The sequence below is a fragment of the Phragmites australis genome, chromosome 2 (assembly GCF_958298935.1).
Source record: "Phragmites australis chromosome 2, lpPhrAust1.1, whole genome shotgun sequence".
Lineage (NCBI taxonomy): Eukaryota > Viridiplantae > Streptophyta > Magnoliopsida > Poales > Poaceae > Phragmites > Phragmites australis.
The window spans coordinates 48,583,890-48,724,503 of NC_084922.1; the positions used below are offsets into that span (position 1 = coordinate 48,583,890).

Consider the following 140,614-nt stretch of genomic DNA (forward strand, 5'->3'; position numbering starts at 1 on the left):
AGACTCCGGGGTGAACAGTAATTCCAGGCATATGAACAGTATTTTCAGCCTTTTTCAATTTAAGTTTTATTGCATATCTCTTGCTAGAATTGAGTAATTTTTGTCACCTTAGGATTGTAATTTCCACACTTATTTAGGGTGATTGTGCACTAGTTGAGCCTAGCATATTTAGGTTTTTCTTTTGTGAAAAACTCGTTAGTTTATATTCCGCTGCAAGTTTAGGCCAACGGTAAAAAGGGTTGAATTTTTGTTAAATCGCCTATTCACCCCCCCTCTAGGCGACATCATTGTCCTTTCAGGCTTCGGTGGTTCGGCCTTCTGAGCGAGAAGGCAGAAGAACACTCGTTTCCAAGGTTATTTTTGGAAAAGATACTTTCGATCGCTTCTAGCCGTTCGATCAGGCATAGGCGCTACAGATTGCGACATAAGTGAAGCAGCTGGGGTATTTTTCTTGAAAACTCCCTGTGTACCTAAAACTTAACAAAATGAACCCCTATTTAGATCGCGATTATTATATGGGTTCAACTAAAGCCGCTAGATCGAACTTGCGCGGCCCAGATCTCATTCTACCTGATCTGGCTGGTTCATTTTTTGAAAAAGAGCATTAGGTGGTTTACTGTCTGTTCGTTTGTTCTTCTGTTTCTATCTTTTCTAAAAAGCTATGTTTTTTACTCTTTTTAAAATTTATTTTTAAATTTTAGCTATTAGATTTTACAATAATTTTTTAGCTTTCTCAGCTACTCTTAATTAGATTCTCAACTTCTAATTCATTTGCTTAGAAAAATCTTCCCTAAAAAATTACTTTCCAATAAATCTATTTGTTTTAACTTCTAATTTCTAGGCTAGAAATTAGAAATAGTTACAACAAATAGTCCCTTGGTATTACACAAATTTCCACCTTAACCACACCATCGTCTTCCTCCAGCCGAGGCGGACGTGGGCGCTCCGCCTCGTTCCGGCCTTCCTCGCCGCCCGCTACGGCCGCTCCGACGAGCCCCGGACAGGCACGAGAAGTACGCGAACGGCGCACCACGGGCATTCTGAAGCCCTGGCCACACGCGCTGGCGTTCGTTCTCTGCATGGCGGCTGGAGGAAATGGAATCACAAAAGGAAAACAAAAAAGCAGGACAAAAAGGCAGGACTTGCAGTGATGCAATCATGCAACAATGATCTTACCGTGATTGAAGCATCTCGATCCTCTCCGTGTCTCTTCACCCGCATCAAATAGTTCATTTCTCACAGTGCGCAGCTATTAAGCTCTTCGGGATTCAGATAGCTACAAGTTCCACATCGAAAAAAGAATCAGAAAACGAAATTCGAGATCGACAACAAACATGTATTGCATTACGAGTAGCAAGCAGATTGATGCTCATGAGACCTTGACTTAGATCTGGAATGTCTCTGCAGGTAAGCAGGTTAATGCAAGAGCACGAATGCAATTAGCTCTCCTTTTCTTTGGAATAGCTAGTGTCAGGACCGTGCTAATTCACGCGCGTACGAAAAAGTCTGCTCGTGTCCTTTTCCGATAGTCCTCTCCTTTTCTTTTCTAGAATTTTTTTTTCCTTTACATCTTTCTATTTTCAAAAACTTCTCTAAAAAAAATTTCTAACTTTTGAGCAAAATTTTAGCTCAAAACTTTTTAAAAAAAGTTAGCAAAAAAAGTTCTATATCAGAACTAGTGAGCTCACATGGACCGTAGGATGCATGACTTAGGCTGCTAGCGCGCGCTCACAGAACAGGATTTTCGCTAGTGTCATAAACTCATAATTAATTCCATAATAAGGAGGTAATGCTACTGCACAGGCCATCCGCTACAAAGATTTTTTTAACGAAGTAAAATATGACAGGGGAAGTCGTCACCGACGGCATTGTCTGACTTCTGCGAGCCAGCCGTTGAGCCATGGAAAGCTCTTGACAGGTTCAGAGTTCAGAAGAACTGTAGTTATCCCAACATATTATATGCCGATCAATAAACATAAATCCGGTCCTCTTGTATCTGGTACTCCAGCAGATGCAGAACTACTTGTGATCAGCGAGAGGAGGAGATTTGGTCACAAGTTACTGACAGAGTGACAGCTTCATTACAAGCACCAAGGATGTTATTAGCAAGACAGCAAACGAATCCTATCTGTAGCAATACAGCAATCGAAACCTATCTGTCGTAGATGGTGAAATTACCGTGTCCAGTTGAGCCATTGAATTTAGTCTGATGATGAAAGAGTACGACTTAAAAAATGAAGAGTTCATCACCTATTATACTAGTCTCTTTTGATCGAAGTTTTAGTTGTACCTGTTTGTTTAGCAGGCACATTAAGATCTAGGTTAAGGCGTTAGCTTATAAGTATAGTGAGCTAGGACAGACTGTTACGTACTCTAATAAGTAGTACCGATATCATGATTGGATTGTATCTAGAGGTAGTACGTGAAAGATCACGTAAAGATGTAAGGATTATACATCTACAAGACGTCGTGCAATACACATACGGTGCGAAGTGGAGCATGACAGTGGCAAGAGGCTACTGTAATAACATCGGATGATTGTAACTTAATAGCCAAGTAGAAGAACAATGTTAATATGGTAATTTTTATGTGTGACTTGAAAAGTGACACTAAAGTTCTTAGCATTAAGAATGCAGTCAATTAGGAGCGTGTATGCTGGATTTAATTGGCTTTTATCATATGACCCCTAACAGGGAGCAATACTCTTAATGAAATCTAGTGATTATTGTTTTATCTACTTATGTGATGACATGTGGTATCATGTTGCTAGAGTAGGTGTTATCAAAATCAAGATTTATAATAGAGTTACATGCTTTGGGGAGTCAGACATGTGTCAAGGTTAAAGAAGAATATGATTTCACTCGAAGAGATTATACGTTGATTTGAGAAAATGATGCATAATTGTAGGTGAAGTTACGGAGTCTGAAGTTATAGGAATAGTAATGTCTCTGGAAGACGGTGGGTCTGAGTAAAGATAGACTCGTCAGGCAGCTCTCGTTGAGCGGAAAAGACAATAACTCAAGTTCAGTGTATATGGATATTCGCGTATGACAGCTTCAGGGCGACTCTAATACCATTTGTTAGGAAATTTAGCCTGTGGAAGCAATGAATTGATATATCGAGAAGATATACACAATCATAGAGGACATCAGAGACATGATACTTATTAACGAGGTTTAATCGAGGCTTACATCCCGAGATATGTCTATAGACGCTCCTCTCTATGGTTGTAACATCGGCAGCTTTGGGTCCCGATAGAGCTATCGTTGCCTTTTGCGAATCTATCGATATGTCGTTATTTTGGTTACAACAGTAACTCTCCTCTTATATTTATAAGTTGGTTGGGTTATATGAGTCCTACTCTAATTTCATCCTGTATCTTTAATAAAACTATAAGTCTAATATGTAATCAATCTGTACCATTATTCGATATATATCAAACATAAGGCATAGATCTTTCTGGACTACACGAATCGGTATCAAGAATGATTATTCGTGCACCCGCCAATCATTAGAGCTGACCTGAATAAACATTTTATTCGTGCACCCGCCAATCGTTAGAGCTGACCTGAATAAAACAAATAGCCCGAACGACTAGTCAAGATGTCAAATGCGTGGTCTGCCACTCAAGATCGATGTCAACCGACAGAAACACCGTACCCATTCAAACAACACATCTCTGTGTTCTCCTCTGATGATTCTTAAGAACTTGTCGTGATCAAACAAAGCCAATCGATCAAAGGAGAGGGAGAGAGAAGAGCAATGGCGTTAGCGTTAGCCTTGGCGAAGCTACTCATCGCAGGGCTGGGCACACTGACCAGCTACGCCGCCATCTTGCTCTTCAAGGGCACGGCCGTGCTCATCGTGCTCCTGCTCAGACTCATCCAGCTCCCGGGGTGCGCCGTGAACTTCTTCCTCTGCGCCGCCAGAGACTGCACAACGAAGGTCTTCATGGCGGTCTGCGCCGCTGCCGTCGAAGCCCTGGCGCTGGCGATGAACGGCGCGGCGAGCATGCTAAAGGCCGCCGCGTCGTCAAACAGCGCCGCAGTGCAGAGCATCGTCGAGGTCGCAAGGGGAAGGCCCGAGGTCCTGCTCAACGCCGCCGTGGAGGTGTGCGGGTACGCGTGGGAGGTGGCCAAGAACACGGTGGTCAGTTCGGTAGAGACGTTCTTCGATGCTGTCAGATATGTCATTAAGCACGTCAGGGCATGATGTAATCTCACAGGGTGTGATCACTTTGATGTTCTTGATCCATGGTGAAATGTAATCATGTGACCATTCATTCATTAAAAGAAAAGTATGTAACCATGCTGTGATGTGCATCTATGCTCTTCGATAAAAACTAAATACCAGAAATGTCGAAGCAACGCTACTTAGCAGTAACTAGTAATCGAGCACGTGTGACACGCACAAGCACTTGTATAACTATGATTTCTAAATTATATAAATATATTTTATATTCTTAATTAACATAAATCAAGTAATCAAATATGACAATGTCAAAACCGGACACGCACCTCTAAGTTAAGCGAGAGTTAGGGCTCCTGGCATTATTTCCAAAAGAAAAGAAGTTAAGCCTCTTTGCTATCCTTGGATCGTCAATCCTATTAAACTTCTTATTGTTGAAGTAAGTTATGAGAAACTGTGGTGGAACTTTTAAGTTCCAATTGAAGCTGAGTTAGGAAATCTTGGTGAGTAAATTAGAATCAAGGTATGTTAATAATAATTTATGTATAGCTCATGTGAGTTTGACTTACAAATTTGCTAGAACTTTAAGCTTCACTTACGTTGCTCATCATTCTCGTCATTGTGCGATTCTTTAAATTTACATTTGCATTGAATTTATATTCTCGACATTGTTTCAAATATTATTTTACCCATCATCAAATAAAAAAATAGTGCTGGAACACTAATTTCCTAGAAAGGACATATTATTTTCTAAATTTCTATTTGAATATATGTGGATGCAAGTTTGTGCATATCAGATCACTACAATTCAATGTGACGATTTCCTACATATTAGCACATAAGAAGTGTTCATACATTCAGTTGCCTCCATACACAATCTAGGAGTAAATAAAATACTTGCAACCACACACCCCCCATATAGAAAATAATGTTAACAATGTAGACTATCAGAACATTACATCGAGATTGAAAATATAATGTGAAAATGATTAACACATAAAAATATGTGAGTTTTGAATATAAGTGGTTTCCATTCAAATGTTCAATCTTGCTTTGATTCTTGTAGAGAATCAAATCAGCGCCAAAAAGTCAGGAAAAGAAAAGTCTTCATGCTTTGTATAAGAGTTCAGCAATAGAAGTGCCTGCAACTACTTACATGATTTAAAAGATAAGACTAAACACCCTCCATTAGCTGTAAACTGTAAAGATAATATTGTAAAGTAGGGTTCCCCGTCTGTGTCTCGTTTCAACAAGAAAATTAAATAAAAAACGTAAGAACAAATCGGTTTCTCGAGTGCGCAAGAATTCAGTCATAGGATCTCAGATCTAAATTTCGAGTCATAGGAAGATCCGCGCATGCTTGTCATGCCGTGTGCCATGGTGGCTTGGCACCTCACCGGCTTACCACAGTGGGTGAAACAACATATGCAGCTGTATATGCCACATGAGCAAGCATGCGGCGAGTCAAAACATTTGACCTAAAACCTGGTTGCGTGGGAAAGATTGCTCTAGAAAAATTATTAGTATTTAGGATACACTTTGAGTTTGAATCAATTCGTAAGGACGTGGTCCGAGCACCCTAATCGGAACTTGTCCTATGAGTATGTCGAGATCTAGTTTAATCAAAACCAAATTCCATTTGTTTTAAAAAAATCCTATAACCAATTTTTTAGTTTTTACGGTACATTTGTTTTTGAGCAAATGATCTATAAATACTAGATAGTATAGGCTTCTTTGATAGGCTAGTTAGGGTTTCTCCGTGGGAAATAGGCCGTATGGGAATTTTTGCTCTCGTTTGGTCCTTTTGGTGGGCGGCGATGATAACTTCTCTGACGAGGACCGATTCGGGATATGTACAGATTTTCCTATGGTGTTATATGTGCATGGGAGCTCTTGCTACTTTCTCCTTTTTATCGACGACATTGGTGATGTTATGAAGGAGTTTTTGTCCCTCCAGGAGGTTGATAGAGGCGGCAATGTCGTCCTTGATGTCTTCTCTGGCATTCTGTTGATGAGGTATGACTTACTTCAAGTCAAATCCACCGACAGGATAGTGCTGTTGATGTGGTATGACTTACTTCAAGTCAAATCCACCGACAGGATAGTGGTCTTTGGATTTGGCTTCGTAAGTTTTGGTTTGTGCAGTATCTATGTGAAGGGGTACTACCTTCAACTCTAAGTCGAGGACGTGCTCATCGGAGGTGCTGTTTCTCCTTTTCTAAGCTATTGGCATGCTTGACGGCGCCAGATTTCTTTCTGGCCAGTAAGGTTGTCTAAGCGTTCATCATTTTTAATACATCCCGATTGAAAGATGTTATTTTTGGTAGCTGCTAAAAAACTAGTGGCTTTTAATGACCCTACTCGTCAATGTAAATTTCGGTTTCGGTTTCTTCGACCATGTTCCATAACGGTCAATCGGAGATGAAATTCGACGATAGAACCTGTGTTTTCTCTTTGTAATATGTGTGCTCTATATTTGATCTAAGAGAGAATCTACGATTTGCCATCGAATAACTACTGATTCTACAATCCGCCATCGAATAACTTCTGTTTACTTCTATACCATCGAATAAATGTTTCAGTTCCTTATATGCCATCGGCTTCCGATACTACCCTCCGTTACTGTTCATGAACAGTATGAACAGTACCCGAGAATAAAAAAAATCACAAAAAATATGTCGATTTTTGTGCACGCTTTATAATTCATAATCAACCCGTTTTAACTGTATTCACCTAAAAATACTGTATAGAATTCAAACTAAAATTCTTCAAAATGTACTACTTTTGTAACTTCTTGCAATTTTTAAGCCTCATAAAAATTTACAAAAAATCTGAGAAAATTTACTAATATTCCTCTAATATGATGTAATAATTTCTAAAATTATCTCCCGCGATGAAAAAATTAGTTCTTTGTAATGCACAGTATTACAAAAGTAGCTCATTTTGAGAAATTTTAATTTAAATTTTATACAGTATTTTTAGGTGAATACAGTTAAAACGGGTTGATTATGAATTATAAAGCGTGCACAAAAATCGACATATTTTTTGTGACTTTTTTTATTCTCGGTACTGTTCATACTGTTCATGAACAGTGACGGAGGGTAGTATCGGAAGCCGATGGCATATAAGGAACTGAAACATTTATTCGATGGTATAGAAGTAAACAGAAGTTATTTGATGACGGATTGTAGAATCAGTAGTTATTCGATGGCAAATCGTAGATTCTCTCTTGATCTAATAGAAGTCACCCTTCTAATAAAAAAAGCTTTGTGGGTCCTACTTCAGTGTATTCGGTTCACAACAGCAAGGAAATGCAATGCAAACACGAGTTAGCAACCACAAACAAGAGTTAAGTCGGTACATATGAAGAACCTTTTTTTTTAAAAAAAAACTGAAAATTCCACCTATTTGTTAATTGTATTTTTTGGCTAAAGTGGAGATAACTCGGCATTGTTTTCTTGTGGGAAGTAGCAGGTCGGTAAACATAAACTACATATGTTTTTTTCTAAGTACAACATAAATTATTCAGATACAAGGGTTGCCTGTGTTTCAAGTTTAGAATCACGAATTACCAACATCTCATTGCACAATATGCTTAAACACCACTAGATCAAATTTAAAAAACATTTTTAATCGTCATAGTTCTTACTAATACATCTAATAAAATGGCCATTGACCTCTGGATAAGCTTGGAAAAAAAGAAAGGGAGTTTATGAATAAAGCTGGCAAATGGGTCAAGTTTAATGGATCAGTCCACGGCTCGCTAACGTGGACACAACCCAAGTACGACACGACTTATTTATAATTGTTTTAGGTCGTGTTTGGGCTGACATGACACGCTGGACCAACATGTCACGGCATGGCTTGGCGGTTTTTTCTATGTTTTTTACTATTTTTCTTGAGTTTTTCTGAAATTTCTTGAATTTTTTGAGGTTCAACTGTTATTATATTTCGAAATGGAGATTTGTTTTCTGGTACGAGTCGGGTGCCCGTGGCAGTTTACTTAGTTTATGTGTATCCGGCCAGGAGATATTTTGCTCGGTGCGTTGAGAGCAAGAGATATTTTGTGCCGAGTCGGAACTGGCCCGGCAGCGCGAGGACAAACAAAACCCTAGCCGCCTCTTCTAAACCCCAAGCCGCGCCTCTGCCGCTTCCGCTCGCCCCCATCCCATTCCCACCCTCCTGGTCTGGCTTCGTCCCATCTCATCTCCCTCAGGTTCGGCTCCGTCCCACCGCTATGCTCAGCTTGGTCCGATCTACTCTCTCCGTGTCGCGGTGGACCTGGTGATTGCGCTGTGCCTTCCATTGGATCGATTCTTTAGGCGGGGCAGAAGGGGGAAAGTTGGATCCCTGGGTTGAGGAAAGGGGATTTCAGATGCGTGCTGTTTACACGTGGTTCTTGCCTTCATGGGAGTGGGATTTCTTAGATGCGTGCTGTTTATATGTTTGTTGGTGAAGTATTTTGGCCGGTGTCGTGGTGGTGCGAATTGTAGGCTTCCATCTGGGGTTTTGTATATTTTACATGTAACGTGGCAGAGATCCTCGCCGGAAAGAAGTCAGATCCTCTGATTTCGCTGCGATTTGTGGTGTCTAGTTAGGTCCGTTTGGTTCTGGTTAGTCTCGCTGGTGCGCCGTCTTTCATGCCTTCTATGCTAAAAGCCCATACAAGTACGCTGTGAGATAATCCTTAGATGCTATTAGATATGTTTCTTGGCAAGTTTGGTTCAAAAAGTTGTTATCAATAGCAGTTTTACCATACATTGTTACAGCCTCCTGTGCAAGGGCTCCGAATCTAAGGGATGTTACGAGGTTGCCCGTGTCTGTCTCTCTGATTTGCCATCTTCTCTGGTGGCTGAAGATGTTTTGGTACCTATCTGTGCAGATTTAGTTCTCAATGGCGGCCTTCAACAAGCTCGGCAGCCTTCTAAGGCACAGCGTTCTGACGAGCGGCGCATCCGCTGGCTCATCGCCTGCAGTGTTCAATGCTGCTCGGCTTATGTCCACCAAGCTTTTCGTTGGTGGTGAGTTTTTGTTGTTTTGCTTCATTTGATTTATGTATACAAGCGAGCCAGCACTTTTGGTTTACTTTTGTTCTGTTCTCTTTGGCTAGGTCTTTCCTGGGGTACCGATGACCAGTCTCTGAGAGAAGCATTTAGCAGCTTCGGAGAGGTTACTGAAGGTCTGTATATACATTCAAATGTTCTTCCAATGCTATGTGTGGTGATGTGTTAGCAGTTGACCGAATAATATTGATTCATTTCGCTCTGCTGTTGCACTGTGGTTACTTTGGCATTGTGCTTCTGTTGTAAAATGTTAAATTTTCATATTTCAGCGCGGGTGATCACGGACAGGGAGACTGGAAGGTCAAGAGGCTTTGGCTTTGTGAACTTCAGCAACAGTGAAGATGCCAAGAGTGCTGTATCTAGCATGGACGGTCAGGTGTGTCAAAGCTAGACCTCTGCTGCCGTGTTTTAATTAGAGTTGCTGTAGCAGTATTCATCTAAACTCAGGAGGTCTGAAACAAGTGCTAGGTCAAGATACCATCACCAGATAGATGTTACCTTGTTGAGGAATCCAATTCAATTCGTGCTGTGCTGTATAGTGCTGGAATGTTTCTATCCGACGGCTGATACATTCCCTTGTAAGATGTCGGTGTATAATGCATATCCTTAACTTGCAGGAACTCCAAGGGCGTAGCGTCCGTGTGAACTTCGCTAACGAGAGACCTGCCGGGAGCCAAAGCTACAGTGGTGGAGGTGGCTATGGCGGAGGTGGCTACAGTAGTGGCGGAGGCAACCAAGGCTATGGTGCTGGAGGCCAGGGTGGTGGTTATTAAGAAGAGCGCTGATAAATTAAAATATTTTAAATAATGAACTTTAGGACCTGATGTGGCTTATGTGAAAGCCTTTTCATGCTTTACTATATCGTTGAACTCCTAGGTGCAAATCTGGTGCTACCGAATTTTGCCTACTGGTTGTTTTGAAGAGTGGAAATGCAAGTCTCCTGTATCTTCCTGAGTGAAGAACATAATTTGCGCACATTACTTTAGATGCCTATCTATTGCAATGTGTACAGACGGATTACTTGATTTATTGCGGTCTGGAGTGTTGTCCGGTAAGTTGTGTATTCTGGTTATTTAGCTGTGGTTCAAGTTACTTTGCAAAAAATTGCACTGCAGTCATCTCGTGATCCCGTTGGACTGGGAGTGGTCTATGTGTCTGGTCATGAATTGTTGCAAATCTCTTTCCTGTTGAAGGCAAGTACGGTTATTTTGTGGTTGTTTGTACTCCGGATGCCCATGTTATTTTGTGGTTGTTTGTACTCCTGGTAGCAGAATTTGTTTGACTGAAACACTGTATGAACCTCAGTTGTGCCGTTGGCTTTTGCCTGTGATGGCTTGGTCCAGCTCGATATCATACGTCTACGGTGCAAGTCCTGGTACAACCTGAGTCCTTGTTCTGCGTTGGTACTCATCGAGTACTTCATCCTTGTCCCGAGTTACTTTGTTCTATTGCACATGGTTCATACGAGTTATTTGTTCCAAAATTCGTACCAGCGGAGACGACGTGCTACAATAGAAAGGACTAATGCCAATTTGACCACAGAAAACATGGATGGGTATTACAAACCCAAACCATCAGAACAGATTACGGATTAATTCAAACCATTAGGTCAGGTTTTGGCCAATTTTCATCAAAGTTAATAGCAAGATGTGGATGAGTAGTACTGGGTAGATGCTGCCACATAATACGCTCCGTCAAACTTTTCAAACTTCAGTTTCTTAGAAGTCAGATTGGTTAAATTTGTGACATGGGAATGATACTACCAGATTAAGCATTGAAAGCACGATTTTTTTGTAATTTTATTAGTTTTTTGCTAATTTATTCAAACTGAGGATCCTTAATCCTGGTCCTGACTCGCGCAAAAGCTGGATTTAGTATTTACAAGCGTCGCCGACCACCGCTACCTCCACCGACGAGACAGGCGCCATGAATCCGCCGCGCCCAGAGCCCGGCCTTCCCCGCCGCCACCACCTGGTCCACCTCCACCTCGACCCCCGCCACCACCACCACGTCCACATCCACCTCTGCCACCATCACCACCACGGCGCCCACCCGCCCGCTCCCGCGCCGCCGGCCCACCTCCACCACCACCAGCAGCACCCGTCTCCCTTGTTCTCCCCAAACGCCTACACGAGCGCGGCGCCCTGGCAGCCGGAGCCGTCCTCCGCTGCCGTAGGAGAGGTGACGGAGGATTTGGATCCCGAGCCGGCGCTGCGCACGGAGCAAGCTGAGGAGGAGGAGGAGGAGGAGCCGGTGTTTGTGCTAACGGACGAGTGGGCAGAATTCTTCGCCAAATCCGACGCCAAGAGGAGACTGGGTAATCATTTGATCATCACTTGATCAGTTGTCTCTGATTCTCTCTCTCTCTGCTGCAATGCTTGTTCAGTTGTTCTGCGGAAATTTGATAGTACGTCTTAAAGTTGTTCAACCTTTAATAAAATGTCTAAATTTAATCATCTTTTAATCCTATATCCTACCGGACTAGTTTGTAACAAAGTTTTGTATTGGATAATAGAGGTATAGCCGGGATATATGATCAATTTCGTACATATTATTTGGGACATGTAATCAATTTCCCCACTTCTTTGTGCTTTGATTTTCTTCTTATCTCAAATGGGAGTTTGTCATTAATTTCTTGATTTCTTGGTCTCGGAATGCAACTGGGCCGTTCGACAGCTAAACAGAAGAAGAACCAGGGCCGGAAGTGACTGTGCCGTCAGAGACTCGAAACCTCAGGAAGAGAACTGAGGACACGACGGATCAGTGGCAACATGTCATCAACACATACTCATCGCTTTGCCTGAAATTCATGATACTTTCTTTCTTCATAGAGTTTGTGTTTACATGATTCAAATGTTGTGCTGTACTTCAGTACATGTTGGAACTTCAAAATAAAATTTTTGCCTGAAATTCATGATACTTTCTTTCTTCATAGAGTTTGTGTTTACATGATTCAGATGCTGTGCTGTAGTACATGTTGGAACTTCAAAAGAAAAAAAAAATACTACAAGCACCCGACCATGCAAGATTTTGCTTGCGCGCCCGGACTGCCAGCCAGGTGCCGTTTAATGTTGTCTACCTCCCGTGAAGTTCGTAGTAGTCCCTGACCGAGCTATCCCTGCGACGAATCATCGTTGATCTTGAGCCATTTGCCTACTCTGATTGATCTAGCTGATACACATTTCTCTCTGTCATAGGGTGGATAATTTAGAAGAATTTTGAGAGATTAGCATATCTGTACCCGCCCGATTACTTGCCAGGCCAGGTCATAATTCTTCCCGGATTCTAGCACTGCCTGACACACTAGCGCCGGCAAGCGTGTCACCATTCACCATGCTAATCATTAAGGTCCATTAGGAACACAAGAATGTTTCCCTGATTCCTACATAAATTTAACTGTTCCCTGTAGAATTCTTACAAAATTCGTATGAAATTTCTGCACTCGAAACAGGGCCTAAGCAAAGCACAGGAAGAGCAAAAGTGGAGTACATCTTCCCCCCTCATACTTCCGAACATGTTGGCAAATATCACACTACAGGTAAGTAACGACATCGCCAACAGCCAGAAGAACACAACAGCTCTATGCAAAGCATGAATCGCGATTAATTCAGTGCAAACTTCAGTGAACCCGAACAGAAAATAGCTAAGAAAACATTCAGACCACAATATGTACGTTTCAATCATGCTTCCCCCTACATTATTCCTAGATAGTGTAAAAAATGGCGATCCAAATGCTTCGTACAATAAACATGATGGCAGTTAGTAATAAAATACAAAATAGCCGGAGGGTGATCCACTCATCCATGTTCAGTACAAAACTACAAATCAGTGTATGCCACCCATATGTATTTTCTCCACGTTCCACATTGTTTACAGTACGAAATGTATGAAGTTAAACATGGCCCATCTCCAGATGTTAAATACGCATTGGCAGCTCTATTTCCGGTACTGGGCAGACATGCTTTAAGGTCGCTTTAAGCTTCACATCTTCCTCACCAGCACCAGCGGTACACCATGAATGGTCTGCAATATGTTGAAATATGTTTTCTCACTACAGGAAAACGTAAACTTGAAGCTCTCGATCATGCATCCACTCCTGTGTTTGGGAGACTTTTATGAAGTTCAACTGAATCCATGTTAGCACTGATCAACTATTTCCGATGCTTCCTTTTTGATTCAGTTCTTGATCGCTTTTCCTCTTCCCATTCTCTCTCATGCATTCTGCAGTTTAACCAAGTTAGGATCCTTCAAGAAAAGAAATTGATCATTGCAAAATATTAAATGGTCAGGCAGAAGATATTACATTACCGTCAATGCTACTCGCAAAAAAAACATTACAGTAAATGCTGTACAAAAAATTGAAAGAAGATTGTACGGCAATAATAAAATGCTGCAAAATTTATTCTTTTATGACTGGAGGTATCCAGGATTAATATATGTGGCTAACTGATCTATTGTGATATTTCCTTTTCATTTGCATAGATATTACCAATTTATTATGAAAAATTCAAACATATAAACCAGGATGACGGTCGTCATTTTTCTTTTGTTAAAAGGATCACAGCAATTTCAGGGAAAATTAACTAATAAGAAAAACAAGCTGTTGCAGGGAAATTTGCTTTCATACCGACAATGTCAGGGTTTGCCAAATACATCACCGAGTGTGTCAAAAGCATGCAGGATCACTAGACGTGGCCCCACTTGTCATTTTCATGGTCGATGGCATATGGCAATTTTCGTATATGTTACTGCTTGGATTTAATGATCTGTTAACAAGTTCTACCCAAACAATATTTGGCTAAAATGTACCATTTGAGTCGGAAGTTTAAGATCAAGGAGGCATTTGCAGCCAACAGGTTTTATTTCCATCTTCTACCATGGGAACTTATTGGCATGCTATGCGTTCTTTGAGAAGTAATGGTAGCTAGGTTGTCATTAGATCAGATGCATTGACATGTAATTCCAGAAGATCCAGAATATATCTAGTTTGTTTGACAGACGATGGGGGCACACACATGTGCTGTATATGGAAGATTCTGGGTGAAGCATTGTTTGACATCAAGTATAAGGCAAGTCTGAGACTTTGACTAGAGTGCAAAAGGGTCACATAGCTGACATGTTTATGGCGCGAGAAAATCTAGACGAGCCATGATTTAGCTACACGCACTTTCTCAAAAACTTGAAATGATTGTTTTTTCCCATAACACGGGTTTTCAGCTTCAACAACAACAACAAAGCCTTTTGTCCCAAACAAGTTGGGGCAAGCTAGAGATGAAACCCATAAGATCCAACTAAAAAGATGATGAGAAAACAATAATAATAATAATAAAGGTTATAGTAATAGTAAAAAATAAAAGCACTGACGGTACAAGGAGATTTATGCATAAGTTATGGTTCTGGCACGGGGATTGTTAACTTCCACGCGCTTCTATCCGTAGATAGTTCTTTGAGGATATTTCATTCCTTCTTCGGATTTTCAGCTTCGAGCAAATGAAATTTGCTTATCCCCATATTAGTTAGACAAAAAAAAAAACAAGTTTCAACTGCGAATAGCAAACAAAATCACTCTTGCATGATCATGTTTTTTAGAAAGCATGGCACCCAAATAATTCCTAAAGTGTACTCTCACTAGCACAAAAGTGTCGTTTTGGACATTGATATGATCCCCAAAATGTAACTTTGACTACTACAATCATAATATATTTGTAGAATACATCAAAATTGAAATAATACGAACCTACTTTTCAAGACGGATTTATCCATATCAGTTCCAAATGTTCAATTTCAATACACAAAAAGATATTGACGTTCAAAGGATAGTATGATTCCATGAAGCACAAAGTGCCACTTGTTTAATGACTGAAGGGAGTATTGTAGTTAATTTCTGTAAAAGTTCAAACGTTTCGTTATTCTTAGATAGTCTTATCCAGAAAAGGAAAATAATGTCCTAGATTTACATAAAGCGTTGTAGCTTGTGTAGAATATAGGTACTCCTGTGAAAATGTCGTAAAAGCTAAGACATTATGGCTTGATTCTGTCAACAGAGTCCAACAAGCCTAGAAATTAGAAGTGTATTATTATAACATGACAATTAAAACAATGGAAAGCACAGTGAAAACTGCAAGGAAAAAATTTGTTGCAAATTGCGATGCATATTTCAACAAGAAATTATTCTTCTTAGAACTCACTGGTCAGCCTCTCGACGACTTGGCTTGCTTGTCGTATCCTTGCCATGCATCCTAGGAAGGTCATCAGAATGCGAGGTACGCTGCTGTGAAATTACACCTTTTCTTTCTCGTTCTCGTACATCGAATGATTGCGAGCTACCTCCATGGGTGGGAGGCTGTGGAGCAGAAGGTGCGTACTCACCAGCTTCTAAAGAAGACTGGTCTCTCTTAATTTTTCTCCGTTTGGAAGGATTACTAGGGTCGCTATCTTCCTTCATAGTAGTCCCTTTTTCCATATCCCTGTCATCTACCTATACAATCAACGAAGGACTAATAAGTCAAACGTGTGGTTCTTCAAGTTATACACACAGCAAACTCGCAAAAATATCATTGCACATATGTGAAATTATAGCATTAGACTTATTCAGCTGTCAAATGGCAGCTAACAATAACCGAGCACAAAACAGACATTAAACTGTACCAATACAACCGAAAAGAACACACAGTAGTCACACACCAGATGGGAGTAAACCAGTAAAGACACCTTTTACCTTGTTTGATAAAATATCTCTCTCTTCACGCTTTCTATCACGAAGATCTACCTCTCTTCTGTGCTTCCCATCATCCTGAAACGACGAAGCATTCTCCTCCGACTGCCTCCTTTCTTTCTCATCACGCCTGGGAGATGACCTATGAATATGTCTGGTGCTCCCACCCCTTCGGTCAGTATCTTCTTCTCTTTGGTTAGCACCAACTGATTGGGGTACAAAGCTTGTGGGAAGAGGTGGAGGTGGTGGCAAACTTTGCCCTCGGAACCGCTCATCAGAAGAATGTGTCCGGTCGACTGAAGGTTCAGCATATTTAACTCTATTCCTCTCATCCTTATTTCTATCCTCTCTTCCTTTTTCAGGGGCTTTATCTGTAAATCTCTCTTGCATCCTTTCAATAGAGCGTTCTCTCCTCTCTGATAATCTATCTGTTGATCTTTCAATAGCATCTTCCCCACGACGCCTTTCAGGTCGATCTAATTTTTCTCTAGGATCTCTGTCATATTTATCATCAAATTTCTCTTTTATTTTTTCTGCCCTACTTAAGTTTTGTTCCTCAGTTGCACTCTTCTCATGCTCCACTGAACGAAATTTATCTATTGCGTGTGAGTCAAAAATAAATTCCTTGTCTATATGGTGTTCACTCAAGTCACTGTCTCGAGGTTCATTTTCTCCTTTCCTCCGTTTACTTGATCTATCTTGCTCCTCAGCCGGAGCAGATCTTTTTTGCTGTCTCACAGTAGAGTCAGTCAGATCAGTTGACTCACCAGTGGGATTAGCTGCTCCATTATGTGTAACCAACATTGTTGTTCTTTGGGAGGATGCTGAAACCTTTCGTGGCACTGGATGCAAGTTACCATTGCTACTAGTGGAATTTGTATCCTGGACAACATCAGCTGCCTGAGATAATACTTCTCTATCATCAAGAACAACAGACGCTTGTTGATTTACATTCCGGCTCGTAGATTTTCCAGCTTTTAAATCTTCCTTTGCCACATCATGCTTCAATACCTTCCCAGCATTGTGTGCAGCACGCTTTTGTGGAGCCCTTGTCTGTTGTATAAAAGAACAATTGAAATAAATTGCAATAACTCATGTCCAATACACCATTGCTCACTGATACACATCCACACATAATGATTAATGATGAATATGAAATACTCAATTTTCGGGACAAGATATGCCAATGAGGAAGTCAATAATCAAATGTAATGAGTTGTGAAGCTACCTCCCCTCCCCACTCCTTACCTTATTTCAGGCGTTGCCTAAAACTATACGAGAACCTAAAACTTTTCCATGCGATACATATTTAGTTAGCTGAGCAATTACTGTTATCAACTATTCAATACAAATGACAAAATCTAAACAGCGCTAAAGACTTGGGACGTGTTTCATGGAAATTTTATAAAGGATATGGATCAGGCACTAACAAATTAGCTTCAACAACCGATATTTAGAATCTGTGACAATAAAAATGGAGTGAGAAGAAATTACTACTGTCACTAAATATAGGTTGCAATGGGATTTGTGCGGTCAACCTTTTAAAACTCTCAGCACTAGTTTATGTAATGATATAGATTGACCAATGCTACATAATGATACAGATACATAGTCTAAGTAGAACCAACTTGTACTTGGTGACAAAGTGTTTGCTAAGTACTCTAGTGTTTTCCTTCTCGATCTAATTCGAGTGAAGTATGATGACCATACTAATTAACAAAATATAAATTATCCACATGCAAAACTGGGAGATACCTCAGATTCTGAAGTAGGCTTCGTAGAAACCTTAACCCCCTCATCAGACAAAGGTTTTGGAGGTTCATCCGCTACACGTACAGCCCCTGAAGATTTTCCTTGTGCAGAGGAAGATGGTATTTGACTATCAGATCCATTTGCAGACACAGTGCTCTTCTTTTGTTGAACATCAGGCTTTGTAGCACCTTCTGACTTTTCATGCCTTCTCTCCGTAGACTTTGCACGAACATTCCGATCTTTTGCCAGTGAGGGATCTGCTGACTGATTTCCTGTAGGACATCCAAAGATTAGAAATGCCCAAGCTAATCACAAAGGTTAAACAAAAACACCTTTTGCAGTTTCTATTTACCAGGCACAGATCTTGCTGTTGCTGGCTTCAGATCAAGGTGGCCCATGCCAAACTCTTCTTCAGATAGCCAAGAACTCTGCAGAATAGAGAGCATTGGACTTGAACATGTTGTATACAAATAGAAGTCACCTACTGGACAGGAGGGGGAGATACCAATTAGGAACAGTGTAGGACTTACCTTGCGAGCAGCTAAAGCAGCAGCTACACCAGTAGCAAGAACTTTAAGATCTCCCTCATCCCCCTTTAGTTTAGCCACCTGGTCAAAAAGGTTGATGAGAAATAGACCAACAGCATAACATGAATAATGACTGGTAATGGACTCACCCGTTTCTCGAGATTGACACCGCTTTTACGAATAACAGGAAATACAGTAGATATCTTTGTTAGCACAATAAGGGCATTTCGGATTTCCATGTATTCTTTTGATTCCATGCATTGGTTAAGTGCCTTGGTGATTCTTGAACTCCACTTCCAATGAACCTTTCAAAAATACAAATAGTTGAAAAAAATAAAAATGTTGAAAAGCCATATTTCCTGATTTTTCAGGTCAACATGACAATATATAGAGAACAGCAGTGTTATGTGCAGGAATATATAGATAACCGCGGTATTATAGCACGAGATCAGATTGGTTAGAGATACGATTAGTTAGATTGGTTTGTTAGTTTGAATCAGATTCAGTTAGAGATAAGATTAGAGATCTGTTAGTTTAAATCAAATAAAAGTTAAGAGATAAGATTAGAGATAAATTATAGTTGGATTTGAATTAGGACTTTGTAGGCCAGTTGGGTCATCCCCTGGCCAGCTATATATACACGACGCCAGCCGTGATTAAGGGAGGGATCAAGCAAGAGAAATCAATCTATTTCCCAATCACTTCTCCTATTTCTTCCCTATAGTCTAATATCTCCTCCCTAGTCCTCCCTAGCAACCAATGCCGCCCGGCTATACTTCAGGCGGTGTTTACCCTAACAAGCAGGTATCAAAGCATACTAATCGGTATTTCAAAGTACATTGAATAGCAATAAATGAAGATACAACAAGAGTTCCAATAAAAAAAAGGAGAAATCCTTATTTGCTATCGGAAGATAAGATAATTCTATATTTGCCATCCCACGAAATAAACTTTCTTATTTGTCATTGCTTTTAATTTTCATTCCTTCCTCGCCACTGTCGTCCATTTTACCCATAAAATTAGAAGCAGTGGCAAATAAGGAAGTTTATTTCGTGGGATGATAAATAGAGAATTACCTTATCTTCCAATGGCAAATAAGGAAATTTCTCCAAGAAAAAGTGGACGTCAACATGACCAAATATATAGCGAAAATAGCAGCTACCAAAACATACTGAGTAATATAAAACAACATTGAATTTATATCATGGATTGAAGATACAACAGAAATTCCTTTAAAAAAGTGGAAGATACTCATCAATATAAATAAATGGCGGGATTTACATTTACCTGATTATGATGTTATCTTCCTCTATCATTTTCAACTTTTAACATTTTGTGGAAGCTATAGTACGCCACTACACTTCTATTACCTACCCCCACACATTCAAACTCTACTATGTAATCCAACCTATCTTGAACATGAGACAGCACATTAAGGATCTTTTTTTCTAGAACATGCAGAAGAACTGTGTATCATTATATTAAGAGAGAAAAAACAGTCCAATTACAGTGCATTTAGGATCTGGTTGCTTCTCATTTTGATGACAACGGTACAAGTAATAAATAACTAAGTGCCAAAGGCACTTTTCATAGATAACAGAATAACTTTGCTTTCCTTCAATTCTGGAGCTTTGCCAATCTTTTGCATTGCAAATTAGAATATTATATTTTGAATATATGACAATAGGTAAGTCCTCTATAAACACATGGATTAGTGTTAGCACAACAGCACCCCACATGAGCCCTTGGATAAGGGTTTGATGCACCAAATTCAGGTGGACTTGTGGAGGCCGGACCCCTCAAACATAGTTAGGTTCCAAAAATTTTAAGGGGTCTTTGCAAAATTATGAATCTGTGTCCCCTCTGATCTTTCTAAATCTGGTGAATTAAAACCTCGTCTAACAGATCAAATTGAATATATAAGGTTAGCACCCAAAAAAGATCGCAAGTTGGACTCTATTTTATTAAAAGTGTTATGTAACCAAGATACCACGCTGAGAATTATTGGAAACTGTCATTATTACCGTATCGGCGTATCCATACCAGTATTCTACCATAAAGCCATCTCTACAAGTATACAGACTGACTTAAAATCTTCTAAATTTTTGCGATTGAAGGTCTATCGTGATCTTTATTTAATTTATTAAACAAGAGAAACGACAAAACATACCGGGAAAAAAATCATGCAACAGTACATATAACTTCAAGGGGATAAAACATACTCGAATAAACTGGCTATAAGATACGCGCTGGCTGTTTGGGAATCTGAAGTACACTGCAAAACCTGGTTTGTTTCCACATTCACGCTCATACACAGATTCATCACTCTGCGAAGTGTTGGAGGTAAAATTAATTAAGAAACATTAGAAAGACACAATAACCGAGAGGCAAGCTGTCCAATAACATGTGCTACTCCCGTTTGTTACCATGAATACAACAATGAAGAATTTGTTGTAAACCTTAAGGGGAAAAAATACCTTCCAATAGTAGGCCATCTTCAATGTATCATGAAGAAACCTTCCAAGCCTGCCAGCTTCAAATTCTGTGCAACAGTATATCATTGGTTGTAGGGTCTTACAAACAAGACAATCAATATGATTGACTGTGTTAAAGAATGGAGTCCCAAGTGAATGCAGTGTTTGGACAAATGTAGCACAATATACAGCATCCTGCATACTGAAAACACAACGTGGGTATATGCAACGCTGTAGGAACTCCATGTTGATCTTCAGTGCATCTGGACTGGAACTCAACCACTTATCCTTTTCACGAGCTAGCCTTTGGACCACAGATGCAACATGTTGTTCGTGCTTCTGTGATTCACTGTTCAATTTGTCAAGTAAATCTTGGATTCTCTCCTTGTCCTTCTTACGTCGTGAAATTGCAATGCTAGAGTTATCTGAGTTGTCCTCCAATTGTTTGAGATTCTCATGCAGCTTCTTGATTTCTGTATCATAACGATCTTTTGGGAAGTGAAGATCATAGAGCGTTAAGCCCCAGAAAGTAGCATATAAATCTGGTGAAAGACTATTCCAAGCTTTTGTTGGCAAAATTGACCGGACTGTGTTCAGAAGATCTGACCACCTGTAGCAAGACAGAATACAGAGAACATGTGAATGAAGAACTTAAAAGACCATGGAATATGTCAAAAAAATTGTCATTCTTAGTTAAAAATAGAAAAAAATTTGAACCAATGTTAACCTCAACGAGGATTGAAAAATAGATTCATGGATTTCTGCATAAATTAACTCCTAGTTCAACCTTCAAGGTAGAGTTGCTAGTTCCCACTACCTAACAGGGATGAAAAGATCCTCCCATGAATTTTTGGAGGGGAAAATAGGAGGGACAAATTTCTTGTAATTGTGCTTTGACGGTCTGGAGCAAGCATAGTTCACTCAAAACTTTCCTTTCTTTGTTATTTCATTTCTATATTCGTACTTCTGCCGAGGAAAATCACCAATGTCTTGACTGAACATCACATGTAAGCAAGCATATCCGAAGTTTGAGGGTTTTCAAGGTCATAAATAAGGAATGGTGGTGAATGAACAGTTAGTTAGCTTTATACCTCAAGATTGCATAAATGAGAGATGGCAATTCCACCATAGCTTTAAAGAGAAAATATTGGAAAATGGTGGTAGTAATAGCAAAACAGGCAAAAGGTGAAAATGAAATAACTCAGGGTGTGATACACTGATAATCCATGCTACTGAATAGATACTCGAAATGCAGAAATAAAATATGAATCTTACAAGTACAGATTTCAAATGGCTCAAGTTACTAAAATAAAGGTAAAATTTAATCCAGGTTACAGGGTGTTCAGGGATTGCAATTATAGTGTAACCATATTATCTCTACCAAACCAAATAAAATGACATGAGAAACATGCACAATTGTCACAAGTGATCATATTGATCATGGAAGACTTACATGATTGGTTCCTGAGACGAGTCAAGATGCAAGATAAGATCATCAGATGATATAGATTCTCCTTCCTCGTTATCATCAAGAGGCCAAAAAGTGTCACCTCCATTATTGTTTTTAAAAAGCCTCATCACTGGGCGGTATATAAGGAAAGCAACCTGGATTTAAAGTAAAGTTCCACCATGTTTACTCAAGTTGAAGCCCATTAATGAAACAAGTCCCCTCCCCCCCCCCTCCCCACACACACACACACACCCCGCGGACCAAAACACACAAAAAAATTACAGCGAGCAAGGGAGCAGATCATATAGGAGCCCAAATGTATTACCTCTGGCTCAATGTGGTATTTGTGAACCAGATCTTGCAAAGGAGGTATAAGTTGTGCATAGGTGGTTGGAGTTATGGCACTTGAAAGAAACTCAACATATTGAAGAAGTATTCCATGGCATCTATCAAACTGCTCACTGACCATTTTGATATATGTGGCATCCGCATTTATTATGATCCTGAGGAAAAAATGTCATTATCAAGAATCAAGAGTGGTGCAAAAATTGAATATGACAGGATCTATAGCAAACACATGAATTTCCTATCAGGGGGCTGCAGTCCAGACTAAGGGACTATTTGTGGTTGCTGTGCTGTTCTGTAAGCAGTTGTGGAAAATCTAACACCACATTTGCCAAATCATATTATAGCGTGCCATCCGATGGTTGGTCCTCTCACTATTTTCCTTGGTGTGAATATTTCCATTAGTATTTACTCCATATTTTCCATTTTCTGCATCTCCTTTTGTATGGTTTAAAACAAACAGGTCATGAAACAAACACCAAGATGTCTGACACTGGTTCCATCAAACAAGATCATAATTAACTCCTCAGCATCAACTCATAGAAAAGATTCTAAAATTATCATCAACTATACCTTTTAATGGGGAGAGACACCACCCTCCTGGTATTGGCTGATACAACCTAATACATGCTAATGTGTACTCTAGCAGTTATCGTGTTGAACACTAGAACTAAAGACACTTCATCAAGAAACTAGAAGGGAAACTAAAACAATATGAGCCCAGGCCAACAAAGCATGAGTGTGGAGAGAGACTACAGCAGAAAATTGTAGATGTTGCCATCAAAAGTTTCAAAAATAAAAATCTTACTTGGATCGATGCTGAGCAATAAGCAGTAGCATAGGAACTGCAAGTTTAGGTTCTTCTTTTGGAAGCAATGAATCCCTCAACCTGTTTGTAGACTTACTCAGCACCTGCAAAAGAAGTTTTTGGTAAAAAAAAAAAAATAGTTTGACCTTAATACGCTACTGAGATAGAAGCTTATGTACTGAGATAGAAGCTTGTGCCTCACAACCTTATAGTTCCTAGTTGCCCCAAATAGTGAAGCTTGCTGCCTCAAAGTCTCACTTCCTGCCATAGCATCAACCTGTTCCTCGGTCACGTTCTCGGTGTACTGCACATTTGCCATTTGCTGAATGAGCTCCTGCGTGACTAATCATGTTAGGCTTCAGACTCATACAATTCCAAGGCAGCAAGAAGCTTCGAAAAAGCAGCCAACAGACCTCCAAGACAACAAGCTCGATGCCCACGCCCTTCTTTAGTTGATTAACAAGGTACTGGAGAAGGCTTTTCAGTTCCACAGCATTATGCTTCTTGCACCTGTAAGAATGAATCAGGCCAAAACAAGGTAAGTAGCAGGACAAACTTTATCATTAATGATGGCTGCAGAAATAGGATCACAACAATTATAATCCAAAACTGAATAGGCGGACCCATGAATGTACAGAGATTAGCAAAGGGTAATCAAGTGTGCCAAAGCAACATCACATGTACAAAACACCAAAATGTAATAACAGCTTGGGAGTCAAAAGTACATACAGGTGGCCCCAAAAGGATGCAAGAGATTGAAGCCAATCAGACAGATTCAGACCATCATCTTTAAGTTTTTCACGACCACCTTGAGCCAAGCGTTCAATTACAATATATTGCAAGATGTCATACTCCAGCTGTAAACGAAGTACAATTAAACAATGTTGTGAATATAGCAGATAACAATCCAAAGGCATGTGCGAAATAATTGCAGGCGATACAATAAAACAGTACTAGTACATTCATGAATCATGCATGAATACAATTAAACAATGCTGTAAACAAAACAATAACAAACAAGGCTATAGCAAGTGTAAACATATGAATAAAACCTATATCAAAATCACGGCTAATACCTGAGTCAAGTACTTAAAAGCATCCACAACTGGCGTAATCATATCCCTGTATGCTTCAACCTGCAAATTGTGACATGCAAATGTAAATATATCGGTAAAGCACATAGAAGAATTATTGACATAACATAGTCAAACAACTCAACAGGTGCTTATAAATTATATTCCAGGATCACTAAATTGCAAAGATAACAGTTAAATTCAACACTAGAAAATATATCATTACAACATAGAAACCCTCGGAACGAATTTTGTGTCCTTGCATTACAATTCTCCCAGCATCAACGCAGCCAACAATGATAGATTTTGGTGCCCACAGTGCAAAGGTTAGTTAAAAATTAGAGATAATAGTAGTTAGTTTCCTTATTAGTTGGGTCTATTTCTTCTGTACATTAGTTATCCCGTTGTCAATTGAACTGATGTTCAACAATACAACAATAGACCTGGAGATGACTTGACATTAATGAGATAAACATGATTCTACGTCCTACAAGATTTGACTAATCTCCCATATAAGTTCCACCCTAGGCAGTGCAGTACGATGCAGCTTACTGTAACTAATTATAAAGCATCATATGGGAGGATGTAGTTATGGCAGAGCACCATTGGAGGGTGTATATTAAATGGTGCATGGTAGCAATTCAAAGATATACCGCTACAGCATATCAAGCGAGGTCAGCATCAGGAAAGCACATCATGGCCATTGGCAGATCTAATGCACATTGAGATGATATTTGCCAGTGTCGAACTAGCAGAGGCAGCAGGGGCTTGCATTCATTAAGCAACAGCAAGTAGGCTGAAAGAACCCATGGTGGATTATAGTCAGGTTGGTGTCAGAAAAAGCCCAACTATGGAGTGGATGGAGCTGGTAGCAGGCATTAGTTTGAAAAAAAAAAACGCCATTTGCAAAAATAGCAGTAGTTGCTGGGAAAGAGGTACAATAGCATAGATTTCCTAAGGAAATATAATGTTTGTGTTAGGAATATAGTCATTATCACTTACCTATAGGTTACTGGATTCTTTATCCTGTACTCTCTCATGTAATCTATATATTGCCACCAGAGGCTATAATTGAATACAAGTTGTTATTTCTAATATGGTATCAGAGCTAGGATTTTTTTCATGGAAGCTGCAACTCGACCAAATCCAGATCTATTCCACCCACCAGCCATCTTCCTCCTATCGGCTCTCTCTCTCTCTTTGTCGGCCAATTTGGGCTCTGACGCTCGGTCGGTATAGTGACACGCTCGTCCGCACACCCGAGCTTCGCCATCTTATGCGTTGTACGACGCCCGACGCGCCTCCTTCGCCGAGTCCCGATCCGTCGACTGCCTTCTCAACCGGATCCCGCCCGACCGACTCGACACGTGACCTGGTGGCAGCGCTGATAGAGCTCTGCGAGGCACTCTCGTTTTGCGCGGCGAACGTCAGGGGTTACTTCCCCATAGAGGCGGCCGCGCGGGCGCTGGTGCAGCTTGCCAACGACAGCGATGGCGTGGGGGCTAACCCTGACATGATGCTGCTCTCTGTGCGCACCATCACATACCTGTGCAACATCATGCCGCGTGTCGCTGACGCCATCGTCTGCCATGGCCTTCTCCCCGTGCTCTGCTCCCGCATGATCACCGTTGTGCTGGCATACATTGACTTCTTCTCTGGTAGTATTCAAAGGGTTGCAATGTCAGCTATCACAAATGTCTGCAGGAAGGTCCCTACAGATTGCTCCCAGTTTGTAATTGACTCCATCCCAATGTTGTGTAATCTACTGCAATCTGAAGACTATGGTGATGGAGAAGGTTGAAGCGTTCTTGATAAGCATTGTGGACTCTTTTGGTGGTTCAATTGATCTTCTCGACCAACTCTGTCACCAGGAGGTGGTAAAGAAGGCCCTGCCTTTGATCAACACTGGTGGACTCACGGCCCTTAGCCCATCAACTTGCAGTAACTTGATTTGAGGGGGTGCTAAGGGTATAATAGTCAAGGGTATTATGGTAATCTTGGTCTTTTCGTCTACGATGTGTGAGTCCACATATTTCTTCGTCCATTAGTCGATTTCTTTCCAGTCGTTGTTGATGCATCAGTATAGATCTTTCTGTAGCTTTAGCGACAACTTTGTTTGTTGTCTTGCTACGCATCATCTAGATCTAGGGCACTATTGTGTCATCTTGGTCTTTTCGTAGCTCTAGTGACAATTTTCTTTTGTCGTCTTGCTGCTCGGCGTCTCTTTGTTGCGATTTTTGACCAAGGGCATTCTTTGGTTGTTATCATCACGACTCTACTCCTGTACTCCGCTTTGCACTTCTTCGGCTTTGATTCGACAGGATTACCAAGGCTCCACTTTATGACGGCTTTGAAGAGACAACTTTTTTATGTATTAGCGTAAGTTTATTACTTAGTGTCATCTCTTTCAAATGCAATGTTATTGCATACGTCTTGCATTTGAGGGAGGGTGTTAGGAAAGCCCTTATTCCTGACGTATAGGTTACTAGAATCCTTATCCTGTACTCCCTCATGTACACTATATATTGCCCCCATAGGCTACTATTGAATACAAGTTGCTATTCCTAACCGTTTGGATATACTTGCAGTGTATGATACTTCTGAAATTGAATAAGTTTACCCCCAATAAGTGATTACATGCACACAACTTAGTTCCACATACCTGTTGGACAATTGTCCGAAGCACAGTCATAGGATTTGCATGAGCAAGTTTAGCCACCATGCGGCCAAGCGGCTTCAGGTTTTCCTTAGCCAAACGTTTTAAAAGCCTTCTGGTGTCCAGCTGATTTAAAAATACGGATGTGCGTGAATTTAAAACTTGACATGAAATGGTAGATTAGAAAAACCTTATCTAGAATAAAAAGGTGACCTTTGCAGTTTGCCTTGCAGCAAGGATAATTGGGTTTTGTTCAGTCTCCTTCTCCCATTCACCATATAGACGATAGCGGGCCTGGACATGGAAGATACCAAATTGCTAAAACATGAATAGAGCAGCAAATCAAAAATGAAACAATATGACAAACCTCGTAAGGAAGGAGGGAATGAACCCCCCATATCTCCATATCAACAGCAGGATTAGCAGGTATAAGCTGCAACGAAGGAAACAAGCACGATCCAAGTGCTTCTTCAATCCGAGATTCTGGAGAAACTATGCTTGATGCACGGATTGACTCTTTTGATGAGAGGAAGTATGCTTTTAATACTCTGCAAACCTGAAAAGTTAATATGAAGAATGGATCACTATATAAACAATGCCCAAAATTTTTTGCAACTAGTATATCCATGTGGAACTGCAAAATTGCAACTTGCAAGCAAAGATATTTCATACCACACCCTACTCAAATGCTTTCTAGTACACAATTACAACATTTTGTGATGTAAGCTGCAAAACTTGACTACTGATTTGTTACAACTAGGCACCGAGGGTGACATTTTTGGTTTCCTGGTTTATTACAACAATGCAACTCATGGAGTGAAATTCTAGTCATGACTTGTGACAATCATAGATGCAATGAAAAGGTTCCTAGTGTGGTTTCATTTATTGTAAGAATTCTAACTGCACAAATCAATAATATATAGCATCACTGCACCGAACAAAATCATCAATTATATACAGATGGCAGCAACAAGTATAGCATGATAGCGAGCAGCAGTAGAAAGATTGAAATTACCTTTTGAAATAATTGAGTATCACGATGAAGGTATGGTCCACAAGCAGTGAGCATTTGGAAAAACTCTTTCGGTAGATCAAATGAACTTAGTGACAGGACAGATGTGCCTATCTGTTCAGCATCATTCTTACGAGGGAAGTAATAGTACATTTGACAAACTATATCATAGACTGAAGACATTGTCTTTTCAATCATCCTGCATAAAGTGAAAATAGATATGAATATATGTTATACTGCACAAAACCAAGAAATAAAATCATTGGAACATACAAACCTAAATAATGCATCACAAATTTCAATATGCTCAACAGGATTCAGGTGTGCAAGACGCTCAAAGAGTAGTTGTGCATGATACCTGGCAAAGAACAGCAGAAACCAATCAGTTATATTTAAACAGCAACAACAAAGCCTTTTCTCCCAAGCAAGTTGGGGTAGGCTAAAAAAATGCTTTTAAATATCTTCACAGTACAATTAAAAAGCGATAATATTTAAAAGATGCCAAAAAAATTACTGGTGCATTTACTGCAGAAATGTGATTACAACCTATGAAGGTTCAATAGAAATGGTTTTAAATATCTTCACAGTACGATTATGCAACAAGTAAAAACGATGGCACACATGTACATTACCAGTCGTGCACAGAGAGAAAACCAAGAAGCAGCCCAAGTTTCTGGTTCTTTTCCATCTCAGGGGCTCGCTCCCCAACTAAATCATTTTCCATCTCCAAAGCTGTGTATAAATCGATAGTTATTTCTTGCTTCTCGTCATCCATAAGGTCCTTTCCAGTAGCAGCAAGATTGATTTTGCCAATTTTATTAGCCTGCAGTCAAGAAAAAGAGGACTAAGCTCGTAAGTCGTAGCTTCAATAATGTCCTATAAAACTTTAAGGGACATCAATATAGCCATAGCAGCAATGTAAGACCAAATTCACATGTGGAATTAAAATTATTCAGGTTAAAAAACAAAGGACTCATGCTCTTTCTGTCCTTTATAAGGGCAAAGGGGCATAACATTATAAAGGTACTTAGTCAGCAATGTGTAACAAAATTATGGAGTATATAATACATAAAGGGATGACTATAGTACATACAGCTTTTAGTTACAAAAAAGTTATCGATTTTTCCCTCCAACATTTTTTGCCAGTCCCTTTCAGTCCTTCTAGGATGATTAGTGGATGGTGGGGAAAATGTATGTAACAAACACAACATAGTCACTCTCCTTATCTAGTCGCAGTCAAAGTTTCAACAAAGAAAAGGAATACCAATAACAACAACAACAAAACCTTTGTCCCAAGCAACTTAGGGTAGGCTAGAGATGAAACCCACAAGATCCAACTAAAAAGATGATGATAAAACAATAATAAATTATGGTACTAGTAATAAAGAAAAGGAATACCAACCTCATCAATTCTTCTTGCAATGAAAGAGTCAAAATGCTCAAATGCCTCGTCATCATTTGGAAGCAAGTGAGAATACCTGAAACAAAAGTCATGAATATGTCATGAAACATATGAAAGACATTTGAAAAAGGCTATTCACCAATAAATAGTTCTGGCAGTAAAATCAAGTTTTACAACATAAAAACTAAAAAAACAAACAAGAACTTAGACTACAGTAAGTGGAATCTATTCATGCAAGTTCCCTTTGGTTCAGCAACATCTATGCTTGGCACAACTTGAGGAAAATGAACTGAAAGACATCTAATAATACTGAAAATATTCAAATAATAAGAGAATTGAAATAACTAAGAAATGTTCACCACAGTAAGGATAAAAGATTAAAGAAAAAACAACATTTTGAGTTGGGTAGACCATCTTGACACAAATCAAATCTAGACAAACTCACTGGCATAAAATAATATAAGAAACATACACGTTATCAAGGTCAATGAAACCAGATTTGACCAACAAAGCTGCTGTTCTGAAAAGCCCAGATGGAACAGGGCTGTTGACATCCAATCGTTGATAGTACTCGAATTTGAACCCCAAAATTTGGGCAGCATGGGACTGTAATAGAGGAAATTGTAAGATATGGAGAAAATACTATACCCTCTAGTCACAAATACTTAATGTTTTGGACAAGATCCGGAGAACTTTTGAAATTTTGACTATCAATAACTTCTAAAATATTTATTTCAGAATCATGAAAAACGTATTTGTAGATTTGTCTCGAAAAATACATTAATAATCTCATAAATGTATTGTATTTTATTAATATAGTCTAGTAGAAAATAGTGGCCAAAAGTACATATTGGAGACCGTGTCATGTCCAAAAATTCAAGTATTTTTGACTGGAGGGGGTACACGAATTATGGCAACAACCTTGTAAGATATGGTGAAACTTCTACATGAAACTTGCAAGATGTGGTGAGAAACTGAAAATACTACATGAATTATGACTAGAACATATTGCCTGCTGATTCTACTGGAACAAATACCTTTGGAAAAAGAGGTATGAGCTGATAAAAGATGTTACTATCCGGATAGAGTTCAAAGCATTCCAACACCTGCAGAAAGAAAAGAACAACAGAATTGCACAACCTCAACAACACACTTCTCCAACATTAATAACAATGGCATAGCAAATGAAGACTCACAATATCAAATACACGATTTGGATCCAGATCAAAATGACCAATCAATGACTGTCACAAAAAGAACAATAATGTTATTACACATTACTGCTTACAAGCTAAAAATATAGCATAGGAGAAATTAATGCCGATGGCAACCTTTATAATGCTGATTGTAACTGAAGAAGCATTCTGGCATGCCAGATCTGAGCCAACTTGAAAAAGGAGTGTCACCTGACACACAGATAAGTAGGGTTAGGAACCGCTAAACTTCGATAAGCATCACGAAAGAACCTTGAGGAACTACGTGAAGAGTAAAACTAGCAGAAAATCCCAGACAATTGCAATGTACAATCATTTAGGTAATTTTCTATACAAATGTATATGCATAAATACAGTATGCGAGTATATTTCTAATTATAATCACACATCCCAATTCTTTTGAACGTGATTGAATCGAACATGCTTCTAGCAGATGCTTTGGGAAGTACAAACTTGTAGCTTCCCCCTGTTTTGCAATTAAACTCCACTCCTTAGCATCAATTAAACATCAACATCAGCTTATTACTTTAACAGACATCTCTTGAACAGTGCAGTTGTCTACAACTAATTTAAATGTTCCAGTTGGTGGTGGTGGTTCATTCACCCCTCTGTCTTCTTGATGAAACTCTAGCGCAAAAAAAAGAATTTTGACAAATTTTGACCTCATCCTAACAAACTACTCCTTACTCTCGCATATACTTTTCCTTGGCTTCTCAACATCCCCTCCTCATCCCCTCAGTCATCTCGATTAGTCAATTGTTACCAGGTGTGCAGCAGGCTAAGGAAACGATGCAGACCAGTCACGGCACTCGAGGTGCAACATATGCTGCAGCAGAGTTCAGTCAGGCTAGTGCAAGAGCTGAGCATGCACTTCCAACCATGAAACAAATCCAGAGGCACAATGCACGCAATGGTGGCCAAGACCATCAAATATGACTCAAGGTACGGTGTTATGATTTTCTTTATTCATAGTAAAGCACGGGTGTACGACGGTATTTTTACCGTGTTTGTGCGCAATCCCCCGTGTACGTATTTATACACACAAAAAAAAAAGAAGAGAGAAGAGGAGAGGCCTGGCTGGCCTCTCTCCTTTCGGACCAGCCCGGCCTCCCCTCCTCTTGCCGTGCGGCCCGAGCCAGCCTTTTCCCCTCCTCCTCTCTCGGTCGGCCCGGCCCAAAGCCCCCCTTCCCTTCTCTCCCGCTCGGGCCCAGGCACCGGCCACCCTCCTTCTTCCTCTCCCTGAGCCGCTCCCGTGCTGGCTCTGGCGCGCGCCGCCGCCAGGTTGAGCCGCCCGAGCTGGTGCCCTCTCTCCCCTTCCTCCTTATCTCCAACAAACCGAATCCCCTCCATCTCTATCTCCAATCCCCAACGGAATCCCCTCCTATCTCTACCAGATTTGGGCGGAATCTCCTCTTCCCCAATCGGGTATCCTCGCGGATTCGTGGAGTCCGGTTGTAATACTCAGGAAGTCCTAACGGATTTGAGGTTGGCTTCAAGTTTATCTCCTCGTGGGGGAGCCCCGCGTCGTGCCTATATAGGGTGCAGGGAGGGGGTGCCCAGGGGAAAAAAAGGAGTTTTGGAGAAAACGCATGAGCTTTGCCACACTGCGCCATCGCCCTTCGCCGCTGTTGGACGACGCCCTTGCTCCGGCTGTGCGCTGTCACTCCTATTGCGCCGCCCGTGGCCTAGCCACCCCGTACCGACGAGGAAAGGCCGATCCCTTGTTGCTGCCCCAACGTTGACCGAAACGTGCTGCCAATCCGTCTCCGCCGCCGCCATGACGTCAACTCGAGGTGATCCCTGGCCGTGTTTGCCCCTTCTGCTCCTCTCTGGTGTTCTGTGATGGCCCGGCCTTCGTGCCGTTGTGCTCGCCGTGGGCCGGTGATGACAAAACTGAGGCCCCGATTACTCCGTCTGTCCTGTGTGCGTGCCACTTTGTGCTCGTTGTGATGTTGCCGTGCCCGTGGCCAGTGATGAAAAAACTGAGGCCCTGCCGATATAATTCGCCTTATGTGACCGGCCTTTGTGCCGTGGACGTTCGAGCTCAGGCTACGTTGCCGTAAGAAACTCCAGGTCCAGACGTGCGTCGTTGAAGTCTTGTACTCCGGCCACGCGCTAGTGAATTCCGGGCTCTAGCTGCATGTCGTGATAGCCTTGTTGTCTCTCTGTCTGTGCGTGCCCTCGTGCCGCATGCGCGCCGTTGTGCCTCACTGATGGCCCAGCCACTATAACTCGCTCATCGATCACCGTTGTGCCTATGTGCTAGGCCGGCCTTGCTATTGCCTGAGCATCCTACTCTCCTGTGATGCTTTTGGCAATGGTGATTCCTTGACTGTTGTTTGAACATGGCTTGTTGATGCTCATATTGGTGGCTAATGTCTTTTGTTAGCCCTCTGTCTGTTGTTCCGCTGATGGTAGAAGTTGCGGTTGTGGCTTGGTTCTAGTCTGCTGCCTACCCTATCCTGTTGCCATCATTCGTATCACTATGGCTAATGATCATCTAGTAGTGCTATGCTGTGAGGGTGACTGTAGCTTGGCTTGATTCTGATGCCTACTCTGCCCTCTTGCTGATCTCAATTATACTATTTGTTTCCTGTTGAAGTTCAGTGGTAGCTCTGTATTGTCAGATGAGATGAGATTGGCATGAAAGCTTCAGTTCTTGGGTTATCCCTACTGATGGTACTGATAGTTATGCAGTGTTAATAGCCAGTGATCTATATCCATGCTATCATATGGTGGGTGATCTAATGCTGTGCTCAGAGGCTTTATTTTGCTATATAGTGGCCATGTTGTTCTGATTATTTATCATGTCGCAGAGGTTGTGGCCATGATATTATGATATTTCATTATGTTGCAGAGGCTTGTTGTTGCTTGCCCTTGATATCACAAGTGATCTCCATTTCACCTTTGTGGCTTTGCCTTTGTGGCATAGTGCCTATGTGGCTGTCAGGTAACACCGATCACAGAATAATACATGCTTATGTGGCTGGAGCCTGTGTGGCCCACAAGTGATCACCCCGCCTTTGTGGCTTTGCCTGTGCGGCGTCAGTTGTTTGTTGCCTTCGGAGACGGCCGATGAGGACAAGTCCCAGGCCCGAAGAGGGAGTTAGTGAGTCAAGCACGGCGTCGGAGCTCCTGGTGGTGGCCATGCTGCTTCTTCCAGTAGAAGCTACGTGTCGTGTCGCGCTCCTAGCTCACCTCTTCGTAGAACATACACAATTCTGAGGCCTACGTGGCCGATGATGACCCGGGATACATAAACAGTCCAAAAGCTCATCCTAGACTGTTATTCTCGTTCTCTACCGCTTTTTGATTTCTAACGCTTACTTTGCTTAGTCTTTGTTGCGTGTGATTACAGTCTTGCAGACTCGGAGACGACCTTTATATGACGACCGCCAGCGCAGCTTAATCAGAGGTAGCCCGAGGACGGGTGTAATTAACCGGAGAGCTTCACGAAGCCCCGGGAACCAAGACAAAGCAATCGCAGCATATCAGATAGTCAGATAGCGTGTGCGTTGTGGAGTAAAACTTTGTAATCGAAATATGTACTTTATAAATTCAATATGAATGAATAAAGTTAACAATTTCATTACATTGTCTCCTATCTCTTGTATACTCTGTATACTGGCACGTCCGCAAATATTACATACACAGTTTCAAACACACAATTCGAAAGCGAGATGTTTCGAATCCGCGAAACAACGGGCATTCAAGTATTCAACTAATCAACTAAAGAATCCCAGTGTAGAAACTAGATGTGTATCAAGCAAAACACTGTAGAAGATTCGAAACAGCACAAGTAGAAGATTGGGATGACCCAAGTTTGGAATAAAAAATATGTTGCCATTCTGCAATCACCACAAGAACGAAACAAAATAATAAAAAATCAGGACAGGTAGATATGCATACCAACTTGGCGTAGCCCTCGCTTTCCTCCCGTACGAGGTTGAATTTAGTTTGCTGGTAAAGAAGCCGTGTGTTGACCCTAACCTATTGCCAATTATTTGAAAGAAGCATCAATCAACTATACAGTAAATGTTAAAATAAATAGATAAATTACCAACAACATGAGGCAAAAGTACATTGCTGAAGAACCATGGTTATGGGGGAGAAAGTATGAGCATGAATATATCATGATATACTGTAATATGAGTTTTCAAAAAAATTATAATCCATGTGTGCCCCCACAAAAAGATATTGACATTAAAAGATATCGATGTGAAATCCTGACAATATTAATTGAATATGACACGTTAGCACATTATGCGTACCTCCTTGGATTTTAAATCCTGGCCTTTCCACTTACTCTGTTCAGCCTCCCAGAGGAAATCTTCCTTCAATTCCATGAGTGGAGGAAAAATAGAAATCATATATCAGCTTTTATCTTAAACAATGTTCACCTAGACGCTAGATGTAGACAGACGGTCACCCCGTGACTAGCGTATAATCGTCTAGACATGCTAGACGACCGTCTATGCGAACACTAATCTTAAAATGATGACAACAAAGATGTGGCGCGCTAGCACAAGGAATAACAATACTCACTTCGCACCGCTCTTGCAGAAGCCTAGGTGCAATAATTGAAGACTCCACAAAAGACTTAGCCTGCAGGGAAGAGTATTCAAATGGAAATTAATGAATGCTCCACATTTTTTAAGCAAAAGGAAAGTAGATACCTAGAAATATGAATTGTTCATTTGCACTACTTAAGTTGTGTCTAGGTTATCAGAACTAAGAGAGCTTTATTACCATTTTGACAAGACGGCTGCGATATTCACCGGAGATTGCAATCTGCAGATTGAAGTAGTCAGCCTGACTATTAAAGGAATGCCACTAAACAGAGATTCAACAGGAACAAACATTACCAAGTGAGAAAGGTCGTATTGGTGGAAAAAGCAACAAAACATAGGTCAAAGCCCAATTGCAGTGGATAAATAACAAAGCAACCAAGGGCAAGAAAAGATCCAAAGGAAATGATTGGAGATGGGAAGATGGCAATAGACTATGCATTACAGCATTTGCATTTATACAATACCATCTCTACTGTCCCTTTTTTGGTTGGAAGTATCACATAAAACAGAACTTCTTAGAGACGCCACAAGACAATCTATCTTTTTTGGTAACTGGTGGACGTTCAGAATAATTCGATTTCGGCTCAAGCATACTGAAAAGGACATCTAGCACCACTTGTGTTGACTTTTGAACACCTAACCAGAAACTAAAGAAAGACACAAGCTTCTGTCCCTTAATCTGCTTCCTTATCTGAACAAGCTTTCTACAGTTAGCGCAGAAGCTCATCAATGTCTACAAAAGATCGCTTGCAACGAAAAGTTATATACTGCTAGTAGAAGGCACATTCATGTTTACAAAGCGAACTAAAAAACTGACTAGGTCATGTCATAATAGGTTTGTCTGACAATCATCTGGTTCATTTCTATTCTACCAAAAGGTGGTACTGAAGCATTAACCTCGAAGAGCATTGATTCAATTTGTTTTTGTTACAACTTCAGCTGATTTTTTTCGCAACAACACTCTGTTAGTACATGAGTACATGACAGACTAGTAAAAGTGATAACCTAGAATATGTCCAGAGCTACCGCATCCTATCCAACCCCACTGATAGACTGTTCATCATCAAACTACCAAAACAAATCAACTAAATTGCCGATTCAGCTGGCACAACAAGTAATACACGCACTACAAAGTGACCAATTCAGTCCAATACTCACGCACCTAGTACCACCAAAACACTGGATACAGCCCCGAGAAACTTGAATAATCAAACGCACTCCAAAGAACCATTACAGTCTCGCTAACCAGTAACCACCACACGGCAGCAAAACGAGTTGCGTATACTCACATCCTGCCCAAGGTGGGCGATGATATCAGCGAGCACCGAACCGAGCTCCTCCTCTCGTCGTGCCTCCTCCACGAACACCACCGACTGCAGCGCCACCCGACTCTTCTGCGGCGGCAGATCACCCCGCACCTGCGCAGCCGAGCACACCCAATCAGCACAGAAGCCCGACCGAACCAGCGAGCTGAGCAAAACCTAATCACGCGGCAGTCCGAACTGTCGGGAGCTTACGATCGCCCAGCAGAGCTCATAGAGGAAGCGCGCCATGGGAACCGGATCGGGGTGGCGGAAGGCGCCGGCGGACTGCCCCTTCCATTCGCGGAGGCACTCCTCGGTGATGTGCTTGTAGTCGGGCGCCTGGAGAGGGGGCGACATGGAGGCGGAGGCGGAGGCGGTGCTGGTCCGGGTCAGGGTTTTGGGGGATTAGGGTTTCATGGGAGGTGGCGACGTCAGCGGACGGGGAGGAGCAGGAGGAGGCGGTGGTGGGAGATGGGGAAGGGAAGACGGCGATGAAGGCGGCCAGGGCGCCGGGGAGGGGGTGTTAGACAGGGATGGCAATTTGATGGGTAAACTGGTACAGTTAAGGATATGGATAGTAAATATTCGAATGGGTAAGATATGGATGGTATTTAGTATCTATAGGTATGTTTGTGGATAAAAAATATTATTTATCGGGTAAATAGATATGGATAAGACATAACGATATTCACGAAACTCGTTTACCTGTGAAATAAATCTGACAGGTGGGTCAACCCAATCCTCCAAATCTCAATTCATTTCCCAGCACAATGCTTCTCTCTCGAGTCTCACGTCACCCCGTGCCTCCTCGCCTCGCATTGCACCATCTCGAATCCCAGTGTCGCTTGGACTGGCACTGCGCCACTCCGCCCCACGTTGTGCCGCCTCGAGCCCCCGACCAGCCCCGCAACACTCCGCTCGATCCTACATCGCTCCGACCCGCCCACCTTTCCCTGCACCGCCCTATCCAATCATACACGCGGGTGACGGATTTGGTGCCCGCTTTTCACCCATAGGCGTTCACAGGTATACCCGTGGGCGGGTAAAACCTGACGAATATAGATATAGATGAGCAATACATGTACTCGCCACATCCGATTATTATCCCTAATGGGGACACGATACGGGGCTTTGTTTTTTGTTTGGGCTGGTGCTTTTACGTTGCTGGACACATGAAAAAGGAGGACTACGTAAACGGAGTTAAAATGCGGCAACTGTGTGGAACGAGAGCAGGAAGTAACATTTTAGACGTTTTTAATCCGTTATAAAAAACAGGTGCTAAACTTGAATATTAATTGTGACTTAAAATACTTTCGAGCCCTCTCAAAATAAGTGTGGCTTGTACCACTAGGTGATTAGACTCGGATTAAAGGGTTTTAATTCCTTTTCCCCCCTCGATATACATGTATTCCCTTCTCAACCCAAACGGTATTGCCGTCTACTTGTTGCCATTCACCTCCACCATTTTTAGTCCTTTGTCCCGATGTTGTCGCCTTGCACCTTTTTATTCACCATTAACATCTTGACCCCTTTCCCTAAGACACCGTGCTTCCTTACCTTACGAGCTCACAACAATCAAATATGTTACCGCCTTCTAACCCGCAACTTAGGAATCACCACTCTAGCACTCTATGATCATCCGTTGTTCTCTTTTTAATCTTACCATCAATGGTGGCACTAAACCCTTTACTACCCACTACGAACTATGACCTCCACCTCCACAGGCTGATGAACCACCTTAGCTCTAAAGCTCATCGAAACATTACCAAAAGCAAAGATGAAGATGATGGGCACAGATCTAAAAGATCATGCAATGGCAAGGAAGAACCAATTAAAGTCTGAAGAGAATGGGAGGTCCTCGAGAGGAGAGCTTATTGACAAACGTCGGAGCCAACACAGGTGTTACTTTGGTTTGAGAATATTCTACTCCAAATAGACACATAAAACTATAAATTTCACTAGGAGCATTAATATATAGGGCTTGTCTGGTAGAGTTCTAGCTCAAAGAATTTTTGGAGCTCACATGAATCCTAGAGTTTGAAGTCTGCCTTAATGGATAAATGGGTCGTGTTTGATCTCGCATAAAACCTTTTTTAATCAGAAACTGGCATGAAATTAAGCACGTGAACGTCAAACCAAAATTTCACATGATGATATTAGACTGGTTTCAAATACCCCAGGCTTTCGCTCTACACGTTTTCAGAATCCGAAAGCAACTGAGTTCAGACGGTGTTCACTCTTTTTCTTTCCTTTCTTGAGACACAAGCACAATGCTGGCATCCACCACAAATATTATATGTCGCCTACGCAACTGGGAACCCAAGTTCACCCACCCCCTATGCACTCGTTGCTGGTGGGCATTGCTCCAATTCTCCTTCTACCTCGTGGCACAGAGTCGCTCGACGGTTCGTCTTCTTCTCCCCTTCCCGTTCCTTCCTTTTTGTTCCCGATGTTCGTCGTGTTTGCCTACTCCTCATTGGCTTCCAATTCTCCCCGTTGTGCTTTCATGTCCTCCTTCCTACTACCCCTTCTCGTTCTTGGTCGTCGCCACTTGTGTTTTCTGCTTTGCATCGCCTCCTCCTACTCTGAGCTACCGTCGCGTCGCCACCATGCTTCATGCTCCCGTGCTCCGGAACATCTGATTTAAACCCCTAGAATAACGGATTTGTGTGCCTGGAACATTTGGTTGTACTAGGGCGGTGAACCTTGGTAGGTGTGCCTTCTTCCAAGTGAAGATTTCCCACCACCACCATGACAAAAAATTACTACTACAACTGCGATGCAAGTGCAAGGCTACTCGTGATGCACCCGATCTCTATTTCTCAAGAGTGGGAGAAAAACAAATTAAATAGATTGTTGTTGTACTGTACCCAGCTAAGGCGTCATGTCATATCACAGGAGGGTGCAGATAGTGTACTTGACTATATGTACGGTCGTCCTATAACTAGTTATTACTAATTCACTGTATGTATATACATGGTACGGATCCAGTACCCATATCGTGTACATGTATGTACAAATATTGTGGTTGTCATTAATTTGTGGGCGTGCCAATGTATTATTCGAGGGAGGAGGAGACGAGGTCACAATTAAAAATCAGAAAGTCCAGATCCGATCCGATTGGATTTCCAAATACATACTCCTATCCTATTTGGGGTGAGAGTGTTTTGGAATTCCGATGCTTTGAATTTGCTTCGATCTCAAATACAAACTTATAGTGAATAATAAATCCTTAGCGCTAAGAGGGCAAATGATCATAGATAACCTTGCTTGCATAAAACCCCGAGTCTCATTGCTTTGGCAGGTAACCAGTAACCATGGATTTAAATGGCCATATAGGCTCCTTTTAGCGCATTATATCGTGCATAATTATTACATGCCACGTAGGATTTTTTTGCTACATGGCAATGAATTAAAGATGAGATAGAAGAAAGTTGTATCTTGTACTTGTATCTTGTACAAGATACAACTTGGGCACAATATCCTATACTAAGAAACCGTGTAGGTTGCATTGTGTTGTATCATGTGAAGAATTTGTTAATGAAACACATAACAATTTATTGACTTTGTACACCTAGAAAATAATAATATGGTACTATGCATTGTAGGAGTTATTTCAACACACCAACTTGTTTCTCTTCATATGACATGATAGTCTTGGATATAGCAACATGATACTATTCACTAGGATGAGTCTAAGGGTGTTTTTGGTTGCCTGGCTAAACCCCTAGCCAGGGCAGCCCAATGCAGAATGCACATGTTTGGTTGCCTGGTTAAGGGACTTAGCCAAGCCAGCCCAATGCAAAAGGGCTGCTAAGCCAGGATAGACCTGGACGTCCAAATTGGTCGTTTATCTAGCTAGGCCCGGATTATGCAGGGCCTACCACGAGAGGTGCTCCACGTTGGCCTGAGATGTGCAGGCAATGACCTCCCAGGCGAGCGCTAAGGTTACCGCTTGCCCTCATTCACGCCGCCTCCAATTCGCTCTCCTCTCCGCTTGGACTTGCTACATGAGATCCATCGTTCCTTGCCAGAGAGGTGACTTGTGCTAGTAGGTCTTGAGAAGGGTGTTGCCTTCCTGGTGCCTGGTGCTTGGTCTTGAGCACCGAATATGTGCGATACTCATTCCTCCTCTTCTTTCTCCTCTGTTTGTCTTCGTATCTTGTTGGATTTGCATTGCTTGTTTGATGTTGCTACGCATTTCTTGAACCTTGGTGGGTGGATTTGTTAGGGTTCAGGTTTAATCGTTGTAGATCTACTTTGTTCCCATATGATTTGTTAGGGTTCATGTGTAATCGGTGTTGATTTGCAGTCATGACCTATTTTACTTATGAAGTCAATATTACAACACCTTAATATGCACCACTATTTGCACTAATTCTTGTGTATATCTTTTGCCTTTATGCATGGATATTGCTACCAGGCATCGTGGTCTCATCCTCAGGGGCGTTGCTCTCGTAATTGTAGTGTCAGCCTGGTTGTTTGTTAGGTTCAGATGTCGTTCTCTAAGTAGACCATCTGTGACATATGGCCCTTTGGCTGCGAGAGATCATGAGAGGCAGGCTAACCTACGGTTCATCTACCACTCTACTGACACTTAGTGTGTGGATCTCCTTAGGATGAAAAGGGCTTCGTTCTTCCAACTTTGTGACTTGTTCCATAGTAGGGGGTTGTTGAGGGATAATACTCATACATGTGTTGAGGAGCAGGTTGCAATGTTCTTACATGTTGTAGGTCACAACCAAAGGTCTAGGTGAATCAACTTAACCTTTAGGAGGTCCTTTGAAACTATTAGTAGGTACTTTGGTAAGTCTTGTATGTTGTTGGTGAACGGAGAGATGAGATGATCACTCCTCTTGCCATTGTCATTCCAAGAAAAATCCAGAATAACCGTAGGTGGAACCCTTACTTAAAGGTTTGAAGCAGTGTATAGATTATTTGACATTCTGGTACTAACCAATTCATTTATTGAACTTGATTAATAAATTATCATATTACTTCATATAGGACTACGTATGTGCAATCGATGGTACCCATGTCCTAGCTAAAGTTTCCAGCAAATACAAGGTTGCCTTGGAAGAAAGCATGCAACTACTCAAAATGTCCTTACTGCTATAGACTTTGATCTCAGGTTTACATATGTCCTACATGAATGGGAGGGGTCAGCTCATGATGCCCTTATCCTAGTTGATGCCCTACAAAGGGAGGATGGCCTAAGGATACCTGGAGGTAATAGAAGTACAACCTTAGGGGTAAGCATTTTGGTAAAATTACTGAATTGATCCATTGGTTTCTAAATGTTAGGTAAATTTTACATGGTAGATGCTGGCTATGCAGTCAGGGCAGGGTTCCAAGGTACCTCTGTATGGTGGTCAGGAGTCCTTGAAACGCTAAGTGGATGAAGATCTGTAGGCTGAAGGAGTTGAGTGGGGCTTTGTGGGACAAGGAAAATTACATGATAACACTAGAAGCTCAGCATTACAAAGGGCATACCAAGGTTAGCTCTAACTTTGTAGTTTGTGATTCACATTAACTGCTTTGTCAACTTCACCAACTCTCCCAACTGCCTCCTACCTATGTCAAAATTCTGACTTTAGGACCACCCCGAGGATGCTGAGTTCCTCAATGTCCCCATTCCTAACTATGTCCAAATGCAAATGATATTTGGTAGTAGGGTTCATACTGGCAGGTTTGCCATGGGTTCCAATGAGGCCCTTGGGCAACCTTATGTGGAGCCTGAAACAATTGAACTAGATGCTGAAGCTCCGCAACCTCCTGAGGAATCTAAAACCTCTAGAACCAAGGGCAAGACTGAAGCTCCAACCCTGGGGAAAAGGAAAAGGAGGTGCAATGAAGAGGAGGGAGCCCTCATGCTTGGCTTGACTGATCCAATTTGGGGTTTTACTATTGTTGTATCTGAGAGTTCTCATTCAGAGGCTGTCTTGGTGTGTATGTGTCACGTCCTAAATCCATAATCATGTGATTAAGCCTAATAATATGTCATTAGCATCGTGCCTAAATTTGAGCAATTTATTTTGGCACACTAGAGCACTTCGTTCAGAGTCAATCGATTGAGAGAAAGAATTTCGGGAGACAAAAGAATCAAATTTGCTTTAAAAATATCTTGTGTCTATAACAAATAGGGCCCACATGTGTTGGCCAACCACTCCCTCACCCACTCCCCTCACTCTCCCTCCCCGTGCACCCACTCCCTCCCAATCGGCCAAGGCAACAGGGACCTCCCTCCTCTCACTCCCACCCGAGCTCTCTCACTCTTTACTCGGATTCCTCTCTCCAGAAGCAAAGCCGAGGTACGCATGTTGTATCCACACGATCACAAGCTCTTAAGCTTCCCATCATTCAATTCATTTGTGTTTTCTCAGAAGATTTAGCTGTTCTTGATGTTTATTGGTATTCTTGGTTAAAGCGTGAGAAGTCGTGGATTTCTTCCTCTTCTCGAGCGGTTCCTCCGTTTTCTTCGTCACCCACCGGTCATTAACCTTCACAAGCACCTTGGGTAAGTTTCTTAGGCTTCCCTTGACAAGAATGCGTGAATTGGTCAGTCGATTTTAAATTTCTAGCTACGGTTGAAAATGTCTCAAGTTCTTGAGCTCGGGAGCAATTTAGAGGGATTTGGATGACATTTGATTTAGAAATCGTGTTGCTAGGGTGGTGAGTGAGTTCTAGACTCTATGAACTATCGCAAACATGTTTTTCTTTTATTTGGTGAGGCTCGCAAAGCAATTCAGTCAAGTTCTCTTGGTAGAAATTGCTCTCAATCCCAACCCGTATAGTCCGGGTAGAACCTGAATAGTTCGAGTAGCCCAGTGAAAACCCCGATGCTTTATGCTAAAAAATTGTTAGGGTTTAGGGTGCAAGTCGAGTATAGAACCCTTTGTATAGTGTATATGTATATCTATGTAGGATAGATTTAACATACAAGTTGAATCGGCCAAGGAAAATCATCGAGAGGCTCAAGTCTGCCCAACTCAGAGGTTCTGGGTACCACCTGGAAGTTCCGGGTAATTCACGATGCTTTTAACCAAGCACCCCCGCTCGGAGCCTCACCCGAAAATTCCAGCCTAACCCGGAATATCTGGACTCAGCATGGACCTTCCGAGTTAATTAAAAAATGACTAACCGAGAACCCTCGTCCGGAGTACAACTCAGAGGTTACGGAAACCGGATGTTCCGAGTTCAATCCGAAGTCTTCGGCCTCTTGTTAACTTTTCGAAGTCGTTTAGATCGCAAAGTTTGCTATTATTTTGTATGTCTTGTATTTTTATCTTGTTGTTATGCATATTGTAGCAATTAGTGCACTTCATTCATACTCATCATTGCACGCGTTCTTCTTTAGTGAACGAGGATCCAAAGTGTGAGACGAGTGTGGTTGAAAGTGACACCGAGCCACACGGGTTCTGTAAATTCTGTTTGAGTAGCATCAGACAACCGTCTGAGCAGTAAGACAAGCATATAAGCATGTTTCTCCCATTAATTTGGATCATATATGTATAATGTGATAAAATATGCTTTATGTATGTTATGCATGCTATTAAGTCAATATCGGGTTTTGTATGGGTAGAACATATGTTGATGCATTACACATCCGTCTTGAGTTATTGATGATCCATATCCTTGTAATCGGGGCTTAACTTGTTGTTGTCTAAATTGAAGGTCAATCGAAATGCTTAGCCATGCATAGGTTTTTCGGTAGAAATTGAGCGATGGTTCAACCCCCATTAGCAAGGTTTAGGTGTAATTACTTTTGTAATGATAACAGTGTTGGGTTTATGATGTGGGTTAGATGAGTAGTGAGGATGAGACGAGATGTGAACGGTGTAAGGGTGTTTTCTCCTACTCTGATATGGAGTTTCCCAAGGTAGGTCGGGAGAGGAGCCCAAACACCGTAGGTAGCTTACGTCGTTTAAGTACTGATCGTTGTTGTAGTTGACTCTAGCACTTTCCGTACTAACCGCATATCGATCTAATGGTAAGACAAATCGATTTTCTTACGCTGTGCCGACGCTTGCCTTATAGCCCTATGACGCCTAAGAGAAAAAGAATAGGAAAAACAAGGTGGCGAGGAGCAGGAGGTGCCCGAGATACACTTGCGGTAACCTCAGTGCCATAGAGGTATGTGCAAGTGTGTGGTTCCGGTATAAGAAAGGTTGACATGAGTACCCCTTGTGTGGACCTGTTTGGTCGTACGAGCCGTATGGTCCTCAAGTTGTGTGGATAAAGTTATACCCCCTGCAGGATGTAAAAACATTTCGAAATATCGTGCTCTCGGTCATGAGTATGCTTTTGTCTATTTGCAGAAATCGTAGAGTTACGAATGTGGATTGAGGTGGTTGATGGGTTGAGATGGTTCTTTATGGACAGTATTACTATGGTTCCTTTTTTATATATGTTCAATTAAGGTTTATATGCTAGAATGTTACTTTGGTCTAGCATAGATGCTCACACATGTTCATGTCAAATTTGCTTTCGCATATGATTTTTTTTTACCATGTGACCGTATTCTTGCTAATATCTAAATACATAATCCTTAGAGTTGGGCTATCTATACCCATTATGGATTAAGTCTTGCGAGTACTTTCATACTCAAGTTGCTCTTTCAGGTGCTACCGATGAGGAGGAGTTAGTTTTTAGCTACTTTACGTCTACCGAGGGTGGTGACAGGCATGAGTAGGCAACTATTCAAGAGTCGTGCTTTTGTGATGGAGCATAAGGGCATATAACTTCATCATTCTTTGTTGTATAGTCTTTAGTCTTCCGCTGCGTAGATTTCTTTTATTGGTTAGGAGTTGAGTTATTTTTTTTATCTCCTCCTAGCTATCTTTTGTTGTAAATTGTAAGAAATTATGGATGCTTAAGAACTTGTAATATCAGTTCAATTACTCGCTCTTTATTAAGCTGTGTTGTGATGTTAAATGTTAGAAAGATACGTGTTCCGATCTTGAACACAAAACACGTACCGCGACAACCAGAATGATATTTCAAATAATCGTTGTGGATGTGACTAAGTAAATGATCATTCTAATGATTAATTTGAATACTGTTTGGACGATTCCTCACAGTATAAGGCTATCATGGGGACTCTTGAATTCAAAGGGAGGCTCTCATGCATGCTCTGGGTCACCTAATTGAGGACAAGGCAATTGAGTTGGTCTATGTAGATGAAGACTTACCTAGGCAAGCACTATTATATCTAAATGATGACAGTAGGGCCATTTTTTTAGCTTCATGGCTAACACCACCCACCTAATCATTTTTAGGGTGCTTACTTTGCTGACATGAGTAGGCTAGTGATGAGACCTGAACACCATTTATATATTGTTTTAATACAGGTGATAGATGCATTCAAACTCTAGGTATGTTGCGATGTGTTGTTGTGATACCTTTGGTGCATATAAACATTTGGTATGCTGTGATGTGATGTGGTGCTGAGACACCTAATGATATCTACATGTTTTCATGTTAAGTCCTTGGTATGTTGTATTTCTAATGTTATGAAATGATGATCTATGTTGTGCATTATCAACTTTTTTAGTAACTATGAAGTGGTATGTTGTATTTTATGGCCATCAACCAGGTGTCTATGCAGATTGGTATTCATGCCATTGCCAAGCTTACAATGGCAATGGATTCAGCAACTCATGCTAAAGGGCTTCAATTCAAAAGGAGAAAGCAGTGCAAGCTTACAATGAGTTTGTTCAGTCCTTCACACTTGGAGTACATGGCCAGAAGAAGGTGGAAGACCTAAAGGAGAAGAAGCACACAAGGACCAAGACTTTATCATGTAAAGATGTGATACTAATAGGAGCAAAGCTTGTTAATTGTAATTCTAGTATGCAAGGTCTATCTAATGTAAGAATTGGTTCAGACTTGTGTGTCTGGTGAATTGAGAAGTTAGACTTGATAATGATATTGCTACCAGTGTTTCGGACTTGTGTACCTGATGTTAATGTTTAGGACGACAATCACCTCAGATCAAAAGTAAGTACTACTGCCAGTTAACAACCTCAATTTGATACCATATCATGCCATTACCATATATATTGACACATATCCAGTTCAGACAGCAGACATGAGCACTACCAGTTCACAAACCAAACTACCTACTGCCTAACACAACTACCAAGCTTCACTTCTTCCTTTGCAGCACAAAACCAAACATGAAGGCCACTAACAACCTAAGAAGACAGATCACCATCATCCACGCCTCTTCTTTTCTTCTACTTCGGCTCTCATCCTACCCTGGTACATGCAACACAAATTCTTTGCCACACTTTGGTCCTCCTCACCTCCTCGTCCTTCTCCCTCGGAACTCTTTCCTTCTCTTCAATGGCTTCATTCCTCAGGAATATACCTCAAGAGGACACCCAAGGAATCGACGACCAATGCTATTTCCTTCTCAGCAAACCTTCCTCCTTGGATGCTTCCTATGGCGATAGCGTAACATGGTGTGTCAATCGATATCTCCCCAATCATCTTCCTTTATCCAACCCTAATCATCCCCTATCGGAGTGGGGGGGGGGGCGAGAAGGGCGCAATCGCACGAATGGTGAGTGAGAAGGTGACCAGTCGCGCTTAGGTTCCGAGTGGTCCGATAATATACCCTTTTTTGGGCCAGTAAACTTCACCTAATCAAGTCCTTAGTAAGCAGATCAAGCCGGAGACAGGCAACCAAATACAGGCTTCAGTCCAACACAATGCAAGCCAATGCCTTAGATCACCAAACCAAACACAAGCTTCATTGCACGGGCCGATCTGGCCATCCAAACCAAACACAGGAGAAATAGCTCCATCCACTTAGGTTCGAGATGGCCTAGTCAAGCTCCACCTAGGCTAAGACTAAACCACGTCCTAGTTCTAGCCAAGTGTTTTTCGTAATTACTGTCGACACGCCAAAGGCCAATCGATTGGTTATATTCCTAGGAACATATGTGATTCGAGGGCTATGTAATGCATACGTACAAGTATGGAGAGCGCAAGTGAGCATGCCATTGATCAACGTATCGTGCTCTTTCGTCTCAGACGGGTACATCATACGTACCACTAGACAACTTGTAATGGCCTTGTTCTACTTGAGGCCACGCCACTTGCCTAGATACTTGTACACGTCTAGCTCCTCAACTGCAATTTGCATGGCTTTTCGGATGAATTTTTGATCAGGGGATGTAGACACATCTTTTTTTAAAAAACAAAAAATCTGTCTGTTATATTAAAAAGAAAGAGTCTTCCATCAGCTGCATCTATTTTTCATCAGATTAAATTTTGTTCTCTTCACTTGTAGAAAAGCGACACAGCCAGTAGCCACTTAGAATGCGATCAGGGATGCCAGTCTGCGAGGACTTGGCTCTTTGGCTAACGGCTCCAGGTGCAAGCCTTGCCATTCGGATTTTGATATCTAGGATCGAACCCGGGTTTTATCCGACTCTATCTCTATATTTAATTTCGCTATTGACCTTTTAAACGTGAAGCCATAATAAGATTATGATATATCTGTCGTCTACGGAGTTTTAGATGATTCCGTCGATCTATAAAAATGCTACTGTCTCTATATGTAATCTCTAGGTCTAGATATGTACTTAGGATATATAAGTAGATGTGCGTGTGTGAGAGGTAAGTGTGTATTTACGTGCATACTCAGATACTACACATTGTAGAGGGGAAAAATGCCAGTCTGCCAGATAAAAGATCGGTGTGAATGCCTTCCTCTTTACAGAACAGAGATGTAGGGCTACCTGCATGGATCGCATCCATCTCGCTTTGCCGGCGCAGTTTCCGTGTTGGTTTGTAGCGCAGCTTTGGTCCCCTCGTGCGCGTTCTGCCAGCACCGGTACCGGTAAACAACTGGATCATTGGGGCATGGGGGACACCATTTTCCTGCAAATTCCACATGCGATCTTGGGTGGCAGGTACTGTTCGCACAATATTACAAATGGATGTATATGTACAATCTCAAAATGATGGGACTGTCATCAGCCACGTTTGACAAACTAACATTATGTAGCAAAACATATGCTAATACAAATTACTAAATTAGCTGTACCCAACATGACCAAATGGCTACCAAATAGAATCACTGTGAAAAATCTTGCATTTGACTATCCGAGCAACATAAAAACGAACAACTCTAAAGGCAAATACATTGGTATACGACATATGTCTCATAGGTCACGAGAGAGGAAGGTAAGAGAAATATATCATTATTTCGCAAAGCAACAGTTTTATAAACTAAAATTTAGGATTGTGAGACTACTTCCACGCCACTGTACAAGTTATTATTATCATATAACTATAATATGTATTTATTCGATACACAATTTAAATGGTTGTAGAGTTAATACGAGGCAACTGAAAAAACAACTCATTGTAAAAGTTGTGTGTTAAATTATCTTAAAATTACATATCAATACATATGACAGTGCATGTTAGTATGTTACGCCGTCTTATACACTTGCACTGACTCACCTTTTTTTTTTTATAAGAACTGATTCACCCTTGAAGCTAACCGGAGACAAAAGGTATCATGGCGTTATCATTAGAAGCATGTTACGCCGAGCGGCGAAGCCGATTAATCGCGTGACCGAGAGACCACGGACACGCCGACGGCCCCACCGCTCAGCGCCGCACGGCCGCCCTGGGCCCACCTGTCACCGTCACGCGCCGTTACACTCCGTCGGTGCGCGGAGCAGAGAAGGCTCCCCCTACTTCCCTCCCACCCGAAAACCACAGCTCGCTGCACCACCTCCTAATTAAGGCCCACCAATACCACCTTTGGTCCCAAACACCCGCGCATATCAACAGCCGCTAACAGGGGGACCCATCGGGTGGAGACCCCACACGTCATTGGACTTGGGTTGTTCTGCGAGGAGTGATTGATCCCCGCCGCAGGAGGTGTCAGTGTGGTCAGCAGCTTTAATACGAACCTGCTGCTCCCAATGGGGAAGAAAACAAAACAGAACAACCAGTAGAAGCCGCCGTGCAGAGGCGGACGCCACCAGCTCCGGCCGCCGCGGAGGAATGCGGCGGGGAGCAGCGGGGCCGCGGTGACGTTAGCTAAGCTGCTCTGCTCTGCTCGGCTCGTTTTAGTCAGAGGGGTCGCGGGAGGAGGAATGGGGGTGTGGAGGGAGGGGGCGGGGTGGTGCTTCTGCTCCGGCGGCGGAGACGTGAGGTCGGAGCGCGTGAAGGCGGCGATCTTCTCGGCGAAGGCCGCGGCGCTGGCCGCGGTCAGCGGGCATGGCAGCGGGCTCCTGATCCACCGGAACCTGCTGCTCACCACGCACGGCAACCTGCCGTCCGCGGCCGCCGCCGAGGACGCCGAGGCGCTGCTTGGACACGAACGCCTCGCCGCCCGCCTCGAGCCTCACAGGTGAGCTACATGCTTCTTCCACCTCCTGACCCCATTCGAATCACCGCAACCTCTCTACGCGCGCGAGCGCTTGTTTTTGCGGTGATTGCAGTGTGATTAGGCTGAGATCTGCTTGCTCTGCCTGTGACCGAACAAGCAAGACCAGTCGCTACCGAGCGGGACCCCCCGCGGCGGCATTGGGCAGAATTGTCGGTGGTGGTGGGCAAACTGTTGCTGGTGGTGATGATTAGCTGTAGTGCGGCTGATTAGGATATGGAATTGCTAGTGATTTGTGGGGTTGCTATTCGGTAGTCAGTAGAGTATGTGCGATCATCGCTGTAATGATCGTGGCACTATGAGACAAGAGCCAACCAAAGAGGCAAGCAGGTGTTCACTAGCTGGACAGTGTAAATGGGTGCCTTTTAGTTGTGGAAACTGGCATTGGTTTTTTGGAGAAGGTTGCCTTTTAGTTTTGGCTTGTTGGAACTGGGTAAAATTTTGTTTCTTTTCTTCCCTAGAAAGGCTTTTCGGGACATCCAAGAAAGTTATGACATCCCCAAGCAATAAGTGGGTCATGATATATACAAAAAAGAGAGCAGCAATCCTGGGTCGCGAAAAGTTCAAAGCGTGCTAGTTTTTCATTTGATGTCATGCCATATGAACTTGGGTTAATTAGATTGGTGCCATTATAATTTTTATGGTTTAAAAATATGTCATCAAACTTTACTAAATCGGCCTGATGCTATTATTGTTTTTCATACGTCCGCATCTTGCCATGTTGTACGCCTCCGGGCTCATTGGGCCCACCTGCAGGCGGGCGTACTTCGGTATGTCCCAAAATGCCCTGCCGCCGGGCTCAGTCAGAAACAGTTGCTTGAAAAGTGTAGCACTTTATATTGTTTGTTGTATGATTTTTTGCTTCAATTTATTCTTCATTACCGGCTTCTTTGATAATGTTGTTTCTGATTCCAACCTTGCGCTCTCTCTGAAATGATTGTTTTTGTGCAGATTCTTCATCACCAGCTCAATTCTTGACCTTACAATAGTGGGGCTTGATTATACAGAGAGCGACCCGACTCTGCAGGGTCAGCAACCTCACTATTTGAAAACATCCTGCAAACCAAGCCTAGATCATGGTAGTGTTGTTTACGTGCTGGGGCATACGGGGAAAAAGGAACTGGTGATTGGTGAGGGAAAAGTAGTGATTGGCACAGACAACCTCTTAAAGCTTGCAACTGATGGGGTGACATGGTGCCCTGGGTCTGCTGGTTTCGATGCCCAAGGGAACCTAGCGTTCATGATTTGTGATCCGATGAAGCTGGCCTCTTCCCCCACTGCACGATCGTCCTCGGCATCCTCATCATCTTCACATTCATGGAAGAAGGATCACCAAATGCAATTCGGCATCCCCATATCTGTAGTTTGCGATTGGTTGTATCAGCATTGGAAGGGCAGCTTGGACGAGGTTAGCAAGCCAAAGTTACCTCTTGTTCGGCTGATGTCCAGCAGGAGTGATCACTCAAACACCTCTTTCACTCGCCATCTTGTGTTCAAGCCTGACGACGAGAACGATGATGCATCCGTTTGTTCAAAGCCTAAATGTCAGCAAGCATCAGGAAGCTCAGCCACCGCAAGGATTTCGCATGAAGCTAATCATCTAGTTGATCTGCGCACAAACAATGAGCAGGGGATTGCAACGCCAGAAATATACGAGTCACCAAGGCAAAGTTCTTGTCTGGCTCAGAAGGATGCTGCACCAATTCAACTCTTGGACATCCCACCCAGGGCTCCCAAGACTATCTTTCTACCACTGCCTCTGAAACAAATGCTTTCTGATGAGAACAATGTCGAAACATCCAAGCCTAGAAATCAATCTAAAGATAATGGCTTTCCATCAGGGCTCATATGGCACCGTAATTATGAGGCTGATTGTAGGGACCCTCCAGTAGCTCTTCGGCACGAGGATTGCAGCAGTGAGGGGCAGTCGAGCTCGTCACCCGTTGAGATATTGCAGTATGGAGATCAAGAGTATAGCAGTGAGGAGGAAACAATGTACTCAGCTGAAACCATGGAAAGCAGGAACATTCCAAGCCCCAGGGAAAAGCATGTTGGGAGGAGCCAGAGCTGTGTCACCTACAGCAGGTGGAGCTCTCCAAGGACCTCGGCGAAACAAAACGGGTACTTACGAAAGCAGCATACACTGATCCCTGTGCGGAAGACACACTCTCAGAACACGGCTCTGCCACAGAGGAGTCATGACTATTTGAGCCCAACAGTCTCCTCGGCTATGAAGAAGAGGAACTCTATGGAACAGCAACAGCCCACAAAGCCTCGACGGAGCATTGTTCAGTCTTCTCCAAAATGGATATTTTGATGGTTCTGCCTATCTGGTTCTTTGGGTAGAAACGATGAGCAAAGCAACGCCGGTTTTAATGGAAATCTACCGCTCCTATGTTTCCTCCTCAAAACTGCTCTGTAGGTTGATGCTCTCTTCCCTTGTTCTTTCTCTTTGGGATTGTGTGTGCAGAATGACTGGGATAAATAAAGGAAAAGAAAAGCAAAAAATCAACAAGAAAGGTTACAGATCAAATGTATTGAAGGCATCATGCGTGAGCTGCTGTGAAGAGATGTATCTTGGTATGTAGATTGGATAAGAACTGCTGCAGGCTGTAGTATTTAGCTTACCACGTTTAACTAAACATTTCCATAATTATCAGTTCTTTTTTGCCAACACATGCTGCTTCTATACTTTTGTACTTCTCCATGGGCATTATGACTCTAATCTGCTGCTGCATTGCGGTGTCATCGCATCCTAAATTGAATCAAGGCTCTAAATAGGTTTAAAGTTTGCTTACTAAGTGAGTTTTTTTTCTCTTTCCCATTTGAAGCAGATGCTTATGCGGATCCGAGTGTTGTTGAGGCTTTAGATTATGTTTGTCTGTAATGTTGTTTGAGTGCCAAACTATAGCAATGTAAATAGCGTCTGTGCTGAACGAAGTGGCAGAGTTCTTTGTGGTCCTCTTCTGTTTTGCAGTTCGACAAGCTATTCATGTCTTTTCAGATGCTCTCACTATTCGTATGATGAGATCGCTGACAGCCTAACCCCACCTGACGTAGTTCATGTATGCGTTTTTTTAGGAACATGTATGCGTTTCTTTACGCTTAGCATTTCAGCCATTTTGGATGAAATTTCCCGGGTGTCCTACCTCAGAAATGCCAGGTTTGCAAAGCCTCTCAGAAATGCCGGGTTTGCATTTGCAATGCCTCTCATTTGCGTACGTGACAAGAGCGTCAAATTCTATGTACTCTCTATCACAACTCTTTGCTTTAAGATTTGACCTACCAGGATTTTGCTAAGCACTACGTGACATACACGCGCAGCCAAAAGTTGGCCTGTAAAATTTCGTAGCTAACGTTAACTTAGGGCGAATCGAAGCACAGACTTCATTCGTGATGCTACGATGAGCATTTCGGTAGTCAGTGAGACCGTAACGTCAACGAACAATGGCAGGCTGAATCAGACATGGAATACCTCAAGCACGAGGGATCAAGAGTCAAACATGATCAATGAATCCAACTAAGCATGCATCAACATTGTCTCCTACTGAGTATTTGGCACAAGGTCCCGCTGATGCCCTGTGCACATGGGAATGTTGCTGCCACTCTGTCCCACAAGGAACACAGAATGCTTAATCATTTCTCAGCACATATTATCATCTTCTCCAGACTCCATTATATGTCAGGGGTGTCAAATTGGAGAAATTTTGTCATGCCCATTCATCTCGACTTGGAGAAATTTGTCACTTTCACATATAGAACTACATATTCACAGAAACATTTTGGGTAGCATCATAGTATAAGTTAACCAACATCACAGGCTCACACAGCTATGGACAAGAATGGTTTACAGGCTATTCCACGCAGAACGAAAAATATGGAATCCAGATGAGATCCATGCATAGTTGCATACTAACTTTTGCAGTCTATTGTTGTCCTAGTTTAGTGTAAAGGTCAAAAGTCACCGTGTAATCATGACTGAAGACTGAAGCCTGGAACTTTTATATTCTGAATGAGATTGCATGCATGAGTGGCAACAAGAGGAAGAGCAGTGGTGACGAAGTAAGATGCAAGTTTAAGTACTCCTGCAGCCAACAGTCAGAGATGAGGAGAAAAAGTTGTATCTTGATGACTACTGGGAGATTTACACATGAGCTAATCTTTTGTTATGTGACTATGCACGACTTAGGCACAAAAAAGTTTTTTTTGGGGGGAATGTTTCTACCTTTACACAACTTAAACATCCCGCAAAAAAACAACAAACATTATGCTGTGGAAATACACAAACTCGTCTGGTATATAGATTACTCTTTTTAATTCAAGCAACATATCAGCATTGCTAGTCAGCTGAACGCCAGAAGATTTTTTTTTTTAAAAAAACTACGGATGATGCATTCAGTACTCATATTTTGGTAACATAGTTTCAACTTAGAAGCATGGACATATGATGAATGCGTATGTATGTTCACTTTTTCTATGTGAGCAAATAGACAGACTGTGTGCAGGAGCATCGATACACCAGTCTTAATTCAATTTGAAATGCACAGGGCATTATATATAGCATCAATGCTGCTTTTTTAAACAAATTACCAAGAAAAATATCTTTAATAAGCGTAGAACAAAAGTGGATTGGTCGGACATAAATCACACTAATAATATTTGCATGTATTATTGATGGCTAATATGAAGAACGCAACTTCTCAAATATCCTACATAATACAAAATGACCAAAGCAATGGAAAGAAAATGATTCCTCTAGCAGAATATTGTACTGCTTAAGCATGACATATCACCATAGACTGTATTTCTGAGTCCTGTAACCACACAACAAGAGAGGCACATACGTACGAAGGTAAGAGTTGTAAATTTCTAGTGAAGACAGGGAGGAGCAAAGGGGGCAATGAGTAGACATGGTCACGTGAATCTAGTTGCTTTGAAAAAGAGCTGGCAGGATTTGGCCAGCCATCACATTCCAGGACATGGATTGAGGGCATGTTTGTTTCAGCTGGGGATTTTGAAAAGCAGCTTGTAGATTGTGGATTGTAAAAAGCTAGATTGTGAAAAACTTTTAAATTGTAGATTCTAATTTTTTTTTATGGATAGTTCAATAAAATAGACTTTCACAATCTGTGAAAAGCTAAGGGAAACCATCTTCTTGGATTCCCACATTCTAACAAGCGGGTTGTAAAAAGCTGAAAAGCTATGACAAAAAGTTATCCGTTTGTTTCGGCTTCGGATTGTAAAAGCTGAAAGCCACAATCCGAAGCCGAAACAAAAAGGCCTGAGACGCAAGAGATACCATCCAATAAAAGGCACAAAATCTCTGCACTAAACTAGTATTCCAGCTATTAACAAGAGTATCCTAATCACCCATCCATGTGTTGCAAACAGATAAAATTAAACTCCATGGGCAGAGGACAAAGATCACAGAACAAAACACTAGTACTGATCTCCAAATCAACCCCCTTTTTTGTCAACCAAATCGAGTGTAGCAGCTACACCATGTAATAATGATCACAGCAAAATAGCTAGAAACAATAGCAATTGCCACTTAACTAAGCATCGGTGGGGAATTATATATATTCATCGATACCCCACTCTCACTCTACTCCCCCTCTCTCACGCTCATGGATTAATCCCGCGCGCAAGGGCCATCTCAGAGGTTGCAGCCGAGGCAGTCGCAGGACTTGGGCGTGAAAGAGCAGTACCCGAAGGGGCGGTTGGGGATGTTGCAGTTGATGGCGTAGCAGCAGGGGGCGAGCTCGCACGCGCCCCTGGACCCACCGCAGCAGGTGCAGGGCGCGCAGAGCTGGAAGCTCCCCAGCCGCCGCCGCGTCTCGTTCAGGCTCAGCACCATGGCCCCGAGCTCGGGCGCAGGGGCCACCGGCACCAGCTCCCGCCGGGCCGGCCCGGACTCCGCGCCCGCGCAAGAGGCCTGCGGGTGGCACAATGTGAGCGAAATTGCACGAAATCCAAGCTAGATCAGGGGGGCGGGCTGGTTGAGAGGACGCTGACGTACCTGGAAGCAGTTGGAGGCCGCGGCCGAGGAGAGCAGGAGCAGGAGGAGGAGGCTGGGCATGGCTGCTTGCTTAGGGTTTTGGCCTGGGCTGTGATTGGTGGTGGCGAGTGCAGTCGCACTGGGGATTTGAAGTGAGGAATGGGTGGGTTGGGGAAGATGGAAGCTGGAGAAGGAAGGGAAGACCGGGAGAGAGAGGAGGGATCGGGAGAGGGAAACTGGGAATGCAAGTGAAGTGAAGATGGCACGGCTCGGGATGGGAGATTTGGATTTGTAAATAGACCTCTGATCTCTCTGGTGTGCACGGTAATTATATCTATCTATATAGATAATTAAATATTTTCACTGGTAGACATATGACTATTACAGCTGCTTATGGAAACAAATAAACTCTTCTTTTCAAAACTACTATATCAGCTCACTTTATTTTTACTCATATAAAATATACGTTGTAGCTATATAAAAACTCATATAAAATAATTTGAAAATGCTCCTCTGGTCTCTTTCGTGCACACACGCACCAGCTGGTGTCACAGACTCGTGCGACAGTGCTGTGGCATTTTGGTGAACAGCACAGTGAACCGGAGGAGGAGCCGGAGTGCTGACCCAACGGGCATGGGATAAAAAATAAGGGCAATCGTGTAGTGTACCATCGCTCCTTGAACCACTGTACCGCTGGATGCGACCCGCAAGCGACTCCAGCGGAGGCGGTACCTACCTCTACAGTGAGCGGACGTCAACGAGGTTGCCGCAAATTTGCGGAAAGGCAAAGGCAGCCGTCGCAAATTTGCGGAAAGGCAAAGGCAGCCGTAAGAAGTGAAAAGGAGAGTAATAACAAATAAAAAATAAGATAATTATTAAAGATAAGAAAATAGAAGCACTCTAATAGTATTAGAAAATACTATAATAATATTATAGAAGACATATTTTTAAAATATATGTTAAAGATGGTGTTAGACATATTTTAAAGCAATGCAATGCGGGTGATTTCTACAGGTTTGACGGCAAATGGTTCTGCAGTGCACCAGCAGGTGGGGTCCGTCTTTCAGCAGTACATGTGTGATGGACTAATGTCACGAATTTGTCGGGTACTTGATACCAAGCGAGATCCCAATCTTGACAGTCCGTTGGATTTACCAGGTTACAGGGAGATCCTGCAATGATTCAGCAGGTCTGCCAGTCCAAGTGCCACGCCTCACTGTACAACCAACCTGAACGTGGGACCGAGACTACAACGAAAACAAAAGGAAATCACCGAAGACATCTCACCAAACTGGCGATGCCGTCAAATTAGTCTTCATCTCATGTAAATTATGACTAGATGATTGCTTCTCCGAAGGACAGGTCGGTTAAAGAAAACGAACGAATTGTACATGAATTTTGGAGTAAACGATTCAATGCCAACTTTGCAAACGAGCCACACTAGACTTCACACATACTAGAGGAGTCAAGAGAGCAAGAGACTGGTGAATGCGGAACAGACACAACCCATAGATTGCACACGATGTCTACAAAGAAATCAGTCGCTTTTTTTTTCTTCTTCTTCCTTTTTTTTTTCTTCAACTTACCACAGTTTTGAGGCAAGCGCGTATGCTCACCTGACCACAAGAAATGTGGTCGGACCAGGTTAGGCACCTTATCGTGTCGACATTTATTTCAGTTGTTGGAGGGCGGGCTGCTCACCTCAGAAACATGTGTGCAAGAATAATGGTGCCGATGTGACAGCCGCACTGGGGTGGACTTTTGATCACCCTTTTACCTTCACCATGCAGTTTGGGGTCTTGAGCATGTGGATAGCATGCTTCAGGATCTGCAGTAAATCAGTTTTGAGTTTATCTTGCTGTAGTTTGTAGGGATAAACAATTGAAAGCAGCTAATCAACATAAACTCTCCCAATTCACAGCTAAAAGAAATCCCAATATCAGCCTATTGTTGGTACAGCCCACACCACCTGTACGTAGGTTTAAAAAAAGTCCATGTGATGATACAATTCGGATTGCAGAAAAAATTATCACCTGCAGGCTTAGCTCCTTTGCTTCACAGCATTCCCTACCTCACCAACTCTTAGGAACCATAGCTGCAGCAGTGTCAATAGTGCAGGCACCTGAAAACTGGAAGTCTGCATTGCAAAATTATACGGATTGCTAGAGGTATTCCCAAAGATCTGCATTAACAAAAAAGGCTGTACATCTCCGGTAGCAACTCAATTTACAGAACTTGATTCCGGGGAGTTAGGGGAAACATTCACAGCGCCTGAGACAGCGCTGCGGATTTTATACATCAAAGGAGGTCAACCGTGAAAGACGCCTAGGATGCGTATCCAGAACTGGATGGGGATCCCAGAAGACGTCGAACCATAGGTACATTAGTTGAAGCAGATGCTGGAGAAGCAGAAGCAGAGAAACCATACGCATAGACTCCCATTGGAGTAGCCATTGGATGGTCAAATTTACAGTTGGCGCCAAACTTGCAGATGCCATAACGAGAATAGAATTTGCAAAGTTCTTCACCCTGACAAAATAAAAATAGGGCGGTGGTTCTCAGCCTCACAGGACAATCAAGATAACAGACTATTCAAGGAACCACAGCAAAAGGAATAGCTAAGGCCTAGGCATGAAACACTCTCTTTTAGTTAGCAGACATCAGAATATGCAATGTTCATTCAACAGCTAAATATAGTGTATGCTACCAAATCAGTACTCAACACTACTACCAGCCCTAGCAAATCAGTATATTTTCAATGCTCTAATCAGTCTCCAGGCATCAACAATGACACATGTCTATCAAAGTGGGTTTAGCTGCCGAGCCTTCAAAGTATTAATGATATGATAGAGCTCAACCAACAGATACAGAAAAGTATTAATGATCTTGAATCTGCATGTTTAGCTTTTTTAGCATTGTGTACATTTATTGCTAGGTGCAGAAATCTGTCATCGTTAGCAGAAATCATCTAACTGAGAAACAGCATGTATGAAACATTCTTCAATTTCTTTATTTACCACGAATCAGCTCTTTATACACACACAATACAACTTTGATTTATAATTCATCTTTGCCCCCACTTCAGACTGCCGAAAAGGCAAACAGCTGTGTAAATGAATAGCCTTAACGAGGAGGCGTTCCTTTGAGAACTACATCTGCCGAGTCTCTCCCAAAAAGAGATGAGGGGATGCATCAATCAACAAATTGATATACAAGCAACCTAAACTTTAGCAAAACAATCATAAAATACTGAGCAAAGGATCAATAGAGCAGAAATAGAGAAGGGTTGGTTAATTACTTACTGGACGTAGTGGAAGACCCATTGGACTTAAGACACAATCAGGAGAAGGCAGTGATCTCACCCGAGGATGATGGAACTTGCAGACTGCACCGAATTTACAATCTCCGGTCTTCATGTAATATTGGCATTCTGGTTGATCAGGTCTCTCAGGAAATACATTCTCTCTCTGCAATGCGTATTGAGGCACATGAAACGAACTAGATCTGTAGGGTGATAACATTCCCTGATTTCCTGCACTGGCTTCACCTTGTTGAGAAGTTCCATAGGTTTGTTGAGCCCCAGGCGACTGCAGTTGACTCTGAGAAGATGAACAGATGGCAGTTTGCCCTTTAGAGGTAAGCAAAATCACCACTATCAACCCTAAACATAATCTATGATAATTTATGTAAGAACAGGTTTCAGTGTCATAAATTATGATACAAATTAGAAAAAAAATAGCATGACAGACACTTTGCAGGCAATCAATTAAGTGGGGAAAACAAGTTAATATTGGTACAGACACTATACTTTTGCACTCCCTGTTTTTCTATGGAGTCTCTCAATGTCTAGTTTAATGAAATTAGCAAAGCCAGAATATAAATGCAAATATTTTCATGATTGTGAAAATTGGATTACTGCGTTGCATTACTAAAGGAAATGGACTTACAGGATATGAATTCCAGCTGGGCACTTGAACAAGACCCTGAGGTACAATCATTGGTGCATAATTCGAAGGACTTTGCCATCTAGGGCTTGGAATAAAAGAAGCTCGTGGAAAAGCCCAGCTTGCTATAGTTCCAGTATAGGAATGTGGACCAGCACTTGCAGAGGAATGTACAGAAGGATAAATAGGAGAACCACGTGAAGAAGCCACCGCATTGAAAAGTTCTGGATGGTGGAATTTACAAGTATTTGCATATTTACACTGTCCAGTTTTTAAATAATATGCACACTCCTTTTCATTCTACAAAAATAAAACAGATTCTTTTCAGTACAAGAAACAGTCAAATGTGGAAAAGATGAACATGTAACAGTCAACAAACAACGAACCGGGCGGAGTGGATATCCTATCGTGTTTAGCTGCACCCTCCCTGCAATTCCAGCCTTTTCTCTGGGATGGTGGAATTTACATGTAGGCCCAAACTTGCATGTTCCAGTCTTCAGAAAGTACTACAGGAAAAATGTTCAGCTATTCTCAGATTCAGCACTTGCCCAACATGACATATACCTAAAGCTCTTATAGATTGTAAGATCAACGATGTAAGCCAGGGAAATGTCAATACAAACAAAAATAGCCAACTTTCTAATGTAGGCGGACAATCACAAACTGGATTATCGTTCAGAGAAATCTAAAGAAAATTTAAGCAGATCGTCTATGAGTTCTTTTCTAGCTGCATGCATATGTTCGACAATACATGTAGTTCTTAATATGAAACACCCATTAAGAACCACGGTAATTACTAAGTGCCCAGAACCTTAACCTCTTATCTCAAACTACATGGATTCATGAACTACACTGAATACTCTTGTCTTTTTTTTTTTTATGTGTGTGAACCAGATAAGCAATTTCTCAAAATCATCCTAAATTAAAAAAAAACAAGCCAGTCAGACAGTGACTCACTTAAGCACTGTTAACCAATAAACCATCGCCACAGGTAACACTTATGACTAAATCATGTTTCAAAAGAAGAGTTAGTGATTAGAGTTACCTGACATTCAGGCTGTCCCACCCTCTCAGGATATTCTCCCTTCATTCTGGCAGAGGCAATAGCCTAACATTAAACAGATCCAATATAACTTGAGAACAGAAAATGAGATATGAAGTAAAGAAACAACGATCAGTGAATAAAGATGCAATTTTACACGAAAAACTGCCAGCCACTACTGTAAAGCATCACTAAAGAACAAGCCCATATCAGCAGCCCGCAGGAGTAACAAGCAGCAAACTATGAGACAGAGCTGCCTCTGTTCCATTAGCTATTGCAATATGGAATTGAGCTAACTACCTAACTCTATTTTGGGAGATTGGGCAAGAAGTGATAACCACAGACAATAGCTCATAAATTATGCTTACAAGATCATATCACCATGTTTAATTAAAAGATTGAACAGACTACAAGCACAAGGCAACATGTGGCAAATAGCACCAATTTCACCACAAAATGGAAAAAATAGAAGCATGGGGCACAGGGAAAATAATCATATTGACACTCTGCAAGATAAAACCCGGCTTATTAGTGCATTATATTTACAAATTATGTATCCGCGACATACCAGAGGACAGGAATAGTCGATTAACAGAAACTTCAAACCACACATTAGACTAACAAACACTCTAGAGAAAGCCTTATCATCAGCATACTAGTCCCAATATCTTTGTGCGCTTCCGAATGGAAAAAGGGATTAAATATCAAGGTGGTCATATAGGCACATCATCATAGCACTGCTTTTCAAACATTACTTCTTGCATTTTGTTCTGTGGCGCAACTGAAATACATCGCTAAAAGACAATTTTCTTCCAACAGCACATGGTTCCTAGCAATACTGCCAATGTACCTAAGAACAAGGATACTGGAAAATATGCAAAATATCCGGTGATACAAAACAATATGGCACATAAAGTAGTTTGGAAAAGCGGGTATTCACCAGATTCCTATCCGGAGGGTGATTGAACCTGCAGCTCATGCCAAATCTACACAATCCAGTCCTGAGGTAGTAAGTGCAGTCCGGTTCACCCAGCCGCTCAGGATATGGCCCGGGTTGCATAGTGGCACCGCTGTTCATGGCCATCTGTTGCCACATCCCCTCTGCAATCAACATTGCACAACCGCTTACCACTTAACTAGAAACCACAGCAACTTAGGAAAAATGAGATCAACAAATGTGCAATGTGAAATATTCACTTCAGGTCTCCTCGAGCTATGAAACTATCCACATTTTACTAGCAACGGTATTCGTGCAATACAAAATCCCTGAAACTAACTAAATCACTAATATCTTACCGTGGTGTTCCAATAAAATTCTAATGAAGCATCCGTTAAAACCAGATGCGAGACGGACTAGAGCAAAAAAAAAACAAAAAAAAAGGAAATTCGAAATTAATAACCTCCTCAAGGTCTAACACAATCAAATGCAACCACAACGTCAAAACCCCCAATTCCACGCCGACACGAAGATCACCGCACCATACCAAACAACAGCTTTCGGTACCACTTAATTCAGTGCGGTTAGTACTCCATGGTCCACGACAGAATACTAGGGGAGCAGCTAGTGATTCCACGAATAAATACGAAAAAAAACTGGGCACCCGAACTTAACCTACACTCAGAATTAAGAGTCGAAACCCCAATTCCTCAAACCACACCACCGCTGGAGCGCGAGGGGAGAGAGAAGCGGAAACCCTAACCTTCATATAGTGCGGCGGTGTCGGGGGAGGTCGTGTCGGCGGCGGCGGTGGTGGCGGGGGGTGGGGGAGGCGCGGGTGCGGCGGCGGAGACCGTCACCGTCACCGAGGCGGGAGCGGATGCCCTTCCGGCGTCGTCCATCGGCGGCAAGTTGCGGCGGCGTCGTCCATCACGCGATCACAGCGGCGGACGGAGCTGCTGCCATCCGGGGCTCCGGCGAGGGAGGGGAGCGAGTGATCGGTGTAGAGAAGAAGAAGAGAGAGGAGGCCCTGCCCCTCGTATTTATTTCTCTCTCTACTCTCTCTCTCCCCCTCCTTTCGGGACGCGGTTTGCTACGTGCACTCGCGCGTTGCGTTGCGGTGATAACACGCGCCTCTTGGGTTGTACGGACTGCTTGTCTTTGGTTTGATTCGCCTTAAAAATTCGAGCACAATTAAAAATGTTGGAGGCAAACGAAATTACGCGGGTTAGTGTAAGTAAAAGACACCTAGACCAAACAAAAAAGACTCCAATATAGATGGTATGATGTGTATCCTTCTAGCTTATGTAGTATTGTCAATTATTTATAGAACATGAACTTCAGCTAAAAAGTCTTAATAAGTTATAAGATTGTGAATGAAAAAATTATCCATAAAATTGAGTTGGAACAAATGTCCATACCAAATAAGACAATAGTGGTTGTTGGTTCCGTCTTGTAATATATTAGCGAGACTTATATGTAATCTAACTTGAGTCTTGTTTATGATATCAGGTGATGCAGTAGTAATACTAGCATGATTATGACATGAAGAGATTGATGATGTGTCCTCTCTACCACAAGTTATTCACATAAGCTTGTTTTATTATGATATGGCATGCTATTTAACTCTCCTGTCGTTTCAACATAAACTTGTTATCGAAAAACATGAGGTTACCATTGGTGATTATATTCAAGATACGTGTCAGATTGTATGCACATTACCACTTAATTATCATGACAACCGTACATCTAATCTATTTTGCTGGATATAAAAAGACAACAAGGGGATAAAACTTGTAAGGATCGCCGGAGAAGCTGAAGCTTACGTGTAAGTTTCATTTCGGAGAAAAACAGAGTCCACGAGTTTTCAGTAGTTACATTTTTTTTCCTGCACAAGGGGCACCAAACTCCAAACATCCATGGTGGGGTGGTGCACCTAACAATTTCCAACGCTCTTTTGTATGCATCCCAAGGTGAGGGGCTGCCCATTTATGTTTTTTCCTTTTCCTATGCCCGCGCTCGGCTTTATGCATTTCCTGGCCATCTTTTTTGTTGGGGTGTGAATTGTGAGGAGAGGAGCAAGAGCATGCGACCGGAGTGACCTCAGCCAGTCGTTCCGGCTTCCCTCTTCCCCTCTTCTTTTCTCCCAGCCACCCCTCACTTTTATTTTCTCTCGATGCGTATCGTATCTTTCCTTTTCCCATTCTTTTCCTTTCCCCCTTTCGTCGTCACCGACCACTTGTGCCCCGGACGTGCGTGCGATTCGGCAAATTTGTGGTTCGGGTCTGGTCCTCCCTCCCTCCTCTTGACGTCGCCTGCGCTGCGGCTTGGAGGTGAAGCGAGTAGGCAAGCAGTGCGAGCAGCGCCCCGCGTTGTGCGGTGCGGTGGTCACCGTGGGCCTCTGGTTGATGGATGCCATGTCGCCGTGCCACTGCTGTGTTGCTCTACAGCTCTAGTGGTCACGCCGGCCGTGGTGCTGGATCACGGGGATGTGCGCGCGTGCATGTCAAAATATGTCATATGCGTGCGCCACTTCCGAAGAAAAAGCGCTCGGCGGCACGGAATTTCGTGGCTTTTCGCATCCCTTTGTTGATCACAACCGGCACAAGGCTTATCACGCTATAGTGATCATAGATAAGACATGGCTTTTGGAAGTAGCATCATGATCAGGAAATGCCCTTCCGTTTGGAAAATTCTGGTTGCGGAGGAAAATACTGGGTGTGTTAGTATGTTCTTTGTGCCGCGGTTTGCCATATGCTCCATCCAGGAGGACCACGACCAGGCATCTTGTGCAGTCCAGGACTCCAGAATCCAAGAGTGGACACATTAAAAAATAGGATTCTAAAGAGAAAGATGGACGAAACGAATTGGATCGAGTCGTATTTTGCATAGCGGCCACACACGGGCGGCCCGTTCAGTGCGTATGGGCTCATTCAAACACCCAACGTTCCAATTTGGGCCGATACTGAGATTATTCACCCCACGAGGGCTTCAATGCCAGGATCTGGACCTCATCCTGCCGAGGCCACGAATCGACGAAAGAGCAAAATGGTAAAATAATGTCGGTCTAGACTTGGTTAGCCATTATACTTTGTGCTGCTATTGCTAGCAAGAAGTACCATCTTGACCTTCGTATTAATAGTACTCCATCCTTCATAAAATATAAAGCGTATTATGTTTTAAAAAAATCAAACTTTGTAAATTTTAATCAATAATTAGTCAAATTATACATATATTTTAATGTAGAAATTGTATCAATAGATCTGTATTTTATAGATATTTTAATACGATATTGATTTTATAGCAATTGATAATATATGACAAAATAAGTTAATGATCCAAGTATACTTTCAAAATCTTTTTCAAATCCTAATGCATCGTATATTTTGGGACGGAGGGGAGTAGTACACTACAGCGACATGTTTTCCGTTTATGTCCAATGAAGACAGTGGATGATTTAATTACTTGGAGAGAAGGAGAGAGGAAGGCATTTTCAGTGCAACCGTGCACCAGGTTCCATTTGCGTTCGACGCCAGCGGAAACAGGGGGTGGACTTCGCCGGTGACCATGGCGTCTGAGGGAAGGAACAGGGTGCCACCGGACATTACAGCTAGTATGTCCCTTGGAACTTTCCTCACCCGGCTGTGTACTCGACTACTGGTGTGCTCCTCAGCGACGTCGCAGGTGAGGTACTCACCATCGCTTCCGCGAGGTGTATCTCTGGCCAGAAGCTGCACCTGCATGGGCAACATGGCATGTACACCGCCGCCTCCCGGGGATCCCGCTTGTTGACCCGGCCAGAAGTTGCCCATGGTCGTTCTCGAGATTGACCAACGACGTGCACGGTCGGCGCTGAGGATGACCACAGCGACAAATCCTCAATATAAAATGAAATTGGGTTAAGTATTAGAACTAGGCAAGAGCATGGATGACTGTGGAGAGAGAAGTTGCTTTGCTGCTCATCAGATCAGAGATGGACTCCGGTAGTGCAGGGTGTAGCGATTTGGTTAGCCCGGCATATCCGCCGGAGCTGAGGAAGACAACCTTGGCGCTCGTATCGCGGTGCTCCTCCTCGGGCGAGAACAACTATTAGGACGGCATAGAACGGAGCCCCGGATCCCTAGTCGCCATGGACGTGCTTGCTCCCCGTGCTGGCATGCTAGCTCTGGCTGCGCGGGCAGGTGAGGAGGTGGGGAAAGGGAGGAGCAGTGTGAGAGGGAGGGAGGAGGACGAAGGGATGGGAGAGAAAATGTTTTTTTTGTTCAGTTGTGTGTACCTGCCGCTGCCGATATTGTATCCTGTGGTGGACGCGTCGGAGGTGTTCGCGTTGCAGATGGAGTTCTTCCACGACCAGGCGCAAGTTATAGAGCCCCTGCTCTGCTCGGGGCTGTCGATGACGTCATTCGTGCCGGGCAACTAGGCGCGCGCGGCGCAGGTGGCCGTCGCGGTGCGCGCGGGACGGGTAGATCCCCGACGACATGAACCGCGACGACTTCTTCTGGCTGCTCATGCTCTGCATCGGCAACTTCGGTGTCTAACTGCTCATCGCGCGGTCGTACATGTACAAGAAGACTTGTGGCTGCAGACTCGCCTTACCGGCCATCATGGCTGCAGGCTCGTGCCGCCGCCGCCGCCTAGTCGTCGTGTCTGTAAGCAGCGGTTCAGGGACGTCCGTGGAGTCCCCAGTGGCGTTTTCGGAATGTATGGACGGGGCTGAGGTGGGCGATGGTGGCATGCGTCTGGTGCAGCTGCACGTCGCGTGCGCCGACGCCGTGGCGCGGGAGGGCGGCGCTCCCGTGCACGCCACGACGTTCCAGCGGCTGGCATCGCGCTTCGTGTAGGCGGAGGACCGGCGCACCCGCCAGCGCCGAGGTCCGTACCTTCGTGGACACGCTTAGAAGTATCAACATAACCCAAGGATCATAGATAATCAAGGCCATGCACACGTGCTGACATAACAGGTAGCCACTAGACAGAATTTCTCAATATGAGAATCCATTCTAAGTACTATTAATCCAGAATTACTAAAATCCTTCTTAGAAAAAGGTGGCTTAACTAACGAAAGAAAGATGAACCTGATGCTTCTTTAAAAGAAAGCGCTTTGCCTTACCTGTGAATTACACCTGTGAATTAAAAAGAAAAAAAAAGTGTTTTGCCCCTTCCCTTAGACTCGCAGATGTAGAGAGGTTGCCTCTCTTCTTATCTTAAACTGCGTAGTTTGAAACGTGAACTGTAGCATCATCCTCATCTCATTAGCAGTGTTGACCAAACGACTTTGACTCGCAGCTTGTAAAGACCACACGTAATCTCATCCCTGTCTGCACCTTTCATCAGTGGAGTGAACATGCATCTGCGATGGGAGATGTTGGCATTCCCATCACCACTTCCGGCCGAGAAATCGAGCAACAACATCTGATCCGCCGAGACAGAGACCGCACGGCGCAATAGTTTGATAACCCTGTCATCACCAACAGTAACAGCACCGTCAACATCACTGTCATACAACAGCATCTGACTTGGAACATCGGTTGTGCAAGCAGTTATTTTTCCACAAAAAGATTCAGGCCCCGACAAAATCTTTATCTCAACCGTGCCCTCCAATGCTGTCTTAACATATGCAAATATCAGATCCACGGAGCTCAGCCAGCTATCAATAGTTTCCCTTCCAACCACATAGTTAATTTTGCTACCAAGCACATCAATCATTGCTTTGTTGAACTGCCTGTCGTCGCTCTCTCTGTCTTCCCTAATCTTCAGATCTATCTCAAAATAGGCATCACCAAGAAAAACAACTCCTCTACTTGGGCCAGTCAGGATCAGAGAATCACCCTACAAATAAGTTTACAGAGAATGTCAGCAATATATTCCTTAGTACTACAGCAAGCTGCTGAACATGACTTTCCTGGAAGAACATAGGTCTCATAAGCGGAAATAACATATAGCATCACATAATGTGGAAATGAGCCGGATACGCTTTGTTAAACTTGAAGCATGTAGTGATGATAAATAAATAATGCTTAGTGGCATCAGCAATGTTGATATCCATGCAAATGTAGTCGGTAATAGATGTCACAAGGGACAAGATACAAGTCATGCATATCACAATGGCGGCATTGCATATATAAGAATCTACATGATAGAACGTTATAGTGCCTTTTAACAGCAGGATTCCAATATGCAAGACTGATGAAGAAATTATTTGCATATGCAAGAATGGGAGGCGGATGTGACATTTTAAAACATATATTCTTTCACATACCTGAGACTTGATGAGTTGGCAATTGTCCCTGTTGCGCCGGAAGATGTAGTTGCATTTCATATCCAGACGGTCTCTGATTATCACAGTCCCATACACATTGATAGGGTAGCCAACATCAGAGGACATTATCTCCAGACCGAGTACATTTAACGAGTGGACCAACTTGTGGTTTTCTTTGATAAGTGAATCTGTAAAGCGCATCGGACCATGTTGTGCTGGGAAAAAAGGAAAATGATGTTAGTTTGTAGCTAGGAAAGAATAGTAGGGTAACAGAAGGGACATCATGTTACTTCAGAGCCTCCAAGTACGGATTCACACTAGGGTTAGTGATATAGAGCTTTGCAAAATTAGTCACTGCAGAATGCAGAAGAACGATAACAATAACTGTAAGGAAAGGCAAAGGTGACAGGAATAAGGTTCCAGATGACGTGCAAGTCAGCAAGCATTTCACCGGTAGGTTTAAATGGGCAAGTTATAGGAAATAGATGTGAAAAAGAAGAAACCTGGACATCGGCAAGGATTTCCTTTTTACCAGTTAGTACTGTTTTGTAGTTAACAACAAAGTGGAGCAGCTACTGTAATTTCTTCCAATGCAGATATGCAACAGGTGAAGCAGTACTTTTTATTTAATGGATGGAGTCACATAATACTTTTGAGTTTCCTTTGCCCACGGGTAGTTTTCCAATATCCTTATAGATATCAATGGGCAGGCTCATCACTGGTAAACAAGGCTTCGCGGAGCTTACGCACAAAACTATCAATCCTAAGAAGACAATGTTTCAAACATGGGCTGCCTACCCCGCCTATGAGGCAACAAGCTTAATTGCCAATTAGGCCCTACCAGGAACAGCTCGTTGGAATTCCCCACCAGAGCACATTCTGTTCTTCTCCCGTCCCCGCCCCGCCCTCTGCTCCTCACCCTGATTGCACAGTTTACCCAGAAATTACCCCAGATACAGCTAGTATGCGATTGGATCCCGCCTCCCCGGATCGCCACATGCCCACATAGCATATGCGTGGAGGTCGGGAGTTTAGTTAGGGGATATACTCTCTGCATCGATGTCGATCTTGGTGAAGTCCAAGAAATAAACTCGGGTGTAGCAGCCGGATCCCAATTTGGGGTCGTACTCGTAAAGCTTCCTGCCCATAGCCTCATTGACCTTCCTCCTCGCCATCTCCTCGGGCGTGATGAGCCACCGCGGCGGCGGCGGAGGCTTCAGGCTCTGCTGCCGGCGCTTCTGCTTCTCCGCCGCCGCCTCCTCCTCGTCCTCCTCGACGTACATGGGCAGCGCGTCGTAGTCGTCGTCCGCCATGAGTTCCGAAAGCGCGGCCGTCGGCCTCCAAATCCTAATCCATGAAGCAAATAAGAAGGGAAGTAAGTAGAGTACGGACGCAACACGAATCACGCGCCAAAACAGGAGCGATGAGGAGGACGAAGAACCAACCTGATCTGTGCTGAGAGGCTCTCTTCCTCCTCCTCCTTCCGCCGCCGCCGTCCCCAAACAGACAGGAGCGATTCCGGTGGCTAATAATATTGACTAGGCTTTCTGTTTTTCGATCGACTAGGGAGCCTTTTATGATCGATTAGGGACTAGGGAGCATCGACTAGATGTGATGATGCGCGCCACGACGCGGGCTGGCGTAGGCTGGGGGTTGCAATTGTGAGGGGGAGATGCCGTGGTGCACTCAGCCCATTGGAATAATATACCGATTTTAAACCTGGAATTTGAATCTGTGTTTTATGGATGAGGTTTTTTTGCTGTTTGACTGCAGGTGGCTGATCCTGGTGACCTGCTCATGGGCTGTCCATGTTGGGCTGGGCGCATCAACAAAGGTGCACTTTTCTTTCTTTCTTTCCTTTTGTTTTTGGACGATAAGCGGCAGGAGCGTAATTTTCCTCCTTTCTTATATTAGATAGAAAGCAGAGTACACAGTTCAGACAATAAGGTGCAGTTTTGTCACTGCAAAACAGTGTTTATGTGAAACCAGATACAAGGGAGACGAGGATGGCCAAATGTGTTCCATGTATCAGCTTTAGCAACGCAAATGGTTGGGATAGCGCATATTTTTTTTTTCTCTCCAAAACAGAGTAACTTAAATTTCTTTACCGAAGCAACAGATAGTTTTTTATTTCAAAGAGACACCTCCTACTTACTTAGGTAACTTTGAAGTACTACTAAAGGATAAGCAGGAAAAGTAAAGCAATTGCGCCAGCACACAAGCTGAGCAATCGCGCATGCATCAAGACATGTTCAAAAAACCACCACGAGCACTTCGGATCATCCCCGTAGCACCGTACTGAGTATCACATCTTAGCGGCTACAAGACATTGCAGTATAGCTTACTCAGGCATTCAGCATGACGGCCACCAGAGACAGTAGCTCATCGAAGGTGTCGACGTCTTCGTCCAGATCGGGCACGAAAGCCTCCTGACCCAGTCTGATCCTAGTGCAGATGTTTTCCCATCAGTTGAATAGCGGTGAGATATGTTAGACCGTTTATCGGAGATGATTCCTGATAATGAATCCGGTATATCAGATGACGTGCGCGTTGATCGGATTTCTTGTGGTCGAATCAAATGGACGCAAGAATGCAAGGATTTATCCGGATTCAGATATTCCGTGGGATAATAGCCCTACATATTGTGTATTTTCTTTTGGATTGTATAAGCTTGTTTCAGAATGTCCTTACAAGCCGGGTTCTCCCCTTTTATATGACAGGGAAAAAGAAGAATAAACAAACGGATCATGCTAAACCAAGCAGCAGATCTAATCCTAACGAAGCTAACTAGTCCTAGGTCATCATTACGGGGATATGCATGCCCAACCTACTCTGGCCGCCCTATAGGCATTGTCACGTCCGTCGAGCGCTGTCATGTTTGCCTGCTAGGCTGTCCGCTCCAACTTTACGTCTGCCCACGACCTTGCTCTTAGAAAGGATGTGCCTCGGGAAGAAAAGCACCTCAGTGGACGGTATTAAATGTGATTTGATTGGTTATTGGAGTATCTGCCCTGCGACCAGCAGGGTCTTCACCTTTGACCAAGGGGCTGGTCGACGGAGCTCCGCCCTGGTCGTGGGATGAAGCTATGGTCCCGAGGATGTCAATCGTCAGCTGACAATTGGTAGTATGGGGCCCTCCTGGTGGGGCACCTCCTTACCTATTACACTGACAGTAGCCCCCAAGCTCCATCGTGGATGTGGTGGACTAAGTGGTTCGTCGTAGTGGCCCATAGTCATTGTGCGTCTTGTGGTCGTGGTCAGGTACGATTGCGCCACTTGGGCCCCAGGTGAGCGCATGTTCGCCCGCGGGAGTGGTCGTCGACGCGGCTCGCTTTCATGGTCAGCTTAGGAAATCACATCCCAAGAGGAGGTTAAACGTCTAGAGATGGGGGGGGGGGGGGAGAGGAACGAAACGACATCGGACCTGAGGGAATTCCAATTCCGCAAGCGTGGCCTCTCAAAATTCAAATGGATCGGACCCCACGGTGATGAGATACCGTGGCGACCCTTTAAATTGGAGCATCGAGATCCCTCATGAAACTTTCCGTCGTCTCCCTTAGCCTCCAAGCTTCCGCACCCAAAGCCTCTTCATCTCCACATCCGCTCTTGCCACCGAAGCATCTTTCTCCGTCGTCCGATGGCATGCACCAGCAGCGAGCCTGCCTTCCGCAAATCCAAGTGCGATGCGGCGAAGCTGAAGCAAATGCACGACATCGGCCAACTCACTCACTGCCTGTCCTCTGGGTACCGCTCCGGGGAGAGCGCGCCTGCTCCCCATCAGGGGGAGATATTGATGTTCGTCTCTTTCTTGTTGGCCGGTCTCGTGCCGCCCTTCTCTGAGTTCTTCACCATCGTCATCTCCTTTTACGACATCTACCACCTCCATCTCAACCCTAATTCCATTCTTATGCTAAGAAATTTTGCTCTTCTATGTGAGAACTCCGTTGGGGTCGAGCCATGCCTAGACCTCTTTCGGCTCTTCTACACATGCAATCGGAAGCTGTGGGTTCCGTCTCTATGATGGCGCCATGAACTCCTACATCGAGGTGGGCCTCAAGTCGTCGCGATCAAGCTAGAGGGAGGAGTGATTCTACGTCACTGCAGAAAACTCCTTAGACAAACTCCGCGAGCTGAGCACGTCGGAGTAGGTCACCGACAACTTGGGGAGTGCCCCCTCGACAACTCCGGAGCTATTGACTCTCGCCAAACGGATCGGCTAGCTTCGAGAGGGCTGGCTAATAGGGTCGGATCTCATTCGCGAATTCATCAAGTGCCGGTTGTGCTGGGTGAGGGATTGAGTCGAGTTTAGATTATGTTTTTTCCATTTCTTTTCTTTTCTCTGAATTCAAACTAAAGCAAACAAATTCCAGAAAAAACCGAATAAATCCAACAACCCAAATAAAACCCTAAATGCCTATTTTCAGCTATGTCAAATTGAATTTAATTCAGCTATGTCCAACAACCCAAATAAAACCCTAAATAACATATTCTATTTATTAAGGTTTTTTCCTTTCTTTTCTTTTTCTGAATTCAAAGAAAAGCATACAAATTCAAATAAAGACCAAAGAGACCAAATAAATTCCTGAAAAAAATAAATAAATCCAACAACCCAAATAAAACCCTAAATGCCTATTTTCAACATGAATTCATTTCAATCAATTATAACCTATGTCAAATTGAATTTAATTTATAAAAAATATTTTAACCTATTCTATTTATTCAAACCCTACTTAAGTTCTAGAAAATTTAAGGAAATTGAAAAATTAAAACCAGGGTGTTACACCTCCATAGGGACCCTAGGCATATCAAATGGACTCTAAGAAAAGACGTTCGTGTTTTTCTGGAGGAAAGTGATGAGCGTGAGTTCCTATTTTGGGTCCAGGCTGGCCCCGATCTGGACCGTTCTGGATGGGTCAGCGTTGTCTAGCCGCACTGCCTTGAGCTAGTCATTGGGATTGGCAATGACGTGGACCTTCTTTGGGCGGTCGCTTGGCCTAGCTTTCTCGTGCTGCGACCTAGGAGTTAGCTCGGCTATGTCGAGGCTCCTGTTGTAGCAGTGCATGGCCATCTTTCGGTTGCCACAATGGTGATGGCTCCCTTGGGACCAAGGATCTTGATTGCCTGGTATGTATAGTGGTCCCGAAGTCCGCCACATCGAACATTATTCTCTTGGTCTTGAAGTTAGTCGGTGAACCGAAAGTGACGGGCAGCTTGATCCGCCCTAATGGCTTGGGCAAAGAGCTAGGGGTGATCCTGAAGAAAGAAGGAGATGGTTTCAACGCACTCCTTGGGATCTGTAGTGCATCTAGCGCTTTGGTGAAGAGGATGTTGATGGAACTACCCCCATCGACTAGCACGCGCTCCATCCGGATTATGTGCATTGTGGGCTCGACCACAATGGGGTAACATCCGGCGCTCTTGAGATACGCGGGGTGGTCCACCTGGCTGAAGGTGAGGGGTACCTCCGAACACTTTAGCTGCAGGCTTAGACCCGACATGTGCACATACCTCGTGGACTACCGACTTGTATTCCCTATTTGAGAATTACGTCGCGGCTCTCCCAAAGATATGGTGAACCATGTGCTCAGCCTGCTGAAAACCCAGAGCCGACTGGTCAGGGTTGGCCCTGTCTCCAGCATCGTCGTCGTGCTCGGGTTTACGGCCCTCAAGCTCTTTCTCGATGATGTCTCGCATGACCTTACATTCGGTTAAGTCGTGTGTGTCGATACAGTGGATCGGGCAGTAGTCTTTACCCTTCTTTCCGTCCTTCTTCTCGAAGCGTCGGTGCAGGTGAATAGCCCGCTTGATCGCTATAACGTTGGGTGGTCTGGCCTTACGCTTGTTCTTCCTTTTCTCCTTTCAGCTAGCCTCTTTGGTAGGGACGGTTGGTCAGAAGTCGGCTGTTGTTTCATGCCGATTTGGCACTCTCGGGCCTCGTTGGCCTGCACGCACTTGTCCGTGAGCTTAGTGGTGCTTCAGACCTCTTTGGTGACCAGCTTTTCAACCATCTTTTAGTCTCTGACCCCCATTCGAAATGCGATGACCACAGGAAGATCAAGAAGATGATCTGGTGGAAGATAGTTTTTCACTATCCCTTCTTAAAACCTTCCGAATCTCGGGGACGAGATTCCCTTTAAGTGGGGTAGATTTGTAACACCTTGAGTTTTAGCATTTAGAATATAGAAAAAATCACTCATGTTTATTTTTTTAATTTTTAATCAGTATAAAATTAAGGAAATATATAGTTGAATATATACATTTATACTTGTATGTATATATTTAAATATATTATTTTGGCTAAGTATTCCAGATAGCACCAAATTAGTTTTTAAATTAATTCATGCATTAAGTGAGTCATATGCATTTTTGGTTTAATGGCTTTTACGATTCTTTGAGTTGAGATTTTAATTTGAAATCCTCTCAAATTCAAATCTATTTCTTAGATTCAATTCAGCTGAAATCCAATTTGAACTCAATTCTTTTGAAGTCAAATATCGAGGCTTCCAATTCAAATCATTTTCCTAATTCAAATACCCTTATTTGAATTAATGCCAAACTCAATTTCGAATCCAACTTCAAATATTCTTTTTGAATCAATGTCAAATCCTATCCGAACATAGATTCGATCAAATCATCGCTGATTTCGTATTCGAATGCAATTCAAATTGTTCGAGATATATTCATTTCTTTCCAGTTTCATCTTTTCGCAATTCGTTTCAATACAATCCAATTCAAATCAAGTTCAAGTTAGAAATTCATATTCAAATCCTCGTTCCAAAAGTCATGTCAACTTGTAATTCAAATCCAATTTGAATTACGCAAATCCGATTCAAATCAATTTATTCAAATTGAATAAATTCAAATACTTTTACAAATTCAAATCGCTCAATTTGAGTTATTACAAATCCATTTCGTTTGAGTTACAATTCAAGTACATCAATACAAATCTTTCTTCTTTCTCTTCATCCGACTGGCATTGTTCATCCGCCCAAAGTCCTCTTAGCTCTCTCTTAGCACATCAACTGTCAGCCGCATTCACACCGCCACCCTCCCTGCTGATCTTTTCACGAGCAAGCAAAAACCAGCTTCCTCACTTCCTTCTCATCTCTCTGATCCTCACATGCAAAAGATCACCCCATGCCTTTCATACATACACATACATGCGTACAACACAGAGCAGTAGCTCCTCTGCCTCTCCTCTTCGCGCCACTAGCAGCTGCTGTCAAGTTGCACCATCGCTGTGCTGCCCAGCCGCTGAGCCGAGCTAGCCATGGCGCCAAACCGTCGCTCGCTATAACGCGCATCGTTGTACGGGTCGCTCCGCTGACCCGCCCGCTACGTCGTCCCATGGCTCCTCTGAGTTGTTTAGCCACGCGTGCCCGTGCATCCTCCATGTTGCCCCGTGCATCCTCCGCGTTGCCCAGCTCCGAGCCATCATGCCGCGCTCTGCTCTCCCCGCCGATGCCACTGAGCCGTGCTCGGGCGCCAGTAGCACCACCGCGCACTTCGCCGCTCGAGCATGCCGTCCTGGCTTCTGCCACCATCGGCTCCCTCCCGTGCTGCAACATGCCCCGCCGGACCTCGTCCCGGCCAGCCTCTCTCTCCTCGGTCTCTCGAACCCAAGCCACCGCTGAGCTGAGCCCGCTCAACCAACACGCCCCATCGACGTCGCCTCCTTTTCCCGCAGCCGACCACCCTCTCTATTTGTCCCGTTGCCCTCTCTCACCCTGCTCGCCCCAGGTCACCACCGGCGAACCTCATCGGACCCCCTCCCGCAACGGAGAGATCTCCTACGTTTCCTCCATCTCCCGGCGCCCCTCCCTCTCTCCCTCCGGCCATCGCCCCTCTCTTCTGCTCCCTTTCTCCGAGCCGAACGCACAAAAGCCCGGCCCAGCCTTATCTCTTCCCTCCCTCACCGACAGGTGGGCCCACTAGCCAACCAATGTCCACCTGCTCGGTCTTTAGTGGACCGACCACCCGAGCCACACCCTGGTCAACAACCATGTGAGCCAGATCCACATCGCAATCCACCAGCTTCAGTCCATGGTGGACCACACACTCGACCCCCCCCCCCCCGATCCACCGAGTCCACGGCCCGTGAATACCCTTCAATAAGTGAACAATTCCATGGATATACAAATTGTACAGTGAGGGAAACATTGGACATGCAAATGTTGCTAAAGTTGTCCCCCTGAATGCCCTCCAATATACCAGCAACACCAATGTTGACACCAACAATATCCTTGATTGTAATATTGCTGATCATGGAGAGAGCATTCTTGGCATCCTTTTCATTACGATGTTCACCATAGTTTCTAGTGATCTCGATGGCCATTGAAACATTATCCATGCTCACATCAACTATGTACATATTCTTCATGTACCCTCCACACCCTGGAACTATCTTGATTTTGATCCTGTGAAGAGAGTTGACGATGCGGAGGCCCTGAGCCTGGACTTCTGATATACCGCCTGGCATCTCACTTCAAAACACAATTCCTGCACCATCCCTTCCAAACGCGATCCCAGACAGTGGACGGGGACAGGTCAAAGTGTCGACGGGAGACGCCCCATGCCCCATGTAGGGCAGTGCTCCCGTGCACGCCACGGCGTTCCAGTGGCTGGCATCGTGCTTCATGTAGGCGGAAGACCGTCTGGCGCACCCGCTAGCGCTGAGGCCCGTACCTTAGTGGCGTCAATATTTACCAGCCAAAATCACAGTTGGCATCACGCGGCATGGCTATACAGTGAAGAAACTTTTGTCGTGTGTTGTCACGATGAGTGGTTGACTATCCTGAAATCTATCTTATTTTGCACCTGCAATAGGCAAAAATACAAAATTAGACAACATACGTGACTATATTTACCGAAATAGACAACATATCGTCGTATTTACAATTTTAGCATTCGTATTCGGCACATTTTTTTACCGAAAATTGACTTTTGGTACACCGTACACCGGAAATACCATATTCGGCACACGATGTGCCGAATATGACACTGTAGCACCGTATTCGACACACGGTGTGCCGAAAAAGGGCTACAGTGCCATTTTCGGCACACCAATGCCGAAAATGAACAGTACCACATATGAACAGTATAACAGTGCGTTTTAATTTCGCTTTACCTCTTTTTCAAAACGGTGGTCTTCTGTTACTCCAAAAATTTTAAAACATTTTTTACGTGTTCCATAATCAATATGCAACCCATTTTAATTGGATTCACTAAAAAATCCTTTGTATATTTAAAACTAAAATTCTCCAAAAAAGACTACTTTTATAAATGTAATAATTGTTAGTGTCTCAAATAAATCCCCAAAAATCTAGGAAAATCCACTAATATTTTTCTTATGTGATGGAATAATTTCTAAAATTATTTACAAACCTAGTTTATATGATGAAAAAGTGAGTTCCTTTGTAATGCTTCATTTACATGAAATGATAAAAATACATATAAATGAAGCATTAGAAAGGAACTCACTTTTTCATCATATAAACTAGGTCTGGAAATAATTTTAGAAATTAGTCCATCATATAAGAAGAATATTAGTGAATTTTCCTAGATTTTTGGGAATTTATTTGAGACACTAACAATTATTACAAGCTATAAAAGTAGTCTTTTTTGAAGAATTTTAGTTTTAAATATACAAATGATTTTTTGGTGAATCTAATTAAAATGGGTTGCACATGGATTATGGAACATGTAAAAAAAGTTTTAAAAGTTTTGGAGTAACAGAAAACCACCATTTTGAAAAAGAGGGAAAACAAAATTCAAACGCACTGCTGTTACTGTTTATGCGCGGTAATATGTGCCGAAAATGGCAATGTACACCATTTTCTACCTACCGTGTGCCGAATACGATACTACAGTGCTATATTCGGTACACCGTGTACCAAATATAGTATTTTCTGTGTGCGATATACCGAAAGTCAATTTTCGGTAAACGAGGTGGCGAATACGAATGCTAAAATTGTAAATACTACGATATGTTATCTATTTCGGTAAATACGGTTGCGTATGTTATCTAATTTTGTATTTTTGCCCCTGCAATATCAAGAAAAGCAAAATAACGACCAAATAGGTAGTAGATACGTGAACAGGATGACGTATCATTGTTGAGCCTCGTAACTCGTAAGAGCATCCAGACGAGGATGTTCTTACGTTTCATTCGTTTGGTAATTGAATCAAAGGGTGTCAGCATACACTAAGGAACCAAAGGAAACAATATAACTTTAAGTACCAACATAGATAGTACATGCTTAAACAAGTAGTCACATCCGAACTTCACATAAGCTTAGAAGTATCAATATAACCCAAGGATCATACATAATCAAGGCCATGCGCACGTACGTTCTGACATAACAGGTAGTTTGAAACGTGAACTGTAGCATCATCCTCAGCTCATTAGCAGTGTTGACCAAACGACTTTGACTCGGAGCTTGTAAAGACCACACGTAATCTCATCCGTGTCTGCACCTTTCATCGGTGGAGTGAACATGCATCTGCGGTGGGAGATGTTGGCATTCCCATCACCGCTACCGGCCGAGAAATCGAGCAACAACATCTGATCCGCCGAGACAGAGACCGCACAGCGCAATAGTTTGATAACCCTGTCATCACCAACAGTAACAGCGCAGTCAACATCACTGTCATACAACAGCATCTGACTTGGAACATCGGTTGTGCAAGCAGTTATTTTTCCACAAAAATATTCAGGCCCCGACAAAATCTTTATCTCAACCGTGCCCTCCAATGCTGTCTTAACATATGCAAATATCAGATCCACGGAGCTCAGCCAGCTATCAATAGTTTCCCTTCCAACCACATAGTTAATTTTGCTACCAAGCACATCAATCATTGCTTTGTTGAACTGCCTGTCGTCGCTCTCTCTGCCTTCCCTAATCTTCAGATTTATCTCGAAATAGGCATCACCAAGAAAAACAACTCCTCTACTTGGGCCAGTCAGGATCAGAGAATCACCCTACAAGTAAGTTTACAGAGAATGTCAGCAAGGAAGCTGCTGCACATGACTTTCCTGGAAGAAAGTAGGTCTCATAAGCGGAAATAACATATAGCATCACATAATGTGGGAATCAGCCGGATACACGTTGTTAAACTTCAAGCATGTAGTGATGATAAATAAATAATGCTTAGTAGCATCAGTAATGTTGACATCCATGCAAATGTAGTCGGTAATAGACACGTCACAAGGGACAAGATACAAGTCATGCATATCACAATGGCGGCATTGCATACATAAGAATCTACATGATAGAACGTTATAGTGCCTTTTAACAGCAGGATTCCAATATGCAAGACTGATGAAGAAATTATTTGCATATGCAAGAATGGGAGGCGGATGTGACATTTTAAGCCATATATTCTTTCACATACCTGAGACTTGATGAGTTGGCAATTGTCCCTGTTGCGCCGGAAGATGTAGTTGCATTTCATATCCAGACGGTCTCTGATTATCACAGTCCCATACACATTGATAGGGTAGCCAACATCAGAGGACATTATCTTCAGACCGAGTACATTTAACGAGTGGACCAACTGGTGGCTTTCTTTGATAAGTGAATCTGTAAAGCGCATCGGACCATGTTGTGCTGGGAAAAAGGAAAACGATGTTAGTTTGTAGCTGGAAAGAATATTAGGGTAACAGAAGGGACATCATGTTACTTCAGAGCCTCCAAGTACGGATTCACACTAGGGTTAGTGATATAGAGCTTTGCAAAATTAGTCACTGCAGAATGCAGAAGAACGATGACAATAACTGTAAGGAAAGGCAAAGGTGACAGGAATAAGAGTTTCTAGATGACGCGCAAGTCAGCAAGCATTTCACCGGTAGGTTCAAATGGGCAAGTTATAGGAAATAGATGTGAAAAGGAAGAAACCTGGACATCGGCAAGGATTCCCTTTTTACCAGTTAGTACTGTTTTGTAGCTAACAATATAGTGCAGCAGCTACTGTAATTTCTTCCAATGCAGATATGCAACAGGTGAAGCAGTACTTTTTATTTAATGGATGGAGTCACATAATGCCCCCGGGTAGTTTTCCAATATCCTTATAGATATGAATGGGCAGGCTAATCACCTGGTAAACAAGGCTTCGCGGAGCTTACGCACAAAACTATCAATCCTAAGAAGACAATGTTTCAAACATGGCTGCCTACCCTGCCTATGAGGCAACAAACCTAGAGCGCCATGAAGGCCGGCGTACGAGCCAGCTTAATTGCCAATTAGACCCTATCTGGAACAGCTCGTTGGAATTCCCTACCAGAGCACATTATGTTCTTCTCCCGTCCCCGCCCCCATCCTCTGCTCCTCACCCCAGATTGCACAGTTTACCCAGAAATTAAATTACCCCAGATACAGCTAGCATGCGATCGGATCCCGCCTCCCCGGATCGCCACATGCCCACATAGCATATGCGTGGAGGTCGGGAGTTTAGATAAGGGGATATACTCTCTGCATCGATGTCGAACTTGGTGAAGTCCAAGAAATAAACTCGGGTGTAGCAACCGGATCCCAATTTGGGGTCGTACTCGTGAAGTTTCCTGAGCATAGCCTGATTGACCTTCCTCCTCGCCATCTCCTCCGGCGTGATGAGCGGCCGCGGCGGCGGCGGCGGCTTCAGGCTCTGCTGCCGGCGCTTCTGCTTCTCCGCCGCAGCCTCCTCCTCGTCCTCTTCGACGTACATGGGCAGCACGTCGTAGTCGTCGTCCGCCATGAGTTCCGAAAGCGCGGCAGTCGGCCTCCAAACCCTAATAATATTGATCAGGGTTTCTGTTTTTCGATCGACTAGGGAGCCTTTTATGATCGACCGAAGGCGGGGGCTGCAATTGTGAATTGTCTCTCGAGTCTCGTGGGTCAAAATACGGCCCAAGGAACACTCCTTCCTTCCTTCTTTTTTAGTACCATCAGCCCATTATGAGGGGCAAATCCCGTGGTGCATTCAGCCCATTGGAATAATATACCGATTTTAAACCTGGAATTTGAATCTGTGTTTTATGGATGAGGTTTTTTTGCTGTTTGACTGCAGGTGGCTGATCCTGGTGACCTGCTCACGGGCTGTCCATGTTGGGCTGGGCGCATCAACAAAGGTGCAATTTTCTTTCTTTCTTTCCTTTTGTTTTTGGACGATAAGCGGCAGGAGTGCAATTTTCCTCTTTTCTTATATTAGATAGATAGAAAGCAGAGTAGTTCAGACAATAAGGTGCAGTTTTGTCACTGTAAAGCAGTGTTTGTGTGAAACCAAATACAAGGGAGACGAGGATGACCAAATGTGTTCCACGTATCAGCTTTAGCAACGCACATGGTTGGGATAGCGCAGACAATTTTTTTCTCCAGAATAGAATAACTTAAAATTCTTTACCGAAGCAACAGATAGTTTTTGAGTTCAAAAAGACATCTACTTACTAGGTAACTTTGAAGTATCACTAAAGGATAAGCAGGAAAAGTAAAGCAATTGCGCCAGCACACAAGCTGAGCAATCGCGAATGCATCAACACATGTTCAAAAAACCACCACGAGCACTTCGGATCGTCCCTAGCACCGTACTGGGTATCACATCTTAGCGGCTACAAGACATTGCAGTATAGCTTACTCAGGCATTCAGTATGACGGCCACCAGAGACAGCAGCTCATCGAAGGTGTCGACATCTTCGTCCGGATCGGGCACGAAAGCCTCTTGACACAGTCTGATCCTAGTGCAGATGTTTTCCCATCGGTTGAACAGCGGCGACATATGTTAGACCGTTTGTCGGAGATGATTCCTGATAATAAATCCAGTATATTGAATGATGGGCGCGTTGATCAGTGATATTTTTAGTTGAATCGAATGGACGTAAGAACGCAGGGATTTATTCAGGTTCAGACATTCCGTGGATAATAGTTATACGTACTGTGTATTTTCTTTTGGATTGTATGAACTTGTTCTAGAATATCCTTACAAGCCGGGTCCTCCCCTTTCATATAACAGGGGAAAAGAAGAATAAACAAACTGACCGTGCCAAGCCAAACAGCAGATCTAATCCTAATGAAGCCAACTACTCCTAGGTCATCATTACAGGGATATGCACGTCCAACCTACTCTGGTTGCCCTGCAAACATTGTCACGTCCGTCGAGCGCTGTCACATTCGCCTGCGAGACTGTCCCGTAGCATTAAATACTACGGGATAGATCACTCCAACTTTACATTTACCCACGACCTTGCTTGTAGAAAGTAGGTGCCAAGGGAAGAAAAACACCTGAGTGAACGATATTAAATATGATTTGATTGGTTATGTGAGTACCTGCCCTGCGATTAGCAGGGTCTTCACCTTTGATCAGGGGCTGGTCGACAGAGCCCCACCCTGGTCGTGGGTGAAGATGTGGTCTCAAGGATGTTAATCGCAAGCTGACAATTGGTAGCATGGGACTCTCTTGGTGGGGCACCTCTTTACCTATTGCACCGATAATAGTCCCCAAGCTCTAATAAAATTAAGGAAATATATAATTGAATATATACATTTATACTTATATGTGTATATTTAAATATATTATTTTAGCTAAGTATTCCAGATAGCACCAAATTAGTTTCTAAATTAATCCATGCATTAAGTGAGTCATATGCATTTTTAGTTTAATGGCTTTTATGATTCTTTGAGTTGAGATTTTAATTTTAAAGCCTCTCAAATTCAAATCTATTTCTTAGATTCAATTCATCTGAAATCCAATTTGAATTCAATTCTTTTGAATTCAAACCTCTCTCAAATCTCGAGGCCCTCTAATTCAAATCATTTTCATAATTCAAATACCTTATTTGAATTAATTCCAAACTCAATTTCGAATCCAACTTCAAATATTCTTTTTGAATCAATGTCTAATCCTATCCAAACCCAGATTCGATCAAATCATCGTTGATCTCGTATTCGAATGCAATTCGAATTGTTCGAGATATATTCAATTATTTCCAGTTTCATCTTTTCACAATTCGTTTCAATACAATCCAAGTCAAATCAAGTTCAAGTTAGAAATTCATATTCAAATCCTAGTTCCAAAAGTAATGTCAATTCATCATTCAAATCCAAATTGAATTACACGAATCCAATTTAAATCAATTTATTCAAATTGAATAAATTCAAATACATTTACAAATTCAAATTGCTCAATTAAATTATTACAAATCCATTTCGTTTGAATTACAATTCAAGTACATCAATACAAATCTCTCTCAATCTCTCTCTGATCTTTCTTCTATCTTTCTCTTCATCCGACTGGCACTATTCATCCGCCCAAAGTCCTCTCAGCTCTATCTTAGGGCCTGTTTATTTGAGCTTCTGCTTTTGAGTTTTTCTGAAAAGCTGTGCTTTTCACTTGTCTGAAAAGCTGCTTTTGGAAATAGGCTGTTGGCTTCTACAATAAATTTTTGGCTTCTCAGCACATAGCTTCTCAGAAAAACATATCTCAGCAAGCTTCTCAGCTTTAGTTCATTTTCCTCAGAAGCAGGCTTCTAGCTTCTCCAGAAGCCACTTCTCCAGAACCCTGTTTGTTCTTGCTTCTGACTTTTGGCTTCTGCCAGTAGCAGAAGCAGAACCAGAAGCAGGAAACAAACAGGGCCTTAGCACACCAGCTGCCAACCGCGTTCACACTGCCACCCTCCCCGCTGATCTTTTCACGAGCAAGAAAAAACCAACTTCCTCATCTCTTTGATCTTCACCTGCAAAAGATCACCCCACGCCTTTCATACATACACATACACACATACATGCATACAACACAGAGCAACAGCTCCTCTACCTCTCCTCTTCGCGCCACCAACAGCAGCATCTCCTCTTCCTCGCAAATATCATTCTTATTTCACCAATATTAATCCATACATTTTTGTAGTCATTCTAATTTCTTTTTTCCTACTCATAGATACATTATATCATTAAACTTATTATCACAAGTCAGCTTTACAACCACGTGTACGAATCCATTCTTGGAGACACTAAAAAAATCATAACATGAAAGATCAAGCCCCGATAAGTACTTAGCATTGCTGTATCTCCAATCAGTCGAAGATCGGCCAAAGTAGCATAGGCCAATGTATCCGCATGTATTATTTCCACATCATCATTCACCCATTGAATTAAAAGCTGGTGCAAAGTAGATGGAACACAATTATTCGTATGAATTCAATCACGTCCAAGAATAACATTGTAGTTACCTTGCACCTCGATGACAAAAAAGACAGTGGATAATGTCTTGCTTGCAATAGTAAGCTCCATAGAGCACCAAGTTGGTCTTCATTAATTCATCATCATCTCTACCAAGCTTCTTAAAAATTGAATATGACATTAAATTAACCATAGCCCCACCATCAACAAGCATTTTTGAAATCGGCTTCCCATTAATATGATCTTTTACATATAATGGCTTCAAGTGCCGATTCGTCTCCTTGGGCAATTCAAAGATAGCTTCTTTTGGCCAAATCCAATTGAGTCACTTTACCTTCATCAATAGCACGAAATTCTGAAGGTAATATAAAATCGTATTGATATCCATACCTTCGGTCGGTGAAGCATCATTAGCGTGCACCGATGAAACACCGTAATCAAGCAATTCTTCATCTTCTTTTTTATCTTGCATAGGCACTAGTGTTGTTGTTGGCGAAAGGGCTATTGTAGGGGCTACCATGGCATCTAGATTTGGTCTCCACATTTGCTTCACGGGCTACATTGGTCTAATCTCATTGAAAGTAGTATCCTGTAATTTTTCAGCTTGTTGCTCCATCAATTCTTGCTTGCGCAGTCGTTGCAATCTTATCTTTTTTGTGTGAGATAAACCTGAGGGACACCACCTTAGCTGTAGGTACTTAGAAAAGTGGCTTGTTATTACTTGCTTCATGATCATTGGTCTTTGAAGCAACTTGGACAACAGTAGGTCCTTGATTCAGTAGACTTGATCGAATTATCACCAAAGATAATCGGTCCTTTGTCAAGTTCTTCGGTGACCATTTTCATTGAACCAATCTCAATAATATCAACGGTAGTGGTCCTTGTCTTATCAACATTAGAATCTGAATTTTGAGCGAAACACTACTCCCCTTAACCCGGTATATTTTCTTCATGACCTTAGCATGTCGAACATCACTAAACCGATTTATATGCCCCAATCGATCATGAACAAGACGTGATATTCTATCAAATATCGGCCTCCATGGTGCTATCCATATTGGATGAAAAGTAGTAAATTGCATAGGAGGAGACAACATCCACATACCATTATAGCCTTACATTGGGCAAGTAGGAAAGGGCATAAGAGGGAGCATCCATGGCAACAGCGGTGACAGATCGAGTGGTGGGTAGACGTCGATAGCATGGCCTTCCTCCGGTTGATGATGATCACTCCTTACCTTAGGTGATCTTGATCGCTTAATTCCACTTTGTCGGCTCATATATGTTTGGGTGGCTTTGTCTTTCTCATATTTGGAGAAGAGTTTCTTAAAAGTAGGTTCGAGTTTCTCAACCTTGTCATGTCCCTTTGCTTCATTAACCTTCCACTTGCCAACATCCGGGCTTTTTGGTTTGATTATTCTTGGCTTAGCGTTGACATGCCCCCTGGCAATTGAAGTGTTCTCCACAATCTTGATTGATTTTTTGCCTTTGGGAGACATATCAAATAACACTTCTCTTAACAAATTTGTTCTCTCCCAAAGGTTTAAGCTTTTCTTCACCAACGGTTATATTCTTCCCTTTAGTTGATTCGGCTTGGGTTGGCCAAATTAGAATGCTCTTATCTTTGAGATCAACCACATTAACCGGGAACGGTTACTTGTCTATTTGCATCTCCACAAATTTCAATCGTCCTTCATTAATGTCCGATTGAATTTGTCAACAAAAAATATTGCAATCGTCAGTAATATGAGAATAAGAATTATACTATTTGCAATAAATTCACCTCTTTAAATTATCTAATAGATGAATTACATGACTGTGGGATATCTTAATATGCTTTTCTTGTAGCAAGAATCAAAAATTCTATCGCACTTTCCTACATCAAAAGTAAATTAATTCCCTCTTGCGGATTCCTATGAGGCATCAGCTTAAGAGCAGAGCAAACGAAAGATTTAAACTTAGAAGACCAAGCACATTTGGTCACGTATACATCAACGTCATCATCGTCCGAATTTTCATATTCATATTCAAGCCGCTGCAACTCGTCATTGTGAGGAACCGTCCAAATAGTATTCTAATTAATCATCAGGAGGATCATTATTCATAATCACAACCTCGACGATTAACCAGAATACCATTCCGGTAGTCCCGGCACGTGCTTTGTGCCCAGGATCGGAACACATGCCTTCCAACTCAAATATCACAACACAGTTTAATAGAGAGCAAATAATTAAACTGGATTACCATTGTTAAACAAGCAACTGCTTCCACAATTTACAACAAAAGAGGAACAACAACTACTACTATGCAGCGGAAGAAAAACCTATACAACAAAAGAGTATGGAGCCGTATGCCCTTAGGCTCCATACCAAAAGCGCCAGAGTTCGGAGTAGAAGGTGCTACTCCTGCCCGCCACCCTGATCGGCAGGCACAAAGTAGCCGAACACTGCCTCTTCTTCGCCGACCTGCGATCCTGAAAGCAACTTAAGGGCAGCACCCTTAGTACGAAGGTACTAGCAAGTCTTACACAGTATGAGTATATATATTCTCGACTCCAAGGATCATGCATTTTAAAGCTGTAGCAAGGATTAAGACATGTTTAAGTTCATTAAGCGGTAAGCAACCTAGACTCTAGGTGTAAGCAACTGACTTAACCAACCACCGACTCAAACCCTGCCAACCAACTGATCAAAACAGATATATAACAACAAGTGTATAAAAGCATACCATTCCCACCAAACCACCAACCACATACCGACCAAACCACCCCAATCCAACCATGCCACAACCCACATCGAAACTCTACGACCAAAATATGGTCGCTCGGTGGAGATAAGCGATAGCGATGCTCATGACCGAGAGCGCGGCAGCTCGAACTGATTATACACCCTGCAGGGGGATACTCCTGGACCCACACGACACAGGGACCATACGGCTTGTGCCACCCGCTAAGATGCGCACAAGGGGGTACCCGTGACAACCTTTCCCAACCAGGCCCAACCATGTGGATCAACCATAGCTCGGCGAGGCGGTATTAGAACTACTCCCCGAGCAAACTAATACCGCTAAAAGCCCGGACTCAAACCGGACTCACACCGTCTATGACGAGGCCCACATGACCACGTCTGCGAAAGTAATCGGCTCGCCTACCATTATATCAGCATGTGGTGAGTAAGGTATGTGCTAAAGCCGACTACACCGATGATCGGTGCTTAACCGGTGCAAGCGGTCTACGGTGTCCGGGTTCCCTCCCCGAACTGCCTGAGGACTCCTCGTGAGCAGATGACACCCCTAACACCGCCCACACCTCGTCTCAACTCACCACTCACCAAACCGACTCATCATCAACCCAACCATAAGTGCGAACAAATAATAAGTCCTAGGCTCGCGACAACGGTGGACGCCGCCGTCGACTTCTACCGGAAAGCCTAAGTACCACTAAGCATAGCGAATTAAAATTAGACCTCGATGACACCACTAGGCTCCTAGGAACAACACATGACACGTGACCGAAATGGGATAATGCATCGGCATAGGTTCTACCCAACTCAGTACCCGACACATGCAATGTATACATAAGCGTAGATAACATATTAAAATTTCAAGTAGACACGGTGCAATATGAACGATGCTTGCCTTGCTGCCCTGAATCAGAAAGGTGGGACGCCTCACGATCGCCCACGGCCTCCGGGATCGACGGATCGACGTTCACTACAGAGAGCAACGCGTGCAATGTAATGAGCATGTATGAAATGCGATCATGTAAGAAAAATATGCTCCACAATACATGACAACATTATTCCAAGATCGTACTGTCCAAACCAGAATTTTCCAAGTGGTCTCAAAAAGTTTGGAGTTCCTACGAATTAACTACGAATTTTACAAGCTATCAGCTATCAGGAAAGCCTGATAAACCGTGCTCGGGGTGCCCGGGATGAACAGTACTCACGGGTACCCGGGGTGAACAGTACCCGGGGGTGCTCGGGATCGACCGTGCTCGGGTGCTCGGGGTGAACAGTACAGGGGTGCTCGGGTCGTCGGGTGAACAGTACCCGGGGTGCTCGGGAGTGCTCGGGTGAACTGTACTCGTGCTCGGTGAACAGTACCAGGGGTGCTCGGTTGAACAGTATCAGGGGTCGTCGGGTGAATAGTACCCGGGGGGTCGTCGGGAGTGCTCGGGGTGACCGCGCTCGTGCTCGGATGAACAGTACCCGGGGGTCGTCGGGTGAACAGTACCCGGGGTGCTCGGGAGTGCTCGCGGTGACTGAGCTCGTGCTCGGGTGAACAGTACCCGGGGGTCGTCGGGTGAACAGTACCCGGGGTGCTCGGGAGTGCTCGCGGTGACTGAGCTCGTGCTCGGGTGAACAGTACCCGGGGGTCGTCGGGTGAACAGTACCCGGGGGTCGTCGGGTGAACAGTACCCGGGGTGCTCGGGAGTGCTCGCGGTGACTGAGCTCGTGCTCGGGTGAACAGTACCCGGGGGTCGTCGGGTGAACAGTACCCGGGGTGCTCGGGAGTGCTCGCGGTGACTGAGCTCGTGCTCGGGTGAACAGTACCCGGGGGTCGTCGGGTGAACAGTACCCGGGGGCTCGGTGAACAGTACTCGGCGCTACAGTAAAATCAGCCTCGCGCAGCTCCAGAACAGCAGCCATTACGAAGGGAAAGACTGAGCTAAACTAACCTGGGAGTCTCTCTAAAACAAAAGTAAAAATGCCTAGAAGGGTGTACAGGGTCTAGACTTTGCTTAACCGCCTAGCAACATGATTCCTAACTCAAATCCACATAAATCCTCATTTGTTCCCAGACTGCAGAACTTTAAGAACTTTGCAACCCTAGTTCCAGATTCAAGATCTATCCAACCAAAAATGAGCATACTTGCCATGGGAGCCTAGCAGACTCACCTAAGGTCCTTTGCTGAGGTTGGTGACCGCCAGTTGAAGGAGGAAACGACGGAAAATGGCTTGGAGAAGAGAGGAAAAACTGCTGCTTCCTTGCTTCTCCCAAAGAACACCAAACAAGTTCAGAACCAGCTCGAATTCCTTCGGGGAAACTGAAAATGAATTGGATGGACGAGTAGTCCTTGAGCTGGTGGTCACATGAGTACCACATACGTACCTTGATCTTGCTCCCAGAGGTAGGGATCCAAAAGGGGAAAAAGGAAGCCTAAGAGAGAGAGTGAGAGAGACAGCCAACTCCAACTTGCTTCCTCAAAAAGCCTTATGTGGTGGAGTGGGTGAGGAGTACGTATGGGCAGGTTTGAGGGGAGAGAGAGCTGTTGCCCACTTATAGAGAGATATTTTCCACCCAAGTGGGCCCCATTTACCTAGAGGAAAGTTCAGACTTGCTTCCAGCTCCTTTATTTCTCTTAGTTTTTCCTTCTCCCACCTCATTGACTCAAAGTGAAGTGCTCCAGTGACCCAAACTGGAACATGAAGCTGAAATTGCATGTTTTAGGATTAAAACACACAATTATGGATTTCGGGACGTGACAATGAACTCCTGTCGCAGGGATCCCGAGAGACCCCTTTTTAGAGATTCGGCCGGGGGGATGATCCTGGATAAGCTTGTTTGGGAAATAAGCGGGAACGGAAACAAATGCAGTGGCTGGTGGGAGATGATCGCCCTAGTGCGAGAAAGAGGGGTGCACCGGGGTTTAGACAGGTTCGGGCCGCACGGAGGCGTAACACCCTACTCCTGTGTGAGTGTTATATTTATCCTTGAAGGGAATTCTTCAAGGATGTATCTGGTTACAGGGGAGAGCCATTTACAGAGAGCTTAAGGCTCTCGTGTTCTAGCTCGGCTTGAGCTGGTTCGAGCGTGGGCGTTGTCGGGCTTTTTTTTTGCCTTGTTCTTCGGTCTGTGTCTCCAGAGAGCTTCCTTCTTCTCTTGAGTTCTCCATCCTTTCCTTTTATAAGCGCGCCGACCTCGACTTATCCAGAATGGGAAAGAGGGGGCGCGAGTGCCAAGGCGCCACGGAGAAAGGCGTCATCATTCCGTCTTGGCGAAGTGACAGGGGCGGTGGAAAAATGCGGCGCGCATCCGACCACCCGCAACTGTGGATGCCCACCGGCGCCATTAAGGGGGCCTACCGGGCAGCCTCAGAGGTGCCCGGTGCGCCCACCCTGTCTTGTTCTTCTGCCAGGGTAGGGTGGCAGGCGGAGCGCTTCGATTCTGGCAACGTTATCCCGAGGCACCCGGATGAAACGGGACGGGACCCGTGCATTTAATGGACCCACGCCCCCCTGCCAGTGCATGGCAGGGTCTGACACTGGGGCGTGGGCAGCTGAGAATGTCAGGATGTCAGGATGTCAGGCCGCGCGTGCCTATTAAATGCGGTATTGGGCCTTTGACTGGCTGACACCCCGACGATGGGACTCTTCGAGTCGTCGGACGATCTTGCGCGAACCTGTTTTGGATCATCGGGGGACTACAGTACTCGGGGGTAAGTGAGAAACCTTTCCGAGCACTTCCCTCCCGGTATTTGGGCTCTGCGGATCATCGGGGAACTGGGGTGCTCGGGAACCAGTGGCGGCGGCCCCGAGCACCTTCTCCCGGGACTTAGGGACCCCTGGTCCCGAATACACCGACAAGCGCAATCAAAGATGAAGTAGGGCTATGGATCTAAGAAGGCGTCAAAACGGTGCCTGTATTAAGGGGAAAAAACAGTGCCTGTTGATAACTTTACGAGGGCTGAAGAAATTTGGTGCAGATATTGAATGATTGACAAGCTTATGAAATCTACCTTGGTGATGAGCTTGGATATCAATAAAGCAAAAGAACGACCAAATAAGTGAATACGTGATGACCACCACCGTCGCGGCGGCACGCACGCGGATGACCACCACCTTCATCTCCATGCGCGACACATGCTTGGACCCCCGCGTCGGCAGCTTCTGTGTCTCGGCCGCCGTGCTCTCCGTCCTCGACACCCTCAGCGTCATGCTCTGACTGCGAGCTTGTCCTCCTGGTTGCCATGCTCTGCATCGGCAACTTCGGCGCCTAACTGCTCACCGCGCTGTCGTACATGAACAAGAAGACTTGTGGCTGCAGACTTGTGCCGCCGCCGCCTAGCCGTCGTGCGTCTGTAAGCAGCGGTTCAGGGACGTCCATGGAGTCCCCAGTGGCGTTTTCGGAATGTATGGACGGGGCTGAGATGCGTGGGCGATGGTGTGGCATGCGTCTGGTGCAGCTGCTGGTCGCGTGCGCTGACGCCGTGGCGCGGGAGCTGCAGGGCGGCGCTCCCATGCACGCCGCGACGTTCCAGCAGCTGGCATCGTGCTTCGTGTAGGCGGAGGACCGTCTGGCGCACCCGCCAGCGCCGAAGCCCGTACCTTCGTGGCGTCAATATTTGTCAGCCAAAATCATGGTTGGCATCACGCGGCATGGCTATATAGTGAAGAAACTTGTGTCGTGTGTTTTCAGATTGAGTGGTTGACTATACTGAAATCTATCTTGTTGATGCACCTACAATATCAAGAAAAGCAAAATAACGACCAAATAGGTAGTAGATACGTGAACAGGATGACATATCAATGTTGAGCCTCTAACTCGTAAGAGCATCCAGACGAGGATGTTCTTACGTTTCATTCGTTTGGTAATTGAATCAAATGGTGTCAGCACAGACTAAGGAACCAAAGGAAACAAACAGTGAAACAATATAACTTAAGTACCAACGTAGGACATAGACATGCTTAAACAAGTAGTCACATCCGAACTTTACATAAACTTAGAAGTATCAATATAACCTAAGGATCATATATAATCAAGGCCATGCGCACGTGCTGACATCAGGCCCGTTGAGTAGCAAGGGTGAGGTGGTCTGTCGCACAGGGCCCCAAATAATTGGGCCCCTAAATCCTATTCGGCTGGCGCATCCGCTTCCGGTTGGCGTATCCGCTTTCGGCTGACGTATTACCAATAATTGGGCTGTCACACAGACGAGAAAAAAGAAAAACCTATCCTCTTCCGGCCTGTGGCATGTTCAGTTATTCGTGACTTCGTGTAACCGTATTAATTTCCATAGTGTTTTGCTCGCCAATTCGACTGTTCGTATTCGTCCGTCTCCCAGGTCAAGCCGACGAGGCCCTAGTGCCCTGTCGCCGCAATGCCGTAGCCGCACCTGCCGTCTGCCGAGTGCCGACACCGAGTCACCGACGCGAGTACGTAACGCGAGTACGCCGACGCGAGTACCCGAGTAGCCGAGTACACGACGCAGATCGCTAGATGCCCAGATCCCTTGATTCACAGGCACAATCGAGATGTCTTTTGGATTCACAGAATTGGTATGCATCTTTGCATGTTTAAATAAATTCGACCATGGCTGTGCAATTGGTATGCATCAACGCATGTTTAAAAAATTCTCTTGGATTCACAGACGAGAACGACAGCGATCACTGTCCACCTCGGTGCGCCGGCGAACAAACTAGTGCTGGGCGGCACGTTCCACACAGGTTAGATCTTCTTTTCTTTTGATCTTTTTTTTATCTTGCTAAGTCTAGAAATCATGTACTGTTTAAATCATTAGTGTTGTTTGATTTATAAAACAGGAAGATATTTATTTCCTCAATCCTCATCATGTCTTTTACAAATAGGAAGTATGATTCTGGTTATAAAAAATGTAAGAAGAAAGGAGCTTTTCTAAACTGTTGCATCTGCAGAAAGGAGTTTTTCTAAACTCAAATTGTTGAAATCCTACTTACGTTCTACTATAACAAAGAAAGACTCAATAGATTGACAATAATAACACTTAAAAATGATATCTTGGAGAAGATTAAGTATGAAGATATAATTGAAGATTTTATTTAAAAAAATACTAAAAGGATGATGCTTTTCAGTAGAACATGAAGTCAATTTATTGCTTGAATACTATCTTTATTGTTTAGCATTAATATTTGATATATTCTTAAGTATTGTAACAAATAACATGTCTTGGAGTTATATAATTAAGTGAAAATATGCTTTGGTTATATAAATTTTCCAATATTAAAGACCTACTTTGCATTTCACATTAGGACCTCAAATTCCTAGAGACGGCCCTGGCTGACATAACAGGTAGTTTGAAACGTGAACTGTAGCATCATCCTCATCTCATTAGCAGTGTTGACCAAACGACTTTGACTCGCAGCTTGTAAAGACCACACGTAATCTCATCCCTGTCTGCACCTTTCATCAGTGGAGTGAACATGCATCTGCGATGGGAGATGTTGGCATTCCCATCACCACTACCGGCCGAGAAATCGAGCAACAACATCTGATCCGCCGAGACAGAGACCACACGGCGCAATAGTTTGATAACCCTGTCATCACCAACAGTAACAGCACCGTCAACATCACTGTCATACAACAGCATCTGACTTGGAACATCGGTTGTGCAAGCAGTTATTTTTCCACAAAAAGATTCAGGCCCCGACAAAATCTTTATCTCAACCGTGCCCTCCAATGCTGTCTTAACATATGCAAATATCAGATCCACGGAGCTCAGCCAGCTATCAATAGTTTCCCTTCCAACCACATAGTTAATTTTGCTACCAAGCACATCAATCATTGCTTTGTTGAACTGCCTGTCGTCGCTCTCTCTGTCTTCCTTAATCTTCAGATTTATCTCGAAATAGGCATCACCACGAAAAACAACTCCTCTACTTGGGCCAGTCAGCATCAGAGAATCACCCTACAAGTAAGTTTACAGAGGATGTCAGCAATATATTCCTTAGTACTACAGAAAGCTGCTGCACATGACTTTCCTGGAAGAACATAGGTCTCATAAGCGGAAATAACATATAGCATCACATACTGTGGGAATGAGCCGGATACGCTTTGTTAAACTTCAAGCATGTAGTGATGATAAATAAATAATGCTTAGTGGCATCAGTAATGTTGACATCCATGCAAATGTAGTCAGTAATAGACACGTCACAAGGGACAAGATACAAGTCATGCATATCACAATGGCAGCATTGCATATATAAGAATCTACATGATAGAACGTTATAGTGCCTTTTAACAGCAGGATTCCAATATGCAAGACTGATGAAGAAATTATTTGCATATGCAAGAATGGGAGGCGGATGTGACATTTTAAGCCATATATCCTTTCACATACCTGAGACTTGATGAGTTGGCAATTGTCCCTGTTGCGCCGGAAGATGTAGTTGCATTTCATATCCAGACGGTCTCTAATTATCACAGTCCCATACACATTGATAGGGTAGCCAACATCAGAGGACATTATCTTCAGACCGAGTACATTTAACGAGTGGACCAACTTGTGGTTTTCTTTGATAAGTGAATCTGTAAAGCGCATCGGACCATGTTGTGCTGGAAAAAAAGGAAAACGATGTTAGTTTGTAGCTAGGAAAGAATAGTAGGGTAACAGAAGGGACATCATGTTACTTCAGAGCCTCCAAGTACAGATTCACACTAGGGTTAGTGATATAGAGCTTTGCAAAATTAGTCACAGAAGAATGCAGAAGAACGATGACAATAACTGTAAGGAAAGGCAAAGGTGACAGGAATAAGGTTCCAGATGACGTGCAAGTCAGCAAGCATTTCACCGGTAGGTTCAAATGGGCAAGTTATAGGAAATAGATGTGAAAAAGAAGAAACCTGGACATCGGCAAGGATTTCCTTTTTACCAGTTAGTACTGTTTTGTAGTTAACAACAAAGTGGAGCAGCTACTGTAATTTCTTCCAATGCAGATATGCAACAGGTGAAGCAGTACTTTTTATTTAATGGATGGAGTCACATAATACTTTTGAGTTTCCTTTGCCCACGGGTAGTTTTCCAATATCCTTATAGATATCAATGGGCAGGCTCATCACCTGGTAAACAAGGCTTCGCGGAGCTTACGCACAAAACTATCAATCCTAAGAAGACAATGTTTCAAACATGGGCTGCCTACCCCGCCTATGAGGCAACAAGCTTAATTGCCAATTAGGCCTTACCAGGAACAGCTCGTTGGAATTCCCCACCAGAGCACATTCTGTTCTTCTCCCGTCCCCGCCCCGCCCTCTGCTCCTCACCCAGATTGCACAGTTTACCCAGAAATTACCCCAGATACAGATAGTATGCAATCGGATCCCCGCCTCCCCGGATCGCCACATGCCCACATAGCATATGCGTGGAGGTCGGGAGTTTAGTTAGGGGATATACTCTCTGCATCGATGTCGAACTTGGTGAAGTCCAAGAAATAAACTCGGGTGTAGCAGCCGGATCCCCACTTGGGGTCGTACTCGTGAAGCTTCCTGCGCATAGCCTGATTGACCTTCCTCCTCGCCATCTCCTCCGGCGTGATGAGCGGCCGCGGCGGCGGCGGCGGCTTCAGGCTCTGCTGCCGGCGCTTCTGCTTCTCCGCCGCCGCCTCCTCCTCGTCCTCCTCGATGTACATGGGCAGCACGTCGTAGTCGTCGTCCGCCATGAGTTCCGAAAGCGCGGCCGTCGGCCTCCAAACCCTAATCCATGAAGCAAATAAGAAGGGAAGTAAATAAAGTATGGACGCAACACGAATCACGCGCCAAAACAGGAGCGATGAGGAGGACGAAACACCAACCTGATCTGTGCTGAGAGGCTCTCTTCCTCCTCCTCCTTCCGCCGCCGACGTCCCCAAACAGCTGAGCGATTCCGGTGGCTAATAATATTGACTAGGCTTTCTGTTTTTCGATCGAGGAGGGAGCCTTTTATGATCGACTAGATGTGATGATTCGCGCCACGACGCGGGCCTGCGAAGGCGGGGGGCTACAATAGTAATGTTACCCTGTCTCGAATATATGTGTCGGAGGTATCACAGTAACAAATAGATATGAAATATTTATTAGATAAGAGTTGTAAAGATGGTATAGAGATATTAATAAGATAATATGTGAGGGTATAATTTGATAGATGTGTTAGTAGTCTACTTAACAGTACTTTTGGAATTGAATTCTATAGTTTAGAAGGCGAAATACATAGTAACTGTATATAGTAGTATGCTACATAGTAGTTGGTTTTTGGTAGTACAATTTGTTTAGCAAAATACTATTTTTATATATTTGTGAGCTTGGAGTACATGAAAACTAAGACTTAGATAAACAACTGGCGCTGGTAATTGACGGCAATACTTGAGATCTTAAAAAAGATGCAAGAGGGCAATAGTTAGCATTTGTTCTTTTCTTTTTTTTGTATTTGGAGGAATCTGAAAAAAAAATGCATGTGTATATTCATTGGTAAAGATCTTACTGCATCAAAAGTTCATTTGGGAAAAGTTTGGTCTTTAAATAGTTGTTTCCTTGCACCAGGTCTTTTACTATAAAGTATATTGAGTTTAAGTGCATAAGATGATTCATTTGTTTTACAGGATTAGAAATAGGGAATGAAACAACGTAGCGAGAAGAAATTTATAACCTGATTATGTTTTTGGATCAGATGACTCTAGGTCTTGTTCTTGATATCCATACACACATAACATCTATCAACTACTAAATTAATCACAAATTCTGAACTGTAAACTTCAGTACACACATAACATATATCTAGATCATATTGAAGTAAAGGTACATGTATTTGAATATATTGTAAGAATAGTGGTCAGCAGCATATTTTCTGTTAGGTAGCAACAGTTATAGCGAAGCACAACGTACTTTAGCTATAAACAATAACTGGCATATTTATCGTTAAAAAGAGTCAGTAATCTTTAAATATGTGTATTGTTTATCTAGTGAAATAGTTCTGGTCAATATAGGTATTGCATCGCCGTATAACACATGGTATGATATATATAATATATGTTAAGGAGTTCAAGGAAAATAAAATAACAATGCAAAAATATCTATTATGAACTTTTTTTTATACCAATTTGCAACTTGTGTTGTCCCGTGGAAAATGATGGTCACTTTAACATGGAAAAATCAAATGGATCAATTAGTTAAACCAGTACTTTAACCCCGCGTCAGCAGCTTCAGGGTCGTCCCAGCCGCCGTGCCCTACGTCTCCGTCGACACCCTCAGCATCATGCTCTGGGTGCCGCTCTACAACCGCGCCGTCGTCCCGCTCGCGCGTCGCGTCACGGGCCACGAGCGCGGGATCGCGCAGCTGTCGCGAATGGGCGGTGGGGCTCGTCGTCCCCACCGTCGCCATGCTCGGGGCAGGGACGGCCAGTATTTTGGCGACACCAGCACGGGCGCAGCACAGCATGTACTTGCCGCTGCCGATATTCTGGCATGGGCCGCAGCACCTGGTGGTGGGCGCGTCCGGGGTGTGGCACGTTCATCGGGCAGATGGAGTTCTTCCACGACCAGGCGCCGAATGCCAAACGTACGGAGACTCTGTTTGGGGCTGTCCATTACGTCGTTCGCGCTGGGCAACTACGCGCGAAACACAACCACCCAATTCGTGAGGTCCGCCGCCAACATTGAGCGCTGTCAGGATGGAAGCACCCGAGGTTTGGAATAGAATGTTGTCCATCGCATGCCAGTGCAACGCTATAGCTCTTCAATGCATCCAACGACGACGCTTGAGTCCACCTGTGCAAGTGCAACCTTTGTCATTGGCTCGTTGCTCGATCTTGACATACCAGGAGTCGGGGAAGACCGCTATTTTCGTGGTTCGCAGTCAAGGCAGAGGGTCGAGCGCTTGCAAACTCGAGCACCATGGATTGAGCATGGAGAAGACGAAGAAACCGCAAGGATACAATCGGGGAAGACGACATGCAGACCGTTTGAGCTAGGTGGCATTTGAAGCGATGGCTTCGCTACAGAGTTGCTCTAGAGTCTAGACACGCTGTCGAGGCCGCCCTACGAGCGGTCAGGTCAGGCGTTGATGCGAGCGCCGCGCGCGGGCTTAGAGATCAGGAGACACACACGAATTCCATTATCTAAAAAAACTAATGAGAGACACGACGCTAAAAAATTATAGACCATATAACGCAAAATTCTAGTAGTAGGGATATAGCCAATAAATAACACACCGTACATGCTAATCCATGACGACCATGACACACATTCCTCTCGTGAGGAGAGGTCAGTTTTGTTCCGCCTTGCTCGAACTCTGTCAACTCCAGCCAAGAAGACATTATTCCATGTGGTGGCGTAGACGGGGCTGCGTGAGTTGTTGGGGCCGCCGGATCCTCGTGGGCTGTGATGCGAGGCTTTTTGACCTGCAAACTGGGCGTTTCGTCGCAGCCCGGAGGAGGACGGGCCGATGCGGCTCAGGACCGGCTCGGTGGTTGAAACTTGTGTCGTCCGTGGGCTAAGATTGAGCGGATGTGGTGTGGTACACGCTTGTTTCGTACTGTTGGCCCAAAGGGCAATATGCCGTCATAATTAAATAATCAGAGAGACCCAACGTTAGCTAGGTGGCAAAGTGGCTGGTGTGCGACCGAGCGTGCCCGTGTTCGAGGCTTAAGGCTGGTACGGTGTTAAATGCGCACCAGAGGTCTCTAGTCTTCTAAATCTATCCTACGGTGTGTATGAACCCACAGTGTGTGTGGGTAGCGTACGTCTCTTGTACCCTATCAACAAATTAAATAACCAGACTCAACGACATGTTTTCCGATTTAGCTACAGCGGATACTGTGGAACTGAAGGCATCTTCAACGGTTAAAGACAACATTAGCTTTGAGATGAGAGGTCACATTTTAAAAAATTATACGTGTCATGTCGTTCACAATTTTTTATATCTCACAAAGAAGAGATTGCTATTACAAGTGAAGAATTGTGAACAATGAAATTTATATAAATTTTAAAAAATATAATCTTTAATATAAGAGCTAGAACTATATCTAAATGTTGAAGATGCCCTAACCGATCGAGCATGAACTCGCAGTCTGGCACGTACGCAGTAGGCACAGTCGTGGTCTCAGGCCTGGACGCTGCACTGGACACGAGCGGACGTGGTAGAACAAGCAGCACGGGCCAGATTCGACTCGATCTGGTCAACATGGCATGGCACCGCCGCTTGCCCTGCGTTCCTTTCCCGTGATCGCGGTTACAGACGGGCCCCACGCGATGCAACATGCCACAAGCCAGAGAGGAGAAGATAATCTCTCTCTGCGCGAGGAGAGCCTGCCCAGCTGCAGACCTGCAGTGCAGGCTGACCGTACCCTGGAGTCTAGTGTGGGGCAGTAGCTTTTTCGCCATAAAGTAGTAGAAAACTCTAATCCCTCCGCCATACATCGCATCGGCATCCCTGACGGGCTGACCCTTCCCGGCCAGTACGAAACGGCACACGCCCAACCACTCCGATCCGATCCACAGCACACACTGCAGTACTGCACACAGCAGGCCGCTCCCGACTCCATCTCCATGCCGCCGCAGCCGGAGGCAGCAGACTCGCCGCGGCACAGGCACAGCATGGCTCTGTCTGTCCGTCCGGTTTGAGTCGAGCACGGGCCACAGTCCTGGACATGTAACACTACCACGCCGACGGGAAATGCAAGGGCCAACCCGTGAGACGTGCCGTGCTTTCCGTTTGCGTGCGTCCGTCCGTGGGATCGTGAACCCAGTTCGATCCTGCACGCGTTGCGTTCATGGGCGGGCAATGGCCATGCTCTGCCGCTGCGCCAAGCGGACACGGCCAAATCCAATGCACCCTGCCTACCGCGTGTCGTGGCGAGATGGATGGGTCAAGCACTGCACCTAAGCGTGAAGTGGAGAGGAGCACGCAAAGTTGTAGTAGACAGGGCTCGGCAGGGGAGGCGCCACCTCGTGCCATCACTCCCCCGTATTCCTCGTCCTCTGCGTTTCATCTCCATCTCCTCCTCCACCTCCACGCCGCCCTAGTTAATGTAATGGTTAGCAGCGGTAGCAACTAGCAAGACATTCAAGTTACGGTCGATCGAGAACCCACAACAATGTGGCTGGACAGGAGAAACATTATTATCCAGCTGATTCTGATTTCAAACGTGACAAGTTTCGAATGGAGTATATTTCAAGGACGGAAAGTCAATAGTTTCTTGCGAGGTTTCCGTAGAATTCCTGCCCCCAAACGTGTTTGGAACAGAGGAATAGAAAATAAAGGAACAGAAGAAAATACAGGAATGACACATGGAGGTAGTGGTAAAACAGAGAAAAAACATAGAAATAGGATTGAAACGCAGAAATAGAAACACAGGAATTAGAGTGTTGTAGCCTCGTAGAAACAAAATTTAAAAAAATCAGAACAAAAAAGCTCCATGCATATACCAATGACAGGTGGGCCTAAAAAGAAAGGTCCCACTACTTAGATATACCACTGTTACTCTTGAGGTACACTCTATGAAGAAATTAATTCATGATTTTTACAAAGTTCACAAGCATAAAGTGAACATGTTAAAAGCAACACTATAATTAAATTTTCATGTATACCATTACTTTTTCTATATAAAGCATAGTAATGACTAATAAAGTGGTTTCACTAATTTTGAAGGTGTGATGAGTTAGTTATGAATTAATCTAGTTGCAACATATTTACTAAATCTTGCATGTTACAATAACTATTTTATGAGTTAATGAATTTTTCAAAGACATAAGATAATGTAAGAAGACTAAAAAAATTAGTTTCATGATTTTGGACTAGCAAACAATTAACTGTGCATTTAATTAGGTTTAGCAAGTATATTTTCTCATATAAAATATACAACTTTTTCATGAGTATAAATATTTTTATCATGTAGATTATGTTACAATAAACCAACAAAACTTATTTCACTAGATTTGAATCTCAGATGAATTAATTATCGATTTTATAAGATTGAACTATTTTAAGATTTTTCTTGAATTTTACTAAAATTCGATAAAACCGAACAATTTTCGATCGAATTCGAGCAGTTTTTTTATCATAAATAAAATGGGGGAAATACGGTTGGATTTTGGTAGAGTTCAGTCGGGTACCAAATGGTCAATTTGCATGAATTTTGTCTCCAATTTATAAATTTGATCAAGTGAATTTTATCGAATTTCTTGCCGAATTTTGACTGAATTTTTCAATATTCACAAAATTTGAAAAATCGTTGGATCCCGGATTTCAGATCTCAAACAAATTTGTAAAGCTTGATGCTCCGTCCGTAGCAATTTTTTATCATCAATTCATCATGCGCAAGAAAGAAAGAGGACGACTGACGATCAAGTAAGTCCAGTTGTGTTAAAAAAAATCCAGTCTCAGTCAAAGAGATCAAAAGGTTCCCCAAGCCGTGATCCGTGACATCATGAGATGGATCGAGTCCGTGCTGCTACTATGATTACTTATCACCAATAATTTATTATAGTAATGTTAACTATGTATTTTTTAAAAATATTTAAATATTCAAAAATATACTTATACTAATAAAATATATTTTACAATAAATCTAATAATACGAAAATCTTTGTATTTGACCACACACCTCTGAGCTGACCCGACCTGGACACTAACCGTGCAGCACAGCACAGCGCCGGTATACGATCCCGTCCATCTGTCCGTCCGACGGATCATGGACCGTTCGGTCCTTTCGCGTGCTCGCCCGGCCCTCCTCCCCCGTGCCGCGCATGGCGCTCGTCTTCAGTTCATTCATGTCCCCGGTAACTCAGCAGAATCCTCTTTGCAAGTAACAGTGTAACATATATTTATATTTATCATTGAATCATCCGTGTGTTTAAGTTTGTTAAAACCAATTTGCAACATCTTTGCAAAAATATTCCGGTGTTTACTTCGCCTAACATCAAACCATCCAACGTGTCCTTCAAGTTTTATTTCTGTTTTGAAATACTTTGGTGTGTAGTCCATTAAAATGCCAGATCATCTGACATGTTTAACTTTCAGAGCATCAAATCATCCAGTATGTATATTTTTTTCTAGACTTAGAGATAAACATGTTAACTTATTTTTCTTTGTAACTTTGATCAATCATAATCAAAATAGTAGTGCATATACATACTTTTGCAACCTCATAAATCAACAAATCAAATCTACAATTTTATTAATCAGTCATTATAAATAAATCAAGATATATTTTAATTTAGTTTCTTATATATATACTTACCTGTTCAATTTGTCCTCGTTTATTTGACTGGAATTCAACAGCCGTGCGTTTAGTTTGGGACAAGTAACTATGTCCGTTTCTCTTCAATGCTTACATGTTCAATTTTGCTCTTGTTGACTGGAATTCGAGAAGAGACCTGCCTCCACTTCCTCAATAGTATCGCATGTAAAATAAACGCGTGTTACAGTTAGAAGACACGCTCTTGTTTCTTGGTTAACGATCGCTGGAGATACGATCTTAGTACGGGCATACAAAGAGTCATCTACTCATCCTTTTGCTTTTGCTTAATAGGTGTGCACAAATTTAAAACATAGAATAAAAAAGTAGAGAAAATAGTAACACAGTACCATGCACTTCATATTACTCGGTTGGTAGGTGCTGCCACCGAGAACACCACCCGTCCGGTCTTGAACCCGTGGCGTTGCACTTCCCTGTTGATGATTAAATCAGAATCCGTACGTAGTGGAATAATTACAGTAGTTAACCTTTTTGACTTGCCCACGATGTAAGAGCATCTTGAACCGAAAAGCTATTCGGCGTGCCATCGCTAAAATTGGTTAGAAGATAAAAAAGCACGGCTCCAGTACAGAGCCAAACAACTGGTCATCCCTGTAGAGTCGGCTCCGTTGGCTGATCAAACTTAGCTATCGCCTCCACGCTCACCAAATTCCTTTATGACTCCTGTAGAGAGCCGAGAGAAGCTAGCTAGTTTTTTCTTCAAAACTCTATTTTTTTTCTTATTTTTTATAAATTTAAAAAATGATTTTATAGAGCTTCTAAAATCACACTGATTTTTTTCTCATAGAATGAATAAAAGAGAACTCGTTTTAACTAGTTTTAACTAAAAATCTCTTACAAAGTTTAAATGAAAATTTTCCTAAATCTGACTGCTTTTGTGGTGGGATCGTAATTTCAGTTACCATGCGTGTTACGGGATCGTAACTCTGGTTATTATGTCTGTGGCAAAATCTAACTCCGGTTACTATGCCTGTGACAGGATCATAATTGTGGTTACACTTTGATAAAAAAAATTATCCTACAAGCACATGTATTGTAAATTCCTTTACCATATGTCTACATGCATTGCAAGAAACAACCGTTACGAAAACTTAGCTATTGTAAAAAAATAGTTGTTTGAAAAACTAGCTGTTATGAATAAAATATAGGTAAATAGGATATGTAGAGTGAGATTTAGCTAGTCTGCTGGAGTGTACAAAAATATAAACATAGAATCTTTTATAGTAGATAGCCAAATAAAGATATAGAAGGTAAAATTTGGCTAGTCTGTTGGAGATACTCTAAGAGCCAGTTTGACATAACTCTAATTTTTAAAAATTTATAATTAGAGTATAGAAATACTAAGAGTATTTTAAGAGACAATTGTTACTATTTTAAATAAAAATAGTAATTTAAACTATTTTTTATATCTTATAATTCTAAAATCTGACATAGAGCGAGAAGCGAGGGCTCTAATATGACTCGAAAGAAAAATGAACATACACGGTCAAACAGTGAAAAGCGGAAGACTGGTAGGCAACAAAAAGCGAAATTTTTAACGAGCGCGCGTGCGTTGGCACGGTCTCCAGCGAACGGTGGGGGACAACAGATTAGAGCGAGCGACGGGAGGATGACTCAACAACGACGAACTACGGCGGGGTGGGGGCCGAGCGGCGAGCAAGCATCGGTGGCCAGTGAGGTGGCCGCCGCCCCCCTCTCCCTCTTCCCCTCCCCCTCGCGCTCGCTGTAGAGTTGCCCCTAGTAGAAATCGAAGCCAAAGCCGCAAAAAGGCAACAGCGAGTCCTCAGGAAACCCACCACCCTTTTGGTCTTTCCTCCCCAACACCGCCTCCCTTCCCTTGTCGCCTCGCGCACGCCACCCCCCAGTTCGTGAACTCCTCACCCACTCGCTGCCCTCCCTCTTGCCCGCACAAGCCACTCCCCACAGGAGCACGGCACCACCGACGACGCCTCCGCCCTGATCGCCGGCGACCGGCATTGCGAGGCACCGGCCAGGTAAGCGTGATCCACCCTCCCGCCCGGTACAGCAGCAGTAGCGCTTGGCTGTCTAGAACTCGAGATTTTGCGGCGCTGCCTTGCCTTCGCCGTGCTTCGTGGTTGTGGCGTTGTGCTGCTGCTGAGTTCCCTCGCCTCTTTCGGTCTCGTTGGTGTGTTCTGTACACTGGTTCACGGTCCGGCCAGACATGGAGCGTGGGGTGGCAAGACGAGACGGTGGCATGGCCATGGCACGGCGTGAAAATTCGGCAATAGTAGTCGTCTGTCGAGCTATCGTGCCTGATCCGGGGAATGCGTAGGAACTAGGAACAAGCCTTTGTTTTCGACGATTCTCTTCTTCCCCGTCTCGGTTAATATTTTGTTTGTTTGCTTGTAGGGTTGGACAAAAAGCTCACGGCTCACGAGCTAGCTCGGGCTCGTGCAGGCTCGGCTCGGTTCGTTACCCAAACGAGTCGAGCCCCGAGCCACACCATTGTCTCGCTTTTGTGGACCGAGCCGAGCCGAGTTAGCTTGCGAGCCGCTCGTGAGCCGAACCGAGCCATGGACTGTTGGTATGTCTGGTCCAGTAGTTTAGCACTCTAGCATCAGTTTGTTTAGTTGTAGACTTTGCATGTGTGTATATTTTTTGCTCCATTGATTTGCTGTCCTGCTTATTCATAGCTAGGCCTCATGATAGATGCAATACAGAGCTATATAGGCATATAGCTGGGCGGCGTGATGATAAAGACTGCAAAGTTGCAGCAAGTTTGAGACTTACCTGGTGTAAACTTGAACTGTGTTTTATGACTCATGCATAAATGTATATAAATAAATTTAATAGTTATTGTTATAGTGTTCCCTATTTACATGTGAGGTATTTTCAAACTTTTATCCTATATTAATATCTAATAGTCTGAAACGCTCGCGAGCCGATTCAAACCAGCAACCGAACTGAGTCAACATTTTAACTCGGTTCATAAACCTAGCCGAACCTACGCTTCACCCAGCTTCCAAAAGCCGAGCCGATGGCGTTTCCAGCCCTATTTTCTTGTTTGCATTTCTTTTCCTCGTGGCTTCAATTCCTTCGTGCTGTCTCGGGCTACGTGCCAGTAGAGTACTGCAGCTATACTGTAGTTGTTGTTTAATGGAATGCTGCCATTGAATGCGACTATGCAATAGGTCAGTAATTGTACTTGGTTGGTCAGCACATCCACACGGCCCGATAAACTAACCACGCCCAAATGGTGGCCCAAATCCCAGGGAGAGAAACATCCTCAGCAGCTTCTCCTCTGGTGCTAGTACTGCCTCCATCTCTCTAAGCACAGGTCATAATTTACTGGGATTAACAGCAATCCTCGTGGGATGAAGCCAGAAAATTCTTTGTCCTCTCTTGCATGTTTCAAATAGCACCCCCCCCCCCCGGGAGATCTGTAGCCTTTGGCGCAATTACCATTCTCTGTTGGTCTGATCCCATTCTGTTGCTGGCTTCTTCCTGCCAGTGGGGGGTGGAGGCTTCAGAGGTTCTTGTGGGGTTGGCATGGGGCTGACTGCTGAGGGTTCAGTTCAGACTTCAGAGTCTCCAGAGATTCTTGTGGGGTTTGCTTTGCTGTGCTTGTCTTCATTTAATCCGCAGCGGCGTAGGAGTAACTGCCATACTAGTGCGCTGTGTTCAGTTGAAGCTTGCGTGTGTGTTGCCACTTGTTGGAGCTTGCTGGTGAGGTGAGGTTTCAGGCAAGGTGATGTGTGTGGGAGTTGGCTTTCTTGTGCCCCGGAGCCTGGAGGTGGCCTGTCTGCCTGCCTTTATGATGCTCGGCCGGTTTTGTTTCATCTGATTTGATGTAAAGCTGTAGCACGTTGGACTGGAGTAGTAACCTTTTTTTCGTGTACTGAAACAATTGAGGGCTTGTGATGGCTGTATGTTTCATGGCTGGATGCACAAGTTCTTTACGCGGCGGGTTGCGATATGCTCCAGGACCAGGCATCTCTGTGTTGTAGTCCAAAACCAAGAGTGGAATGGTATTGCGTGTGTATTTGCGTGTCTGCTATGCACGGCCTGTTCGGTGTGTATGGGCTCATTCAAACATCCAACGTTCCAATTTGGGCCGAAACTATGGTAAAATAATATACGTACTTCTGGAGCTACTGCTACCACCCCTCGACCTTCGTATTAATAGTACTACAGCGACATGTTGTCCGGTTTAATTTCAGCAGATACCGTGGAACTAACCGAGCACATGAACTCGCAGTCTGGCACGTACGTACGTACGCAGTAAGCACAGTAGTATAATGTCAGGCCTGGGCACTGCACTAGACACGAGCGGACGTACTAGAACAAGCAACACGAGCCAGATTCGCTTCGATGTCATGGCATGCTTGCCCTCTGTTCCTTTCTCGTGACCTATTTTTGATTCTCTTTCTGTTTTGATTCTTTTTATTTTTTTATTTTGAACCGTTTAAAAAAAAAATTTAAAAGAAAAGAAGATAATCTCGTCACGGAGACAATGACCTTAAAAATTTCTTGTAAAGAGAATCCTAAGGAAAAATTGTTAGAAGGTTTAAAAAATAAAAATCTCTTCACAAAAGAGATTTTAAATCGCAAAAAGAATCCGCGTCTAATAGATGGCCCCCACCGCGCAGAGTGAGGTACGACCTGAGCGACTCAACATGCCACAAGCCAGAAAAGAGAGGAGAAGAGAACCTCCATCTGTTTCTCTGATTCTCTCTCCGCGCGAGGAGTTCCCGGTCCATCTCCTGCACAGCTGCACCGCAGGCCGGCCGTACCTGGAGTCTACTGTGGGGAGCAGCAGCTTTTCGCCATAAAGTAGAAGACTCTAATCTCTCTGCCATATATCGCATCGGCATCCCTGACCGGCCAGCACGAAAAGGCCCCTCAGCCTCGTGGTTGTACACGCCCAACTACTCCGATCCCATCCACAGCAGGCCGCTCCCAAGTCCCAACTCCATGGGCATTTTCCGTCGCAGCCGGAGGTAGCAGACTCGCATCGGCACAGCACGTCCGGCTGAGTCGAGCGAGTCGAGCACGGGGCCAGCCCTCGGCGTTTGTCTCCGTCAAGCTCAAGCTTGGTGCTTCGGCGGACGATCGAGGCAGTCGGCAGTGACAAAGAAGACCTATATTCTTTGTTTTGTAATTTATTTGTTTCTAGGGTCCTCTTTGCTAATTGTGGAGAAGTATATGTAGTGTACTTGCTATATTTTTATTTTTCTGTAAGACCAAGGGTGGAAGTACTGTTTACCTCAATATATTTTAGGGCTTCCAGCCCCTTCCGCAAAAAAGGAAAAAGAAAAAAGAGAACCCACGACAACGTGGCTCCACAGGAGAAAAAATATCATTCAGCTGATTCTGGTTTCGAACGTGACAAATTTCGAATATCTCACTGAGAGTCAATTTTTTCTTGTGAGGTTTTCGAAGAATTCTTGCCTTAGATTAAGGGACAATAAAGACGGAAGAATAATCAGGTGCTCCATGGATCACTAACGTATGGATCTAGCCACACGTCAGTAGCAACCTTTTTTACCATCATGCGCAAGAAAGAGAATGGCCACTGGCAGCTACTGATGATCAAGTCCAGCCGCAGTCAAAGAGATCAAAGGTGCTCCAAGCCGTATGATTGTGCGACCATCCGTGGTCCGCGCCATCATGAGATCGATCGAGTCCGTGCTACCATGTGGACCAACCGTTCTACTTTGTACGTATTGGACCAGGCACCTCTAGCACCACAGCCTCTGAACAAAACGGTACGAAGCCAGACCGAGCAGTCCGGGTCGAGAGCTGACCCGACCTGGCCAGTAGCCGTGCGGCACCGCACAGCACAGCGCCGGTACAGGATCTCATCCATCCATCTGTCCATCGGACGGATCATGGACAGTTCGGTCCTCTCCTCCCCGTGCCGCGCATCGGCGCTCGTCTTCGGTTCATTAACTCCACATTAAATCAGTATGCGAACTGGTTACTAATAGAGAAAGTTGTAACACAATGCCATGATTTCACATTAAATCAGTATGGGATTGGTTGTATGTTCAGATCTGGTTCGTATAGATTATATATACAAGTTAGATGGAATTATATTTACTAAAAAAATAATATTTAATTGTTTGTATTTGTTTTAACATGTTGATTTGAGATTTTGTTTGGTTGATTGAATTAAGTTCGTATCAGCGGATACAAGAGTTAAGATCGTAATTAGTTGATTAAGTTAAAATTATTTCGTGATATTGATAAGTGAACCCGCCTGTAAGAGCAGATGCAGCTTGCATCCGTCGGATAAGAGTTTCTCTTCCGTGCCAAATTAAAGACGTATATTTACATCCGTTAGAGTAATCTAAAGATATTAATTATATTCATCAAATTAAACTAAAATAATAAATACGAAGAATAAAATATGCTTGCTCGTAATATTATATATATCCATGGGACACGACCAACCCATGGGGTGAACCATCAGCCCTATGCAACCAAGCTCACCAGTTAATAGTGGTGACCCGTGCTCAAGCCCGTGGCGTCGCACTCCCTTCTTAATCAGTATGCTCATGCACTTCCTGGCCTCATTTTTTTAAAAAAAAATTACAGTAGTTACAATTTTGACTTGCCCACGATGTAAATATGAACATACGCGGCCAAATAGTGGAAACGGAAGAGTGGTAGGCAACAAAACGGAGGAAGCCTATGCCCGTGCTATCTCCGGAATGGAAGGCGATAAACACAAAAACGACCTCATCGATTAGTAGAAGCCGAAGCCGCAAAAAGGCAACAGCGAGTCCAGCGAGACGACGAAACACACCACGCTTTCGGCCGTTCCTGCCCAACACCGCCTCCCTTCCCTCGTCGCCTCGCGCACCCCACCCCAGTTCGTGAACTCCCCCGCTCGCTGCTCACGCCTCCCTCGTGCCCGCGCAAGCCACTCCCCCACAGAAGCACGGCACCACCGGCGAGCCCACCTCCGCCGGCGACCGGCATTGCGGAGCACCGTCCAGGTAAGCGTGATCCACCCTCCCGCCGGGCACAGCGGCAGCGCTTGGCTGCCTAGAAACTCCAGATTCTGCGGCGTTGTCCTGCCTCCGCCGCGCTCGTGGTTGTGGCGTTGTGCCGCTGCCGAGTTCCCTCGCTTCGTTCGGTCTCGTTGGTGTGCTCTGTACACTGGTTCATGGTCCGGCCGGCCATGGAGCGGGGGGTGGGACTTGGGATGACGAGACGGTGGCATGGCACGGCGTGAGATTCTGCAATAGTGTTCCTCTGTTGCGCCGTCGTGCCTGATCCAGGGAACGCGTCGGAACAAGGGTGCAGACCATTTGGGCGCTGTTTCGAGCCTTTGGTTTCTGATGATCCTGTTCTTCCGGGTCTCAGTTAATATTTTGGTTGTTTGCTTGCATTTTTCCTTGGAAAAAGGCTGTTCCTTTTGCTCCTCCAAATCCCGCCCCCATTTCGCTCCCCGTGGCTTCAATTCCTCTGTGATGTCTCGGGCTACGTGCTAGCAGGAGTCCTAGTTGTTGTTTAATGGAATGCTGCTATTGAAAGCGACTATTCAATAGTTCCAGTAATTGTACTTGGTTGGTCAGCACATCCACACGGCCCGATAAACTAATCACGCCCAAATGATGGCCCAAATCCCAGGGAGAGAAACATCCTCAGCAGCTTCTCGTCTAGTGCTAGTAATTTACTGGGATTAACAGCAATCCTCGTGGGATCAAGCCAGAAAATTATCTGTCCTCTCTTTCTGTCTTTCATGTTTCAAATAGCACACCCCCCCCCCCCCCAATTATCATTCTCGTTGATCTGGTCCCATTCTGTTGCTGGCTTCTTCCTGCCACTGGGGGGTGGAGGCTTTAGAGGTTCTTGTGGGGTCGGCATGGGGCTGACTGCTGAGGGTTTAGTTCAGACTTCAGAGTCTCCAGAGATTCTTGTGGGGTTTGCTTTACTGTGCTTGTCTTCATTTAATCCGCAGCGGCGTAGGAGTAACTGCCATACTAGTGCGCTGTGTTCACTTGAAGCTTGCGTGTGTGTTGCCACTTGTTGGAGCTTGCGGGTGAGGTGAGGTTTCAGGCAAGGTGATGTGTGTGGGAGTAGGCTTTCTTGTGCCCCGGAGCCTGGAGAGTGTGGGCGACTACTTCCTAGTTCCTGCGCAGGAGGTGACCTGCCTGCCTGCCTTTATGATGCTCCGCTGGTTTTGTTTCATCCGATTTGATGTAAAGCTGTAACACGTTGGATTGGAGTAGTAACCTTTTTTTTGTGTACTAAAACAATTGAGGGCTTGTGATGGCTGTATGTTTCATGGGCTTCTTGTGCCTTACTGCGCTGGTTCTTTGGCTTTAGGGAGGGGTTTCCGTAACTTCTGCTGTTATCCTTGCTGATCAGAGAGGGAGCGAGATGATGGTGTTGTGTCTTTTGTGGGCTAGGATAATAGTAGTACTGTATATCAATGTGGGAGCCAGGTTGCCAGGCACACCACCACCGGCATCGTCTTCAATCTCTTGACTGGATGTTGGTACGTGCGAGTGCTTAGAGTGAAGACTTCTATCGCGCTTTTCCCCTTGCGCCTTGTGATGTTGATTGAAGTAGCATGGTCTTGCTTGTTTGTTTTTCTTGTATCTTGAATTGATGATTACGTGAAGCTGAGTGCACTATCCTTTTGATTTCTTCAGGATGTGTTTCAGGAAGAGCATACTACCTTAGATCGATTATGGTTCATCTGCTGCATTACTGACGCAACTTCTGAGAAGAGGAGAAAGGGAGTCATGGTTCCAAAGGTAATCAGTTTTAAGTCCTTTGAGCTGTATGTCTGTAGAGTCGTTGTTGTTGTTTGCCTTTGGCAAAACCTATTACATCTGCAGTGAATGACATGACTCTATTTTATCTCTGTCATACCTATTTGCTCTGTATTATCTTAAGAGGGTGTAATCAACTATAATGACATGGCATTGGCGTTTCCCTCCAGGATGCGTATTGAGTATACATTGCAGTTTTGGTTGTCGGTCTTTTTCTTCTGCCCTGCTTGAAGGAAGAAAGCTGGAAAATTAAAAGGTATTGACATACAGTTACATTTCAGTTTGCCCAAAAGTATATTCAGGTGTCTTTCCGTCTTTCCAATCTGTATACATAGTTCTGGCATTGCATATATAGAGAGTTCGGGCATTACAAGAGTGTTTACATTTTGTATATATACTTCTGGCATTAAATGTTCAAATTCTAAAATCAGAGAAGGAGATAAACACATAATATGGTTGATAGTCTTGTAGTATTTTAATTTTGTCTTGGTGTTCTTCTCTTAAAACGACCAAGAGCAAAACATTCTGGTTTTAGTTTATCTTAATGCTCTGTTGGAGGCATTGGCAAATTTTAAACTTCTGTTCTTGGACATAAACTAGCAATTTAGTTTGAGGATCTGGTCTGGTCCAAAACAAATGAAACCTAATTGCCACTTTAATTTACTTCTTTTGTAAGCTAAGGAGAAGTGTGGAACATCTTTTGTTCTGCAGCTCATGTAGATATATTGTTTTGGACTCATTACAGTAAACATGATGAAATTATGCTAGATTGCAGTGCTGTGCGGTTCTTTTGCAGCTACTAACTTGGCTATTTTCTTCACGTGGGCTACAATTAAAGTACTGGCAATGGGATCCGAAGGCTTTTGCATTTTGATCCTACTTATGTGCTTCATCCCATTCTCTGCTTTGGCTGAACATAGCGACATAAGTAGCTTGTTCACTCTAAGGGAGTCTGTCACTGAAGGCAAAGGATTCCTCCGTAACTGGTTCGATTCAGAAACTCCCCCATGCAGCTGGTCTGGTATATCTTGTGTGGGGCGCACTGTTGTGACCATAGACTTGTCCTCTGTGGCAGTCTATGCCCCATTCCCATCATGCATTGGGTCATTCCAGTCTCTTATTCGGCTCAACTTCAGTGGGTGTGGGTTTTCCGGTGAACTTCCAGATGTCTGGGGGAGCTTGCAGCATCTCCAGTACCTTGACTTGAGCAATAACCAGGTTTCAGGGACCCTGCCTGCTTCATTATACGAATTGAAGACGCTGAAGGAATTGGTGCTTGACAACAATTTCCTGTCTGGACAATTGAGCCCTGCGATCGCGCAGCTTCAGCAGCTCACGAAGCTGTCTGTGTCCATGAATTCCATCTCTGGTGCCCTTCCTCCAGAGCTGGGCAGTCTGCAGAACCTGGAGTTTCTGGACCTTCACATGAACGCATTGAACGGGTCAATACCAGCAGCTTTCGGTAACTTGTCTTGGCTCTTGCACCTTGATGCAAGCCAGAATAATATCAGTGGATCAATATTCCCAGGAATAACTGCAATGGTGAACCTCTTGACAGTTGATCTCTCATCAAATAGTTTGGTGGGGCCAATACCTAGGGAGATTGGTCAGCTACAGAATCTGCAAGTGCTAATATTGGGACAGAATGGTTTCAGTGGACTCATTCCAGAAGAGATTGGTGAACTGAAGCTGCTGGAAGTACTTGAACTCCCTGGGTGCAAGTTCAGAGGCACCATCCCTTGGTCCGTTGGTGGACTCAGAAGTTTGAAGGAGCTTGATATATCAGAGAACAGCTTCAATACTGAACTCCCAACATCTGTTGGCAAGTTGGGAAATCTAACTCGTCTGTTTGCAAAGAGTGCAGGGCTCAGTGGAAACATACCGAGGGAACTTAGTAACTGCAAGAAGCTTATGCTTGTTGATCTGTCCTTCAACTCCTTCACTGGCTCTATACCTGAAGAACTTGCAGGTTTGGAAGCCATTGCCACATTTCTTGTGGAAGGGAATAAGCTGTCTGGTCACATTCCAGATTGGATCCGTAATTGGGTGAATCTTCGCTCCATATCGCTGGCGCAGAACATGTTTCATGGACCCCTGCCAGTACTTCCATTGCAACATCTAGTTAGTTTCTCTGCGGAAACCAACATGTTATCTGGTTCTATTCCTATCGAGATATGTCATTCCAACTCGCTTCAGTCAATCATACTGCATAATAACAATCTGACTGGGAGAATTGTGGAGGGATTTAAAGGGTGCAAGAACCTCACGGAACTTAATTTGCTAGGCAATCATCTTGATGGTAAGATACCGGATTACTTGGTTGAGTTACCACTAGTAAGACTGGAATTGTCCCAAAACAACTTCACGGGAATGCTGCCTAAAAAATTGTGGGAATCATCAACCATTTTGGAGATCAGTCTCAGCTACAATCAGCTTACTGGCCCTATACCTGAAAGCATTGGTAGGCTCTCCAGTTTGCAGAGGCTGCAGATAGACAGTAACTACTTGGAAGGACCTATCCCACGGTCGGTCGGCTCTCTACGGAATCTGACAAACCTCTCTCTACAAGGCAATAGGCTGTCTGGGAACATCCCGCTAGAGCTCTTCAACTGCAGAAACCTTGTCACTCTGGACCTGAGCTCTAATAATCTGACTGGCCACATCCCGAGGGCCATATCTCACTTGACATATCTCAACAGCTTGAGTTTGTCTCATAACCAGCTGTCTGGTGCTATACCTGCTGAGATCTGTGTGGGATTTGAGAATGCAGCTCACCCCGATTCAGAGTTTATTCAGCACCACGGCTTGCTTGATCTGTCATATAATCGATTGACCGGTCATATCCCAACAGCGATCAAGAATTGTGCTATGGTTATTGTGCTAAATCTGCAAGGCAATTTGCTGAGTGGCACCATACCCCAGGAGCTTGGTGATCTGACAAATGTTACAACCATCAATCTTTCTTTTAATGCATTAGTTGGCCCGATGCTTCCTTGGTCTGCACCATTGGTACAACTGCAAGGCCTTTTTCTATCTAATAACCACTTAGATGGCTCCATTCCCGTTGAGATAGGCCACATACTTCCCAAAATTGCAATGCTAGACTTGTCCAGTAATGTACTTACTGGCAATCTACCCGAGCCTTTACTATGCAACAAGTACCTAATTCATCTGGATGTGAGTAATAACAGACTCTCTGGACAAATCCCATTCTTTTGTCCCAAGGAAAAAGAATCCTCCAGCTCACTGCTGTTCTTCAATGCAAGCAGTAACCATTTCTCAGGGAGCCTAGACGAGTCTATTTCAAACTTGACACAGCTGTCTTCTCTTGATATCCACAACAATAGCGTCACTGGAAGTTTGCCTTCTACAATTTCTGATCTCATTTCATTGAACTATCTTGACATCTCAAGCAACGATTTCAGTGGTGCCATCCCTTGTGGTATCTGCAATTTATTTGGCCTCACATTTGCCAACTTCTCTGGTAATCACATTGGCATGTACAGCTTGACAGATTGCGCTACAGCAGGCATTTGTACTGGAAAAGGTTTTTATCGTAAGGCAGTTCATCCATCTGATCGAGTTCTAAGAGCAGCGATGACTTGTGTCATTATACTCTCTGTCATCATTGTGTTAGTTCTTCTGGTGGTTTATCTGAGATGGAAGCTATTGAGAAGCAGGCCCTTGGCTCTTGTACCAGCCAGTAAGGCCAAGGCTACTGTTGAGCCAACCTCAAGTGATGAACTTTTAGGGAAGAAGTTTCGGGAACCTCTGAGTATCAATCTTGCAACATTTGAACATGCACTGCTGAGGGTCACCGCAGATGATATTCTGAAAGCCACCGAGAATTTCAGTAAGGTGCACATCATAGGGGATGGTGGCTTTGGCACTGTCTACAGGGCAGCACTTCCTGAAGGTCGGAGAGTCGCGATCAAGAGGCTTCATGGTGGCCATCAGTTCCAAGGTGATCGTGAATTCCTGGCTGAAATGGAGACAATTGGAAAGGTGAAACATCCTAACCTTGTTCCGCTACTTGGCTATTGTGTTTGTGGTGATGAACGGTTCCTGATATACGAGTACATGGAGAATGGGAGTCTTGAGATGTGGCTGAGGAACCGGGCTGATGCCGTTGAAGCACTTGGATGGCCAGACCGTCTGAAGATCTGTCTCGGTTCTGCCCATGGGCTTTCGTTCCTGCATCATGGCTTCGTGCCCCATATCATCCACCGGGACATGAAGTCAAGCAACATTCTATTGGATGAAAACTTTGAGCCGAGGGTGTCTGACTTTGGTCTTGCAAGGATAATCAGTGCATGCGAGACCCATGTCAGCACTGACATTGCTGGTACACTTGGCTACATACCTCCAGAGTACGGCCTGACAATGAAATCCTCTACAAAAGGCGACGTCTACAGCTTCGGTGTCGTCATGCTGGAATTGCTCACCGGACGGCTACCTACAGGGCAAGAAGAGGGGGAAGGGGGTGGAAACCTCGTTGCCTGGGTGCGGTGGATGATCGCGCATGGTAAGGAGAACGAGCTGTTTGATCCTTGTTTGCCAGTTTCAAGCGTGTGGCGGGAACAGATGGCCCGTGTGCTTGCCATTGCTCGGGACTGCACTGCCGACGAGCCTTGGAAGAGGCCGACCATGCTGGAGGTGGTAAAGGGCCTCACGATGGCTCACACAATGGAATGTGGACCCCTGGTGGTGACAGTCTCCAGGGACATGTAATGCTGGCGGCATCATCTTGGCATACCAGTGGTCTGATACCACAATGCAACTGGAAGATGACCGGAGTTTCTTCTTGCTACTAATGTAATAATGTAGGGTACTTGTAGCTGTAGAGTCAGCTATCTGGTGACTGTAATGAGAGAAACTATTCTTGCACATGTTCAGGCTGTAGTTAGTGTTGTAACCTTTTTATCTGGACCCAAGTACTTTCTCATCTGGTATTCATGTGGCAGGGAGTGATTTACAATCTCAGAAGATGTAGTGACTGAAATTTTTCTTTTTCCCTTTGTTTAAGTACTTCAGAGAATCGCCATTACTAAATTCTTTTTTATTTCTGTTAGGTCCAGCTCTTCTGGTATTGCATTCTACTTTGTTGTCATTAGTGCTGCTGCTTTGACTGAAAGTACTTCTTGTAATTGCTAGCACTAAGCTCGTTATCCTTTTCCCAGATTCAGCTCGTGGTCTTTCATTCTTCTCTGGTATTGCCCATGCTGCCATAAACCCTATGCCCTTATTAAAAGTTTATTTTCCCCTGTGTTCGAGTAGTTCTAAGCTCATGCTAATTTTGCCAGACTTGTCAGGTATCGTTACTTGCGATATTGCCCGGCAAAAACATGAAAAAGGCGAGAATGAAGAACAGGTGTGCACCGAATGGAGCGGTAGAGAACTTGCAGGAACTATTTATCGCAATCGTCGTCGCCGAATTCTATCTGGCTCGGTGTCAGGGGCCTCTCCATCACCTGAATCATGCAAGAACAGCTGACATATACTCGATGCAGTCCTAGTGTGCTGACAGCTGTGGTATTGGCAGGTGAAGTGAATGTTAAGGCTTCAGAGAGAGGCAGCATTGGGCAGTTGGGAATTCTGATGTTTCTGTGCCTTGCAGTTCTTGCATGGATCATGACTGGACGATAGCCCAAGCTTGAGATTCAGGTGGCTCCGTTGGCTTCCCGAGGGGAACCCACGGAGCAGATCTGGATGCAATGGCCTTGCAGCACATCTTACACGGCGAAATTTGCAGCAACTAAACATGTGCAAGCAAGAGCTTTGGGCCAGCAGGTCCATGCGCGTGCTGAGTCAGCAAAGAGTATATAGAACAGCTGATAATTCGGGACAGGCCATTGTAAAAAAAGGCAAAGCGAGACCGATAATTGAGAAGCGCAACCAATCAGATCAGTGGGCTAGTCCTATTTATGCGCAAGTAGAACCCACCGTGGTCGACGAGATAAAATGCAGGTAGCTCCATTTTATTTTGAGTTCTTTTATGGTGATCTATACTATATAGAGATAGTATATAAGTATAAATCTAATTCGACGATCCACATAATTAGATATTTTAGTAATTATATTAATTTTATTAAAATTAACCACCATATTTTTGCTAATAGAAAGATCGACGTCGCAAACATCGGACCGCTAACCCTAACCGATGGGTAGCAAATGAAGTCTCATGCCGAATACAGATTAAAATGTTAAAACGGTAATAAAATTTTACTCTATTTAGAGACATATAACTACAGTTAATTACTTTCATATCACATATTTTTCTCCCTAAAATAACCCTAATACTACCATATTACTCATATATACTACCAGTAAGAACTAAAACTCGTTCCCCCTCTATCTCAGAAAAAAAAAACTACTAAAACTCGTGATCTTCGGTTAGATTGTTATTTGCCTTTACTTTCTTTTTCGAGAGGATATTGTTCCCTTTCACTTCACAGCTTAAGCATTTGAGTTTGGAATCCAGTATTTGCTGCTCTGCGTGTTGTCCATCCAAGATTTCTCGATCAGTGCATGAAACCCGACTAACGAGACAAGAGATGGTAGTCAACAGTCCAGTGATTAATCTGCATATGATACAAATTAATCAAGTGCGCGCACGCAAACACAGTGGCCAATTAAACAAGAGATTAGCAGCTTTGCATCCATGTGCGCATTGCAATCAAAACAGATGGCATCAACCAGAGGTGGCAGTAAGACCAAGCAGTAGCAACAAACAAACAAACAAACGCCCGTGCCGGAGACACAGTTTTCAGAACGAGAACCGATGCAGCGGCTCAAACAAGAGACAAAAACTTAGCTGCAAGTAGCCAACTGGTAGCTAGGAGCATAGGACTGGGAGTGTCACAGGTGAGAGAGGCAGCTCACCAAACCCAGAGCCATGCACACAGAGTGAAGCGAACACACTGTTTTGTTGGACCCAGTGGCGTCATGCGATTTGTCTTGGCAAATTAAGGCATCATGCATGCTGCTTAGTGGTATCGATCAATGAATCGTTAGTATCACAGCATGCTTGCCAATCCATCGGACCCATTGATCCGCGGCATCTGCATGGATGCAACAGATGCAACTCGTCACCAAGCTACAGCTCCACTCTGTACGGGCACAGGTATGATGCTACATGTGGATCGCTAAGGATGGATGCATATATGCATGCACCCAGCCACCCATTGCCCTGCCCCCAGCTCACGCAACATCAAGTTTGTGTATATCTATCTGATCGTATCTGCCGGCCCAAATAATCACACCAAACAAACCCTCCTGTGCTCCTATCAGGATCAGCACGAGAGAGACGAGAAATTAAAGATTGCATGGCGTCGCAAGTCACGCAAGGCTCGTCTGGCTACTGCTACTGTTGTCACGGACGTACTCGCTCCGGCCGGCCTCCACTACGGGCGATCTCCGTCGCGAACGAAATTCAGCAGGCACGGCAAACATGGGCCCACAAAATTGGACTCGCTGGAGCCTGCTTGTCGGCGGAAAAAGATGGTGAACCAGTGTGCTAGTACATGTAGTGTTACACTTGAAATGCAGGAATTTTCTACAGAAACCGGCGTACAAAATTCACCTAAAATTTTCTTCGCAAATCTTCCTCGGTTCGTAACGTCGTAACTGTCAATTGGGTTCCAACCAAAACGAAGACCGAGGAAGCTGGTGAGCCCTACCCGGTTTGATTAGTTGAGCCGTCCAAATCACGTGAACCGAAAGAGTACAAGCAGGCATCATTTCAACCTGGGCATCTCCGATGGCTGTTTATAGCTGCTATATCTTAAATAAGGGAGTATATTTTTTAATATTATGACTATCACGATTTTTTATACCTTCTATAGAAGAGATAGAAATAAGTATTTAGTAGCTTTTAAAGAGGAGAGATAAAGAGTTAGTATTTAAATTATCTCGGTACCTTTCTTCTCTATGAAGCACGAGGAATTGTGAACAGAAGGATCTGTATAAATTTTTAGAATTACTAGCTTTTGAAGAGAAAAGATGAAGAGCTAGTACTTACAAATCATTTTAGCGTATCTCTTCTCTGTAAGATAAATACAGAATCCATATAAATTTTAAAAATATACCTCTCAATTAAAAGATAACAGCTATCTATAATCCTTAAAAATACCGTGAGTGTGACCCGCATCAACGCTGCTGCAAATGTCCCATAGGAAGCGAGCACGACTGGCAGTGGCAGACTTGTTCTATCCAGTTTTCTCGCCAGATGCCAAGACCCCTAGGTTGTCGCTGCCTGTTTGCGATGTTAATGTGATCCTTTTCCGGGTTTGTATTTGTACAGCGCTCCATATATAACCCGGTAAGAAAAAAAAAAGTTGTGAGTTTCAGCTTTATCCTGATTTAGGCATTCCGAAGTAGGCATTAACCCAAATTACTGATTAACTAGATGTCATTGTAACACCCATGTCTAAAATTCATTTAGAACACAGCCTATTTATGGGGCGAATCCGCAGACGCATAACATATTTTTTATATTTTTATTCTCGTTTCATGTAAAAATATTAACCCAAAAATACTATATTTAAAACACGAAGTCTTATAAGCTAACCACAATCTATATAAATTATCAAGATGATATTAAATCCACCATACCAGAATATTTAGGCCATACGAACTAAAACCAGAAACGTTAATAGTCCGAGGTATTACAATCATACGGCTAGAAAATCTCGAATCGTCAATTGATTTTTGTTCATTATGCTTCGCTTAAGGTCGTCGTTCTCCTCTCCGACGTTGCGGTTCATGTTTCACATATTTGGGTTTGGGTTATCGGGTCTTCGATATTTGGGGGAACAAAGTGGCAGTGGAAGCCTAGAGGTGGCAGTGGAAGCCTAGTGAGCGTTGATCAAGATCAACGTTTGAACTTGGGAGGATTGAGAAGGTGTAGTGGATCTTTGCGATCTACTGTTGCTACAAAGGGCCTGTTTGGCACAAGTTCAAATCAGAGATCCATATCGAATCTGGAGTTTATATAATAAAATAAAGTAGTTTAAATATTTATTTTTGTTCAAATTAAAAATCAAATCACTCAACTAAATACCCTCAATCCATCTATAGTTACAGATCCTGGATTTCTTGAAGCTAGATATGACCAGCTCCAAAAAATCTAAGATCTGAATCTCTATCAAACACCCCCTAAAGAGTCAAAGATGGAGAATAAGGGTGATAATATATTTTAGGTTAGTGTGAATAAGGGTGATGGTATCACGTCCTATAAAGCCTAATTAGGCGTCATACTTAATTTTGAGCTATTTTGTTCTGGAGCACTAGAACACTTCGTTTTGAGTCAATAGGATGAGATAAAGAATTTCGGGAGAGAAAAGAATAGAATCCACATTGAAAATATCTTATCTCTCTAGCAAATGTGGCTCACATGGCTGGGCCAACCACCCCATCTTTCAATGGGTCAGCAGCCCCACTCACTCCTGCTCTCTCTCCCTCACTCTCTCTCATGCTCCCTCTCCTCCCAACCGGCCAAGAGCAAGGAGCTCTCCCTCCCTCTTAAGCTCCCTCTCTCTTTCTCCTCAACTCCTCCCTCTAGAAGCAAAACCGAGGTACGTATGTGGTACCAATGCAATCCTTAGCTCCTAAGCTTCCCATCCGTCCAAGTTGTTTGCGCATTCCCGAAGGATTCAAGCTGATTTTGACGTCTTTGGTATTCTTGGTTGAAGAACGAGGAGCATCGGCATTTTCCTCTTCCCCGAGTTTTTTCGCTGTTTCCTCATTCCACCGACAGTAACCGGCCTCGACAAAGCACATTGGGTAAGTCCCCTAGGATCCCACAGCTCAAATGCACGTTTTGGCTGGTTGAAATCCAAGTTTTGGAGCTTCATTGCAAAGTGCCTCAAGTTCTTGATGATTGGGAGCAAAAGAGGAATTTGAATGAGTTTGAGCTATGAAATCGAGCTGATGGGCTAATTAGTGAGTCTAAAACCCATTGTATAATGCATATACAGGTTTATGTGGGGTAGATATAACATACGAGTTGAATCGAAAAGAATAATCGTGAAGCTCAAATCTGCCCAACCCGGAGGTTCGGTGTATAGCCGGAAGTTCCGGGATAAACAAAGCAAAGCCAAATAGAGAGCCCTCACCCGAAAGCTAACTCGGATATTTTGACCCAACCCAGAAGTTCCAGACTTAACCTGGAACTTCTGAGTAAAATTAAAAAACACTAACCAAGAGCCCCTACCCAGGCCCATACCCGAAAGTTCTGGAACCCGGAGGTTCTGAGTTAAACCTGGAACTTTTGGATTTTGTCAACTTTCCAGAGTTGTTTAGATCCTAGACTTCATTATTGGTGATTAGTGGATTTGACTATATATTTGACGTATCCATGTATTTGAATCCAAACAGCTATTCCACCTGTCCAGAGGCCAACTGCTGAAATAAACCATGGTCATTGATCGTAGTCACTAGTCGTGATCATAAAGTACTATTCACTAGTCAGATCTACTGTTCATTATGGTCAGAATACTGTTTATAGTGGTCAAAACACTATTCATCATGGCAAAGCACTGTTCATAGTGGTCAAAGCATTGTTCATCGATAGATGCACTGATCGCTGGTCGCCCATTAAGCTAGTCAATACTGCAATGACCACTATAAATACCAAATCTTATCATCAACATGTTCTTTCATATATCTTCCACTTTTAGCTTGTTATTATGATGCATCCTCGGTTGTTGTGCATCTTGTAGCATACATCTTGCACCTAATTCATGTTTATCACATTGCATGCGTTCTTCCTTAGAGAACAAAGGACTGGAGTGTGACGTGGGCGCGACCGAGGGCGGTTCAAAATTTTGTGAGTTTTGCGTCAGCAGTATCAAGTAGGCACCGGAGCAAAAAAGCAAGCATCTAAGCATACTCAACTTAGTACTTTGGATCAATGGTGTTTAAATTGATAAATTATGCTTTTATGTATGTTTGCATGATTAGTGAGTTCTATGTTAGATTATATGGGTAGAACTTATGTTGATGCATTGTGTCTACCTTGTATTGTTGATGATCCTCACTCTTGTAAATCGAGCATGATATTGTTGATGTATAATTGCAAAGGTTAACCGAGATACTTAGAAATGCATAGGTCATTGATAGAAGTCAAGTGGTGGAATGTTCTATCGTTCACGAGCTATAGGGTTTACTTATTGTTCTCGATGATAATGACATTGGGTTGTATGAGATGGGAGGATGAGACAAGACATGTGCAATGTTAGGGGTATCTTCTGCACTGGAGGAGTTCCTCGGTGTAGTTTGGGAGAGAAACTCGGATGCTATAGACCGCTTTTGTCAGTTAAGCATGACCGTTATTGCAGTTGGATTTTGCACTTTCCGTGCTTACCACATGTTGCATATGAGAACAATAAGCAGAATACCTTGTGTAGATATGATCATTTGGCTTGAACATCTCGGGTGTTATCGGCATAATAGTTTTGTAAGTGGTGTCTAGTTTGCTCTGAGAGTAGTTTTAGATGACACCGCATCTAGAGGCGCATGTTCTAATCGGTCAGAGTATGCTTTTGTCCATTTACAGCAGTCGTAGAGTCACGAACGTGGGATGATGTGGATTGGTATGTTGGGATATGGATGAAGATGTATGCTAATGAGTTATTGTGATTCCAGTTACATATATGTTCCTGTTGGTGTTTATGAGTTAAAATGATGTGTGTGATTAAGTATAGATGCTTACAATGTGATGTCCAAATTTGCTTTCGCTTATAAATTTACTTAACCATATAGTTGTTTCTTTGCTACATTCAAATGCACAATCCTTGGAGTCGGGTTATTTATATGTATCTATTATAGATTAAGTCTTGCGAGTAACTTCCTATTCACACTGCTTTTTCATGTGCTATTGGTGAGGAGGAGCTAGTGTTTGGCTATTTCACACCCACCGATGTTGGTGAGGGGGCATGAGTAGGCAACTACTCGAGTAACGCTATTTTGGGTGAAACCTAAGGGTATATGGTTACACCTTTTTTTTCATAGCTTTTGTCTTCCGCTACGTAGTTTCTTTTGTTGTCTAGGGGTTGATTTTTTTTATTACCCTCCTAACTCTCTTTTGCTGCAAATTATTGTAAATTGTTGATGCTTAAGAACTTTTAATATAATATTAATTAATTGCTCTTTATTAGGCTTTGTTGTGATGGTATATTTTGTAAAGGCATATGTTTCGATTTTAGATATAAAACACATGTCGGGACCACCGAAATGTTATTCTGGTTAATCAACATAGTCATTATTATGCAATGATCGACTTAATGCTATATTTCAGATGTCTGAAAATGGCACTGATCTCAGTCGACCGATTTCCACTGTACGATCAAGATTTGACGGACATCGTTCTCTTCTTCCAAGCGTCGCCTTCTTCCTCTTGCTTCTGCCGGACCGCCGTGTGTCGCTGAAGCTCACTCGCGTCCCTCGCTCCGCCCTTCTCCTCTCATCTCCAACAACATCCACCACACTCTCTTGCCCCGACACTGGCCCATCTGGCGGTCCTTCGCTATCCACAACCAGTGAATGTCCCCGCCATCTTGCCGCCCCGCCCCTGTGCCCACCTCCTCCGCCGGGTCTGTCATCTGCCAACCCCCCTCTAATCCTGGTAATAGACAAATCCCCACCGAGAAGCCGTTGTCAACCTCGCTACTATGTCACTGTTCACATGATCAACTAAAAAATTCGTAAATTTCATACAGTTGAAATTTAGAAGGACTGAAAGAATAAAGAAGGCGAGTCGGGGGAGTGGGAGGGGCTTGTTGAAAGGCGATGGAGGGTGGCGGTCATGTACGTTTAAATTAAAGTGTGATGGCGATAAAAAAAATTGATTGATTTTAGGAGGGTTTTAGACAATTGTAGAATCGACAGATTCGTCATGTTCTTATGAGCGGACAAATCACCAGTTCGCCACAAAAGTTTGTGTGAGTGTAAGGGAGAATGAAAACGAACAATTCTTGCGGATTATCTGGACACGTCAGGGGTTGACGAAAATAGTATTACCAACTGTTGATCAAACAAAAAATATTGGCCATGGTCCAATGCTCGTACTAAAAGAATATTCAAAATTTGAAGCTAACTTAGGATGTATTTGTTTGTTAGAACTAAGTTAAATGGGGTACGATGGTGCTGTATGGATGGGATACTAATAGATGAGGGATATAAATAGTTTATTTAGTTAGTTGTATGGGATAGGATGAAAATATATTTGGTTAGATATATTGGATGATACGTGAATGTATTTAGTTATTTAAAAAACATGTACCTATATATAACTTTATTATTTTATAAAAAAATAATTTATTATTTATTATTATAACAAACTATGCTAATTAGTACTAATTCTAGTTAATCATAATTTAAATTATCAATAATCATCACTAAATACCATAATAATAATTAGTTACGGTTAATAACATATAATTGTAACTAATATTTAACTAAATATCCTTAAAAATCCCTAATCATAAGTAATTAGCAGAGTTGATCGAAACTGTACGACACAGTTCGGCTGATTTTACCGTACAACTCGGTATATCATTTTCTCGACATATTTAAAAATCTAAACAATCTCATCCTAAACATAATAATAGGATTCAATGAACCAAACAACTAAATATGCTCAGATCCTGTACGATCCGTACATATTTATGGTTAGTTCAACCAACCAAACACATCATTAGCTCTAGCCACGAGCCAGACGAAATCAGCTTCCACGCCCCACGAGCCGAGACAGATACTCGAAACTCGAATCCTTAAACGGCATGTATGCAGGAGCCTAAGGATAAACAACACGGCGCAGTGCTCACATGAACTGAGCAGACGACCACGACGACCATACCTGGCAGTACATCCCTGACCCTGTGGCCCTGTGCCCCCGGAACAGTGACCGTGCACGCCACACGCGCACGCATTCACACCCCTCACATGGTCGCCCGTAAAAAGGACACGACCGACGCTGCGCCAGGGCCGGCGCCGTGGACGCGCACGTACCGCGCCGGAACGGCACGAGACCACGAGACGGTAGCGGCCGCGGCTCACACGCGCGCGCGGACGCCGCACCAAGTCGGCAACCCAACCCCAACCACCGTGACGACGAAGGACACCAACCCATGAACCAAATAAACCGAGCATTTGAGTAAGATTTAACAAGGAACAGGGCAAGGCAACAAGTAGCAAGCCAACAAAAATTCACCGGAAAAAATGGCTACGTACACCGCACCGCACCAATGGCCAAAGCAGAAGCAAACGTAGCATGCAGCAACTCCGACACGGCGACCACGACGGATGGAAGGAAGAGGCCACCACGAGCTCCCTCCCCATGTGGAGGCGGACGGCAGAAACGGACGACGGCTTGTGACGACTGATGAGCGACCGGCCAAGGACAGACGTGCCAACCTAGCTCCGCTCGCGTCGCGACGCTAGCTGTGACGCCGGTGCGAGGCGGTGCTCGTGCTGCTGCTCCCGGGCGTGGTGCCGGCGCCGCCCGCGGCTTGCGCGGCCATGGCGAGCTCGAACTGCCGCATGGAGAGCGGCGGCATGGGAAGCGGATGCTGCTCCTGCTGCTGGGGCGGCGCGGCGGAGGTGGACGCGGTGGACGCCGGAGGTGGCGGGGCGGCGCGGTTCCAGGAGCGGACGCTGGTGGTGGTGTTGGTGCTGCCGTCCCACCCGATGTGCGCCACGTGCTTGACGTCCGTGGGGAGCCCGATCACCATCTCCCGTTCCTCCTCCTCATCGTCGTCCTCGTCGTACACCGCGAAGATCTGGGACAGGCTCTTGAACCCCCTGAGGAGCCGCGCCACCAGCGACTCCCCCTTCCCCGTCGCCGTCCCTAATTCGCTCGCTGCTCCAACGCACAAATGGAGAAACTTTAGCGACCGGTATGCATCGCCAGGCACAGAAAAGAACTGAAGCCGCTGGTTGTTCAATTGGCACGCACCTTGAGGTTTCTCGGCGGCGTGGCGGGCGGTGTCGACGACGTCGACGCTGGAGTGGGAGCGGCAGCCGAAGGAGAAGGGGATGGAGATGAACCGCCGCTGCGCCAGATCCTTGCTCATGGCGTCCACGGCCGAGATGGCAGCCGCGCGCGCGAACAACGCCGCAACCAATTACCAAACCAACGTGCAATCCGGCGCTGGCTCCTGACTTGACGGCTTGCCTGCTCGAGCAAGTAGATAGCAGAGCAGGTGGCAAGCCTTAATTTCAGCAAAAAAAGTGCGTTAGGTGCGCGCGCGCGCTCGAGACAGAACCGGCCGGCCCGACCACTGGTCGCCCAGTTCGGTGCAAGCAAAGGAGAGGGGACCTGGCAAGGAAAGAAGACTACGACTATAGGAGTAGAGAAGTAGCAGTACTACACCATGGCGCAATGCCCCTGCTAGTAGCAGTAGCAGTAGCACTCCTACTATATTGGCATGGTCGTGGAGTACGGCACCATGGCAGGGTGCCTCTGTGGTGGTAGGAAAGAGATGGGAAAGGAGGAGTGGTTTCCGGATGGGATGGGTTGGGTTGGGTTGGGTTGGGTTGGTTGGTGTTGGGTTTGGTACCCACCCGAAACCCAACGCCTTTCGGCCACGGACAGCAACGCACGGATCATGGATGCAAGTGTAGCGGCGGTGGCGGCAGCAGCTCGCGGCAGACATGCGGATGGATGGATGGACAGATGGGCGTGTGCAGCTGAAGCGGTAGCGCGCGGCCGCCTGTGGTTTTGTTCGGGGAATTTGCTCGTTCGCCGGGACCAGTGCCCAACAGCCTCTCTCTGTCCGTGGCCGCTCCGCTCCCTGGATAGACACTAGCCAGCCAGCCTCCCGAAGGGTCTGTTTGGCAGGCTCTAGACCGGTTTTAAGTGTAAAATCAGCCAGAGTTTTGTTAAACTACAGCTTACAATTTTTAACTTATAGATTAATTAAGGGTAATTAATTAAAATGAACTAAGGTTAGAAACTGAAAAAATCAATTTACTCAAATTCACTTCTCCATATAATTACTTTCTTCATAAAATTTACACTAGAAAATCACTTTGAACCTTAGAACCACTTTTATCACAGAGTTTGGATCAGCTCCAAGTATATCTCCAATAGTTAGAGACAGTGTTAGCTCTTAGATAAGATAATACACTTCTCAAAATTTATACAGATTCTGTTGTTTACAAATTTCCATATCTTATAGGGAAAAGATATGCTGAGATGAGATCTATCCGTACTTTATCTCATTTAAAAGCTAGCACCATCTTTAATTATTGGAGATATCCTAACAAGCCTCCCAGGCAGCCCGGCCGGCGTTCCCGCCGTGGGCCGCGTGTATGCGTTCTGGCAACGTGGTCTCTGGCTTTGTGCCCTGGTCATGTTTGTTTCCCTTCACACTCTTGCCAGCTCGGGGATTGGCATTGCCACAAATTTTGCCGTTTCACTTGCCATGCTAGTCGACCTGCTCTCGTTGTACTCATGTAAGTATTGCACTCCAAGATCCAAATACAACCGCAATCTTCTGATATGGCCCAGCACGCAAGCAGATCATGAACTTTACGCGAATTGGCATAGCAATATGCTCAGTGTATTTCGGTCATCTCGATTTCTGAAGGAGGTATATGCGGCGTACACTGCGGCTAACATAAAGCGATGTACAGGCTCAGCATCTTGTTTACAAGGGCAAAAAAGAAAAAGAAAAAAGAAATAGAGGTTGAATGCAGGATGTAATAAGCTTCCGTCTGGTGGGCTTGACAACTGTTCGCAGGGATGATAAATAAGATGGGCCGGAGCGTACAATAGAAGGTCCATTCATACGGCTGGGCCTCTGTGAACAACTCGTAGGCCTGTTCTAATGCTCTCTCACTGGATGGGCTGTTTCCTATACGTGTGTATCACCAGCTCTCAAACTAGAGTTAGTGAAAACTTTGTTAAATAACAGATTGTAGTTTTTAGCTCATAGAATAATTTTGAGATAGTGATGTCTTGAAAAGAACTAGATGTTGAGAGTTAAAAACTTAACTTTTTCCGCACAGAATCAATTCCTCTAAAGAGTTTCACAGAGAATCACTTTCAGCTACAAAATCATTTTATTTATAAAATCACTTCACTCGAAAAAAAATAGATAATAAAACCCCTACCAACCATGCCCTACCTCTCTCTCCTCGATGGCCCGTGGAGGCGTGGACTCCGCTTGCATTTTGAGACTATGCATGTAATGCGCTTATGCAAGTCTGACACTAGTAAATAGACTTTTTGAGACAAGAGAGAAAGCTCGATAAGATAAGAGTTGCAAATTGGACCATGAACTAAGTTTTATTGCCATAAGATGGTGACAGGAAAACATGCTCTACATGGTTAGATGTTTAGGTGCTGGAACAGGTATAATCATACGTTATTCGTGCTGATTAGTCAACCTAATAACCACTCTAAATCGTATATACACACATACATGGCATACATATCATTCTTTATTATTCCAGAATTGAAACACTTGAACAGTCACATCCCTAAAATTTGTATGTAGTAGCAAACACCAGCATTGATGTCCTGTAGCTTAAACAGCTTTGATCGATCAATGGAAGTCATTCACCTACGGGTTTCAGTTTCGCAGATTCCGGAGTGGCGCATCGGCCGCTCACTTCCTCGTCTAAGAAGAAGAAGAAGATGATGATGACGACCACGGCGGTGATGGTGATGATGCCATGGACGTACGTGAAGGGCCAAGAAAATTTGACGGCGGCGGTGAGCTCGATCCGTCAGAATATGTCGAGGATCTCCTGGATGAAGCCGTTGCAGAGGGGGCAGTTGCCGCGGCTGACCCATAGCTCGCGGGAGCAGAGGCGGCAGAAGGTGTGGCCGCAGGGGATGAAGGCCGCGCCCTTGTGCCTTACCATGCACACGCAGCACACGTGCACCATCTCCTCCTCCCTCCCATCGCCGTCGTCTTCGTCATCGTCGCCCTCGGGGCCGCCGCCGTTCTTGCACATGCCGCCACCAGCAGCATCCTCGTCCTCGTCCTCGTCCTCGTCCCACTGGCTGTCCGTCTGTTCCAGCAGCGCCATGAGGGACATCTGCGCCGCGGGCTCCTCCTCCTTGCCCTGCTCGTCCTCCTCTTCCTCGTTGTCATCGTCGCGGTAGTCGTAGGCCGCGGGGCGTTTGGAGCTGGGGCGAGAGGGCGTGGGGCCGACACGGGTGGAGGTGACGCGCGAGAAGGTGGGCGTCGTGCGGAGCGAAGGGGAGCGGGAAAAGGTGTGGGAGAACGCCGCCGCCGCCTCGCCGGGGGAGTAGTTGTACTTGTTGCTGTGGTTGTTGCCGCCGCCGCTGTTGCTCAGGCCTCCCGAGCCTCCGTTCGTCGTCGTCGTCGCGGCGGGGCCCGCTGCAGCGCCGGCCTTGGGCGACGACGGCGTCTGCCAGGCGCTTGCCGCGCGGCGGATCCGGAGCCGGTCGCGCAGCTGCTTCCAGTTGATCATCCCACCGCCCGCCGCGTCCCCGGCCGCGGGGCTACCACCCTCGCGGGGGCTAGCATCGGCGTCGTCGTGGGGGATCCTGAGGAAGTCGCGGATGGCCGGGTCGGGCGTGGACAGCTGCTCGGACAGCGTCATCGTCCGCCGCATCTCCAGCCGCCGGCCGTCCATCTCTCTCGGCCGCCGCAACGTGCTAAGGTGACGCGATAAGGTAGCGGTAGATGCGGGTGAGGCGTCGGTCTTATTGCGGGGTTGGGTTGCGCGCGAGTGCGGAGGAAAGAGAGGTGGTGGAGATGGCAGCTCGGAGCGGGTCTCGCGGGCATTTTAAACTTCGCTTCACAATTACCGCAAAGTGCGGACTATGGAGCATAAATTACTGTGATGCCATGTATGCGTAGTAGTCGATTTTCCTATTTTTGGGTAGGGCATTTCGTCATTTCCCATCCCTGATGGTTTTAATTAAGCTAAGACCCTGTTTAGCACAGCTAAGTGATAGTTTTATTTTGAATAAGCTGTATATCTATATCTATACTCATATATAATTCACAAGTTATGATATATTCAGACGATCTCTATCATTCACTCAAGTTGATCAAACAGTTTATGTGTAAAGTTGGATCCCGTTACTCCTTTCAAAAATATTCTCCCCATACACGAATCAAGAGATTAATCTCACTATTTCTAAAATGATTAATTTTATTATTTATCTTCCATACTTAGACGCTCATTATTTACTTTTTTTATACATTAACAGTCAAATTTTTAGTAAATTAATTACACGTGTATAAAACATGTGTGTAGTTACTAGCGACTAAAGTAGACCACTTCCAGAATTTAACTTGATAAAACTGTATTTGATGTGCCAAGTTTTTTTAGATCTGTAATTACCTGGTGTAGTTTGCTGATTTCAAAGTACAATGTTTACGTGGTAGACGTGCCTGAAATGCGGCTACTTGAACAATGTTTACGTGGTGCGTGTAAGCAACGGCATGTCCACGTTAGGTGTAAGTTCCATTCTTTACTGTTAACCAGGCATACGAGTTGGCTAAACCTCGAAACAATTCGCAATAATTTTTTTACCGCCTTGATAGAAAACAAAAACCAGTTGTACCTCCAGTTCCTTTATAATATTGTTCGTTCAAAAAAAAGTTCTTTGCAATTTTGTCAATTCGAAATTTGTCAAGATTTAACCCTGGTACTTGTGTAGTTCTACCTTTGTGCTCTTCCTTACCACAGTACAATTTCGAGTTTATAAATGTCTGATGGTGCAGACTGTACTGTAATGGTCCAAAAATAGGTGAGATGTAGTATTCAAACTCTTCGTTTTTCCTCCATGTTTAATTAGAACATTATGATGTTTGTTCAGTTAGGTGCTTGGTGAGGACGACGACGTCGCTGCCAGATAAGCTAGCATTATGTGCTATAGTTAGCCGCGTATTTGGTGCTATGAAGTCTTAATTAGCTAGGTCATTAGAAAAATTCAGGGACTCTGATTGCTCTGCGCGTAACGCTAACCAACCTCTTGTCGCGTGCTATTGCAACCACTTCAGTTGACCTATTGGACAGACGCGAGGCTAGGTAGAGGTACCTCTTGGGCAGGCAACTCAAAATTTTAGTAGTAATTATTTTATTTTGACCGTATATGTATTAGGATAAATTAAGATATATGACTAATATTTACTTTGGATTGTATATTTAGCATCACTATCATTTAAATTCTGGCACTGATCGCGCAAGCTGGTTAGCACCTCCAGCGGCTCTTCACTGTTCAGGTATAACTGAAGAGCAATAAGAAAAGTTATAACTGAAGAGCGTGCAGAATAGTCTCGAGAGAAATTTAATTCTTTGTCATCACCTGCCGCTCCGAACATATGCATGTGAAGAGCATACAGGAAACCATGAGAGCGATCCGGCAGAATTCAGGGACTGTCAGTCCTCATGTGAACTAATCAATAATCGCAAATGGAATGTTGATGATATATAGCACACTGGAAGTCTGGAACCAAGGCGTTGCACTGGAGTGATGCCAAAACCAGCATTTGGATTGGATCTGACAGCAGCATCTGGGGTCCCAGTCTTCTTCCCCATGATTAAGGGGGGACATGATTGGGCGGACTCCGATTCTCTGCACTATAGAAGGCAATGTATTTTACAGCAGGGTGGGTAGGTGAACAGTAATTTGCTGTAGCGCTGATTTTGCTGTTCATAACATCTGATCTATCCCTTTTTTTATCGTGATCGTGATTGGGCACCTGTGCACCCAGGAAAATGGTGCACCGTACCGACAAACGCCAATCTGAATCTCCCTCCGCCAGCCTGTGGCGGACGGGTACGTGCGCGCGTGGGGTTTCTTGCCTTGGTGACCTCGTCTCCTCTCCAACGGCAATGGCGACGTCGCGTGCGAGCATATTCTTATTCACAGGTTGGCTGGGGGTTGACGACGAAGCTGCTGGATCGAGGTGCCACCTACTGCTTGCCATAGAGGAGGACAGACAGAGATCCATCAACGGCGGATCAGATGGATGTATGAATGTTTAAGAGAACCAAGTGGTGTTTTTGGTGGCCAAAAGGCTACAGTGGCTATAGTTCAACGGACATGGTGTCTCCACTCCACCAGAGCACAGCGGAACCAGACATGCACCGTAGCCGTATCGCCGTGCTGCATGTCGAGCGGAGGTCCTGCTCCTGCACAGACAAGCTGCATCAATAGCGCCGACCAGGGATCGAGCACGCGTGCACGGCGGCAGGCTCATGCTTGCTCCCGGAAACTGCCGGTTCTGCTTTTGAACTCCGGTTCGTGCCCCAGGAAGGTTATCAGATCCCCGTACGGATCCTACAATCTTTCTATAATATAATATTATAAAGTTGAAACAATACTAATTTTATTATGTATCTTAAATTTATAGTATCATGATCTTATACGAGAGTACTATATGATATCATATAATCGTTAAGATACTGTATAAGATTCCGATCATAAATGAGAGTTTTATAAGATCTCACATAATCATTAAGATTTATGTATAATTAAATTTTATTAGTTTAATATGATATGTGTTATTAGTTTATATCTTGAGAACCTATGTTCAACGATATTTTATATTTGTTAAATATATTTTTAATATAATAAATAAAATAAACTTTAAAAATAAAAATCACATAAAATCGTGATCCTACTATCCGATCCTATAAAAAACGACCCTACCGAATATCCGGATCCTAAAAACCTTGCGCCAGGGTGCGCGTCCACCTGACAAGGCGAGCGAAGGACACGGGCTCCTGCAGCGTGCGCCGTGTCGCTTGCAATCGCGTCAGGTCCTCCAGACGGCGACTGTGAGGCAGCGGATGTGACGAGCACAGACCAGTCCTCGCACTTCAGCAGATCCGGCTTGCGATCTTGGCGTACTTGCGAATTCTGACAGCTATGCGTCGTCTGCTGTGTGCCGACTCATCAGTTCAGGACTCTTACCGATGAGCAGGAACACAAGAGCATTGGGCAGCATGTGGCCGATCCTTGGACCGGATTGTTGTGGCTCTGAACTCACTCTGAAGTAGGACTTGAGGTTTGATCAAGTTTCAGGCATGAACAGTTCAAGCAACAGATAACAAATGAAGTTCTGACTGTGAAGCTCAGAACTTGCTTGCAGATTATATACCTCACATTCTCACCAAACCAATATGTCCATATCTATCTGGTAACATCAGCTATTCCGCCTTTAAACATCAACCAAAGAGAAGCACACTTGCCACACCCCTACACACGCACGCGCTATCATTCTAACATACAGGCACAGGCAAATGATCCCAGATAGGGGAAGTGCTATACCTACAATCATTCTACTAAGCGGATGCATTTCTTTGGCCACAAATCAATTGGGACAAACCCTTACGCCAGAAATGCAACGCGAATCTCCTACCAGGCACCACACTTGCATCGCAATGGCCCGCTTAGCCTCTCGTTCTTGTGATCGTGATGCTTCCCTTTCCCCCTTCAGTGTGGATCTTCGTCTTGTGGACTACAGGTTTTCCGGATATAGCTGAAGCTTGGTGCAAGTTTGGCTCCTCGTCATTCTTATGCTTTATCTTGTACGGCGGCGGGGCATGTATTTTCTTGTTTATGTCATTCAACGTGACGTCACCATGGAAACTGCATGGCTTGATAACCTCGAAAGGGAAGGCAACTGATGTTCTCAACTTTTTTCCTCTAATAACACTTTTACCAGCTGTGAAACAGAGAAAAGTATTGAGTTCATAGGCTGTCACCATGGAAAAGGAAGAATAATAACCATGGTGCTTTAAGAAAACTGTAGTAGAGTTGGACACACCTTTCAGAGGTGTAGGTCGAACTTGCGCAGGGTTGTTGTAAACCACGATAGATTGTTCACAGGACAAAGAATTCGCATGCACTGGAAAATATAAACATAGCATTGACTTATCAGCAAATTTGAATTCTCAATAAACGGCAATACTGAAAACACATGAGAGGCTTGTACCAACCAGAGATATTGGCTTGTTCCATGGCAGCAGGAGGGCTATTCCTGTTAAGAAGGTTCAGAAACCATGAGAAGCAATATTGCATCAAGATTGACAGTTAACTGAACTACTTAAGCACACGTGAAGCTTGAATTGAAATACATACATTTCTTCAGGTGGGCAATGAGCCACACTATCTTGCGTGCAATTAACTAGCCAATCTTCTGGTAGTTCATCTGTCCCATCAGAGTTTAATAAGCACTCGACACCTGGAGCTATAAGTATAAGTAGCAGAAACGAAATATAATCAAACAGCCTAACCACTAACAGTCTAACAGCGATGATGGAAGACAAACCAGAAAAATCCATATTCACTTGCAGACTTTCTGAAAGCCCATCTTCAGTCATAGGACAGTCCATCTACAAATAAACAGGCATTATATCCATGAATGTAAAAGAACATGCCAATGCATAAATCGACACAGTTTACAAAAATATTAGGCATAATTAACTTCATTTCCAAACATGTGAACTTTGATAGATCCATCCAGAGCATGCACCTCAACATTTTCTGGACAGAACTGAAGCATTCGTCTACGTTTAGCCTGTAAAGTTTCCTTCCCTTCATCAAAGTCCTTGATGATGATATCTGCATTAAATTGTTATTATTTTAGAAAACACAACTGAAATTAAAGCTGTTTTAGTGTGTTCCAGAAAGATGAGATGAGATAGAATTAGAAAATGCCAAGTGGAATCCATTGCAGTAATTAGGTCAAATCCTACATCAATTGCATCTTGAACAATTTTAAGCACCGGTTCAGATTAAACATGTGCAACAGGGGAAATGACAGCCAGGAAAGGTAAACGCTTCACTCACGCTAATCGGCTGACTTTGTTAATTTGTTGAGTAAATTTTAAAACCCTACAACTATTTTGACATATGTCGCAAAAAACTACAACTTCTGGTGCCCATTTTAAAAACCTACAACTATTTTAATAATGTTGCAAAAAACTACAACTTTCTTACCGTGAACCCACATGCATCCTCTATGACATGTAATAGAAGGATTAACCGTGGACCCACCTATTGCCTGAGGGACATGTGGGCCTATAGTGAGAAAGTTATAGTTTTTTGCAACATATGTTAAAATAATTGTAGGTTTTTAAAATTTACTCTAATTTGTTTTGTATATGCAAATAGCATGGATAGACAAGTTACTATAGTTATTATGACGTACGAGGTCATTAAAACAACTTCAGGGAGGAGATAGAATCAGATAACATATTAGCGTATAAAAGGAGGTGCAACTGGTAGCATGCAGACTGGTTCAGTACAGGATATTGGCAGTAAAAAACATTGGACTTGATAACTTGGTTTGAAGCCCTTCAGTATCTACATTACATTACTGGCCACTATATTAGTGGCCAATGTTGACTTCATAACCATGAGAACAAGACTTTACCTCCTATATCACAGAATTGAAATTCTATGTCCGTACAATGTTTTATTGGAGTTTGCTCATCGAACATGCTCCAAGCATCACCCACATTGTTGTTTGCTTCACCCCACAAGCTGCTAGTGGGATCTGCCAAATCAGAAAACCCAGAAAAAAAAGCTTAGCAAAATTTGTGTGGATACAACTTAAGGACAGAATGAGTGATGCAATGTGGCACACCAGCTAACAAATCTTTCTGCAGATCATACTCCTGACTTTGCCATCCCCACATCTCACTGTAAGAAGTTCCACATTGATGAGCAGGGCTACGAATAGTTACTCATGTAAGAACTAGAAGAAACTTTCAGATACATGAATGAAAAATTTAGAGTACAAAAGTCTGTCCAATGTGCTGATATAGGACGAGTAACAATCTGAACACACTGGCCACCAGAACTCAAAGTTCAACTACAACAGTGTAGATCATGAACATTTTGCACCTGTGGACATTACAAGGGTTTTACTTTGGAATGCCCAAGGATGTTCAGACCACAGAAACCTCAGACCGAAGGCTTGTGTAAGGAAAAAGCTTGTGATAATAATCTAACAATGCAATGGTATATAATAACAGGGGATAAGCAAGAATCCTTGGATGATTAGGAAATTTTTAACAGAATAATTAAGCAAATGTATACAAAAATTACTATAAGTAAAACAACAAGGCATCCGATTATATCACCAACTATACAGCACCACAGTCAGAAACATGATGAACAGCAATAAGCAAGACAGCAACTAGGGTTTAACAGCAAAAGGCAACAACACAGACAACTCAACTAATACAAACTGAGGCAAAGCACACTACAAAAGAAGAGAAGCCACAGCTTCGTACAAAAGGAGGGAAACATCGATCTTTTCTCCCAGAATTAGAAGTCTTTACCCTGCCCCTAACATCACCACACGCCGTATAAAGATCAAGAAAAAGGCGCGGTTGTTAACTGCGCAGCTAGTACCACACACACCAGCTCTACCAAGAAAGCAAAATTGGGGATCAACAATGACGGAATCGGAGCGAAAAACAGAAAGAGATTGGAATTCCACCCCTGTCATGGCAATCAAAACCCCACCTTTTCTTCTTCCTCTCGCCGTATGACGCTGATTCACGCATAGACCAAAGAGGTAAGAGAGCTCACCCCTGATCACCAATGGCGCCGTCGAAATCCATCCCCGCGCGACAAGGTCTAGGGCTGGATCCAAGATTCGGCCCACTAGTTCACCATGGAGACAAAGATTGCGAGGATGGAATCGGAGCCAGAGGGGGCAGGTGGTGAGGACTGAGGTGGAAGAAGTGGAGACGGCGGGAGTGGGGAGTGAGCAGCAGGCAGTTCCCCTCACCGCTCTTCTGCCTCCTCCTGTACCCTTCTCACTGCTCTACACAAAAAACTCTGCTTTTATCTCCCTCTCCTCTCCCTCTCCAATGTGACAGCACAGTCTGCACCGCGGCACGGAGACCGACAAAAACAAAACGAAAGGAGCAAGCCACCGATTATCTTACGACTAATCCAGAACCGGTCATCCCGCGATGATCCTGACAGAATAGTTAACTAGGAATTAAAAGGGGCTACAGGAACATTTGCACAAACGGCCCTGTAAAAAAGTGAAAATTGCAGACGAAGCTCCTGGGCTTGTAAGCTTGCAGCAGAAGGAAGCCAAAGCAATAAAGAGAATTTAATGCTGGATAAAACAAATTTTTTCTGTTTTTTTATTAGTAGTAGTAGAGCGTGCATTGCGTTTTACTACTATTTTGATTTTTTCTGAGATGCTAACGTGGTGAATTGATTCCTTCTCAAAATGTATGTTATTATGTTCTCTTTGGATCGAGTCTCTAGAGTAGTTCTAGCATCATACTTTTATCGTTTCACTATATTTGTCTATAGCCCATCATGCATACTAGTCAAGGAAGTATTGGATTCAAGAAAAAAATCAACGAGAAATGATCATCCATGCCCCTATTAAATGACATGATACAACTGTTTTTCCTCTCTCAAAGCATTTAATTAGATATAGAGAGTGAAAATATTACAAAAAATAGAAAAAATCAATGAGAAATGGTCATCCATGCCCCTGTAAAATGACATGATACAACTATTTTTCCTCTCTCAAAACATTTAATTAGTTATAGAGTGAAAATATTACAATAATTATATTTTTGATTTCTCAACGGGCAAACATTTTAAAATGTAATCTAACGAGGCCTTAGACAGAAAGGGAGGGAGTATCTAAGTAGCAAGCTTGCTAATCAGGGACTTCCTTCTCTCAACTTTGTACTCTGTTATTAATGTTTAATATACATGAGTTCTAAAAAAAGTTCAGTATACATCCAAACTGGAAAATTAAATCAAATTCTACTAAATTTTGAATCAATGCGCCTTAAATAACAATTTATTTATCGTAGCGAAAATAGCATGAATAGCAGTAAATGCGCAGCAGCAGGGGTAGATCGTGACCATTAAATAGGGACCCTGAGGCTTCATGTGATCCGGGAGCAGTGGAGGCGGCGGCTGCTCTCACTGGCATTGCTAGCACCACCCGTGTCCAGGACCAGCGAGTCAGACGCCAGAGAGTGGGCCCGGTGGATCCATCTATTCCGTGGCCCACATGTCGGGAACTTATCCGTTCTGTAAGCCCAAGCCAAAAGAGTCCCTTCACGGGCAGATTCCTGTCGTGAAGGGATTCTCGTTTCTTTCAACGCTCCTAACAGTTTTTCTTCACGGTTCCCTTCACGACGGGATTCCTAAAGTCATTCCCTTCGGGATGAGATTCTCTCTCCGTTCCCTTCGCGATTCCCCTCAAAGAGAAACTGTTGGAGATGAGAGGAAATAAAGGGAATAGGAATAGGGAAGGGAATCGAGAAGGGAACGAAATGAAGAGAATATGGTTGGAGATAGTCTAACGCCAAACCAGGCAGGAGTAGAGAACGAGCCGTAGCTCAGTTAGTGTGAGCGCTGCCAACCGGGTCTGATCTCTGAGATTGAAGTCAGGGTCTTACCAGATTTATCTTTCAGTTGCTTCTAAAATGGATTCTGAATCCCGAACGTAACATAGGATACGTATACGTGTACGTGTTAAATAGGATATATGTGCTCATAAATGTTTATAATCCTCTAATATATCTTTAGCATGTAGTTAGCATGGGGGCGCATATGTGATGTGTGTGAGTCATTTGTATTCTCATTATACCTAGATAAACAAAAAGCAGGTAGGAGTAGAAAATTACAGGACGAACTGGTAGCTGTCTAGCTGCAGAGGAGAGCAGAGATGGTAGGGCGCACATGGGGCGTTATGGACGGAACAGTAAAATTCGAAGAATGTCAGCTCCTCTGATTCGCCAGATCGGATTAACCTAATTGGACTGGATGTAGGTAACTACTTTTAATTTAGTGTTGGGTTGGTAGGACGAGATGAGATGTAACAGATTTATTTTGTTTTTAGTTGTTTGAATGAAGAGTAGTGTGATGAGACAGTTCAGAATTAGAGAATATTTTTCAAATATTCGGGATATAATTATTTAAAAAATAGTGGAACGTAACCGTTACACTTCAAATATAACACTAACGGTAAGTCCGAATTTAAAAAATAAACTTATTATATCTTATCCACCAAATAAATATTTATATATAAATAAAATCATCACATCTCAAATATATAAATAAAATCATTTCATTCCAGCTTGTTCTCCGAACAAACGCTATCTAAGATTACGACGAGATAAAAGTTTTGTTATGCACGGTGCCTGATTCGTCTAAGCTGGATCCATGGTGTGGTCCAAGCTTAGTTTTGCGTGAGTCCGGTCAAATGGTAACCTTTATGTGCAAGATTTGGATCTTGACCTTGATGAATTGTTACCGACGGATCGCAGATCTGTTTTACCGGCGAGGTTAACGACGGGACCATGACCTCGCGACCTGCGTGGCTACCTTCAATTTCTGGAGTACACATGTCCGATCACAAGAGCGAACAGATAAGATCGGCGCATACATGTCGAGCTTGTTTGGTTGACAGCTAACTCTATCACAACTAAAGTTAAGCAAAGTATGACTCAAAGGCGATGCTATGTTATCCTATCTAAAATTACTACGAAACATAGCTACAATAAATAATATTTTTAAAAAATTTATGTATTTTTAATAGTAGTGCACCCTCACATTTAGATGCTAGTTTTGTTCCTTATGTGACTGCAATTGTAGCGAAGAAAATTGCTACCATATTTATGACAAAGTTTGATAAAAAAAATTAAGTCTATAATATGTGATGTAAGAAAATAAAAAAGTTAGATGAATTATGATGATAACATTAAATAAATATACGTCTAATAATATATGACATAAAAAGCACACGCCTAAGATGTGACGCAAGTAACCAAACACGCTTGTAATGGCGCGCATGTACCCTAGCCAGGCCGACGGGGATCCAGATCCAACGGTTTGTAGCGCGTCAGGTGTACTAGCAAACGACCCGACGGACATAACTGATACCCATCGCATTCATACCAACTGAAAAACACTTTTCACTTTTCAGCATATTATAAATAGGATAAACGATTATATCTCTTATCATTGTTCCTTGCTACTATTGCACAGTACAGACGAAAGCTTGGCGGCAGTGCTGAGAAATCCTCATGGCCTGTGCACGGTAATCACAGGGTAATTAGTAGAGGATTATCATCGGAAGCAGAACGGCAACACGTGCAACACTCGGATTCCGGCGCCAGAACGTGCACAAAACCAGCCATCGTCCCCAACTACGCGCACAGAACGTACAGGAGACAGAACGGACGGTGAGCACAGCAGAGCACCCAATTCTAGGTAAAAATACCAGCAGCAGATAATTGGGAGTACAATGATGATGGGATATATTAGGTGGTAGATAAGTACCAAATATTAATAAACAAGGCTACTGATGCCCTTCAGCAATGGCACACATGGAGCCAGAGCTTCACAAGTTCCTTAAGACTTTAATTTACTCAACTCATCCACAAGGTTGCCGCTTCTACGCACTAGGCACGCAGCCTCCGGTCTGGTGAAGCATGGCATCGATCTCGTCGCCGTCTTCCATCTCGAGCTGCAGAAGTTTTTGCACAGGCAAAACAAACATCAGCCATGGATTCGTCTCGATATTAGGCGCGCTACAAGTTGGGTGCGTTTGCAGGGGAAGTAAGCATCACACAC

The 140,614-nt window shown here is 43.8% G+C and overlaps 14 protein-coding genes across 21 annotated transcripts in view; 4 read left to right on the forward strand and 10 right to left on the reverse strand.

Moving 5' to 3' along the window:
* Nucleotides 1-8,242: 8,242 nt before the first annotated feature.
* On the forward strand, nucleotides 8,243-10,280 carry LOC133909456 (glycine-rich RNA-binding protein 2, mitochondrial-like). Its single transcript, XM_062351891.1, has 5 exons — nucleotides 8,243-8,404; nucleotides 9,071-9,209; nucleotides 9,299-9,367; nucleotides 9,521-9,627; nucleotides 9,869-10,280. The coding sequence occupies exons 2-5, from the start codon at nucleotides 9,083-9,085 to the stop codon at nucleotides 10,022-10,024; spliced, it is 459 nt and encodes a 152-aa protein (XP_062207875.1). The 5' UTR covers nucleotides 8,243-8,404; nucleotides 9,071-9,082; the 3' UTR covers nucleotides 10,025-10,280.
* Nucleotides 10,281-11,006: 726 nt separating this feature from the next.
* On the forward strand, nucleotides 11,007-12,183 carry LOC133909458 (uncharacterized). The gene is made up of 2 exons (XM_062351895.1): nucleotides 11,007-11,568; nucleotides 11,928-12,183. Exons 1-2 carry the CDS (start codon nucleotides 11,178-11,180, stop codon nucleotides 11,957-11,959), a joined length of 423 nt encoding a protein of 140 aa, XP_062207879.1. The 5' UTR covers nucleotides 11,007-11,177; the 3' UTR covers nucleotides 11,960-12,183.
* A 691-nt stretch (nucleotides 12,184-12,874) lies between these two features.
* On the reverse strand, nucleotides 12,875-37,106 carry LOC133909457 (THO complex subunit 2-like). 2 transcript variants are annotated; one of them, XM_062351894.1, is made up of 33 exons: nucleotides 36,768-37,106; nucleotides 36,540-36,668; nucleotides 35,429-35,470; nucleotides 35,225-35,284; nucleotides 34,951-35,013; nucleotides 34,589-34,669; nucleotides 30,797-30,871; nucleotides 30,662-30,709; nucleotides 30,503-30,571; nucleotides 29,938-30,071; nucleotides 29,466-29,541; nucleotides 28,696-28,886; nucleotides 28,341-28,421; nucleotides 28,067-28,262; nucleotides 27,419-27,607; nucleotides 27,265-27,345; nucleotides 27,058-27,177; nucleotides 24,399-24,458; nucleotides 24,052-24,179; nucleotides 23,736-23,832; nucleotides 23,528-23,656; nucleotides 23,323-23,426; nucleotides 22,495-22,672; nucleotides 22,173-22,324; nucleotides 20,723-21,329; nucleotides 20,468-20,572; nucleotides 18,395-18,550; nucleotides 18,249-18,326; nucleotides 18,071-18,146; nucleotides 17,722-17,990; nucleotides 15,970-17,019; nucleotides 15,440-15,729; nucleotides 12,875-13,472 (listed from the first exon to the last, which is right to left on the reverse strand). In XM_062351894.1, the coding sequence occupies exons 1-33, from the start codon at nucleotides 36,909-36,911 to the stop codon at nucleotides 13,403-13,405; spliced, it is 5,328 nt and encodes a 1,775-aa protein (XP_062207878.1). In that variant the 5' UTR covers nucleotides 36,912-37,106; the 3' UTR covers nucleotides 12,875-13,402. The 2 variants fall into 2 exon arrangements, with proteins under 2 accessions (XP_062207878.1, XP_062207876.1); XM_062351892.1 differs by having other exon boundaries at nucleotides 35,429-35,512.
* A 12,377-nt stretch (nucleotides 37,107-49,483) lies between these two features.
* LOC133909459 (uncharacterized) lies at nucleotides 49,484-52,668 on the forward strand. The gene is made up of 2 exons (XM_062351896.1): nucleotides 49,484-49,935; nucleotides 50,923-52,668. Exons 1-2 carry the CDS (start codon nucleotides 49,679-49,681, stop codon nucleotides 52,286-52,288), a joined length of 1,623 nt encoding a protein of 540 aa, XP_062207880.1. The 5' UTR covers nucleotides 49,484-49,678; the 3' UTR covers nucleotides 52,289-52,668.
* A 2,729-nt stretch (nucleotides 52,669-55,397) lies between these two features.
* On the reverse strand, nucleotides 55,398-56,329 carry LOC133908300 (uncharacterized; the record flags this gene model as incomplete). Its single annotated transcript, XM_062350293.1, has 2 exons — nucleotides 55,398-55,906; nucleotides 55,991-56,329. Coding segments are annotated over 2 exons (618 nt in total), but the record flags the coding sequence as incomplete, so codon positions are not given.
* Nucleotides 56,330-58,138: 1,809 nt separating this feature from the next.
* On the reverse strand, nucleotides 58,139-62,969 carry LOC133909460 (zinc finger CCCH domain-containing protein 12-like). Its single transcript, XM_062351897.1, has 7 exons — nucleotides 62,656-62,969; nucleotides 61,896-62,056; nucleotides 60,959-61,021; nucleotides 60,300-60,419; nucleotides 59,917-60,213; nucleotides 59,272-59,568; nucleotides 58,139-58,498 (listed from the first exon to the last, which is right to left on the reverse strand). Exons 1-7 carry the CDS (start codon nucleotides 62,792-62,794, stop codon nucleotides 58,295-58,297), a joined length of 1,281 nt encoding a protein of 426 aa, XP_062207881.1. The 5' UTR covers nucleotides 62,795-62,969; the 3' UTR covers nucleotides 58,139-58,294.
* A 3,848-nt stretch (nucleotides 62,970-66,817) lies between these two features.
* Nucleotides 66,818-69,790, reverse strand: LOC133909461 (uncharacterized). The gene is made up of 4 exons (XM_062351898.1): nucleotides 69,597-69,790; nucleotides 69,200-69,498; nucleotides 68,152-68,366; nucleotides 66,818-67,721 (listed from the first exon to the last, which is right to left on the reverse strand). The coding sequence occupies exons 2-4, from the start codon at nucleotides 69,462-69,464 to the stop codon at nucleotides 67,137-67,139; spliced, it is 1,065 nt and encodes a 354-aa protein (XP_062207882.1). The 5' UTR covers nucleotides 69,465-69,498; nucleotides 69,597-69,790; the 3' UTR covers nucleotides 66,818-67,136.
* An 8,757-nt stretch (nucleotides 69,791-78,547) lies between these two features.
* On the reverse strand, nucleotides 78,548-80,883 carry LOC133908303 (uncharacterized). The gene is made up of 3 exons (XM_062350295.1): nucleotides 80,619-80,883; nucleotides 79,546-79,733; nucleotides 78,548-79,132 (listed from the first exon to the last, which is right to left on the reverse strand). The coding sequence occupies exons 1-3, from the start codon at nucleotides 80,881-80,883 to the stop codon at nucleotides 78,548-78,550; spliced, it is 1,038 nt and encodes a 345-aa protein (XP_062206279.1).
* Nucleotides 80,884-93,310: 12,427 nt separating this feature from the next.
* LOC133909462 (uncharacterized) lies at nucleotides 93,311-95,999 on the reverse strand. Its single transcript, XM_062351899.1, has 4 exons — nucleotides 95,843-95,999; nucleotides 95,446-95,744; nucleotides 94,396-94,610; nucleotides 93,311-93,963 (listed from the first exon to the last, which is right to left on the reverse strand). The coding sequence occupies exons 2-4, from the start codon at nucleotides 95,708-95,710 to the stop codon at nucleotides 93,379-93,381; spliced, it is 1,065 nt and encodes a 354-aa protein (XP_062207883.1). The 5' UTR covers nucleotides 95,711-95,744; nucleotides 95,843-95,999; the 3' UTR covers nucleotides 93,311-93,378.
* Nucleotides 96,000-109,001: 13,002 nt separating this feature from the next.
* Nucleotides 109,002-116,071, forward strand: LOC133909463 (leucine-rich repeat receptor protein kinase MSP1-like). Of its 2 annotated transcripts, none has more exons than XM_062351900.1 (4): nucleotides 109,002-109,245; nucleotides 110,911-111,015; nucleotides 111,204-111,289; nucleotides 111,872-116,071. In XM_062351900.1, exon 4 carries the CDS (start codon nucleotides 111,880-111,882, stop codon nucleotides 115,762-115,764), a length of 3,885 nt encoding a protein of 1,294 aa, XP_062207884.1. In that variant the 5' UTR covers nucleotides 109,002-109,245; nucleotides 110,911-111,015; nucleotides 111,204-111,289; nucleotides 111,872-111,879; the 3' UTR covers nucleotides 115,765-116,071. The 2 variants fall into 2 exon arrangements, with proteins under 2 accessions (XP_062207884.1, XP_062207885.1); XM_062351901.1 differs by lacking the exon at nucleotides 109,002-109,245 and adding an exon at nucleotides 110,249-110,753.
* Nucleotides 116,072-125,163: 9,092 nt separating this feature from the next.
* On the reverse strand, nucleotides 125,164-126,736 carry LOC133909465 (CRIB domain-containing protein RIC4-like). Its single transcript, XM_062351902.1, has 2 exons — nucleotides 125,990-126,736; nucleotides 125,164-125,893 (listed from the first exon to the last, which is right to left on the reverse strand). Exons 1-2 carry the CDS (start codon nucleotides 126,105-126,107, stop codon nucleotides 125,472-125,474), a joined length of 540 nt encoding a protein of 179 aa, XP_062207886.1. The 5' UTR covers nucleotides 126,108-126,736; the 3' UTR covers nucleotides 125,164-125,471.
* Nucleotides 126,737-128,307: 1,571 nt separating this feature from the next.
* On the reverse strand, nucleotides 128,308-129,762 carry LOC133909466 (uncharacterized). Its single transcript, XM_062351903.1, has one exon. It carries the CDS (start codon nucleotides 129,646-129,648, stop codon nucleotides 128,770-128,772), a length of 879 nt encoding a protein of 292 aa, XP_062207887.1. The 5' UTR covers nucleotides 129,649-129,762; the 3' UTR covers nucleotides 128,308-128,769.
* A 3,318-nt stretch (nucleotides 129,763-133,080) lies between these two features.
* LOC133909467 (protein XRI1-like) lies at nucleotides 133,081-136,920 on the reverse strand. 6 transcript variants are annotated; one of them, XM_062351906.1, is made up of 9 exons: nucleotides 136,580-136,920; nucleotides 135,627-135,712; nucleotides 135,414-135,536; nucleotides 134,511-134,599; nucleotides 134,307-134,370; nucleotides 134,117-134,219; nucleotides 133,975-134,015; nucleotides 133,803-133,883; nucleotides 133,081-133,700 (listed from the first exon to the last, which is right to left on the reverse strand). In XM_062351906.1, exons 1-9 carry the CDS (start codon nucleotides 136,609-136,611, stop codon nucleotides 133,426-133,428), a joined length of 894 nt encoding a protein of 297 aa, XP_062207890.1. In that variant the 5' UTR covers nucleotides 136,612-136,920; the 3' UTR covers nucleotides 133,081-133,425. The 6 variants fall into 6 exon arrangements, with proteins under 6 accessions (XP_062207890.1, XP_062207891.1, XP_062207894.1 ...); XM_062351907.1 differs by having other exon boundaries at nucleotides 135,627-135,682; nucleotides 136,514-136,920; XM_062351910.1 differs by having other exon boundaries at nucleotides 135,627-135,682; nucleotides 136,580-136,910.
* A 3,354-nt stretch (nucleotides 136,921-140,274) lies between these two features.
* The window catches only part of LOC133909468 (small ubiquitin-related modifier 1-like), a 2,982-nt gene continuing 2,642 nt past the window's right edge, over nucleotides 140,275-140,614 (reverse strand). The window contains exon 3 of the mRNA XM_062351911.1: nucleotides 140,275-140,507. Within this exon, the coding sequence (XP_062207895.1) occupies nucleotides 140,436-140,507 (72 nt within the window). The 3' untranslated portion in view covers nucleotides 140,275-140,435. The remainder of the gene's footprint in view (nucleotides 140,508-140,614) is intronic.

Bases quoted from the DNA above. Each gene is read 5' to 3' on its own strand.
- LOC133909456 (XM_062351891.1), top strand. From the start codon at position 9,083: ATGGCGGCCTTCAACAAGCTCGGCAGCCTTCTAAGGCACAGCGTTCTG. The intron at 9,210-9,298 runs GTGAGTTTTTGT...CTCTTTGGCTAG, and splicing joins CACCAAGCTTTTCGTTGGTG to GTCTTTCCTGGGGTACCGAT. The intron at 9,368-9,520 runs GTCTGTATATAC...TTCATATTTCAG, and splicing joins CTTCGGAGAGGTTACTGAAG to CGCGGGTGATCACGGACAGG.
- LOC133909458 (XM_062351895.1), top strand. From the start codon at position 11,178: ATGAATCCGCCGCGCCCAGAGCCCGGCCTTCCCCGCCGCCACCACCTG. The intron at 11,569-11,927 runs GTAATCATTTGA...GCCGTTCGACAG, and splicing joins CGACGCCAAGAGGAGACTGG to CTAAACAGAAGAAGAACCAG.
- LOC133909457 (XM_062351892.1), bottom strand. From the start codon at position 36,911: ATGTCGCCCCCTCTCCAGGCGCCCGACTACAAGCACATCACCGAGGAG. The intron at 28,887-29,465 runs GTTGGTATTCCT...TCTTGACTGCAG, and splicing joins TTGCAAGAAGAATTGATGAG to GCTAATAAAATTGGCAAAAT. The intron at 27,178-27,264 runs GTCACCTTTTTA...TTTTTAAATCAG, and splicing joins CTGCAAGGCAAACTGCAAAG to CTGGACACCAGAAGGCTTTT.
- LOC133909459 (XM_062351896.1), top strand. From the start codon at position 49,679: ATGGGGGTGTGGAGGGAGGGGGCGGGGTGGTGCTTCTGCTCCGGCGGC. The intron at 49,936-50,922 runs GTGAGCTACATG...GTTTTTGTGCAG, and splicing joins GCCCGCCTCGAGCCTCACAG to ATTCTTCATCACCAGCTCAA.
- LOC133909460 (XM_062351897.1), bottom strand. From the start codon at position 62,794: ATGGACGACGCCGGAAGGGCATCCGCTCCCGCCTCGGTGACGGTGACG. The intron at 62,057-62,655 runs GTTAGGGTTTCC...TGTTGATTGCAG, and splicing joins CACCGCCGCACTATATGAAG to AGGGGATGTGGCAACAGATG. The intron at 58,499-59,271 runs GTAAGTAATTAA...TTATTTTGTCAG, and splicing joins TGGGTCTTCCACTACGTCCA to GGTGAAGAACTTTGCAAATT.
- LOC133909461 (XM_062351898.1), bottom strand. From the start codon at position 69,464: ATGGCGGACGACGACTACGACGCGCTGCCCATGTACGTCGAGGAGGAC. The intron at 68,367-69,199 runs GTATATCCCCTA...CTTTTTTCCCAG, and splicing joins GATCGACATCGATGCAGAGA to CACAACATGGTCCGATGCGC. The intron at 67,722-68,151 runs GTATGTGAAAGA...ACTTATTTGTAG, and splicing joins GCCAACTCATCAAGTCTCAG to GGTGATTCTCTGATCCTGAC.
- LOC133908303 (XM_062350295.1), bottom strand. From the start codon at position 80,883: ATGGCGGACGACGACTACGACGTGCTGCCCATGTACGTCGAAGAGGAC. The intron at 79,734-80,618 runs GTATATCCCCTT...TGCGCTTTACAG, and splicing joins GTTCGACATCGATGCAGAGA to ATTCACTTATCAAAGAAAGC. The intron at 79,133-79,545 runs GTATGTGAAAGA...ACTTACTTGTAG, and splicing joins GCCAACTCATCAAGTCTCAG to GGTGATTCTCTGATCCTGAC.
- LOC133909462 (XM_062351899.1), bottom strand. From the start codon at position 95,710: ATGGCGGACGACGACTACGACGTGCTGCCCATGTACATCGAGGAGGAC. The intron at 94,611-95,445 runs GTATATCCCCTA...CTTTTTTTCCAG, and splicing joins GTTCGACATCGATGCAGAGA to CACAACATGGTCCGATGCGC. The intron at 93,964-94,395 runs GTATGTGAAAGG...ACTTACTTGTAG, and splicing joins GCCAACTCATCAAGTCTCAG to GGTGATTCTCTGATGCTGAC.
- LOC133909463 (XM_062351900.1), top strand. From the start codon at position 111,880: ATGGGATCCGAAGGCTTTTGCATTTTGATCCTACTTATGTGCTTCATC.
- LOC133909465 (XM_062351902.1), bottom strand. From the start codon at position 126,107: ATGAGCAAGGATCTGGCGCAGCGGCGGTTCATCTCCATCCCCTTCTCC. The intron at 125,894-125,989 runs GTGCGTGCCAAT...GCGTTGGAGCAG, and splicing joins CGCCGCCGAGAAACCTCAAG to CGAGCGAATTAGGGACGGCG.
- LOC133909466 (XM_062351903.1), bottom strand. From the start codon at position 129,648: ATGGACGGCCGGCGGCTGGAGATGCGGCGGACGATGACGCTGTCCGAG.
- LOC133909467 (XM_062351904.1), bottom strand. From the start codon at position 136,554: ATGCGTGAATCAGCGTCATACGGCGAGAGGAAGAAGAAAAG. The intron at 134,371-134,510 runs GTGCATGCTCTG...GTTTATTTGTAG, and splicing joins TCTGTCCAGAAAATGTTGAG to ATGGACTGTCCTATGACTGA. The intron at 134,016-134,116 runs GTATGTATTTCA...CCTTCTTAACAG, and splicing joins CATTGCCCACCTGAAGAAAT to GAATAGCCCTCCTGCTGCCA.